At 41.7% G+C, this 121,991-nt stretch overlaps 3 protein-coding genes across 4 annotated transcripts; 1 reads left to right on the top strand and 2 right to left on the bottom strand.

Annotated features, from left to right (window-relative positions):
- Positions 1 to 11,961: 11,961 nt before the first annotated feature.
- Positions 11,962 to 43,181, bottom strand: EFCAB7 (EF-hand calcium binding domain 7). The gene is made up of 14 exons (XM_075181812.1): positions 42,876 to 43,181; positions 37,507 to 37,694; positions 33,233 to 33,444; positions 31,307 to 31,393; positions 29,859 to 30,036; positions 28,743 to 28,864; positions 24,671 to 24,809; positions 23,804 to 23,913; positions 22,233 to 22,390; positions 20,712 to 20,845; positions 16,413 to 16,561; positions 15,036 to 15,245; positions 14,019 to 14,126; positions 11,962 to 13,478 (listed from the first exon to the last, which is right to left on the bottom strand). Coding segments are annotated over exons 1-14 (1,872 nt in total). The 5' UTR covers positions 42,878 to 43,181; the 3' UTR covers positions 11,962 to 13,403.
- On the top strand, positions 42,979 to 74,662 carry ITGB3BP (integrin subunit beta 3 binding protein). Of its 2 annotated transcripts, none has more exons than XM_075181818.1 (8): positions 42,979 to 43,220; positions 51,800 to 51,842; positions 53,767 to 53,905; positions 57,217 to 57,292; positions 60,158 to 60,236; positions 61,686 to 61,779; positions 64,402 to 64,447; positions 74,462 to 74,662. In XM_075181818.1, the coding sequence occupies exons 3-7, from the start codon at positions 53,785 to 53,787 to the stop codon at positions 64,443 to 64,445; spliced, it is 414 nt and encodes a 137-aa protein (XP_075037919.1). In that variant the 5' UTR covers positions 42,979 to 43,220; positions 51,800 to 51,842; positions 53,767 to 53,784; the 3' UTR covers positions 64,446 to 64,447; positions 74,462 to 74,662. The 2 variants fall into 2 exon arrangements, with proteins under 2 accessions (XP_075037919.1, XP_075037918.1); XM_075181817.1 differs by lacking the exon at positions 42,979 to 43,220 and adding an exon at positions 43,265 to 43,375.
- Positions 74,663 to 94,224: 19,562 nt separating this feature from the next.
- Positions 94,225 to 116,416, bottom strand: ALG6 (ALG6 alpha-1,3-glucosyltransferase). The gene is made up of 14 exons (XM_075181811.1): positions 116,150 to 116,416; positions 111,952 to 112,036; positions 111,396 to 111,485; positions 110,852 to 110,940; positions 109,314 to 109,396; positions 109,043 to 109,107; positions 107,066 to 107,257; positions 105,632 to 105,767; positions 102,793 to 102,878; positions 102,244 to 102,328; positions 101,643 to 101,713; positions 99,157 to 99,225; positions 98,878 to 99,076; positions 94,225 to 94,563 (listed from the first exon to the last, which is right to left on the bottom strand). Exons 1-14 carry the CDS (start codon positions 116,226 to 116,228, stop codon positions 94,366 to 94,368), a joined length of 1,527 nt encoding a protein of 508 aa, XP_075037912.1. The 5' UTR covers positions 116,229 to 116,416; the 3' UTR covers positions 94,225 to 94,365.
- Between the last annotated feature and the right edge of the window lie 5,575 nt (positions 116,417 to 121,991).

Here is a 121,991-nt window from a genome sequence, read left to right as displayed (position 1 = left end):
GGGCTTGTTTGCATTTGGGTGGGAGCCGTACATATCAGAATGAGGATAGTAGGAGATATCCAATGTAAAAGTGCCTTATAATTCCAATAATTAATTTTTCAACTATGAATATTATAATAATAAAAGGATTATTTAAAAAAAATATGAGAGTGAGACTATGGGCTAGATTTACTAAACTGCGGGTTTGAAAAAGTGGGGATGTTGCCTATAGCAACCAATCAGATTCTAACTGTCATTTTGTAGAAGGTACTAAATAAACGAAAGCTAGAATTTGATTGGTTGCTATAGGCAACATCCCCACTTTTTCAAACCCGCAGTTTAGTAAATCTAGCCCATAGTCTCACTCTCACGGGATCTTCTCAGTAAGGAGATTATAGTGCGCAGTGGAAACACTGCAGGGAGTGGGGTTTGTTTGTGTATATCCATTCCTCCACAGTTCATATGGTCTGCTATGGAGACATAGAGTTATATTTACTAAACTGCAGGGTTGAAAAAGTGGAGATGTTGCCTATAGTAACCAATCAGATTTTAGCTGTCATTTTGTAGAATGTTGTAGAAGGTGTCATCCTTGACTTCTCTCTCTCCTTTGCTCCTCACATTCTCTCTCTCGCCAAATCCTGCCGCTTCCAGCTGCGGAATATCGCACGCATTCGGCCCTTCCTCTCCCAAGATGCCACTAAGGCTCTTGTCCACGCTCTTATCATCTCCCGCTTGGACTACTGCAACCTCCTCCTTACCGGCCTCCCCCGCACTCATCTCGCTCCCCTTCGCTCTGTACTCAATGCAGCCGCTCGGCTCATTTTCCTTTCTCGCCGCTCCTCTTCTGTCTCCCCCCTATACCAATCCCTTCACTGGCTCCCCTTCCCCTACAGAATAGTGTTCAAGCTCCTCACACTTACTTTCAAGGCCCTCTCCAACTCCACTGCTCCCTACATCTCCAACCTCATTTCCATCCACGCTCCATCCCGCCCTCTGCGTTCGGCTAATGACCATCGCCTCACCTCCCCCCTGGTTACCTCCTCCCATGCTCGCATCCAAGACTTCTCCCGCGCTGCCCCCCTCCACTGGAACCAGCTCCCCCGCTCCATCAGAACATCCCCCAACTTGTCCAGCTTCAAACTGGCCTTAAAAACCCACCTCTTCCTCAAAGCCTTCCAGTCCCCCACCTAACCGACCTCCTTCCAGCCTCCCACCTACCGCCCTCCCTATCCTACCCTCCTCCTGCCTCCCTCCTCGTCATTCTCCTTTCCCCCCTCTCCCTCTCTGCGTTCTCCCCCTTTCCTCCTCCTACCCTTGTGTCTCTGTCCGTCCTACCCTCCCCTTAGATTGTACGCTCCTTTGAGCAGGGCCTCCTCTCCTCCTGTTCTCCACCACCTTAACTCTGCTCTCCAGCTCCTTGTCTCCTCCGTGAGGTCCTCCTGCCCTTCTGCCCCTCTAGCTTCACCGCTGGGGGCTCTCACCTTTCATCTAGCTGTACTTTGAGCTTCTGAGTTACTGTGCTTTTTGTTAACTGTACCGTGCTGTCTCACCCTGTATCGTGTTTCTGTATGTCCCTGTTCGGCGCTACGGATACCTAGTGGCGCCTTATAAATAAAAATTAATAATAATAATAATAATAAATAAATGATAACTAGAATCTGATTGGCTGCTATAGGCAACATCTCCACTTTTTCAAACTTGCAGTTAAGTAAGTATATCCCTTATTGTATAGGGCTAAATTTTATTAAATGTTGTCTCTAGAAAAATGGTATTGTAGCGAGCAAACCTGTATTTTGTGGCAGTTTCTCTTTAAACCGGACAATTCAAATTTTCTGCACATATGGGGCACATCCTGGGCAGTGTCCTCGTACATTATTCTCTAAAAAGTGTTATGGGAGCGAGTAAACCTACTCTGTGTGGTAGTTAACCCTTTACAACTGTACTTCAGGGGAAGAGGGACTCTGGCATTGGAGGAAGTCACCTGGGAGCGAATCAGGCAGCTGCCTAGGGCGCCGGGCTCTGGGGGAACGTCACTGAAATTGTGGAGCATAAGTGGTCCAAGGAAGGACAACCAGTGAACCAGTGACAGGGTCATGGGCGCCAGGCTGGCCCATCTTGTTCATGCACAAAGGAGCTACTGCAGCACAAATTGCTGAAAAAGTTAATGCTGGATATGATGGAAAGGTGTCCAAACACACAGTGCATCGCAGCTTGCTGCGTAGCCGCAGATCGATCAGAGTGCCCATGCTGACCCCTGTCCATCGCCGACAGTGCTTACAATGGGCATATGATCTCCAGAACTGAACCATGGAGCAACGGAAGAAGGTGGCCTGATCTGATGAACCACAATTTCTTTTACATCATGTAGACGGCCGGGTGCATGTGTGTCGTTTACCTGGGGAAAAGATGGCACCAGGATGCACTATGGGAAGAAGAAAAGCCGACGGAGGCTGTGTGATCCTCTGGGCAATGGTCTGCTGGGAAACCTTGGGTCCTGGCATTCATGTGGATGTTACTTTGACACGTACCACCTACCTAAACATTGTTGCAGACCAAGTACTCCCTTCATGGCAGCGGTATTCCCTGATGGCAGCGGCCTCTTTCAGCAGGATAATGCCCCCTGCCACAATGCAAAAATAGTTCAGGAATGGTTTGAGGAACATGATATAGAGCTCAAGGTGTTGACTTGGCCTCCAAATTCCCCAAATCTCAATCCTACCGAGCATCTGTGAGATGTGCTGGAAAACAAGTCCGGGCCATGGAGGCTCCACCTCGCAACTTACAGGACTTAAAGGATCTGCTGCTAACGTCTTGGTGCCAGATACCACAGGACACCTACAGAGGTCTTGTGGAGTCCACGCCTCAACGGGCCAGAGCTGTTTTGGTTTTAGGAGAGGGACCTACAGAATATTAGGCAGGTGGTTTTAATGTTGTGGCTGATCAGTGTATGACGTCATTTCAATACACACACACAATATAACATATTTTGTACAGTTAAATAATTAACACAGTATTTTTTAAGAACATTCACATATCACAGGGACAAACAAAGTTATTTGATTTAGACTTTGTCCTAGACAATAGAATCAGAGATTCACAATAGTCTAATTAACATATAACTAGAGGTACAAAGACTGGCTTGCCCAGAAGGTAACTGTGGACAATAGCCTATTACCCATTAACCTATTGCAATATCTTTTTTCTATTCACAGTCTGCAGACTTGGCCTCCAAAGCTTAAGCTGCATACACACTACAGAAACGATTTTACCAACTACCGAAAGTCTCGATCAGCAGCCGATTCCTGTGTACACAATATACACATTTTACACGATTTACCTTCAGATCTGTGATCTTCATCTGTCATAACTATCAGCTGAAAAGATTGTGACTCTGTATCCTCTACAGATATCTGCCTACACTGCTGGTCGTTGGTGTGTACACACTTCCACATTTGCCCGACATCGTTCCATTATGATTGTGATATCTAAGAAGTTTATAAAATCAAGTCAAACGATACAATGTGCAATACAACATATGATCGTGGGAGAGTACACACTAATACCGAACATTCGTTTATCATGTGATTGGCACAATAATTGGTTGAAAAACCTGTAGTGTGTACTTATGACCTGTGACGTCCCTCACACAGTGCAGTGGCGCACGCAGGGGGGGGGTTTCTGAGTCTCTAGAAACCTCCCCCTGCGCTAAGTGGCCACTGTCCTATACAGCAGCCGCGGCGCTGTCAAAGAAGCGTCCGCGGCGGTGCTGTATCGTATACAGCACCGCCGCAGACGCTTCTTAGACAGCGCCGCGGCTGCTGTATAGGACAGCGCTGGTGAAATGGAGCTGCTGCGCATGCGTGTTTTTCAATCCTCGGTGCGCCCCTGCAGTGATACATTTAAAATAGATGTTAATATAAATGACAGGTTACAATCTTAATATAATCCTCCTTAATCCTTAATAAGATTCCTAATAACTCCTTAATATAATCTTAATATAATCCTCCTCGACCTCTCCGCAGCCTTCAACACCGTTGATCACCCCCTCCTGTTGCAGACCCTTTCTTCTCTCGGACCCTCTATCCTTGCTTGGTTCTCCTCCTACCTCGCCAACCGCTCCTTCTCTGTATCCATTTCTGGTTCCCCCCCCCCCCCTTCCGCCCTCCCTCTACTCTTCTCAGTGTACACTACCTCTCTGGGTGATCCCATCGCCTCTTTCGGTCTCCAATATCATCTTTACGCCGTTGATATTCAACTATCTATCTCTTCTCCTGATCCCCTTCCTCCTCTCTCATGTATCTGACTGCCTTTCCGCCATCTCCTCTTGGATGTCTTCACGCTTTCTCAAAATTAACATTGCTTAAACGGAGTTCATTGTCTTCCCTCCTTCCACATCCTCATCCCATCTTGATCTCTCTATCTCTGTTAACAACACTACCATCTCTTATGTTTCTCAACTCCGCTGCCTGGGCGTCACCCTTGACTCTTCTGTCTCCTTTGCCCCCCACATTCAATCTCTAGCCCAATCCTGTCGCTTCCAACTCCGGAACATTGCCCACATCCGGCCCTTCCTTTCTCAGGATGCCACGAAAACCATCATCCATACTCTCATTATGCCCCGTCTTGATTACTGCAACCTTCTCCTCACCAGCCTCCCTCTCTCCCACCTTGCTATACTCAATGCGGCTGCGAGACTCATCTTCCTCTTCCGCCTCCCCTCTCTGCCTTGCCCTACACTGGCCCCCCTTCCCTTACAGAATCTTTTTCAAACTGCTTACCCTGACCTACAAAGCCCTCTCCCACTTCACTGCCCCTTATATCTCTAACCTCCTCTCCATTCACACTCCATCCTGTTCCCTGTGATCGCCCAATGACTGTTACCTCTCCTCCTCACTGATCACCTCATCCCACTCCAGAATGCAAGATTTCTCCCGGGCTGCCCGCCTCCACTGGACGACCTCCCACGTCCCATCTGACTGTCCCCTAATTTGTGCACCTTCAAATGAGCATTTAAAACTCATCTGTTCCTTAAAGCCTACAACCCTTACTCCTGTTCTCCTCCCATCTCGCTACTCGCTGCTCTTTCCTCTGACTCCCCATTGTGCCTCCAGTCTGTTTACCCTTCCTTTAGGATGTAAGCTCTTACGAACAGGGTCCTCTTCCCTCCTGTCTCTCTATCTATTCCTCTCCTCCAACTCCTCTAGGCTATGTTTGGAGCTATTGAAGTGCTGGTATTTTTGTTCACTGTTCTGTACTGTATTACCCTGTATGGTCCACTGTCTGTTTTCTGTATGGTGCTGCGGAAAGTTTGTGGAGCCCTATAAATGAAGATTATTAATAATAATAATAATAATATAACGGTGCTTACGGAAACAAAGTCAATGTGTCTAGACTATATCTACTTACAGAGTGCAAACAACACATTTTACCATTTAAACTACAACATGTGACTTATACTAGCCAAGTATGAAATACATATTGTCAACTACTAACTGTGTCAGTAGTAACATTGGTTTATCTTAGAAATCTATCACAACATTGGCATACTGTACATGCACAATATATAGCAACATTCATGATACAACTTTAAAACTCAATGTACGGTATTAAACCACATTGAACTGTTGGATAACGTGGGGGTTAGTAGCGCCCAGAAGACCTGAGCTTAGAGGCACCACTTTTAGTCCAAAGGTAGAGATGGAGCAGGACTGGGGCTATAACAGTCCATTAGTCTGACCCTTGATTTCCTCCCAGCAGGGTCACACTGACAGTTCATCTGCTGCTCATTTTAACAGGGGATCTATTAGAGATTTTGCTGCTGCAATTTTCCAATTCTGGAAACCTGGACTCTAAATATTGAGCATTTTTCTGGTGATTTTGAGGATAGAATTTTGCAATTTACAGCAGCGATTATGTCATTTAAAAAAATTCACACCTGACAATAACTGCAAATACAGTATGTTCCCAAAGATAATCTGATAAACGTTATTGGAGGACATCACACCAGAGATTGACCCGTTGGCTGTTGCTGAATTTCTATTACTATCAATGGATTCTGGCTAATACCTGGTTCACCTCATTTAGACTTAGGAGCAAAGCTGTACAAAAAACCCCAAAAACATTTGTTATTGTTGTTTAAAATTTTCTTTGAACGTAGAATTGCATCTTGCATCCGAGAAATACCGATAATGTATGTATTCCTCATATCACGTCTTACATCCTTGTAACAGTTGTTTTATGTAATTTAGATATCTATATACTATATATAGTATAGTGTCTATATATATATAGTATAGTGTCTATATACGAATGATAAGAACACTTACTATGGATAAGTCGGTTTAATAAAATGTTGTTATACTTCTAACGGTCGCATATATAGCGTGGTAATAAATAGTATTTATGAATATTAATATGCCGTTTTGCTATTTAACAAATCTGTATGTCAAATTTCAGCAGCACTTTTCAGCTGTGGACAAATCGCTCATACAAAATAAACTCAACAATTTTAAACAAACTTCAGCTGAAAAATCAGCTAGTGTGACAATAGCCTAAGAGCACTGAGTGTGTTCTGGGTACCAGGTAATTGTGAAATGCCACTGAGCTGAATGGAACTGAATTTACCAATGATTTAACTACTGTCAGCAGCAACTGCCAGCTGATTGCTAGAGGACAATCGCTGGTTTAACACCCTCCAATTATATTTAATGGACACAACATATTTGTAATGATTTCTAGCTGTGATTGTTACAGACAAAACCGATAGGGTAAATTGCCAGTGTGACACCAATTTAAGTAGTTGTCATCAGTGTGACTAGTTCAGGACAGACTTCTATGAAGCACTTTTTTGTTTGAGCTATTTTCCTGCTAGCTGTAAACAATGCAACTTAATGGAAAATGTATTTCATTAAAACAACGAACAATAACATTTAAAATGCAGCTAAGCACAGATTAATAACTTGCCAGATATAGGCATAGAAAATGAGGCCCGTTTAAAGCTACATGTTCCTGGACACAACGCCGTGAAACCCTCCACCTACTGATTTATTCAACAAAGAAAAGAAAAGATGCTTGTCTAGACACAGCCTACATGTTTAATAACAGAAATTGGCTGCGCTTCCTAACCCTCCAGTAAAATCACAGTAACAATTAATATGCTCCTGCAGAAGCCTTCAATAAAACAACTTAATAGTATCTAAACATTATAAAAGGCACATTATTGTTCATAAAAAGTGAGTTTCAATACCAGCATATTAACCCTGGCAGTGCCTGGGCTCCAATAGAAAACAGAGGCCAAATTAGGAAACCATTGTTTGGCATCACGTCTTGGAGTGGGCGTAAGGCTGGGTACGCAATATACAAGTTTTACACGATTTACCTTCAGATCTGTGCTCTTCATCTGTCATAACCATTGGCTGAAAAGATGGTGGCTCTGCACACTCCATAGAGATCTATGTACACTGCCGGTCCGGAGTACATACACACTGCAGGATTGGAACGACATTGTTCCATTGTTAAACAAGATTTTTAGTTCACTTTAAAAATCAAATAAAACGATACATTGTGCTTTGGAATGATAATTGTTCATTGTTGGAGCGTACACTCTAATGCGATATCGGACCGAACGGTAGTTTATCGTGTGATTGGCCCGATAATGAAAACCCTGTAGTGTGTACCCAGCCTAAGTATCAGAAACAAGACTTATATATTTGGGAGTATAGGATGTACATTTCGGAATACACTTGGGGGTAAATGTATCATAGTGCTGGTTGTACAAGTCGCCGGAAATCGGCGAGATGACAGCTTAAATTTCCCTTTACAAGGCAGCGCCGCTTTAAATTTAAGCTGTCATCTCGCCGATTTCCGGCGACTTGTACAACCCGCACTATGATACATTTACCCCTTGGTCCCCTCTGGACTTTATAAAGATAGCCAGTACAAGTCTCTGGTGTCCATCAAATAGTGAGGCCACAAAAATCCAGATTATAGCCCTCAAGTTTCAAATAGCAGATAACAGTAATGAAACTGGACGCGTTTCAGTGAGTGAGACAGCACTTTATTCAGAAGGATCTTCTGGACAACAAAGACTTAATTACAGAAGCACACGTGGAGCTAGATCTATTCATCACGGGGGTGGTCAGCACTGTATACTAGCTATATTCTTAAAGGGGACTGATGCAGAGTGGAATGTACAACGAGTGGCGTATCTAGCGTGAAATCACCCTGTACATGCCCCAGAGACGGGCGCACACATATGCGTCTATGCAGACTTGCGCCATTCTGGCACTAACGCCTGTTTGTGTCTGAAGAATCAGGATGGGTAAGGGAAGGGGCAGGCCACGTAATATGTATGTTAGGAGGCGAATCAGATGCAAACTCGCTGATGACGTCTCTGTAAGCCTGGTGCATGTGAGTGTATAGCTCTGCATATTTTTAATGTTTTTACAGTTTTTGAGAGCAGAGCGATGGAGGAGCAGGGGCCTCAGAAGTGGGTACCACTCCGCTCTAGGCCCTGTAACCCCCCCGCACCCATGATCTTTACGCCCCAGGGTGACTGAATGCCGGGTAATTTCAGGAAAGCAGCTTCAGCTGTAGTTAAGTAGGGCAGTTTACTTATTGAACAAAGTTTGTTCTGGGCATGCTGAGGGTGTTTAAAGAATATCTCAAAGATCCTGACAATACCCCTCAGGTTATAGGATGTGCTGAAAACGGTGATAACCCGGGGGCATGGATATAGTCCTCAGGTCCCCAGGAAGACTGTACACGGTTTATTTGATTAGCTAGGGAAGAACACCATTGGAAAGCCACATGATCATGGACTCAAATGGAAGCAGGACCTGGGCTTTAGATCAGCAGGGAAGCATGAGAGTTAGGATGGACTCAACGTAAGGAACAAGACAGGAGCAATCGATAAGTTAGACGAGATGTGTGGTCAAAGGTAGCAAATAGCCCAATGAACAAATCAGATCATTTTTAAGCACAGATTTCTATTAGAAAGTTTCACCCTTTTGCCTCTTGGAATTCAAGGGGGTGACAGTGTTTCATGTCAGCATGGGCTTTGTATCTTTTCTGAGACTAAATCAAAGTCCTTCATAGCATTGAACAGCGGAAAGTGGACATCCAGAGATCACAGTAGGCCATGCCTACGGGTGATAGATGAACTTTCATGTTTTGGTGTTTACAAAATGCCCCTCAGAAATGGGCCTTGAACTGAACCCCTCAAACTGATAGCACTTATTCAGGACAGCCATGTCATTGAAAAACTTCGTCCAGGTTTATCTGGAAGTGCTTGTAGCGTTTGTAGTTCATTGATAAATAAAAAGTACTTGTTTAGTAAATTGCAGACACTCCAAGGGGTAAATGTATCAAGCTGAGAGTTTTCCGGCGGTTTTGAAAAGTGGAGATGTTGCCTGTAGCAACCAATCAGATTCTAGCTATCATTTTGTAGAATGTACTAAATAAATGATAGCTAGAATCTGATTGGTTTTTCAAACCCGCCGGAAAACTCTCAGCTTGATACATTTACCCCCAGAAGTTCAGGAATCCGAGGCAAGAGGTCTCAGAATCCAACTGTGATTCTATGCAAAGCTCGGTAGTCAGAGCAGAGGCAGAGAGAGACAACCTTTTATGATTTATTTTATTATTAAATGGGACACTATGATTATTTTATTACTAAAGGGGGTACTAGGAGGGACCTAGTGGTACAATGGCTACTTAGCATTGACCCAGCATCTCTAGGTGTGGGGGCCCCAGCTAGAGGACGACGCCTGAAGCTGAGTAGAATTAGGGTTGTAGGTATTTTTACATCTTTATGTATTTTTTTTTAAACTATTAAAAGGCAAAATAGCTCAGTCTGCATGAGGTCTGAGCTGTCTCACCACTCACAAATAACTCATTTTTCCAGTGTTTTGGCAAAGTGCACTTTAGCTCTTTGTATTCTTACCATGTAACATTCGGGACGCTGATATGTAAATTGGTGCTTTTTAAAAACTGTAATTTTCCAGCAGAGGTTTCAGCAGTTTTGCGTTTAGTAAATCTCCCCCTAGATGTTTAACTGAGCTGGAGGGGTGGAGATTATGATCTGAAGACCAACAGGACGGTTGTGTAAGAAGATGCTGGTATTAAGGTATGTACAGGAGTGGGTGCAATCACACCAGCGAGTTACATTACACAATGTCTATATAATCGACACAGAATGGAAAGATAACCTCAATATACCGTCACTCTCATAAGCTACAGTGTAAATAGGGTGAAATACGCAGTAATTTAGGAGAAAACAATAAATGGTTAAACTACTGGAGGAGGAAGGATATAATAATAGTACTGCGATGACTGCGCTGGATAAGGTGCACAGATATGTATTGGCTGTATATGTTCCGTCGTCCTGCAGAACACCAGGTAAGTACGGGATAGAGTGCTCTGCGCTGCGCTGCGTCGTTTAAGTTTTACGGTTAAACCTTTGCAGTAAATTATTACAGCATTTAAATTTACACAAATCCTTAAGGCATCCACTAAACAAGTGATTGAACCTTTATAAAAGTCCTTTTTCTAAAAAATAAAATAAAAAAAATAACAAGTCAATTGCAATTATACTAGTTTCTACCAAAGTTAATATATTTACAGTAAGTGACATTAGCAGTAGTAAGTCATTAAATCATGGAGCTTGGATTCTGGGCTCTATGACCCTGAGATTTCCCATCTGTCTTGTTGTTGGCTCTCGTTTAATAAAACACTGAGCATTACGACAGAGGTAATCGGTGGAGCAAAGGACGAGGCGGCTGATGTACGGTTATATATGAAACATTTATCATCATTATTTTGCTTAATTCCACTTAAACAGGCTCATGTCATCTACATGCAGAGGAGACAGACTTTTTTGGGTTGAACCGAACCGCTGACATCAATGCGTCACTACCTCGGTGATGTCACTAGTAAATTTAGAGGCAGAATTTTCATGAATATTGACTCCGCCCACAAAATGTCTGCCTCCAGTGTGTGTGGGTGATAAGTGTGGATAATCTCCACTCTCCAAAAATAAATGTATAAATACCAGTCACAATATAGTTAGTAAGAGTTTTATATACAAGAGTGATTGCTTTTAAGTTTCTTTTGGGTGTTAAATCCTATTACACATTTTTTAAGTGTATAGTTTCATTTTTAGGCATTTATTATTAGCAAAATAATGTGACGTTTTAGCAGTGAAAGGGTTACACGCAGTAAAAATGAAATGTGGAGTTTTTCACGAGCTGAACCTGATATTTGTGATATATATATTTGATCTCATTGGGCAGTAGAAAAATGAAAGTCAGTGTTGTGTCTTGATCCAGGCAAGTCCTATTACACAGCTGACATTTACAGACTAGGATACTGTTACAGCCACAGGGCAGGGGTCGATATAAGACAAAAATAGCACCGGTCCTGCTGGCTGTGCCCTTAGAGAAGGTTAAACAAATAATAGGTGTTTAACCCAAAGCGCTTCAACTTGTGAATCCTAATAACTGACCCTTGTTTTACCGCAGAGATTAAAGTCAAATTATCACCTCCAACAAGCATCGATGTATCACACGAAAAACCAAGACAAGTTCCTGGAATGGGAGCACAGATCGATTTCCGTGCAGGGTCAGGTGTCTCACTGGTCTCTGGTGTGAAGAGACTCGGGGGATAGATTTATCAAAACTTCTAAATAGGCAAAGTTTAGGCGTTGCCCATAGCAACCAATCAGAGTCTAGCTATCATTTATTAAGTACATTCTAGAGAAGTGATAGCTAGAATCTGATTGGTTGTTATAGGCAACATCTCCACTTTTCCTTCTTAGAAGGTTTGATAAAACTACCCCTAGGCGAGTTACTGAGATGCGGGTGAGACAAGCACTTTAATCTACTTATGAATTAGAAAACATGATGCAGAAAACAAATAAGGTTAAAATATAAAGTCATTTTTATTCATCCAAATTTTTGTAATCAAAATCAAAAAAAAAAAATATTTCCCTAACTTGGGTGCAAAAAGATTTCCGGTCTCAATAAAGTGATAGAAAAGAGGTGATGTAACCCAGGGCAAACACAAATTTTACTTTAATTTTTACACGTTACATCACCTTTTTGCACAGTTACCGGTTAACATCTCTCTACTGCACTCTGAAAATCATGGGTGTTTCTGTCTATGAGACCCCACCACCCTGCCCCCCGGGTTTCTATATAACACATGATGTGAGTCTGATAAGGTGCAGTCCCATCTCTGCTTAAAGAGAGTTGTTCAACATAACTCGAAAGTAACATAACAAAAGCTGTAAGTAAATCCATACAGATGATGCTCTTCCAACCTTGTTTTAATTTTATTTTATAGTAATTCTCATCTTAAAGTGTTCCCCATTGTCTGCAAACACATGGAGACCGCCATGTTTTCAATATATCACTGGTTCCTAGTGAATTGATAAGATGTACTCTCAATCTATTGGCTGAGCCCAGTGTTGAGACTATAGACATAACTGGCGATACCCAAGGACAGACTGGGATCCAGGCACCATATACAGTAGAAAAGGTTCTGTCTATTATTGGCAGACTCTGGCCCTTCGTGATGAATGTAATTTGCTGCCACACCTGGATCTCAGACATCTCTCTTTCATTGCTAAATAGTAAGTTTATCAGGACAGTGGTGAGTGAAGGGGGAAGAGTTGTTCCCAGCCTCCCCTCCCCAAAAGCCTCTTTGGTATCACCGTGTGCGGGTGTGTGCCTGGCCCCATGCATTTGCGGAAGAGCACAAGTGTGCACCCGCTGGTGGGAGGAGCTGGGCGGGACAAGGGCATTCCTTGTTAAGTATGAAGCAGGGGCATTTGTCGCCTAGATTTGGGGGGCAGTGCCAAAACAAAATAGAATTTTACAGTGCAAGATTATTTAACAAAGGGGTGGGGTGATTTTAAGGAGCATTGCTGGCTTAGAGGGGGGATGGTCAGCTGTTTTCACTCCACAAAACACTTGTGCACCTCTTTAAATATTTCCCCCTCTCCACGCACCTAGGCACACTTATGGTTGCCAAAGGAGGACAATCTAGGCGCACCCTGACAAAGGTCAAGTGCGCTTTAGAAATCTGGTTACCTGTGTGAAGGGGACAGGGGCACTATAACCGAACCTTAATCCGCTACTCAGGATTTATCCATTACCCAAAATATGTTCAACTCACAAAACCTATTATTATCCAATCGCCATGAGGAACACAATGCCGCACTTGGAAACGACGGAATGTGACCGAGCTCAAGTCATTCTGTAATTAGGCTTTTAATATAAATACTTCATTAGGTGGAATGTGGCACTTGCTTATTTAATTAAAATCTTTGGCAATAAATGTCATTTTTCTTAAAAGCAGAATATTAGGAATATCCGCTAGTTATCATCATTACATCAGTACATCATTCTCACGGTCTCCGTTACTTATGCCAGGACGTTGTACACGCAGCTGTACGCCCACTCCTGCCTCTCGTTCATGGCCATGACGTGTTGGGACACCTGCAGTAAGAGAAGATCAAGTTAGGTCACTGTGTTGTATTCCGCCCATTAGTATGATGTCACAGTGATGTCAGAGGAGAGCTGCAACGGGGGAAGGGCCACTGGGTCACTCTTGTTGTTACAAAGGAGGGCGGCTACTGGGAAATTGTCCTTCAGTGATGGAGAGAGCTAAGAGGCCCACAGTATATAGCACCAATGTGGCAATACAGCTGGCACAGGAGGGGGGCATTGCTGGATGCTTACAAGCATCGGGGGGCGGGCTGCCAATTCTGGAGAGACACCAGACTTCAGTTTTGAGTTACTCTATAACTGTCCCATATAAATAGTCATATAGCAGATATCACTACAGGGCTTCAAAAGGAGGAAACGGGGGATACGTCCTAATGAGCCATTATGGCTGCCTGCTTCCACCCGGGCCATCGACTGCCAGCTCTCCCTTCGTGACGTCAGACATTCATACGTACACACACAGGTGGTGTAAAGACTCTACCGCTGGTGTGTGACAACAAGGAGAATATAAACAATGTATTTTTATTTTACCATTGTTGATTTTGGCGCCACTTCTACAGCAAACACGCTCAGTCCTCGATTGCTGACACAGTTCTTGCTCTGGTCATTGTTGATCTGAACCACAATCTTCTTATCCGACTGCCACGAGGAGAGAAAGGTAACTACTGTTACTGTATGGGGTAATGTATCTCTGAACTGATAATAACTGTATAGTCCATGGTATGATCGGTGTTATTCTGTACAATACATAAGGGTTTCTGATGGACTTTATACACACATCAGCAATACTGTTGTACAGAACATTACAGTTACATTGTTGACCCTTAGGGTTTATAATGATGTGTGGCCACAGAACATCGGTGAGGTATGAACAACAAATGAGCATCCTGATTGCTGATTAGATACATATGGAAACCAATGTATAGATTACGGCCAAATACAGTGCACCCATTTTATATCCCTGTAAGTGTTAGAAAATGCAGAACATAATATATATATATTGGCCAGCACGGTGGCTTAGTAGTTAGCACTTCTGCCTTACAGCACTGGGGTCATGAGTTCAATTCCCGACCATGGCCTTATCTGTGTGGAGTTTGTATGTTCTCCCCGTGTTTGCATGGCTTTCCTCTGGGTGCTCCGGTTTCCTCCCACACCAAAAACATACTGGTAGTTAGGTTAATTGGCTGCTTTCACATTGACCCTAGTCTGTGTGTGTGTATGTGTCTATGTTAGGGAATTTAGACTGTAAGCCCCAATGAGGCAGGGACTGATGTGAGTGAGTTCTATGTACAGCGCTGCGGAATTAGTGGCGCTATATAAATGCATTATTAAAGGTATTTGCAAAACCTCTTATCAATTGGAAGCTATAAACTGGGAATTTAAATGTATGTGTTTCCTTTTTGAGAATCAAAGGAAGAGATGATCCTACCCCAAAATCTAAGCACCATCAGAAAGTTTATAAGGTCAGTGAATAAAAGAATTATGATTAATGAATACACGCGCTTGCTGCCACTCACTGTCCTGTGGAATCCTTCCATTCATATATACCTTATTCTCAATAACAGAACTGATGCGGGTGTCGTTCTTATACGTGTAGATGATCGCTTTTTCGTAGCCGTCCATGGGTTTCGCCTCCCCCTTGAGGATGACAGATTTGCACAGCACCTTCTGCAGCTGTCGGCTGCTGGACCCTAGACTCGCAGCGTTCAGTTTGGGTTTACAGGTCTCAGCATAAACATCGACAATGAAAGGACAAGCCTGTACCAAAGAAATATACAATGTAATAAAACGTAATGAGACGATAGTTGTGGCAGATAAGAGTCAGACGTGTACCTGTCATACAGGTGTGGAAAGTCTAATACCAATAGTAGAGGCAGCGTAAAAGTCTAATTGGAAAGCACAGTTATTACCACACATACTGTACTTATGTAAATCATTATCAGCTATACATAACTAACCCTCTCTCTATTATTAAGGCACAACATTAGCACATGTGCTGGGCAGCAGGAACGGCCTGTGCTTCACCAACCTAAATCACATATAAGGTGAGCATTAAACAGGCAAGAGCAGGACTATGGTGTGCCAACAATAGGGAAGTGGGTTAATTCATGCTTACAATAGGGGTAGGTGGGTTGAACCATGCTTACAATAGTGGTAGGTGGGTTGAACCATGCTTACAATAGGGGTAGGTCGGTTGAACCATGCTTACAATAGGGGTAGGTGGGTTGAACCATGCTTACAATAGGGGTAGGTGGGTTGAACCATGCTTACAATAGGGGTAGGTGGGTTGAACCATGCTTACAATAGGGGTAGGTGGGTTGAACCATGTTTACAATAATGGTAGGTGGGTTGAACCATGCTTACAATAGGGGTAGGTGGGTTGAACCATGCTTACAATAGCGGTAGGTGGGTTGAATAATGCTTACAATAGGGGTAGGAGGGTTGAACCATGTTTACAATAATGGTAGGAGGGTTGAACCATGTTTACAATAATGGTAGGTGGGTTGAACCATGCTTACAATAGCGGTAGGTGGGTTGAACCATGCTTACAATAGCAGTAGGTGGGTTGAACCATGCTTACAATAGGGGTAGGAGGGTTGAACCATGCTTACAATAGCAGTAGGTGGGTTGAACCATGCTTACAATAGGGGTAGGAGGGTTGAACCATGCTTACAATAGGGGTAGGTGGGTTGAACCATGCTTACAATAGGGGTAGGAGGGTTGAACCATGCTTACAATAGGGGTAGGTGGGTTGAACCATGCTTATAGTGACTCCTAAGAATTATTTACTTACCATAGAAGGCGGCTGTAGGTAATTTGGGGGGACACGGCTGCTCACACACCATATGTCTTATCACTAGATACTACATCTGAACCTGGCAACTAGGGCTACTATTAATACCGGTTGTGACATAAAATCATTACCTCTGTCATTTCCAGCGCCTTATTGTAGCCCATGGATTGTAAGGTCACCCAGAGGTCACTGGGGTCCCCTTCTCGGTCATTGGCCTCCATGAGATTTAGTTCCATAAACCCCTTTCTTGTTAACTCGTTCTTCTTTGTTTCAAAGTTCTCTGTAAGAAAATAATATTGTTACAAATCAGGAATCACAGACAGAAATCACACTGCATTGTGAGCACGTTTCCCTGTGGTTACATTGGGTTTCCGTAACCGCCCAGCACAGATCTACGTAAAGGGGACCCTTTATCGGCGACCATATTTTGGACTGTGTCATTCCACAATACGATTGGCTGCAGATTGTGTCAATCAGCAGCCAATCAATTCACTAGGAACTAGTGACATCACTAACTATATATCTGTTACAGTCACCCTCTATGTTTATGCAAAATATTGACACATTTCCAAGTTTGGGAGACGTGCAGTGCTCCCATCAATAGTATACAGTATTCTTGTATTGGTATGAAGTCCTTCACGCCACAAAGAATTCTGATATCCAGCGGACAATGATTTGTATGTATAAGTTGTGTTCGCCCGTCTACCCTGACAAGGTGACCCCATAACGGGCACCTACACCTATGAGGTCACCTCGTCACGGTAAGAGAATAGTCACAATTGAATTGTTTATTTCAGATATTACATTGTGTATTATTATTGCAGAATATAATACTCACATTTGCCATTGTTATTAAATATCTTTAGTGTGTAAGAAGTGCTCCTGCATTATGTAACGTCAGCGATGATGCATATTCTATACATTTGACAAATTTAGGAAAAACCCTCTTTATTCTTTCTGTTTAACACTTTGAGGGCTCCGACCTCACCCATTTATCCATAGCTTGCTCCTACCAGCATTACCTATAAGCTGTCTGCAGATGTAACAGTATGTACCCATGTTATAGTGTAGGTCCCATCTGATTGACCTATAACCTGGAGGTGGGAGATGGGAAGTCACAATTTGATAACAATTTCCTAAAACCTTGTGTTTATTTCAGATATTAGACCTGATTCATGAAGGAAAGTAAAGCAAAAAAAAATGAGTAACTTTGCGCCTTGGCAAAACCATGTTGTATTGGAGGGGAGGTAAATTTAAAATGTGATGAAAGATTTATAATTTTGTTAGGGCATGTCCTAGATCAACTTTATATATCAGTGTACAAATAAAGCTATCACGTATTTGTGTGCTACGGAAAAAAACAGCCAGTATTTATGTCATGTGCAAATAATAATTTAATTTGTACCCCTTGCATTCTAATATGGTTTGTCCAGGAGAAAACTTACTCATCTTTTTGCCCCAGGCCCATTATATTTATAGCGGAGTCTAATACACACATGGTTGTATTGATGCGCCTGCGTTCTGTCCTGTATTATACAGATGATTACCACCTCTGCTCAGTACATCTATAGTAATTACACATTCATAGCATCACCAGTTCAGAAGGTGAAACCCTACAATAACATCTTTGCTTTTCATTACTCCAGTAGCAATAAAATAATAGTACTTAATATACAAATGTGGTAACCTTAATAAAAATCTTCACCTCTGTGCCACAGGCATCATTAGAACGGAACTGGCAAAATAATGGCATATCGTAGAGAAGTAAAGATAGGTTACAATGTTACGTATCACTCTGCTATCAGCGTAGACTTGTGAAACCGCTGAGATCAACACATCATCATCATCATTTGATTCCGCATCGCTGTACAGAGAACTCATTCACATCAGTCCCTGCCCCATTGGAGCTTACAGTCTAAATTCCCTAACATACACACACACACACACACACACACACACACACACAGACACACAGACAGAGAGAGAGACTAGAGTCAATTTTGATAACAGCCAATTAACCTACTAGTATGTTTTTGGAGTGTGGGAGGAAACCGGAGCACACGGAGGAAACCCACGCAAACACGGGGAGAACATACAACTCCACACTGATAAGGCCATGGGAATTGAACTCTTGACCCCAGCGTCGTGAGGCAGAAGTGCTAACCACTGAGCCACCGTGCTGCCTAACACATAGACACTTGTGTAATAGTTGTCCACGTATAGGTGGTAACTGGTTCAGCAGTGGCAAAATGAGGTTCCAGACTATTCTGCAATTAGTGCCCATATAAGAGGACAATCTTTGCCACCAAAAATCATGCCAGTAGCCAGAGTCGCTCTAACATAATTAGCACCTTGTGCTTACTCTGTTACACGGTCTATATATAATCATGGAATGAATGAGAGATGTCTACAACTGATCCTCTTGTACCCCACTGCTGCTCTTCCTGTACCCCACAGCTGCCCTTCTTGCATCCCACTGCTGGCCGACTGCCCTTCCTGCACCCCACTGCTGTCCAGCTGCTCTTCTTACACCCCACTGCTGGCCGACTGCCCTTCCTGCACCCCGCTGCTGTCCAGCTGCTCTTCTTACACCCCACTGCTGGCCGACTGCCCTTCCTGCACCCCGCTGCTGTCCAGCTGCTCTTCTTGCATCCCACTGCTGGCCGACTGCCCTTCCTGCACCCCGCTGCTGTCCAGCTGCTCTTCTTACACCCCACTGCTGGCCGACTGCCCTTCCTGCACCCCGCTGCTGTCCAGCTGCTCTTCTTACACCCCACTGCTGGCCGACTGCCCTTCCTGCACCCCGCTGCTGCCCGGTTGCTCTTCTTGCACCCCACTGCTGGCCGACTGCCCTTCCTGCACCCCGCTGCTGTCCAGCTGCTCTTCTTACACCCCACTGCTGGCCGACTGCCCTTCCTGCACCCCGCTGCTGTCCAGCTGCTCTTCTTACACCCCACTGCTGGCCGACTGCCCTTCCTGCACCCCGCTGCTGCCCGGTTGCTCTTCTTGCACCTCACTGCTGGCCGACTGCCCTTCTTGCACCCCGCTGCTGCCCGGTTGCTCTTCTTGCACCTCACTGCTGGCCGACTGCCCTTCTTGCACCCCACTGCTGCCTGGCTGCCCTTCTTGCACCCCACTGCTGCCCGGCTGCCCCTCTTGCACCCTACAGCTGGCCGACTGCCCTTCTTGCACCCTACAGCTGGCCGACTGCCCTTCCTGCACCCCGCTGCTGCCCAGTTGCTCTTCTTGCAGCCCACTGCTGGCCGGCTGCTCTTCTTGCACCCAACTGCTGCCCGGCTGCACTTCTTGCACCCCACTGCTGCCTGGCTGCTCTTCCTGGACCGCACTGTTGCCCGGCTGCTCTTCTTGCACCCCACTGCTGCCCGGCTGCTCTTCTTGAACCCCATTCTTGCCCGGTTGCTCTTCTTGCACCCCACTGCTGCCCGGCTGCTCTTCTTGCACCCCATCCTTGCCCGGTTGCTCTTCTTGCACCCCACTGCTACCTGACTGCCCTTCCTGACATTTATCTTTTCAAACTGAATTTATAAACGTTAACTGAAATGTCCAGCACACAAGTAGATTGTCATAAACAACTTAATTATACACGTATTTCTCCACATGAAATGTTCATATAATTCAGTAGCAAATAATATTATTACCTATTGGGTAATATGAGTTTTAGGGGCAGATACAATTAAGAGTGAAGTCCCAGAGAAGCCTTATGCGAGGTGTTACTGTGTGCAGGACGGGGAGTTACGGTACAGAAATCTTCGCTCATTGTTGCTCTCTAGGTGAACAAATATTTTAATCCCAAATATTTGGTGGTGGAACCTAGCGTACGCTTCCTACAGGACTTCGCACTTGAATGGATCTGCCCCTTAGAGTGAAAACAGTGTGCGGTCAATCTGGATGAATCTCTCCAGACATTTTGGGAGTAACCACCAGTCTTCTCTACAAGTCTTTTACCAGGAGAGCATCATGTTATCTCTCTGTCTCTGACGAAAGTGCGATTAACACAAGTAAACGTTGTTACGTCTTTCTCAGCAACGTCCGAGGAAAGAGCCGTTCTGTTAGCGGGTGATAGTAAGGTCATATTATAATAAATGTTAGAAGCGTGTGGCCTTTATGCCAAGAGATTTTATTCCAACATCTTGCTGAAAGGTTAAAAGAAAAGTAATTCAGTTCTAATGCATTCTTAATAGAAACCATAAAAATGCAAATCCTTTCCTCGGAATTAGTGGACTTTTTACGGCTTGCAATATACCATGTAGTATCAAGGAGATGGAGCTACATATTTAAATCTGTTTCAAATTATCTCCCAATAACACACTTTTTTTTTTCTGTTAAACAACTATATTAAGTGACTTCATTAATAGAAAAGTGACAAATCTCGAGAAGGTGTAGAAAATGCACAATGCAAAATCACGCACCTTTACAAACGTCCCATGCCTCGGCGTCGCACTTCTCCCCGCTGGTTCTCAGCTCAAAGAAATTATATTCCTCTAGGCTCAGAAATCCGTTGCCGTCTAAATCGATGATGTCGTATATGTCTGACAGGGCCAATCTGAAATATGGGATAGGAGGAAGACGGGACAGTATAGAGAACTCGTTATTTCAGATTGTTATAGAAATTACAGCAATATATGAAAGGAATACACTTCATGCACCTCTGTGGCACGCTGATAAACGTCCTGGTCTTTGCAGTTTGTAGATCGCAGTTTCCGTAATAGGTCATGTTTTCCTGAGATGTCTCATTAATGCAGATTACTAGACAAGTTATTTATCTTTATATGCTTACAAAGAGTCAGACACCGTCACCTATACACAGCATTATTCATTACAGTGCAGCCTGGGAACTTGTGACATCACTGAGTAATGCCCCAGTCGCAGCGGAAAGTCCTTTTTCAGCCAGCGTGCCTTGATTTGTGCAGAAATATAGAGGTCCGCAGAACAACAAACAGCACGATGGCGGTGTCTGTGGAGGAGCACAATTTTGCAGTGTACATTGAGGGGAGTTCGGCGTGGCAAAGTATATGTAAAGTGTGGACTGGGTGTGTCATGTGACACAATAAATTGTGATTTTATTTAGCTTTATTACTCAAATGACTGTAAGGAAAATGTATTTTGGCGTTAGATCTCCTAATTAGGGTGGAGAGTGGGTGTATGTCTGACTGGTAAGTATTTTTAATTATTGTGACAAATTGAATTGTTCTGCAGGTGGATTTTGTGTGTCCGTTTAGCCTGTGCCATGCTCGGAAAATCCACAAGTATTGACGTAAATGGCCAAATGTACAGTACTGAGAAGACTATTCTAATGTGGCTCATTTGTATATTACTCCAAGATATTTAAATTGTCTCGTTGTTTGAGTCTCAGAAGTGATTCACATGAGAACATCCCATCCTGAACTTGGGATCCGGAGACCAATCTGTGTCATCTTAAGCCTGTGCCTTGCTCTAAACGCCCGGGAAGTAACTCATCGCCCCAAAGGGCTTCCATGTATATGACATTACCCAGAACTCTATCTCCAGCTGAATGTACCTTGTATCTAAGCATGGCTTGCAGCTTTGGGGGAAATAAATAAACTAAAACTAATGAGAAGTAACTTCTGGGAAATACCAGTTATGTGGGCCTCAATGCTTTGCCATCCGGGTTTATAGAGCATGATAGAAGCCACAAATGAGCCACAATGCTACCTACAGACAGACTGTTTGTCCTTATCGGGGCTCATCGGTATAAGACAGGGATTTCTGCTTAGCCTGTGAAGCGTTATAGAAACAACTTTGCTGCTATAATAAAGACACTGAGAGTCACTTATCTCAGCAAAGCCACGTTCTCCGATCGTATCTGGCTAGAGGTTGTTCCTAATGGTTCCACACGAACGTCCAGGAGATGAAGACTGTATACAACATGTGCACTGACTCTAGACAAACACATCTCTGTTGTAACTTACCTAAACTCAGGAGTCAGAACCAAATCCTCATCGTCGTCTCTATGAACCAGCCGGGCTTCCTTAGTGACTGTTTTTTTGCTCTTTCTTAGCCTACAGCCGGTTGTAAATGGCATAAGCGTGTACGAGCCAACCCCGAGTTCACCCTTCCAGAGATATGTCTGTGGGCAGAGAATATGATGAAGAAGTAAGGTAAATATTGACCTAAAGGTTATTATAGGACGGCCCTACAGACACAGCTATATAAGGGATGATGTGTGTACTTTGCCTACACCCACCAAGTGTAAACTGCAGTAATAATGTGTGAGACAGGGTACCATGTTCTCTACATGATGCAGAGCAGTGAGAGCAAGGCTGTTACCATGACAACTGAGGAGAATTGCTCTGATTGGTCAACTGAGGGGTACATTCATCAAATCTTCTAAAAAGGAACAGTGGAGGTGTTGCAAAGAGCAACCAATCAGATTCTAGCTATCATTTACATAGTACATTGTAGAGAATTATAGCTAGAATCTGATTGGTTGCTATGGTTAGGTTTGATAAATCTACCCCTAAATGTCAGACAACCCTCCGCATATCCCTAACTACTCATTATTAGATATCAATAGTTCAAATAAAGTTAAATAAAATGTAATTTTTCTGTAAATTTGGTTTTATTACCCGTAGTTCTATACCAGGTACAGGTCTGATGGGGCTGGTACTGTTTATGTCAAAGGGAGGGTATTGTGATTTTATTTATTTATTAAAATGCAAAAATTTACCCTGATTATATTTTATAGAATTTCTTACTTCCTTATCTTTAACATCTCCATAAATCACGTTATTGGCTACGTTTTTAGCTAATAAATGCAAATTGTAATTTGATTTTCTTAATTTAATTTTGAAGGCAAAATTACATCTAGCGGCTACCATATAAAATATTATTTTGTATCATTCACAAGTTTCTATGGGCTAGATTTACTAAGCTGCGGGTTTGAAAAAGTGGGGATGTTACCTATAGCAACCAATCAGATTCTAGCTATCATTTTGTAGAAGGTACTAAATAAATGAAAGCTATAATCTGATTGGTTGCTATAGGCAACATCCCCACTTTTTCAAACCCGCAGCTTAGTAAATCTAGCCCTATGTCTTTAACACGTCATGTTTTCTATCACCATCAGGGAAGTAATTTTCCTTTGTGTTATTCCTTTCCTACTTGGTAATCTCTCATGAAATGTAGAAGAAAAGGAGATGGACAATCTGATTTATAAGCTGGCGGAACGTACAGTGATTTTGCTGGGTAACTTGTACATGTTAAACCAAAGTAGTCCTAAATGACTTCATACAATTGCAATGTGTGTTCAACTTGACTATATAGGACATACTTTCCAATAAAGCAATGTGGACTGAGCACTGCATCGGCCTGTGTCACATGACAGGAAATACGTCCAATCATAAACTGGTAACAGATCCAGTTGTTCGGTGATTGCGCCAAATGACTGCAATCTATGTGGCCAGCTTCCATTATGTGTGGGGGACTGATTGGATGTCTGTGTGCAATCTCCAGGTGTATGTAATATAATGAAGGGTCTTACCTCCTTGTTCCGGATTTCCGTGAAGGATATGAGTTGAGGATCTCCTTGTCCGTCGCTCTCCTTTAGGACATACAAGGCAGTGTCCACAGACATCCACGGCGAAGATTTCCCTACGGAAAACAGACGATACTTCAAAACTATGTCCACAATTATCAGATATAAACCTGAATACACTATTGTGGTAACTGTTTGTCTCCATCCCTCACTTTCGCAGCATTCTGTTTCCTTTGACAAATGGTTTCATCTCTAATAAATACTTGTCGATGTTAAAAACTGCAGTCTTCATCTATGCAGAACCAGTTATTGAAATATTTCTGCAGAGAGCTGACATTATACATTTCCTGACATCTATGAGAAACAAGACGGCAGGAAGATGACACAATCTCAGCGAGCCGTTAGCTGTATGTTCACATACACAGACATTGGTTAAAATATGGATAATTTACTTTAACGCAGCATTCGCAAAGGCAGGACACAGTTAGATTAAAACATATGCAAGAAAAGGTGTCTATTGCTGTTGTGTGTCTGCGTGTGAGCTTTTAGATCTGCTCATTTTTATTTTCATGTCTAGATATGAGCACACCAGAGATGGACAGAGGGTAGCATTAAACTGTAGTGATTCAGTGCAATAACAGTACAATAAATAACAGATAATGGAATGCCATTTCAAAAATGTTGCCATCGGGCACAGTAATTTCTAGCTTCACCTCTGGTCAGATAACCAATCAGACCAAATGGCACAGAGCAAAGGGCGGAAAACTTCATTTTGCAACAAATTTTAAGAGCCTTATGTAATTCCACAATCCAGCACTAGAGGGCAACACATTCACCATTTCCTACCCATAGTTCTAGTACAGTGATACATACCTTCAGTTTTGCTGAGGTTTAAAGGTTTGATTGTGAGATAAACTGTAGATTTTAGGGACAGCTGCAGCTTATAATGATGACTAATTATATTGTTCTCCTCCAGGAAAAAGCATCCTTTTGACTGAGTACTTTGCCAGTCCTATTGATGATAAGAGCAGACAGAGAATACGGTTTTGGCAACATTCTAAATAGTCTCAAAAACACCTGAAAAAGGGACCGAGAATTTAAGACGGAATCAGGCACATTCCTGCCCTGGTTTACAACACTGGTTATGGTCCAAAGGACAGTTCCTGCTTCGAGCCAATTAACCTCATTGTTACTAAGCAGATAAAAAAAGGGGCGTATTCAATTGTCAGCGTTAACGCTGAAAAACGAGCGCTCAAAAAATCTTACCGTTTATACGTTAATATTGCGCGCGAAAAGTGTTAATACGGTAGTTTACTCACGGAATTTCAGCTCGCCGCTCAGGGAGCAGCGAGCTGAAATTCCACGAGTAATTACCGTATTAACGGTAAGATTTTTTGAGCGCTCGTTTTTCAGCGTTAACGCTAACAATTGAATACGCCCCAAAGTGTTTGTCTTGTGTATTATTATTATTATTGCTTTGTCTCGATTATGTTTCTGACAATATTTTTATTCCATAGGGAAAAAACTGCTTTTCGTAGTTACTCAATTATTCTGGATCTATGTGAGATTACGAAAAACAAACAAACAAACCCTGTTCGTTCCCAAAAGATCAGATGGGTGAGCGGAGATCGACTGTTAAGGGAAAAGGGTTGTCGACAAGTACAGATTATCATCATCACCATTTATTTATATAGCGCCGCTGATTCCGTAGCGCTGTACAGAGAACTCATTCACATCAGTCCCTGCCCCATGGAGCTTACAGTCTAAATTCCCTAACACACACACACACACACACACACACACACTAGGGTCAATTTTGATAGCAGCCAATTAACCTACTAGTATGCTTTTGGAGTGTGGGAGGAAACCGGAGCACCTGGAGGAAACCCACGCAAAAACGGGGAGAACATACAAACTCCACACAGATAAGGCAATGGTTGGGAATTGAACTCATGACCCCAGCACTGTGAGGCAGAAGTGCTAACCACTGAGCCACTATGCTGCCAGATTATCTTCCTTGACCAAGGCCTCCAATGCTGTTATTTTACCAATTTATTTTTTAGATCTTTTTTTTTTTTTTTTTAAATAACCCCCCCGTCACCTCAGTTAACAGAACCCATGGCCAAGTCACCATGATTTAGTACAAATTAATTTATGCAGACACCAGTAATCCTTTGTTCTATCAGGTCTCACAGACTGAGCTTGAGTGCAAACACATATGTGTATGCTATTTGTCCAATCAGCTGTGTACAGCTGGAAGCTGGTTATACACTAATGCACATTGGCTTAGTGGTTAGCACTTCTGTCTTACAGAACTGGGGTCATGAGTTCAATTCCCGACCATGGCCTTATCTATGTGGAGTTTGTATGTTCCCCCCCGTGTTTGCGTGGGTTTCCTCCGGGTGCTCCGGTTTCCTCCCACACTCCAAAAACATACTAGTAGGTTAATTGGCTGCCATTAAATTGCCCTTAGTCTCTCTCGGTCTGTGTGTGTGTGTTAGGGGATTTAGACTGTAAGCCCCAATGGGGCAGGGACTGATGTGAATGAGTTCTCTGTACAGCGCTGCGGAATTAGTGGCGCTATATAAATAAATAGATGATGATGATGTAATCTTACTTCAGATGCAATTTCTGTAACGATTTCACCAATGACTGAAAGTCCCGATGATCCTGCAGATTCCTGTGTACACACCTACACAATTTACCTTCAAATCTGTGATCTTCATCTCTTATAACCATCTTCTGAAAAGATAAAAGATGGTGACTCTGTAAACTCTACAGATATCTGCCTACACTGTTAGTGGTGAGGGCGTACACACTTCCACATTTTTCCGACATCATTGATCAGGATTCTTAGGAAGTTTATAAAACCAAATCGAATGATACGATGTGCTTTAATATAATATAACATGATCGTTGTAGTGTACACACTAACGTGATGTGGCCATTTATTGTGTGATCGGCACGATAATTGGATGACAAACCTGTAGTGTGTACCCAGCTTTAGCATCTATTTTCTCCTACAGAAACAATGTGGGTAACAATTGTGATCACAAGAAAGTGATCACAATTGTTACCGTGGACGATGCAGCTATCTGGGCTCATTACGCAGCTTTCCAAGAAAACAGCTGGGTTTTTTTTTCGACACGCAACGCAGGAAGAAATGTAATTGTCAAGCTGTTTACGATTTAAAGGCGGTCAGGGTGGAAAGCGAACCCCCGGCGTTGTTATATGAAACGAGAACACACCTCGGGGGAGCCGTCACTGCCGCATTTTCAGCCGGCGTTCTGTAATCATTTTACGCGCCTGGCGTGGCTCCCGGGGGCCCCATTCGCTGCAGCCCGGGCAGTTTGCACTTTATGGCTTTGATATCTGCAGCTGTTGTTTAAGGTCGCACGCAATAATGACATAAACTAGAGACCTCTGTGTGGTCCGAGGGAAGTAGAAGACAGCGAAGAACAATGATCAATAATAACACTCTACAAATATTGACTCTGGGAACATTATGTGATGTGTACCCCACGGGGGCGGCTGTGCAGGTGATTTATCACAGTAACTAAAAAAACGGTTTCCTAAATGAAAATCAATGGTGGTTTAAGAGGAGTGGGGGAGCATCTGCTAATAAGGGGGACAAATACTAAAATTGTGTAATACAGGTAACCCTTAACAACAAAGGGTTAAACTCAGCAACATAATAACTTGCCGCAATTGTTCTGACGACGGTAACAACTGACATATAGAAGGCTTAAATGCAACCATTGCAAGTACCTCCTAAATCATGGTGATTTGGGCAATCGGACCCCCAAGCGAGGGGTGGGGGGTGGAAGTTCAATTTACAAAATGATTTTTTTTTTTTTTTTTTTTTTTACAAGTGTTCTCCTTTAAAAGGAGACTGAAATTAGATAGAAAAGGTCTATGTGTAAACCATACGAGAGAGGCATCTGGTAATACGACCTTTGGCCCTCGGGGACTCATACAAGTAAATGGCCCATGTTATAGTACAGTAGCGCCACAATTTTATGACAACAGACTAATACGGGAAGGAGAGCAGAGGCGGTCCTCCAGGGCGACCCGGGAGCCACGGCTTCACACGGGATAATTATGTCTATTGGCTCAGTGGGCAATTGCTGCTCCTCGTCACTGATCAGACTTTGCTGACTGAGGGTTACCATGGCGATCCTGCCACAGTGGTTATGTTCCCTGACTGATTAGCAATGGCACAGATAAAAATAATAATAATAATAATAGAACTGCTCAGATCTGATCATTTTATATGAGAAGTAAACAGGTAAAGAAGTTAAACAAATCTACTAGGATACAACTTTAACATGGCAGCCTTGGGAAAGACTTTTTCAGAAATATGGCATCATTAGTCGGGCAACTTAGAATGTCTCTGTTGAATGCAAAAAAATGTGCCTCATATGATACCTACATGTAAAAATAAGATCTTATGTTAATTTAAATTAGTTTCAAGGGGGTTTGGCGGTGTTCCCAGACCAGTGCATGGTGGCCGAGCCTTTTTAGTTCTACAAAACAACCCGATTTGAACACATCTTTAGTAAATCGTTGTTGGCCTATACAAGAAGGAGCGTCTTTAGCGCAATTCTTAGCAACAAAGCAAGATAGAAAATGATTTGTCTATATTGATAAAGCTAAACGTCCATTGCACTCAGTTGCCCCCAACGACAAGGGAGCGCCCTCTCCCACATCACTGGAGACGCTGCGTGCGTTATCCCTCCCACTGACAGTGGGGAGTCGTATTCCACAATCACTATAATGGTGCGGGTGGCAGAAAGTGACGTCTATCATATTAATAACAGGTTTTATATGTCACTATGAAAAAAACCAATAGATGAAGTTTCTATCAAGTAGCCGTACTTGCTGGAAGACATTGTTAAAAATAAAAAGGTTAATTATAAACAGGATTACAAAGCTTGATAACGACCTTTAGATTTTTGGGCTCCAGCAGTTTGGGATTCTTAGCGCTGGGAGGCGCCATGTTGATCACAGTGTTTGTTGTTGCTTTGTAACTTCGAGCGGACGACGGCCGCGGTGACTTACTATCCACTAAAACAGCAAAGAAACTTGGTTTTACAATGGTTCATTATTAATATAGACTTTAGACATATAATAGCAGGGGCAAACGAGGGATTTGTATAGGGGGGTTTCCACACCACGCCGCCAGTGGGCGTGACCAGCATGCATGGGGGCGTGGCTATAATACTAGACAGTGCTTGGCTGCTCTCCAACTCTTCCTATCCCCATAATATACATGGGCAATGCTGTGTGCACTACTGTTAGGTGCACACAGCTCTCCCTCTTCAAGCAGAGCCGTGTGAAGCGGGGGCAGGGTCCAGCCACCTCAATTATACAGTGCCCCAGGCTTGGAGGGGGGTTTCCAGGCACTATGAAACCCCCTCGGTTTGCCTATGAATAGTCCCATTATTGCATTAAGTGGCAAAAAGGAAGCAGAAAACTATTCTGTTTGAATATAATAAATTGTGGTAATGTATAAAAGATCAATCAAAATAAATGTAAACTATTATTATTTAAATCCATTCCTCTTAACTCCCTGGTGCAGGTCTTTGGTCAGACATAGTTTCTTAGCTAACAGCTAAAGCCAGCAGGGGGCGACGTGTAGCAGGGCACCTGTGCTGCAGGGCTCCTCTCAGGTTAGTGGAGCAGGTAATAAGGTGTGTCTGCTACTGTATCACTACAGGACCCCACAATACCCTGCAGCGCAGCCACCTCTCTCCCACCTTCCATCCCAGGTCTTTAGATCGGAAGAGGGGCAGGCGGTGAAGTCGGTCAGCTGCGCGAGCCGAAGACGGGGCAGGCTGTTTGGGGGAAAACATGTTTTCTCCAGCAGGGCTTCTGAATGAAGTCCCGCACAGCTGGGAGTTTAATTTGTTTAAATACAAATGTTTGTACACTGCTAACATGTTACATATTGATCAAATAAGCATATGACAAAATAGAGGCTAATGATGACATTAGTAGCAGTATAATGGTAATAACTTCATAACCCTGTTATCTAGTGTCCATCTTCTCTCAGACTCACCTTTTCGTGGTGTTGTGTCACCATCACTAATCCTCTGTGTCCGCGGAGAGGTGGAGCGTTCAGGGGATGTCTCAATGTGGCTTCCAAACTGCTGGCGTTTGGCCCGGCTATTAGTGTCCATTTTTTCAACCGCGGTCTTGGCACATTGCTCACAGGTACTGAGGAACTCACTGCAGAACTGTGCAAAAGAGAAGGAACATCATTCATCAGTAAGTGCTGGCGCTTTACTTATCTGACCTCAAACACCAGTGTTGTGCTGGTATATTTAAGGTGCTACCTGACGGCAATTAAGTAGTAATGTAGTTATACAGCCTATAAATTAATTAGGATCCAGTGACATCACAGAGAATGCAGCCTATCCAGTCACTAGGAACCAGTGACATCACTGAGAGTGCAGCCTATCCATTCACTAAGAACCAGTGACATCACTGAGAATGCAGCCTATCCATTCACTAGAAACCAGTGACATCACTGAAAATGCAGCCTATCCAGTCACTAGGAACCAGTGACATCACTGAGAATGCAGCCTAACCCTTCAGTAGGATCCAGTTACATCACTCAGAATGCAGCCTATCCATTCACTAGGAGCCAGTGACATCACTGAGAATGCAGCCTATCACTTCAGTAGGATCCAGTTACATCACTCAGAATGCAGCCTATCCATTCACTAGGATCCAGTGACATCACAGATAATGCAGCCTAACACTTCTCTAAGAACCAGTGACATCACTGAGAATGCAGCCTATCCAGTCACTAGGAACCAGTGACATCACTGAGAATGCAGCCTATCACTTCACTAGGAACCAGTGACATCACTGAGAATGCAGCCTATCCATTCACTATAAACCAGTGACATCACTGAGAATGCAGCCTATCCATTCACTATAAACCAGTGACATCACTGAGAATGCAGCCTATCCAGTCACTAGGAACCAGTGACATCACTGAGAATGCAGCCTATCCATTCACTAGGAGCCAGTGACATCACTGAGAATGCAGCCTATCACTTCACTATGAGCCAGTGACATCACTGAGAATGCAGCCTATCCATTCACTATAAACCAGTGACATCACTGAGAATGCAGCCTATCCAGTCACTAGGAACCAGTGACATCACTGAGAATGCAGCCTATCCATTCACTATAAACCAGTGACATCACTGAGAATGCAGCCTATCACTTCAGTAGGAACCAGTGACATCACTGAGAATTTGTGATTTGTGGCTGTTTAGCATCAATCATACAACAAACTGCTGAAACTGCTATAGTGATAGAATTAGGTTATTTTAAACCTCCCTCCTGTAGGAGCACTTCTATTGGCAATTTTCTTTAGTGATTCAGGTCAACGACATGCGATACAATATGTTTTGGATTGTGTTCAGTAACCGTGTGCTAATTACTAGTATAAAATAATCTATACTATACAATGAGATAACTTTGGGTACTTACCTTATTGTAGTCTAGTTTGCCGCCGCTGTTTATGTCAGCTAAATGGATTATAGCGTTCACCTCCTCCTGAGACATTTTCTCCCCTTTCTGCAGACAATGATGAATAGATTTTACATGTCAGCATATTACAATATAGATGTGAGTAACTGGCAGAGTATGTATAAATATTGAATGCTTAGAAATTGAAATTGTCCTTGTAGATTTAAAGCCACTAGTGTTCCAAAGCACAAACCTACAGATTGCACAGTCATTAACATAGACTTGTTATACTATAAACAGAACTAAATGCTTAAAATTGTAAATACTTTGATGAAGAATCTGTTGTATTTCTAATTTTTAAATATTTTAAACATTTGGATTTTAGACAAAAAAATGACTTTGTGCATCAAATTAAATTGGATATGTATTTTTCTCTGAGAATATATTTCCTGTACACAAGTGGAATCACACAGACATTGGTATAAATGTCCAAAGCCTTATTTTTCTTTGGACCAGGAGAGTGCAATACCCCTTAGACTTCATGTAGCCCTTAATTATCCAACAGTATACACCATGGGTATGTGTTCTTTTTATTCTGGAACACAAATGATATAACAAAAAGAGAGACTGTGATCCTGGTACCTGACAAATTCTGCACGGAATCCAGCTTTGTTGGGTCTAACTTATTAATACCACACGGGTATTGATCGAGGGAGACTGTATATTTAACATAGGATAATACGATTTTTTTCGTTTATTCAGATGTATGAACATCGGTGGAGAATATATATCCGGATTTGCAACATCTGTTTATGGATCAAAAAATGTTGAAAACCTATGGACATTGAGGACATTTTCTTTCCTCTTGGGACAGTATCTTACTTGGATTTGAGTATTTTATATGAGTTACCAACTTTTGGACTATTTGTGATACTTTTGTAGATTTTCTAGAGTATAAGCGCCAGACCTGTTTACTTATATTATATGGTTTTGTTGGGTCTAACGACCACCTATAGACAGCAATAGCAACAACCACCAGTGAACATCGATATAAGATTGTCCTCATTACTAAAATATAATCTACTTACCACAGTGTGTACACTATTACACTTCTTTTTTGACTGTACACTAGGTGGTATATTTACTAAACTGCGAGTTAGAAAAAGTGGATATATATATATATATATGTGTTTCTTACCCTCTCCAAGCGACTTTCTTAGCACAGAATTGCAGCCACTCTCCTCCTCACATGCTATCCAGGCCCGGCGCTCCCATTAGGCAACCTTAGGCAGTTGCCTAGGGCGCCGGGACCTGCAGGGCGCCGCTAGATTGTCTAATCTAGTCAGTTGTTCCAAGAAGAGGACGGCGGCGGCCATTACAAAATAGCAACAGGCGCCCCTCCGCCCCGCTGCACTTCTGTCCCAAACCGCTGTCAGGGGTTTGGGACAGAAGTGCAGCGGCGGAGGGGCGCCTGCTGCTATTTTGTAATGGCCGCCGCCGTCCTCTTCTTTATCTGATATGATGCGCCCTTACATACCTCTCCCAGAGTTAAACATCTGAAATATGTCGTTATACCAGGAAGTGCAGAGGGATCTGGGTAATGTAGTTTTATGGTTTCCTCTTCTCCTTTGAAATTTTGCCTAGGGCGCCGATAACGCTAGCACCGGCCCTGATGCTATCACTTCTAACATGACAGATGAGAAAAGGAGGGAGAGCTATATATAAAAGATATTGATCCAAATCTGGCGAGATCCGACATTCTAACAGAAATGACGTTTGGCCTAGTTTTCAGATCTCAATTTGGCGCAAGAAACAGAGTCGCGGCTCAGTTCAACACGGTACCCCAAAATTCGGAACTGTCGCATTTCTCCGAATCTGAACCGCTCATCTCTAATATATATATACTTAGTAATTAGATATTTGTATAAAGGAATTTGCAGTACATACTGTGGTGAGGATTTTATACAGGTCGCTATGCAGAATATATTCTTTGTTAGCGGGATCAACCTTTCGGAAGGCTTTGAACAGTTCGGCTTTCGTGGCCGGTTTCTCTCTTTTCACGATGGCGCAAAAATCATCAAAGTTTAGTTCCTTGGTCTTCGCGGTCCAATATCTGCTTAGTGACCTGTTAGACGGGTTCCTGCCGGCCTGCTGGAGAGCTGCGTAGAGAGAGGACATCAATATAAATCATATTGTGGGCACATCAAGGCTGAACACATCCCAGGCGTTGGGAGCAACAGGGTGGAATGATTAACTGTCAGTGCCATACTAGCACTTTGTCCAGCTCTCAATCTTTTATGGTCCTTTAAATGGAAAATATACACCATATTAATAATTCTGGATTATTTTAATGTTATAGTATTTTTCTATCAGTGTGTTCTACTCTTAATACACTTTCTATGCATTAAATAAAGAACATTAAACATATTCTGATGTGACTGTGCTTTAAAAGGCTCAAATTCAATAATATTTTCCACCCTGGATGTATATTGTTTAGATGCTTTTTTTTATATATTCTTCTAACTAACAAAAAAAACAAACACAAATATTGATAATACACTAATTTACACACCCCACAATTGCATTTTCTTCCATAAATACAGTTGGGAGCTTCATGGGCAGCACAGTGGCTCAGTGGTTAGCACTTCTGCCTCACAGCGCTGGGGTCATGAGTTTGATTCCCGACCATGGCCTTATCTGTGTGGTGTTTGTATGTTCTCCCTGTGTTTGCGTGGGTTTCCTCCGGGTGCTCAGGTTTCTTTCCACAATCCAAAAACATACTGGTAGGTTAATTGGCTGCTATCAAAATTGACCCTAGTCTGTGTGTGTGTGTGTGTGTGTGTGTGTGTGTGTGTGTTAGGGAATTTAGACTGTAAGCTCCAATGGGGCAGGGACTGATGTGAATGTGTTCTCTCTACAGCGCTGCCGAATTAGTGGTGCTATATAAATAAATGATGATGATGAATATCATCTGGACAACCCATTAACAGCGCTTCCTAGTGGCCAGATCATTATTGAATGCAGTAGAATTCTCGCTGGCGTTTACCATTCAATAAATTGTCAAGAAAGCATCCCTGGGACAAGGGAGCACCCTATATATTCATTGCTCTATAAAATGTATTTAGTAATGTGACCTGTGGCCTGTAACCTTATATTCTGTGAATTATATTCCAGGAACATTATTTTCATTCCTCCACATTTCTCTCCTGAGGACACTCTCTAGATTGTATGCGCTGTTAACCCCTTAGGCCCTGGATCCTGGCCCGCAGCACTCTGCAGACCAGGACGGTTTAATCATCATTTAATGACGGGAAATATTTGGTATTCTAACAGCCTGTTCTCTGCGACCTTGACACCAGCCCTCGTATAATAATAATTGGTCAATTGCTTAAGTGGCTGGTGGAAAGAGATGAAAGGCATAACAAGCCGAGAGGAGATAACATTTGTTCTCCGAGCTACTATTTTTGAAGCGGGATTATGAGGAACCTGCCATTAGCTGCTGGGAAGAAAAAAAATCTTTTGCCCTAATGTTGAAAGCCTTCATTAGGCTAAGCACATCTGCTGAATGTGACCGCCTGTTAAACTAGCCGTGGCGTAATTAGGATATCACGACTGAAAAAATCCAACGTGTCATCAGGATTTATCTCTCTATCAACACGCTAGAAGGGAGCCGTTTAACTCTCGCTGTGCCGGTTGTCTCCGCTGTGCTGTACGGGCTCTGCCGGTGTACCCGCCCCTGGAATTAAAGTCTACCCGCTGCCGCCATCATTATGTAGGCTGGACCAATCATCACGAGAAGCCATGAAGCCTCACTGGTTCCTAGTACATTTTTAGGCCGACTTCTCATGAATGTTGTTTAATTCTACAAGATGGCTGCCCCCAGTGTTTGTAAGTGAGGGCTAAAATTTAAAAGAATCAGTGTTGTAAAAGAATTAAATGATCGAGGACCACAAAATGCAAGTTATTTTCTATAAAATAAAACAGATTTTTTTGTTAAAAGGCTTTTATTGCAGTGAAGATATTTTCCCTAGGCACACCTGACTTCCTGTCTGGAGGACAGAGAACAATAACTTATGTTCAGCTACAAGACAAGGCCATGGCAATGTTTGCAAACACCTCTGTGCATGGTACACAATGCCTTTTCATGTTTGATGAACAGCGCCCCTAGAGGCTGAAGTTTTAATATCATCATCACCATTTATTTATATAGCGCCACTGATTACGAAGCGCTGTACAGATAACTCATTCACATCAGTCCCTGCCCCATTGGAGCTTACAGTCTAAATTCCCTAACATACACACAGACACAGACAGAGAGAAAGGGAGAGAGACTAGGGTCAATTTTTGTTAGCAGACAATTAACCTACTAGTATGTTTTTGGAGTGTGGGAGGAAACCGGAGCACCCGGAGGAAACCCACGCAAACACGGGGAGAACATACAAACTCCACACAGATAAGGCCATGGTTGGGAATTGAACTCATGACCCCAGTGCTGTGAGGCAGAAGTGCTGACCACTTAGCCAATGGAAATCTACACACCTATACGGTTTACCTTCAGACCTGTGATCTGTATCTTTCATAACCATCGGCTGAAAAGATTGTGACTCTGTAAACTATGGAGCTCTGCCTACACTGCTGGTGGTGAGTGCATGCACACTTCATCATTTGACCGACATCGTTCAATCGTTTATAGAATCAAATCAAACGATACAATGGGCTTTGGTGTGATAAAACATGATCGTGGGAGCGTACACACTAATGCTATATCGGATCTAATAGTCGTTTATTGTGTGATTGGCATGATAATTGGTTGAAAAACCAGTAGTGTGTACCCAGCTTAAGTGTTTTATTTATCCGTCATTAAATAAGGCATACAGTGTTATAAAGCTACTCTACACCAGAAATGTTCACATTATTATTCATAGACCATATTACCATGAAAAGCGTTAGAGATCCCAGAGAGACTGAGGACAAAGAACTGTCATGCAGAGCTTCAACCGATGCACAGTCTACAATTACCTGGAACCTAACCTAGATATTGTACATTCACTGCCCGGAAGATTTCCTATGTTCTGTGGGAAACTCTCAATACCTATTCATATTTTACAGGCATAACAGTAGAGGACCACTTCTATTTTCTATATGCAACTTTCCATATCTGTAAATATTTTATATGCACAGTAAATTGCACAGTGCCACTTCCTTTTGTCCTGTATGCAATTCTCAAAAGCTGTTCATATTATATATGCACGATATATTGCACAGTACCACTTCCTCCTGTCTGATATGCAATTCTCAGTATCTGTTCATATTTTACATGTACTGTAAATTGCACAGTGCCACTTCCTCCGGCCTGATATGCAATTCTCGGTATCTGTTCATATTTTATAAGCACGATATACTGCGCAGTACCGCTTCCTTCTGTCTGATATGCAATTCTCGGTATTTGTTCATATTTTATAAGAATGAAATACTGCGCAGTACCACTTCCTTCTGACTGATATGCAATTCTCGGTATCTGCTCAGATTTATTATAAACATACAGTGCATTTAGTTTTTATAGTACATAACCTGAGCATGGCATCAGCAGAGGTTTGTGGTTTTTATGGCCCATGGGCAGAACACAGTGATGTCCTGTCTAGCGTCCTGCGTCTATCGGAACGTTTCCATAATAATTTTCCATAAGTGGGGCAGCACGGTGGCTCAGTTCTGCCTCACAGCACTGGGGTCACGAGTTCGATTCCCGATCATGGCCTTATCTGTGTGGAGTTTGTATGTTCTCCCCGTGTTTGCGTGGGTTTCCTCTGGGTGCTCCGGTTTCCTCCCACACTCCAAAAACATACTGGTAGGTTAACTGGCTGCTATAAAAATTGACCCTAGTCTCTCCCTCTCTGTCTGTCTGTGAGTGTGTGTCTATAATAGGGAATTTAGACTGTAAGCTCCAATGGGGCAGGGACTGATGTGAGTGAGTTCTCTGTACAGCGCTGTGGAATTAATGGCGCTATATAAATAAATGATGATGATGATGATGATGATATCATCCGATAAATAGCACCTTCAACATGTGTTCTAATCCACTTCAACCAATCAGATATTAGCGTTACTCAGTCTAGTGTAATTTAGACCAATGAATGAAAGCCATCATGTTATTGTTTGCCACCAGTTAGTGTTTAATATAAAATAGGGATATTGTATTATGAGAGTCATGTGAGGGTCAGTACCTAGACACAGCTGCGTCTTGTCTGTGATGTTCTCCAGGCTGCTCTTGAAGACGGTCAGGTAGGCGGCTCGGCAGGATGCGTAGAAACTCCCCTCTTCACCGGGCTGGAGTTTCGGGCTCCCCACCCGCTCGCTGGAGGCATATTTTCTATTTGCGAGTGAGGAAGTACTTCCAGAATGACTTGCCATCCTACGAATAACAGACGTATTATTAATGCAGTATAAGAACATGGTGCAGTGGAAGCAAACTGACAGCGTAGGGTCGGTATCGTACGAGCTGCTATGTGTATAAGAGTAAACCACACTCCTAAACAGGATTAATAGAGAAATAATACAATGTGCGCTCAAAGTACAATAAATAGTAAGTACAGGAGTGTAATCAGGTGCTAAATTCAGTAGTGTCCCTTGTGTTGTGCAAATTCAATCTACTTCAGCAACTGTAGTGTGCTCTGATGGCGGCACGTGTTAGTATTGTACAGACTGGACCAGTTCCCGAGTACAGTAAAGTATAGTAGCAATAGGTTAAACAATTTAGGTGGGTAACACAGTGAGTCCACAATGTTAGCCGGGAGATACGCTCCACGGGCGTCCGAACAACACGGAGGAACCCAGTCTGTCCAACAGGTCCAAGTCGCGAACCGGAGTACGGCTCTCCACATCCGAGGTTCATCTTTACGATCAGCTATTTGAGAAGCGTGATAGGTAAATACACACCTCGCACACGGGAAGACAATCTCGTCCTTCCATAGCGCACCCAGGGGTAAATGTATCAAGCTGAGAGTTTTCCGGTGGGTTTGAAAAACCAATCAGATTCTAGGGCCTGATTCATTAAGGATCTTAACTGAAGAACCTTTTTATTTCAGTCTCCTGGACAAAACCATGTTACAATGCAAGGGGTCCAAATTAGCATTCTGTTTTGCACATAAGTTAAATACTGACTGTTTTTTCATGTAGTTTTCAATATAAAGACTATGCCGTGCCAGTCATCACTATCAGTGGGCACTGTAGCTGGTGCAAATGATGGCTAAAAAAAGTGCACATACAAGATACTCAGGACTTGAATTGGCCACAGCTGTATCGAAACGCCCTCTGCGGAACCTCGGTAAAACCTTACGGCACAATACCTACATTCATCTGCCCCTTCCTGCCCTTCAAGTTGTAGGCAGCCATAAGTGTCATTTGTGTTCAGACATGAATTGCATTCATTGGCGCAGTTCCCTTTCTAACACATACGCAGAGCGAATTCATGCAAGATACAAATGTACTTACATCCGAAGATTGCCCAGGCCCTTAGGGGGGGTACTTAATTATCAGCAAGTTTTTTTTTGGCCGCGTTAAGTCATTTTAACTCTGTTTTTAGATAAGTTTTCGAGCGGGTTAACTTTACCCGCAATTCAATTCCATTTTTAACGCTACGTTTTTTTTTCAACAAACGGTCCTCTCGCGGTCTGGTAGACGGTCTATTGAAAGTATAGGGTGTGCGAGAGGCAGCCGTGTTAAAAGCTATTCAATTGTTTTTTAACGTGGTACATAAAAGAGGAAAATATGCTGTTTTATCTCGCACCTCCTTGGGGTGTGCTAAAAATAAAAAACCTCTGAAAAGTATTTGAAATCAATAATAGGAATAAAGTGGAAAAAAAGTTAAACTTATGTTTATCACTAATGCCTAAATCTGTCCCGTGTTTTTTATTGCTCTGGTAACTATGCTAAGAGTGATTTTAGGAACCTTCAAACTGACCACAGATGGGACTCGGAGGTGTGTTCTGTCCCAGCAGTGGGTGTCATTGTCTCTAGAAGTCATCCATAAATAAATACTTCTTAATCTGCCCAGATAGGGAACGATTCTGTTGCTCAGACTGACTAACAGGATCATTGTTCAATTTAATCACACGTGTGTGACCAAAGTGGACGAGATCTGGTCATTGAACTGTTGGGGTGAGCGGCTGGACCACTTCTGGTATCATTTGGGTCTGGTGGTGTGGTCAGGAGATGACCAGAGAAACACCGGCTGAGAGCGGTCAACTTCCAATTGCATTTACCGACATTCCCGATAATGATCCTATCGTGGTCATTTCCACACACTGTAATATCGCCCCCCTGATATCCGATACCGCAGCGTGCATGCCCACACACACTGACTAGTTCTCCCAATGCTATCATATTACAGATATTACAATTATTGATCAGTATGTGCAAAACAAAGGATCGTAATGGAAAAGATGGTTCAGAAATAAAACTGTCCAAGGGTGAAAATGCTGATTGTCCAGGACAACGTGCTCGGTGTGTGGACAGATGGAACGCTCCTAATTATGTGATTCCCTTTCTGTCCATGCTCATGGTTATGAAATGTAGACCGTTCTGTGTGTGTACTAACTGTCCAATGAAAAGATTGTTTGTGACATGATTAAACGTCACAGAATAGTAACATGTCTGTGCACCTTTTACCTCCTGGGCTATCTCACACCTACGTGGCCTGCTGCACTCTCTGGGACCTCTCTCTGAGAAGGAGAACCTGCATTTTCTATTTTCACAGCATTGTCGCACGGAAAATGTGGAGGTTCTTAAATAGTCATAGGACAGTATCAGCGATTCCATAACACGCTGGTAATCTCAGGAGTACAGTACGTTTACTCCTAGCACCTAACTTCTGATGCGCGTTATATATATTACTGAGGAAATCCCATACCCGGTTTCTTAAATTGGCACACAAGCTTCTAACCCAGTGATGGCTAATCTGTGACACTCCAGCTGTTGTGAAACTACAAGCCTCAGCATGCTTTGCCAGTAGATAACAAGTTGATAGCTGGCAGAGCATGCTGGGACTTGTAGTTTCACAACACCTGGAGAGTCACAGGTTACCCATCACTGTTCTAACCTCTATTTCATGTCATCCAGACTATCTCTGCTCTTCAGTTACCCGATCTCCGCTCTACAGAGACCAGCAGGGCATGCTGGGTGTTGTAGTTTTACAACAGCTGGACAACCACAAGTCACCTTTCTCTGCTCTGTAGTCACTAAAACAAGATTATTAGCAAAATACCTTTGTGAAATTATTTGGACAGTTAGAACAAATGCAGTTTTAATCACATACTGGCTCTAGATGTCCGCTAATAACCAGCTAATAAATTATATATATGTATCTTTCCAAAGCTATGATTCTGTACTGTATAATTCCACGTTCATTCCATACAGAGGCTGTCTAGTTCCTAGCTCAGGAGTCCCTGCGTGTTAGTGATACAGCCCAGAATATCATGGACACGTTGGCAAGTTAGTGGCCCTTGGAGGTTGGAGTTGGACAAGCCTGGGGTTCCTACTCGGTTGTGCATCTATGGCCACAAATTCAGCCCCTTTAGAGAAAGAGAAATCTGATCTGTGACTGCAGAAGCCTCTGGATACGACAGGGCGGGTGAAACAGTCATTTTCACAGTGTTGTTGGTCTTACAGCCTTTAACATTATTCTAGTAGGATGACTGCAAGAAATATCTTCCTGCATAATGACATGAATATCTCTCGCGCAGCATCAACCACTGAGCCATTCTTAGGGTCCCCTTCAGGACTCATTGGATTCTGGCTCCTGAGGTTTAAATCACTGGCACCTCCCTGAGTTATAAAGGGTTTTTTACACTTGGGAGAGAAAGATAATAACCACCTATCATGGATGAAGTACCCTATTTATATTAGGCTCACCGCATGCCTGACACTTTCCTATTACTGCAACATTAAAGGACCCCACGGGGAAGAGATGTGACAGGCAGACTACAAATCAGTGACAAGCATACTGTGACCATGGACACACGTTGTGGGTTATTATGAAATGAAGAGCATTTTCTGTCCTTTAAGTATTTGTAAACAATCAGTAAAACGCAGAGGAGAGTTGTAAACTGACAAATGACAGACACAATATCTATTAAATGTATTTATAAAATCAATAGGAAAAATATGTTCCCAAATTGAGCTAAACCTTCTATGTAATAAGTCTGACCTTTTACTTATCTTCCTACTAGTAATGTTACTAGTCAGTTACAGTCCTCTGTGGTCTCTAAGAAACATACAGTTCAAGTCAACAGAACTACTGTACACTAATCGGCACTTGCCATGTATATGTACAAATTACACAACAGTACACAAACCAAAATGGTGCATTGTGCCAAACTGCATATGTGCAAATTAGTATAAGGCTCAAATTCACGTGTAGTGAGAAATTGTATGCATTAGGTGCTCTGTGGCAAAGTGGTTAGCATTGCTCGCTCACAGGGCTGGGATCAACATATCATCTCTGGTCAGATTTTTTACTATTAATAACTTGTGAATCCAACAAAACTGGACAACCAATTTAGAATAAAGGTACCCACACATGCAACAATTTTATACATTTTATTCAAAAAAATCTGCTTGCAAATGATCTTTTAATTGAAGGATTTACACACCCACAAAACAAAGTACCCTAATTATGATAAACTTTATATGGTGCGTTTGAGCAAAGAAGAGACTGCTTAATTAAGATTATTCAATCTGTGCATACACATATTGATAACATTATTTCCAAGTAGTGGGCAGTGAAAATGTTTAAACTTGGTCAATCATATTTCTGAACAATCTTTTCAATGATGACCTTTTGTTTGCCACACCTATAGCACTAATTATAAAATCTCCTAATGTGGCCACTTCATGACCATAAAAATGTTGTGTTGCTTGTCCCAATAGGCAAACAATCCAATTTGCAGCAAATTTAGCCAAACACAGATATGGTCGGAGGAGGCGCAGCTGAACTCTTGTGTCACAGGGGCCCCGTCCAAGCAGATTGGCCAATCAGCCTATACATTGGGGACATGAGACAAACAACTTTGCCTGGGTTTTTATTTTCCAGTGTAATAAATGACCCAATGCACTGTTCAATGGTTGGATCATTTGGTCAAAAACTACCAACATTTTCAATAATCCTATTTTCCTCAGAAGGAAAAGATCTGCATTGGTTTGACATAAATATATTTTTTCAACAGTCCTTTGCTATACCAGAAAGTCCTATTGTAAAAGATGATTGGAAAGACACTGCTGGATGGAATATGGCAGAAAATATATGAAATATTCTGTATTTCAGCAACCACCTTTATACGGGGGATATTGCTGTAGAGCAGAAATAAGCCACCTGGGACTCTCAGGCTATTACTGATCTACAAGTCCCAGCTAGAGGGAGACAAGGGGGCCTACTGGGACTTGTAGTTCTACAGCCCAGGGGATGATATGCTGATGTGGCTCTGTCAGACTCATGGGGTGCAGAGAGGCCTGTGCACCTAAAATCAGAACATAAAGCCCCCCTTCCCCTCTGTATAGACAACACTCCCCCCAGGATGAGGAGCCCCAGCTTACTCACATTAGTGTCTGCTGCTCGTCTTCTGCTGCTCCGTTACCATGGGAACGCACAGCCGGAAGTGCCGTTTGGCTGCCACAACAAAGATGGCCGCCGAGGCTTCTTAAGGGACAATATTCAGGACAAATTAGAATTTGATTTTTTTTTATTCTTTTTTCTATGCAGCTTGGTTGTCAGAAGGGTTTCCGTAAAACGGCACGTAGAGGCGGATTCGTTTTATGTGTGGATTCCTGTCACAATCTCAAATATATCGATATAAAATGTGTTTGAAGCTATTATAAAAGTGACTTAGAGACAGGATTCGTCGACTAAGCTGGTGTTATGGAGGTCTCCACAACATTACCTTAAGTATGTGTCCTACAAACACCCCTAGTAATTAGAACAAATGTCGCGCGGAACCTTAGTGCGGTGCGCAGTTTTCGGGGGACGGGTTAGAAGCGCCCACCAGGCGCCAATATCTGTATAAAATAAAGAATATATGAGGAAAAGTGCCAAGAAATGCCGTGAGTAACAGTCACTGGGTCATTATACTACTGGTGTATTATATGTCTGTGCAGTTATCAGGGCAGTGAGATTATGTACTAGATTACTACACCCATCATTGTGTACTATCCCCAAACATGATGAGAGCCCCAAGGTGGGATTTGCTTCAGGCCTATGGCCTCCATACAAGATATTAGTGGGGTCTTCTGTATTTTGGCAGGAATGGTGGAAAGCTTTGAAATTGTGGAACTACAAGTCTCAGTATGCTGCAACAGCCTCTAGTTAAGACTGGCAACAATTGAATATTGCTAGGTGACCATATATAGTGACCGCTAGCGGCTGCCAATGTGATAATGGATCCATGTTTATCAAAGTTCATGATTTTTTTCCTGGTATTTATTTATACTGGCCCCACGTGACATATGGATTGTGCCCACCAGCTGTTCCAGAGAGGATTCGGTTATCTTGAGTATGAGGTTCCGGAAGACCGGATACCAGGAGGTTGCAGTAGTCATGGCGGGAGGCTATGAAGGAATGGATGGAGGTTTTGAAATGTCAGAGTGAGAAATGCAACTTTGGGCGCTCATTCCAAAATCAGACAATTGTCCTGTATTGCGGCTCAATTGGAGCGTGATGCTCAATAATAATCTGATTTAAATTGATAGGATCATTGTTGGGCATGTTGGAAAATGCTGTAATGGGCTCAATTTGTTCCTGAGGTGAACCTGCCCTATTACCTAATGATGCACTTGTGTGTGGCCAAACTACAGTTCTGTTACTTAACACGATTGGAAGCACAACCTCTGCTCTCACCAATGATTGCGCAAAGATTGCTTCCTGGTGGTTTTTACTTTCCTGGTGAGGGTACTCGCAGTGATGAATGGCCCTCACTGGGTGGCTGCTTGATACTATGAGACATTTGGCAGGTGTGTGTGAGATAGCAGGTCTGAGATCTCAGTCCTGTGTAGTTACATGTTTGATTGTTTATATTATTAAAAATGTTTTTTTAACAAAAGGGAAAATATCCTAGCAAATACACAGTTGTGTTCCTTCATTGTAGATCTGATCTTTTATACTAGACATGTAAATAACGGTGTTTGAATAGATGTTCAAAGAATGTCTTGGTATAATTCAAATGCAGTTTAATTCTGCTTAGGTGTTCCGCTAAAAGCGATTCATATTAAGAGTTCTTTTGCACCTGCATCTAAAGACCAAGGGGGATATATCCCAAGGTTGGTTGGCCTAGGACAGCGTTCCCCAAACCCAGTCCTCAAATACCCCTAACAGTGCAGGTTTTCCAGGTGACAAGGGAAATTATTATACCACCTGTGGATGGATCTGTTTCGATGTGTCAGTAATGATTGCACCTGGGCTCCTGCAAGGGGATTTGGATAACATGCACTGTTAGGGGTATTTGGGGTCTGGGTTTGGGAAACACTGGCCTAGGGGTTGGAGTTTATATCGTGGGAGCAGGATAAAACAAACTTCCAGAGACTGCCATCCTCACATTGAAAAGTACTGGGGCTCGTCCTGGTCTCCCTGGGGTGTGAGGGCCAGGGTAATTCGAAATATTGGGAACTCTGGAATGGCATAGAAAGAAATAAAGATGAGACCCTTGTACATTAAACTAAAATACTACAAATATGTAAATAAAACAGAGACAATTGTTAAATCAACTTTTTTTATAAGTAAAAAATTATCTCCCTTGTTCACCACTTTATTTATTAAAAAAAAAAAAAACAACTTCTGTATTTTGTAATCAAAGGGAAAGAAATATAATAAAAAGCCCAAAACCATAAGAAGCTGCTTGTCGGGAGCCCCACTGCTGAATGATTGAAGCATGAATTGACCTGCAGTGTCATTACCCACTCGGCCAATCACAAGCGGGTTCCCACGCTGGCCGCAATGAGATTGGCTGGATGTGAGAGACTTTGGGGAACGCCCTGCTGTGATCACATAGATTACTTGTAGGGGAAAGCAAATGCTTTTATGTCAATGGCCCATTCATTTCTATGGCCTTTTTTTAAGTGGGGTTTTTACATGCAGCGCACAACCCCTATTGAACTTAACGGGCCATTGGCACATGAAGACACAAGTATGATTTCAAATAGGAATTGACACAGAATGGCATGTATTTATTGTTACGTACACACTTTGCACTTGCATTAAAAAGCAAGTCAGGTGCAGGATATAAACGCCGGTGAGTAAAGCGCCCAATGAGGGGGAAATACAAATTAATCCTTGTGTACTTTCTCTTCCGTTAATAGTTATGTATGTGCTATAAAAGTGTAGATGACAAAGGGAAAACCTGTAAACCATATATCTTCAGCTTCAATACCTCTGTGCCTAGACCTGCGGTGGATATTATATGCCACTTCTTGTACTTTAAGGCCACACCCAACAGTTTTGGAGGGACCCCATTGCAGCTATTTGGAATTCATCTTTATTTTTAGAAAGGGCAACACATTTAGGGCCAATTTGCAACATTTTGGTAAATCTGTCGTCTTCTCTTCTTTTTTTTTTTTTAGGGTTGTCACACTGGTCCTTTTAACACCACCTTTTAAACCACTGCATGTAATAGCTCTACATTAAAAGCCTTATGCTCTATGAGTAAATCGGAGAGGGTGTCACGTTAGTGCCTTAAGCATTGGACTATTTTCAAAACGGTCACAGCAGTCTCTTGGAAAAATGTTACATACACTTAGTATTACCGCTCTTTAGTTGAAGTACATTGTAATTTAGAAACTAATTGCTTTAAGAGCTCATTATATAAGCTTTGAGCTGTAGAAGTGCTGAACTTTTCAAGCGCTCTATAAAATTGGTATCGGTGCTTTTGAAATCGATTTATTTTCCATCACAGGACAGTATGCAATATGTATATTATTATTTGACTTCCAGCCATTTTTATTATTTAAGGCAGTTCTACATACACCATTCTGCCCCCTCATGGAAATCGGACCTAATTAAACCTCCAGCTGTTAGTTCCAGTGGTAGGACCAGATGCCTGGCCCCACGATCATTACACATGGCATTCACAGTTTGTTAATTGCCGTAGCAAATCAGTATGCACTTCCGCATTTATAAATGGGAATGTCGCAGGAATGTCCCTGCAGGGTTAAATTAAAGGCACGCAAAACCTGATCAGGCCTCCAATGCAAAACATTACTCCTAGAATCATTCAAAATAGATATAATAGTAATTGTTGTAGCATTTTGCATCGGATCTGTTAGTGCTAGAAATAATGGCGATCTATTGAAGCTTCAGGTGACTCCTCAAGGCCTTCCCTGGGCATGAAGGCGTTAATACGAGAGCAGGTCTTGAGAAATGTCTCCCTCTATCTAAATCTTGTGTTATAGATTATTTCCAACATAAATTTGTTTCTCTATGCCAGTGTTGGCTAACCTGTGACACTCCAGGTGTTGTGAAACTACAAGTCCCAGCATGCTTTGCCAATATATAGCAGTTTATTGCTGGAAGGGTATGCTGCGACTTGTAGTTTCACAACACCTGGAGTGTCACAGGTTAGCCAACACTGCTCTATGCAGTCCTTTATGCAATAACTTGCCTTTTAAATAAAAAGAGAGGAGTTTGCCTTTTATTCCATCCACCAGGTACAGGCAATGGTACTGAACCTTCCCTGCTAGGCACTTTGTGTATTCCAGTGCTGCACAATCCCAGAAAGGAGTTTTTGGATTCCCAAAGTTTATCACGGCTGTATGGGCATGGCTGTACTATTGCTTGACATTAATCATCATCCTCATCACCATTTGTTTATATAGCGCCACTGATTCCGCAGCGCTACATGCAACTTCTAGTGTATAACTTTTTTTCCCAGATAATCTTGAAAGCATTGTAGAAACTTCACACACGGGGTAAATGTATCAGGCTGAGAGTTTTCCGGTGGGTTTGAAAAACCAATCAGATTCTAGCTATCATTTATTTAGTACATTCTACAAAATAATAGCTAGAATCTGATTGGTTGCTATAGGCAACATCTCCACTTTTCAAACCCGCTGGAAAACACTCGGCTTGATACATTTACCCCCAGGTCTGTGATTGATCTGACACAACAGAGTGACATGACTACAGTTTCCATGTGACATCATTGATTGTTGTAAACTCTGAATGCAGTTTGTGACACAAGCTGTCACTGTAGTGCTACTTTTATAATGGGACCTGTCAAAGGCATTCGGTGTTCTCCCCAGCCAGGTGGCATTAAGAAGCAGCCGCGTGGGGGCAGTGTAATATTGAAAAATGTTGGAGGTTATTGCTCACACCTGCCAGGACTGGTGGTCAGTGGTCTAACGCACACTGCTGGCTGTAGTGCTCACATAGTGCCTGTTCTAATAGGAGAAACAATGGTTTATTCCATTATATTAGGACACTGCTGGGCTCCAAGAGCCGGGTGGAGCACCCGGGAAATAGGTGCTGGGGAGAATATTGGCATTTTGGTGGGTGGAAAAGATGCAAGTGTGACCCGGCTCGAACAGTCATAATGACCGCTAACTTGCACACGTGGTGACCTTAAAATAGATTTTGTAAGATATATGTTTAGTCTTTCCTGGCAAGAGTGACAATGGACCATAACAGAAGACTAGTGTAATATCGTTATATAAAACACAGCCTAATTTATTTCCATTGGTTCGCGTCCTATATACATGGTGTGTGTGTGTATAGTTATATATATTTTTTAAATTCAGCAAGCATGTAACTTTTTAAAAATAAAACGGCAGAACTGATTTGTAGGAACATCTATATGTCTACAAAGCCTGCATCATGTGACTGTGGTTGCCATGGTAATCACATGATAGTTATCAAAGTGTAAGTCATTAATAACAGCTTAAATCAAAATCGAAAGGGAAAAATTAACAACCTATGTACTCTTTTAGGTACCTGTGAGTTTTGTTAGATTGCACATTTGTAATAACCTCTAGATCAGTGGTCAGGGAACAGGGGTAAATTACCCCAAATTGGGAAAAATGAAGTTCCTGGGGGTAATGCTGCCGATTGCTGTCAGTTGGATTGTAGTCCCCTATAAATGTGAAATTGCTGTTGTACCAGAAGAGCCTCAAGGGTTGGCAGAGACATTTCTTGAGCTTCGATGCAATAATGAAGCACGTATTGCAAAGGCATTCAAAATTGCACATGAGGGGGCCGTCAAAAAGTTGCTGCCTTTTGCAACAACCTACCTCTGCGAACAAGGATTTTCCACTCTATCGAACATAAAAACAAAGCAGAGAAATCGATTGGACGCTGAAGACTGTATCCAAATTGCTCTGACATCAAAATGTCCCAATATTGATGCTCTCGTATCATAAATGAAGCAACAACATTTCTCCAAAACCTGAAGTTTTGAAGTTGAAACTTCCAAAGAAATTTTGAATAGATTCAATAAAATTTTGAATTCCAATAATTAATAATATATGATTTCCTTCCTTTCAAATCAAGGGGGTAACGTCGGCGTATCTAAATATATTTTGGGAGTAAAAGGTAAAAAAGTTCCCTAACCCCTGCTCTAGATAATGCAGTACTTGTTTAATTTCCATTTTGATGCCACTAATGATTATTTGAACTAGAAAATCAAAATATTAATGCCCCAATTTCCTGATGGAATTTCGATAGAACCTGAAGGAACCAGTGCCAGGTGGGGGGACGGGGGACCCCTGTAAAAACGATCACAAGAAGCTTCACTAGGAAATAGAACATAACGTCCAGTGTGTGTACTTGTGTGTACATATCATATCCTTGCACTGCCCAAGATCATTCTTGCTATAGGTATTTAGTCCTCATGTAATAAAATGCTAATGTCTGCTCTTTAGGGTGACAGCTGTGAGATTGAAGGCATTATAAATATTCCGCTCGCTTTGCTATTAACAGCTGGGCATCCAGCTCAGGAACAGATTTTGGCAAGAGAAGGAGAGTGCTTGGCATGTCTCTCACTGTGTATGGTAGAGCATAGTTTCTTAAGGGTCAGTGACTTTCAGTATGTCGGCTGAGCCATCTGTTTCCATCTCCAAGAAATAACTTTGTCTCCAATCATTTTAAGAGATGTGTGCAAGCTAAGCGTTCCTCGTCCAGTCTGGGGCCTACCTATATGCAGCCTGATCATGTTCTGCAGTGCAGCCACAGATCTGCTGACACCCTGGCTGGAGGTAACTGGTTGGATCCATGTCCCGGTAATATTGCACTGTGTACCTGGACTCTAGGAAGTCAGTCGTGCACAGGTGGCTTTTGCATTTCTACCAAGATGGCTCCATGAGCAATGGAAGCTGGATTTAAGTGGGTTTATTTACCTTGTGCAGAGAATTAGACGCTGCACACATTCACTGCAGCTATAGTGCTACTTAGGTGACCTAGTTATCCCATGTGAGTACACATTACATCTATAATAGTGATTCACTAAAGCTGTAGTTTAGCCTTCGTCATAATACAGACTGAGTTGGCCAAATGCTGAGAAAGCATACGATCAATGCAGGGCCATCTTAACAACATTATGGGCCCCCGGGCAAAGCAGTGCACCATGGCCCCTAGATATAGATATAGATAGAGATATATAGATGTATACAGATATAGATATATAGAGATAGAGATAGATAGATGTACTCGCTCAGTGACCCTTGAAGGTTTTTTTTGCAGGATTATTTATTCTCATTAAGAGCCCTATGGGGCCCCCTTGCCCGTGGGGCCCCCGGGCACCTGCCCATCGTGCCCAATGGAAAAGATGGCCCTGGATCAATGATGTTGTCTTAGCTGTGATATTAATTCCTGCAGCGATTACTGCATAATCACAGGGAAATCGGGATTTGGATCACATATAGAAATATGAAAAAAAACTTTAAAATGGAATGATAGATGCATTTGAGTCAAGTATGTGTATCTGATATGTTATTTCAATAATATCACTTTATATGACTTTATTTCACTACTTAGTACAGGGATGGAAACCGTACAGGCACCTAGAATTAGGGTACCTATGACTGGTTTCCAGCTACTGACTTATAGGTGTTAAACATGGAGTCATCATCAGCATTTATTTATGTAGCGCCCTCAATTCCACAGCGCTGTACAATATTTGACAACATCAGTCCCTACCCCATTGGGGCTTACAGTCTAAATTCCCTAACACACACACAGACACACTAGGGTTAATTTTGTCAGCAACCAATTAACCTACCAGTGTGTTTATTTTGACATGTTTCATTGCTTCATATTATTTTCTCCATAAATGCATATTGTGCATTGTTATTCTGTGCGTCTGTCTTGGGTCCCTTGAAACTGTTATTTCAATCATGTCAACCTTCTATAGAAAAGTGGTTGTTACCAGTTAATTGGAAAATATATCAGCAACCAATTATATCCTACATGTCTTTTATTTTATATTTTATTGGTTGCTAAGGTGTTTCAGCAACTTTTTGCTGGCAGCAGTTTTCCCAAATGTCTTTTGATCATGTTTGCATGTATTGAGTTTATATCCTGTATACTACAGGGTTATAGCTTAGGACAGTGTTGACTAACCTGTGACACTCCAGGTGTTGTGAAACTACAAGTCCCAGCAGACCCTTACAGCAATAAGCTGCTATATATTGGCAAAGCATGCTGGGACTTGTAGTTTCACAACACCTAGGGCTAGATTTACTAAGCTGTGGCTTTGAAAAAGTGGGGACGTTGCCTATAGCAACCAATCAGATTCTAGCTTTCATTTATTTAGTACCTTCTACAAAATGATGGGCAGCACAGTGGCCTAGTGGTTAGCACGTCTGCCTCACAGCACTGGGGTCATGAGTTCGATTCCCGACCATGGTCTTATCTGTGTGGAGTTTGTATGTTCTCCCTGTGTTTGCGTGGGTTTCCTCCGGGTGCTCCGGTTTCCTCCCACACTCCAAAAACATACTGGTAGGTTAATTGGCTGCAATAAAAAAAAAAAAAAAAAATTGACCCTAGTCTCTGTCTGTCTCCCTCTCTGTCTGTCTTTGTGTGAGTGTGTGTATATATTAGGGAATTTAGACTGTAAGCTCCAATGGGGCAGGGACTGATGTGAATGAGTTCTCTGTACAGCGCTGCGGAATTAGTGGCGCTATATAAATAAATGATGATGATGATGATGATGAAAATGATAGCTAGAATCTGATTGGTTGCTATAGGCAACATCCCCACTTTTTCAAACCCACAGCTTAGTAAATCTAGCCCCTGGAGTGTCACAGGTTAGCCAACACTGGCTTAGGAGAAGGATATGGCAGCCTCTAGTAATACACTAGCAACATATCAAAGTCTGTGTATTTTTAGCAAAATTAAAATGCTGATTAGAAAGTAAGAGAACAGTGGCTGGCTGTATATGCACGGACTTGTAGTTCCACCATAGCTGGCGATGCAACAGGCTGCCTACCTCTGCTATAAACACCGTCCCTTGTCTGCCCTAATTTGTATTATTTCACTTTTGTTTCCAGAGCCAGAAGATCATTACGTTTGGAAGTGTCAGGGAGCGACAAGGTACGTATCCCTGTTTTCACCTTGAGTAGAACAAACACGTGTCTCAAACCGCTCAGAAATACCTCCCACCTCCGTCCGGGAGATTTTATTCCAGGATTCAGAAGAGTTAAATATTCTGTAGCTGCAACAGGATCTTGCAATTTTGCATCTGCCACCGTTTTTTAATCAGTCTTGATTGTATTAGTTGTTTGACATAGCAAGCATACCCTGCCTAGCTGTGGGGTCTGCGGCCTGCCGGATTTAAGGGCTGTCGACAGGACGGACCCGTAATAGAGGAAAAGACAAGTGTATTTTTGTGCGCGCTGTAGTCATTTTCCAGCTAGAATGTGTTACAAGTTGAAGGGAAGTTCATTTGTCAGCTCAGAGCTGTGTATTTATGGCGGCAGCCGTCTTGTCATCGACCACCACTCCAAACAATATGGAATTATGATAATGTTACATCGAGCATATTACACTTTGCAAATGGGAAATGGAAACCAGACAGGCATTTTTATGTGAAGAACATAATTGTTTACCTCAGCTAATCTGCTATAATTAAGCCATAAAAATACCACTGCTTCTATAAATTATACCACCATTACAATCGTATAAAATAAAACTGAACTATTACTGTTATGTTTGTAGATCCCGTCGCAGTGTAAACACCTTGCCAAATGGATCTGCCGCATTGCCAAATGTATCATGATATACTAGATTATGAACCTTGTATGCCAGCGGTGGGTGTTTACGTGAATTCTAATGATGGGGAGATTGTAATGAGCGTCCGTTGAGGTCTATAGCAGGTCAATACTGCCCTGCTCGCCGTGAGACCTCATTCTGTTTTTTATGAGCTCTCCGCTCGTTTTGACACGGGGGTGGAAAAGTTGTAACCTCTAAATACCTTGTAGGAGTTCTGGAGGTTTAGTGACGTTTACACATTAATTGTGGCATGGAGAGACAGTGTAGCCGTCGGAGTTGCTTGTTACAAAAACTCAAAATTGAATTTTAAAAATACGTTGTTCAGTTTTAACCAGACTTTTCAATGTTAAAAGGTCAATCCACTCCACCACAGACAGCTGACACTCCCACATCTTCAGGATAGTGTGCTCACGGATCTCCTACAGGTCATAAAGCTTATTCATCAAGCAGTTTAGTTAGTGACATCACTCGCCCCATCCCTATGTATGAAGGAATCAATTCACACAGTTTGTTTATGCACAGCAAGTCTACAAAACTGTCACTCAGAGTCTGCCTAATTAAGACTCCTCCCTCCTCACATGGCAGCCTATCACCTGTCTGGGGGATAATTAGATGCAAGGTGTCTCTGGAACGTCCGCCACGGAGATTTGACAATGAGCGGAGATTTCTACCGCACTTGTTGACAGTGTGCGCAGCATGATGTCCACGCACCAGATCACTGGCGATTGAATATTCCCCTATGCCTTTCCCATACCGCTCTACAGAAGCCATCCCTCTCCCATGTCGCTCTATGGAAGAGGGATGCATGGTGGCTAAGTGGTTAGCACTTCTGCCTCACAGCACTGGGGTCATGATTTCAATTCCCGACCATGGCCTTATCTGTGTGGAGTTTGTATGTTCTCCCTGTGTTTGCGTGGGTTTCCTCCGGGTGCTCCAGTTTCCTGCTCTGGTAGGTTAATTGGCTGCTAACAAATTGACCCTAGTCTGTCTGTGTGTGTATGTTAGGGAATTTAGACTGTAAGCTCCAATGGGGCAGGGACTGATGCGAGTGAGTTCTCTGTACAGTGCTGAGGAATCAGTGAATAAATGGTTATGATGATGAGGGATGTCTTGCAGCGGCACTGTTCTTTAGGTAATGGAGGGAAAGAGGGGCAATCTGCTCTATGTGTGGGGCAATTATGATTGGCAGCACTTGTCCTTTCATTTAATTCAGTACTATACTATTGTCGCTCTTCCTTACATACAGAATGAAAAGTCCCAAATTATGGCAGCACATGACCCCAGCTCTTATTCTCCTCTTACTGGGACCCGAAGAATGAGCCTGTCAACCATCTCTAAACGGAAACGGAGAGCAGCACCGGCTGACAGGGAGGAGAGAAGAGCAGGTTAGTCACAGGATCCTGTCCCTATAATATGGACTGTTCTTTCTCCATCTACAGCTTGTGTGTGTATCTACTAACTGCTTGTTACTACCTCCCATGTCAGAGAGAACCAGTGTTGGTCTCCGTCTGATCATTGCTCCAGTTCTAGAATGCTTTACCTTCTGTTGTCTTAGTCCCTAGAGTGTGTCCTTTACCTGCGCGGGCAGCCATTTTTTTGTAGCTGAGCCAGTCTTATGTAGATGCAGCCTGTCAATTCATCATAACTTAGGGACGTTGGTGAGTCACATTGAACTGAAAGAGACATAACAGACACAAATGCAGCCTATTTCCTATTGAATGGATAGGCTCTGCTCTCGTGAATATGGGTCCAGGCTACAACATGGCTGCTTCCGCTGTGTATACCATGGGGACAATTTAAGTGTGCAGTAGGGGTGCTGGTGTCCGTGTGTTGGGAAGTCTGAAATGGGAGGGGCTAGGTCAACCTGTAGCCAATCAAAGTATCCAAACATGAACAGCATACAATAGTGAAGTGAGGCACCTGGCTCACCCGTGTGGGAAGATTATGGTGTCAGATGCAACTTTGTATTTAGAAAAGTTCTTACATCCAATTTATTTTAAATTCCATAAAATTAAGGATTTTTAGCTCTATTTTTATTCTTCATTTGTGAAATTTAAGTATTAAAAGATAATTCCATATTTAAATAAATATGTAATAAAGATAATATTTGACCTAGAAATGTCTAGTGTTTGTTTTATAATTGTAACACTAGATCATCATCATCAGCTATTTATAGCTCAATATACCTTATCTAGGAACTCTGAATCCCAGTAGCAGTTATCTGACTTTATATATTTTCAGAATGCAGTTATAGCAGCTTGCTGTGATGTTACAGTTCTATATACAATGATTGTGGCTGTAAACTACAACTCCCATAATTCATTGCAAGCATTCAGTAGCAGCACTGAACACCATCTGTGCCTGATTCGTTGTTGCGTTATTAAAATGAGCACAGACCTTGTCCTGGTTTTCAAATCCAAGTGCATCTCAAGATACGGTTCGACTTGAATCTGGGTATAAGGACACTCTGCCGCCTAGACAGTACTTGTCGCGTGTTAACAGACTGCAGGATACGTACATGCATATGTGCAATATAAAGTACCATCACAATGCATGCAAAAAAACTAATTTAAAAGAAATGATCAACTCTTAATACTATAATCATTAATAAAAATGTAGTCATCACTATCACTCTGCGTTACTGTACATTGTACACCGCTCCTACCCTGTATGTTATACAAGTTGTTTTGCTTTTGGTTTTTTTTGTTTGTTTCTTTTATTCCTCCCTTTATATGTACTTTAAAGAACGTGAGTGAGACTTCTGCAATCTGTATGCCAGGGACGTGAGCCGATCAGGAAAGCCAGTAATGTAAAGTGTAAATGATATTGGTTTTAATAAACTTTGTTCAGGCTGCGTGTTTAAGTGTTCTCCTCCATCTGAGTGTGTCAGTCTGTAATCCATGCCTCACAGGAGTCTGATTACTTTTCTTAAGTGCGCTCATGGATTTAGCCCCAATCTCATTTTCTGACTGCAGACGGTCGTTAGTGCTGCAGAGTACGGACATTGCAGAGGGGTATTGTAGCGTCACAATTTTCTGTCTTAATATTCCTAAGCTTTTCTGTCCTTATATCCTGTACAAGAGATGAAGGAGATGAGATCACGCTACGGGCAATAATACTTTTTGTTTCAGCCCTGCTAGTGATAATGTAGATATCTCTTCCCAAAGGCAAAAAAAAAATAGTTTTCTCGAACCATCTGGCATTCATATAAGACCAGCATTCTATTTGGCAGGTCTTGCTGGCACTTGTAGTTCCTTAACCCAAGAGAGTCATCCAGTTCTAAGTGGACCTGACACTTGTGTAAAGTAAACCCTAATATATGTGTGTCCTGCTTTCACTGCTGTTATGAATCCCATCATGGTACATCATAGGCAAACCGAGGGGGGTTTCCTAGTGCCTGGCAACCCCCCATCCAAGCCTGGGGCACTGTATAATTGAGGTGGCTGGACTCTGTCCCCGCTTCACACAGCTCTGCTTGAAAAGGGAGAGCTGCGTGCACCTAACAGTAGTGTAGGCAGCATTGCCCATGTATAGTATGGGGATAGGGAGAGTTGGAGAGCAGCCAAGCACTCTCTCTAAAATTATAGCCCCGCCACCTTGCATGCTGGTCACGCCCACTGGCGGCGTGGTGTGGAAACCCCCCCTCTACAAATCCTACGTTTGCCCCTGGTACATGGTGACCATTTGTCAGATGAAACAAGTTTTATGAGGCCTGTTTAGTGCACAATGGATTGAACACGTGCAAAAGGTGCATTTTAAATTATATTAAATAGGTCAATTCTATCAAAGAGAATTTACTTCTTGCCCATTACTATGTTATCGCATGAGCTCAAAAGGCTGTCATGTAAATGATATGTACAAATATGAGTGTCTTATTGCATTGCCTGTTCTGTCCCCAGCTCCTCTCATTGTTTAAGGGAGGATGTCTCTGTTGTGCTTCCATTAGTAACCAGAAAGTCCTATGCTGCACTGATGAGCTTTAACAAGGATGTAACAGGCTGTCTGTAGGTGAACATTTTGTGCCTCTGTCGTACTTTAACAACCCAGTAGATAAGTCATAGATTCAAAGGCCTCATGCGTGCTATATGCAGATAATAGCTGATACTCGTTTTACCTCTAGTGCAAGTTAGCGGCGTCCACTGCGTGTTTCCGGGAACACCGTGCAAATAGAACTTGTAAAGGTGGTAACTGTCCCCTGTGTTGTATGGTAGATGCATCTATACGGATCAGGCAGAGTTCTTGTAGGGTCGAGCACAGGCACAATGTTGCATTGTGCTACGGAGTTAGTAGCGCTATATAAATAGCTGATGATGATGATTATCTGTGTTAGCCGATACTTTGCTCAATATTACATCTAGAGATCCCCTTTTCAAAATCTAAGTTCTACATTTTACCTGGAGATCCCTATTTCAAACTCTGAAGTATGGCTCTGTATGTGTGTGTATGTATTGGGGGGAGGGGAGGGGGGGTTCCGGGGGTTCCTCCACGTTCTATACACAATTGAGACTTGAGTGGCACAAAATCAGATGTAAAAAAATAATGGCTATTCCTTGAACACATCCTGCACTATTAAACCCAGAATATATTGTTAGTACATGTGTTCGATTGGTTCTGAATGCTTGTGTGTGTTTGTCCTTGGCTATATGATTACTGGAAACAAGAAAAAAATTACTTTTTTTCAATTTATTATCGATAGATGACATTGACCATGGCAAGTCTGCAGAGCCAGAAAAGTCCAGCAGAGGGCAGTCTCCCACAGAAGAAAACTCGGAGTAAGTTGGTAAAATACGTCCCAGTCTGTGGACGAGGGGGGAGATTGTGAGTGTGTGATGTGGTGCCGATTGTTGGAGCAAAAGCTACATTTATAGGATGTGTTCTTTTGACCGTGTGAATGATCAGGAGAGGTGCATTATGGTCCGAATTACATTGTAAATCATGTAATAAAATCCCACAAGACCTTCTTTTGTTAGGACTGGAACGTATAGCTTGCTCGAGACAAGCAAATACACTTACATTATAACTCTAGGACTTCTGGGCATCCTATGCAAGCCTAACACTACCCCTTCTACCTTGGGCATTCATGATACATTGCTGCCAGTTACTACATACTGAATAAATAGAATTATTGGATCCTCAAATGGAGATAAAGATGGGATAACTGAGAGCGTGTATTAAACCAGCGCTCGGATCATGGTTTTGACCAGAGCCGTAACTTAGAATTCTAGCGCCCGGGGCGAGAAAGACAAATGTCACCCCCCTAGCACTCAATTTTAACCAACTGAACCTAAAATATTCCTAAATTGCGCCCCCCTTCAGCGATGCGCTCTGGGCGGTCTCCCCTGTCGCACAGCCCTAGTTACGGCCCTGGTTTTGATGTCAACCAGACCCTGTATATGTGGAAGTTGTAGGTTCTCCCCGAACTGGTCAGTTAATTGATGTGCGTGTGTGTTAGAGGATTAGACTGTAAGCTCTAATGGGGCAGCGACTGATGTGAGTGATCACATGTTCTCTGTACAGCGGCTGCATAATTTGATTGACGCCACATAAATAAGCGATAATAATCATAATGTAAAGATAACGGTGAAAGATTAATGAGTGCATTTGAATTTAAGCTACATTTATTATTTAAAACCTGTTTAATTTTCTTGCGTTAAAATGTTTGTATATAGGAAAAAAAATGTATGTGGGCAGTTATATACTAATTGTTTATTTAGCAATGATTGCTCATCCACTTGATTAACGATACATGAGTTAGCGGAGATATTCTGGGCATCTGTCAGTGGTGTGATTGGACCACTCCGCCTAGTCCTGGGCTGTTAGATGTGGCATGTGTTGTGTGTGTGCTTATGTATCCTGATAGATGGAGTGAGTGAGCGCAAATGGTGTCTATTTCCCTAAGCGCGATCTTGCCTAAATACACCTCTCACCAGAAGAGGATCAACTATTTAAACATCATTCGGAATGAGCTACAATTTAAACGTATAGCATTCTAGGGCATAAGATAACACAAATTCAGCTATTCCTCGTGAACTTTCCAGCCCCAAAGCAATTTACATCTTGTATAATACACTGATGCTGACATTTCCCCTCTCGGCAGCCATCTGTTGCAGCCACGGGAATGCAGTAAACAGCAACTTAAGTGCCTGGTAAATGCCACTTGTAATCAGTCCTTCTGTGGGATGAAAATGGGAGGTTCCCCCATTGCCCGGGTTCAGTTTCCAATGCCTCCGTATCCATGTACAACTTAATACTGTTATTCTTATTGTAAGAGGGGGGGGGGGTGCGTTCTCCTGTGGAAGGCTAATTAAAGTGCCTCTGCCACTTAGGAAATCAATTTAGAGCGAGGGACTTCTCAGTAACCACTTTCCTCAATCAAATATATTATTAATAATCCCGGGAAATATTTAGTTCTGGTTAGTATATTACAGATGACTGGTAAATATTGTTAGGCCATATTATTACCATTAATTAGTGTCTGCTTATCATGTGTCCTAATTGAAGGGACAGTCTAGCTGTGATAATCCACACTTGGATCAACTTTTAATGGCTTTTTTGTGTGTGTTTTGTTTGGAGTCACTGTGTGTTCAGCCCTGCACAACCGGCAGTCTTATTTGGGGATTATTTTTGGCTCTGTTCACCAGGTTTGGGCTACTCATCATAGGCTAAATACCCCACTGTCACGTAATCGCACAAGTTTCCTAATGTTTGCAGAAGAGCGGCAATGTATCACACTGAGAGAGAACAGAAGTTCCGACATAAAGCAGTAACAATGTAGACTTTTGTGTACCCAAATAAAATAGCATACAGGGCGCTAATTGTTTCAAGGTAAATGTAAATTTATACACCGTATTGGTTATAGTGTCTTGCGTATGTCAAGGTTGGCTATTATGTAATCGCACCCATAAGTATTTTTGTGTCCTATAATATTTATGCCAGGAGAATGACTTATATGTACATTGGTTTATGCAACAAGGGCTTTCTCCTGAATTTTAAGTCCCAGCTTGAAATGTATAAATAACTTTTGTGTAAATAAGCAAAAACGTGTGTAAATTAAATTTTTTTAATGGTGCCAACTGCTAAAACTAGGATGCACTTCTCATTTCATGACTATAGATTGTAAGCTTGCGAGCAAGACCTTCTAAGCTCTGTCTGTATTACCCAGTTTGTTTATTACTGTGTTTGTCCCCAGTTGTAAAGCGCTACGGAATACGTCGGCGCTAAATAAATAAATGATGATGCTATACCAATCTCCCTGATTAGAGCAGCACAGTGGCTCAGTGGTTAGTCTTCCTCGCTGGAGTCATAAGTTCGATTCCTGTCCAGGGCCTTATCTGTGTGGCGTTTGTATGTTCTCCCCGTGTTTGCGTGGGTTTCTTCCAGGTGCTCCGGTTTCCTCCAACACTCCAAAAACATACCAGTAGGTTAATTGACTGCTGAATAATTTAGCCCTAGTGTGTGTATGTTAGGGAATTTAGACTGTAAGCTCCAATGGGGCATGGACTGATGTGAATGACAAACCTTCTCTGTACAGCGCTACATGATTGGTGGTGCCATATAAATAAATGATTGGCAGGATTGCATCGTTACCCCGTGTGTTGGCCCAGCGACTCTTCACAATGTTTCTTATTTATTTTAAGGCTTCTGGAGCTGTTTTCACGTGTTGAGAGATCACTGGGAGCATTTTTGAAAATGAGACGAGGTCTGAAGAATCTGCAGGTTAGTCCTCTGACTCGCTCCACCCGGGAACGTGAGCCCACCGCGTACCAGCGGGAGAACTGCAGAGCAGGCAGTGTAATGCATCCTGGCGGTCTGTGCTGGACATGTGGGCTTCTGTTTACCTAATTTAGGTTGAAGCTGGTTTAGTGTGTCTTAGCAGCTAACAACACATGCTGTGACATTTACAGGAGTCATGAGTGTGTGCGTGTGGCTTTCGTTTCATGTGTGCACTGCAGGCTGGGCGCTTTTTACATTTTTAAGTCCGGGGCTAGAAGAAAATATTTATGTAGAATGAAATCTGCGCTGTTCTCTGAAGATTATCACTTGGTACAGAGCTGATAAACATCAGAAGTTTCAGAAAAGGTCTCTACCATAATGGTGGATAGTATTACACACTGAGCTTAGTAAGAAAAACTCAAAGTTGCACATGTGAAGTATAGAGTAGACTGAGAATGTAAATTAATGAAATTTTCCAACCAAAATATCTGTATGTGTAATATATATATATATATATGTCAGAGTTATTTAGTGATCTAAACTATTGCTGTAAACCTCTTAAATTGGATCTCCACCGAAATATTTTTGGAAATTCATATCTGCCCTAAAAATAAAAATACAGATTTCAACTTTATTTACTGTTATTTATTGACCGTGCTCTTTAAGTGCAGTATTTTCTTTCTTTTAATCTTTTGTAACATTTTGACCAAATTTTGATAATTGCAAAGGTCTTTTTTTTTTTTAGGTTTTTTTTCTATTGAGATCATTTTATCTTTGTGAATGTGTTACCAAATTGTCTACTTATGACAATATACAGCTGATCTTATGAGCAACATTCTCATAACACCGTTAAATGATAACAAGAGTTCTAGACTTGATACATTTTTAAAGCACCTAAACATTTCATTGTACTTATCAGGTAATTATAGATTTGTTACACAGCTCATACTTTACTGTGTACATACAGAGCGGGCAAAGCAAAAGTTATACCCCTTAAATATGTTATGTGACCTATGCAAATCCTTTTATATTTTTAAAGCAGCGGAGATGGTACAATAAAGGAGTAAAAGAAACGGAACACAGAGATATCAATAGTAGCAATATAACAGATGAGATTGTGCAGATGAATAGCATTGTACAATACAGTGATCTAGGTCCAAATCCATTTTATTTTTTTAATATTTGCATAATCCTTTGTAGCATATAGATAGATATATATATATACATATACATATATATATATATATATATACATATACATATATATATATATATATATATATATATATATATATATATATATATATATATATAGATGGATGTTGCATAAGATATACATTCTCTATTAACATACAGATAATCTGTTATTGAAATCTTGTCGTCTGTGATAGTTTTTCTACAAGCTACAGTAACTGCTGTACTAGTTCTGTAATGTGACTTTACCTTTTCTAGGCTTTAGAGGGCGCCGGAGAGCTGGGAAATGTCATTGGAACGTTGCATCCTACACTAGACTTAAGAACAGAGATGCAGAAAGCGAAAGTTCTGAGTAAGAGAAAACAGCTTCTATAATACACAAGATCCCTTTCCTCTCTGTGTACTAGGATGGGACATAACAGTGAATAGAAAAGGCCTACGTCACACAGATGTGATTCCAATCCTTATGGTGCATTCCCAGCACTTCTGCGCGTTTCCCATTCTCTGTAATACCTTACAGATGCTGTTGTATCTAACACTTCGAGGTGCCATGGCCGTAATGCATCTTTAGTTTATAGTAATCGATCGTTGTAGCTATTGGTGAATGCGGCATCAACCATCTAAAAACATTAACGTTGAATCCTGATTTAAAATTTTTTTTTAAAAAAAAGGTCAATCTAGTTTGCACATCTCACTTACTTATGGTTGGTTGCAAACACGTTTAAATTTAATTTAAATAAAATTTGTTTGAAGGATATACAAGACTTGTAGAAGTGTAATACTGGCTGACATTAGTCCCGAGCTTCACATGCCAAGCACAGACTGATTGTATGCTGTGTGAGGCCCTATCATTGCATCTCAAGCGACATCGGGTGTATCAGGGATAGGGTGGAGAAATTGACATTGTGATTTTTGCCAACATCTTTATGCTAATGTAATGCTTAAAGGTAAGCCAATCGGATCAATCAGCCATCATTCCCCAACTCCTCCCACTAAGCGATGCCGTCATTCTGAAGCTTCTTGTGGTGTCAAGTGTTTTAATATTGGAACATCAGAAGTCTGCTGCCCAATCTAACACCACGGCTTCAACTTCTCCCATTTCCTCACTGCTGCAGAGCCAGTCGTATCTTAAATAAACTTCTTAACCACTATTTAAAGTGTGCTTGTTGCCTACACAGTGTAGTCATTTTTCTTAGGCCTCATGTGATCTCACCGGTTCCTAATACACAGACTGAATATTGGTTTAGCCCACTAAATGGTCCAAGTGATGTCATTGCTTTCTACAAATTGATTAGGCTTTATTATTGGATCAGCCCACACTTACTTTGTTTAGTTGTTTAAAAACGTTATCCACAGCTAATAATGTAGACATCCAGGATTACGGTCACGGACATGTATGTGGAAAGGTCAAGCACGTAACCCGTCTGAGATAATCATGCGCGGCTGTGTGCAGCTACACGTAGGTATTGATGACGTTCTCCGTGAGGCCTCGCGTTACATTTGAAATATATCCAGTAATTAAATAATGACAGACACTGAGCCCGTGTTGTGGTGTAATCCTCACACTCACACAAAGGACCTTTCTTAGCAGACTGTCATGTGAAGCCATAGATTGGAGGAACGTGCAAGAAAGCTTTATATGTCTGTGTCAAATCAAGGGTGGAAATGTTCATGTGTCTTCCGTTCAGCTTGTAAAGGAAAAGACACTGATGTCTTAGAGGTCACTACCATCATTTCCTATCTTATGAACCTATAAATACTCCATTTTAGATCACAATAGCTTTCTGTTGTGTTCATATAATGCCAGAGGTTACCATCTTTTTTGCGGCCATTAAATTGAATTGTTTTTCTGCAAAATTTCAAGCATAGATTTGGGGTAACTGGAAAATGTTATTTTATTGTCCATTAAGCCTCAATTACATTCTAGAAATTATCTCAGGAGCTCTTCCAACTACTTCCTTCTTCCCCTGGAGTAATGGCACTTCCAGAATATCTGGTAGAGTCGCCCCCCCCTATCTGCCACAAATGTCACTCAGTGAGCGCAGTCACACAGTCTATGTAGCAGGTTAGTGTGTGATTGGATGGTGATGTCACTTAGTGAGCACAGTCACACAGTCTATGTAGCAGGTTAGTGTGTGATTGGATGGTGATGTCACACAGTGAGCACAGTCACACAGTCTATGTAGCAGGTTAGTGTGTGATTGGATGGTGATGTCACACAGTGAGCGCAGTCACACAGTCTATGTAGCAGGTTAGTGTGTGATTGGATGGTGATGTCACACAGTGAGCGCAGTCACACAGTCTATGTAGCAGGTTAGTGTGTGATTGGATGGTGATGTCACACAGTGAGCGCAGTCACACAGTCTATGTAGCCGGTTAGTGTGTGATTGGATGGTGATGTCACACAGTGAGCGCAGTCACACAGTCTATGTAGCAGGTTAGTGTGTGATTGGATGGTGATGTCACAGCGCAGTCACACAGTCTATGTAGCAGGTTAGTGTGTGATTGGATGGTGATGTCACACAGTGAGCGCAGTCACACAGTCTATGTAGCAGGTTAGTGTGTGATTGGATGGTGATGTCACACAGTGAGCGCAGTCACACAGTCTATGTAGCAGGTTAGTGTGTGATTGGATGGTGATGTCACACAGTGAGCGCAGTCACACAGTCTATGTAGCAGGTTAGTGTGTGATTGCATGGTGATGTCACTCAGTGAGCGCAGTCACACGGTCTATGTAGCAGGTTAGTGTGTGATTGGATGGTGATGTCACTCAGTGAGCACAGTCACACAGTCTATGTAGCATGTTAGTGTGTGATTGCATGGTGATGTCACTCAGTAAACGCAGTGCAGTCACACCATCAAAAACAGCTTACATTATGTTCTAAACAGTTTAGCAATTTGTGGTCAGGAAAACAGTTTAATTTCAGGTATTTGGTAAAGTTGAACTTTTTAATTACAAATATTTTCTTTTTAGTATGTGAAGTAAGAAAAAAGAAAGCCCAGCAGAGCACTGTCTAATAGTAAGTAAGCAGCACCATTTTAATACATTATATTATATACATATCAGTATGCTACTGAAATTATTGGGTATCTTTGCGAAGCTATTCATGTAAATTTATTTGTGTCTGTGCATGAAATTGTTATAGAAATCCCATGACCTAGTGCAGGTGGCCGGTGAGTCTGACCTGTATTATAGGGTATAAAACAAGCTAGGATTGGTTCCTGTTCTTGGCCAGTGGTGGCTGGGGGAGTATTACTGGTCTGGGACCTAGGTGTGCTGATATTGTAATAGCACAGATTTGTTGTTAAAGCAGATAAAATATAAATATATAATATATAGTTTTTTAAACCCAGCAACTCCACCCCAGTCCGCAATCCCCTCTAAAGCTGGAGGTTTGTGAGAACATAGTGTGACCTCTTGTTCTTATATAAGGCCCAACTCTTATACTGACCAATAAAATCCTATTAAAAGGAGACTGAACTGGAATATTTTGTTTTACAGCCCTTCTCCTGGGGTGAAACAAGTGTTCTCCTACCAACAAGTCTATGAATTTTAATGGAAATGTCTTTTCATAGACCCGATACAGCGATCATGCACAGGAAATAGATCACTTAAAATCAATGAACACTGATTGAACAGTTATAAATTAGTAGTGGGAGATCAAAGCTGTAAATCTCGGCCAATCATATTTGAATGGCACACACAGGAATTATTATAAGGTCTCCTCCACTAGGATCATACATAAGCTGGCCTAAAAAATTACTAAAATATATATTAAATGTAAAATTGTGATTGGCCAGTTATATAACCCTCAATTAAACAGTTCACTTATATACTTTTCCTGCTCTGAACTTGGTTCTATTTTGTCTCTTTCAGGCTCGGAGTCTAGAGCTAAAAAGGGCAATTTCTTTTCATGTCTTAAAATACTAAACCCCCCTCCCCCCCTCCTTGTAGATACAAGTCTCCCGCTGTCTTCACCTGCTTATCTGTTGAACGTGAAAGTCCAGTTCCTTTCTTGTCTAGTGCACCTGTTACCTACAGACAGCGGAAGATAAAACATTCCAGACATGGCGCTTATAAATTCCGATAGCTGAAAATGCCGGCAGTGTTATTCTCGTTATTTTGCTGGTTTAAAGGGGGCAGTGGCAGTACCGGGGGGCTGTATACTCCTAAGAAGGGTTAAGTCGCTGGGTCCTGGCATTGCCCCCTTTAAACCAGCAAAATGACAAGAATCACACTGCCGGCGTTTTCAGCTATCGGAATTTATAGACGGCTTGTCTGCAATGCTCTCCCTCGCTTTTATGGTGAAGTCTATTTCATAGATGCCGGGATTGTACTCATCAGCACATTACTGTCGGTGTAAGTAAAATCGCACCTCTCCTCTTTTTCGGAAGCACCTACCCCACCCGACTCGGTGATGTTTCCTGCATGACCGCTGGAACGCCTAAACAAAGCTGTTGTCAGTCATTTTTGGTTGCAATTCTTTCTGGAGGAAATAAAAAAAAAATGAATCTTTATTATTCTGTTAAAAAAATGAATTATTTTTTAGTTTCTGTGTTACCCAAAGCAGTTGTTCATCTTGCGCAGATGGTACTCCCAGTGATGGTTGTGTATTCAGTGCTGGGTTTAACACTACAACCACGACATCCCCAGTGATGAGGGCACGGCCTGTTATCCAATTAAAAGTTGGAGATCAACAGATGTGTGTTTTTCTGGCTAGTGACGCTTCCTAATCAGTGTATGACTTCATTAGTGCTTGTTAAATAATTGGACGAAACCAGTAGTGTGGCCTACATTGTCCTCTTGGCTGATGTGGTAATTGTACTAAAACACACAATACTTTTATTATATATACTGCCTGTGAGTACTACGTCCATAAGCCTTATTCTTAGACAGATAAACCCTTACTTTCTTCCTTCCTGATCACACGCTAACAAGGAGCTAGTGTTGTTTTTCCATGATCTTAAAATTATCTAAACACTTCATCATCATCAACGTCATTTATTTATATAGCGCCACTAATTCCACAGCGCTGTACAGAGAACTCACTCACATCATTCACATCAGTCCCTGCCCCATTGGGGCTTTTTAGTCTAAATTCCCTAACACACACACAGACTGGGGTCACTTTGTTAGCAGCTAATTAACCCAGTAGTATGTTTTTGAAGTGTGGGAGGAAACCGGAGCACCCGGAGGAAAACCCACGCAAACACAGGGAGAACATACAAACTCCACGCAGTGCTGTGAGGCAGAAGTGCTAACCACTTAGCCACTGTGCAAGCTTTCCTTAAACACGTTTGAAGACTGAGGGGCCGCACATAAGACCCTTCACCTCTTTCACGTTGCCCCTCACTGGCCAGTAAAGGGCCAATGGATGGGGGGGGGAGCTTTTATAAAAATATTAATAAATAATATTTTTTAGTTCCTCTTTAAAGAGCTTCAGTCAAAGCCAAAAGTAACTGGTCGTTTTAAGGACCCTCCAACCAGTAAACAGTACAGGGTCACTATATCTTACTATACGTCACTCGAGCGACTCTAAGCAGGAGCTGTCGGTGCTGAATACACTGTTGTTTCACCACCTTGTAGTAACCGCTGTGTGTGGTGGTATGGCTTTTTTGTGGCCTTTAATTTTAAGTCTTCAAATTATAGGTTACGTGAACAAATATCATCATCACCATTAATTTATATAGCGCCACTAATTCCGCAGCGCTGTACAGAGAACTCACTCACATCAGTCCCTGCCCCATTGGAGCTTACAGTCTAAATTCCCTAACATAAACAGACAGAGAGAGACTAGGGTCATTTTTTTAGCAAAGATAGCAGCCAATTAACCTACTAGTAGGTTTTTGGAGTGTGGGAGGAAACCGGAGCACCTGGAGGAAACCCACGTAAACACGGGGAGAACATACGAACTCCACACAGATAAGGCCATGGTCGGGAATTGAACTCATGAACACTATTAAATGTTGTATACAGGGCCGTAACTAGGGGTGTGCGACAGGGGCGACCGCCCAGGGCGCAACGCTGAAAGGGGGCGCAATTTAGGAATATTTTAGGTTAATTTAGTTAAAATTGAGGGCTAGGGGGGCGGCATTTGTCTTTCTCGCCCCGGGCGCTGGAATTCTAAGTTACGGCTCTGGTTGTATATAAATAGTTGGAAGTTAAAATTTGCAGAAGAACTCTCTTAATTACCAAGAAAACAAAACGTCTTATGTCATTTATATGTTTACTGCTGCATTTAAATTGGTCTCATAAACTGTGCTGCCAGTGGGTTTAGTTTTTGTGTTGTGGTGTTTAAGAACAGCTAAGTCAACTTTACCTGCTGGGCTGTGGGCTTCCTCCAAGGTGTTGTATGTGGAGGGACAGGGAGTGTGTGAAAGGGGCTGCTCAGCCCCCCCGCTGGGGCATTCCTCTACTTATTGTGATGCAGACGCCTGCGATTTCCTGCACCAACTCAGCACTTGTTGAGAATGCTGTATCCACCTGTCTATGCGCATCATAGGATCAGCCAGGGATCCGTGATTTAACAGCCGTTAGGATGGAGTTATAACCTGCTCCAGAGACAAGTGCAGGCCATTCATCAGGACCCGCGAAGCAGCATAACCTTGCCCAGGAAAGTCCGGGAGATGCAGGATTTAGAGGCACCGGCCCTTGTCAGCCGCAGCCTTGTTGCAGAAAACTTATGGAAAAAGAATTTGGACAGAGCTGGAACTTTTGTCGATTCCAGCACTTTAACACAAAATTCAATATTTATTTCCATTTGCTTCGTCTTCAAGAACCGGCCCAGAATTTATGACTCTTTGGCGACACGAAATACTCTGGAGCCAGTTTTATCTTGCAGTTTTAACACTTTGCCGGCGTTGCCGAATTAAAAGTCTATGGTCTTCGGAATGCAGCACATGGGGGAATTTGCATTAAGTAACCATGGCTTATTTAACCATTAGCACTTAAAGTCAACCTAACATAATGAATTAACATTTTCTGGGGTTTTTTCAGAGCCAATAATGTAAACAAAAATTATAGTTCCCACTTGTAATTTGTTCCAGAAATACTTTAAAGAGAATCAGCTTCCTCCATTCCATGGCTGGAATTTCCTGCCTAACGTCAGTGTGAAAATGGGAAGGAGACAGATTCGACTTAATCTCTTATAGCAATAAAAGAAAGCTGGCAACTGGCGTTTTAGTTTTTGGAGTGAAATTAAATTTCAGGAACATTTTGAACTGACCTATCCTTGTTTCAGATTTTAAACTTTACCTCTTATCTGTACGCTGAAGCAATTTAAGTGCGGCCTTTAGTTCAGTAGGGATCGGTGATGTCACTAGTAGTGATTGAGCAATAACGCACATACTACAAAATGCTAGAGATGCTCAGGTACAGTTCCGCGAGAACCGAACACACCCAAACTTAGGGGATCCGAGTACCGAGCCGGCTAGGGAACTCTCGCGCGCCCTCGGAATCGAAAACGAGGCAAAACCTCATTGTTATATCGTCAGATCTCACAAGTTTTGAATTCCTTTTAAAGATCCAACATAGCGGGGGATGGGAGGGAGTGTGGACCCCCATTTTTCTTTTCTGCCACTGCTATATGCTAAGGTGTCCTAGATGTGCTAGGAACTGCCGTGTGTTTGTGTCATTGCTCTGTCGCTTACCATCCAGCCAGGTCGCTGCAGTATTTGTCCAAAAGTGTATGAAAATAATATTGTGAGGTGGTCAAAATTGACTGAAAATGACTTGAAATTAGTGTTATTGAGGTTAATAATAATGTAGGAACAAAAAAAGAGCAAAGATGTGATTTTAGCTTATTTTCGGATTTTTCCTAAAAAATCCTAAACCAAAACACACGGGCAGTTTAGCCTAAACCAAAACACGAAGCTAATCCAGATCCAAAACCAGTTGACGGGGGTCAGTGAGCATCTCTACAAAAAGCTTCCATTTATTAAGTCCGTGTTTTAGTGTACAAAGCGCCATTTTCGGGACTTGTCACGGCACCCCGTGTGTGCGATCCTACATGCTGGTCCCTGCGTTCTCACAAATATTTGTTCAATCCACAAAACTTCGGCCACCTATGTGTAGAACACTTGAGAGTTCTACTTTAGAGAGCTTGTGCTCGTCTCGCCTTGAATCTAATTCCAGCCAGGGTGATCCAGAGAGAAGTCGTCCATCATGAGGACACAATGTAACAGAGCTTTATACCGCAGTGTGCACTCTCAGGCTTTCCCCCCTCCAGTGTTATTTCTCCAACGTAATTACAGTATTATTTCCCATCGCCAATAGTTACTGTGATGGGACTTTGAAATGTAATTACGTCACAACACGTTTGGGCGTAGTAAAGACAAAACAAACATTTGCAGCCAGCTCTGCACATCGTTTCCTCTTGGTTGGATGGAGGTCACCCCAGTGCAGAAAGGGACTCTAATGCATGGACGCCAAACATACAGGGCATTTGAGGAGGACGTGAAACTGAAAAACACCGGCGTGCGTGACAAGTCCATTCTAAATGGAGAACAAATGGGACTTTCTGCTCAACTTGTGTAACTTTCTGATGAGAAAAGTGTCTGAGGATGAGGAAGGTGATGGGAAATTCTGTAAAGAGGCGCCCTGGCATTTTGCCTTCTCAGTCACTTTTGGATGTGGTTTCTTCGTGATTACTTTTGATTCGTTCTGCTGAAAGATGTTTTAAACCCATGACCATTCTGTGGCTTGCTGGAGTCAGAATGTCACATTATCATCACATGGCGAGGCATGAAATTTATTTACTTTACTTGAACAAGCTTTCCTTAAAACAACTTAATAGAGGGCATCCGGGCGTGAATGGCGGCCATTGTGTGCGGGCCAGTATATCATTATCTTGTACAAGCAGTAAAAATGGGATCATTGTTTGTCCATGACCAGCGTTTACTGTAAACAAAATATTTTCGGACAGAAAGTAAGCAAAACTGCCCCGCGGCTCCCGGAATATGAAATATGTTGTTCCTGATTCTCTGGCTCGCTTTGTAATCTTCTGCGCATTCCCAGCGCTAGACAAGCAGCATATTGTAAAGGAACGTCTCTTTGGAGAGAAGGGGGTACAAATTCCCAACCAGTACGCTACGCTCCTTAACACCTACAGCTGCTAAGAATGTGTTTAATCTACAGGACATATTCACTTACTTGTGTAGCTTAATTTGTGCTGCATATAAGGGTACACACTGTGTTTTGTATGGGGGTAAATATATAGTATACAATGGGAATGGAGGTGGTTAAAATGATCCTTGATCTAAAAAGTCTGCTGCTCAAAAAAATCCAGGTCTCCTTTGAACAAGATTGAATGACAGCCCATTAAACACGGAGCAAGGACCTATGATAGCTAGTGAAGATAAGAGGAGCATGGATGTGGGGGGGGTCTCTAGCTGATTTTAATATCAATTTCTACCACACATGGGGGGGTATTCAATTGTTAGCGAGATTTTTTTTTTCCCCGCCGTGTTAAAAAAAAGAAAAAATCTCCTGCGGGTTTTTGCCGTCAATAGCGACCGTTTTGAGTTAGCGCAGCGGGAAAACTCGTGCAATTCAATTTAAAAAGAGGAAACGCTGCCCCCGCCCTTTAAAAATTGTGTTTGCGAGATTTTGGGGGGAGTTTTAACGCTGTCATGTATAACTAAAAAAAAAAGTATGAATACATTTCCATACATTAGATTGCATTACACATTGATAATATCTACATACAGTACTTTCTTTTGAGCATATTTTTTTGGGAACTATTTTTTACCATATCATCTATAGTTCTATACCATGTCAAAACACATTACTACATTCATATTTGTACCAAAAACATACATAAATCTAATTAGTGTTTTTATTTTATATATTTTTTTTTTTTTTATTTCAATATTTTTTCACAAGAAAATCAACTTACACATGTTTGGCATTAGTGATAAACATAAGTTTAACATTTTTTCGTCATTTTTACATGATTTCAAATACTTTTCAGAGTTTTTTTTATTTTTAACACACCCCAAGAAGGTGCGAGATAAAACAGAATATTTTCCTGTTTTACCCGCTGCGTTAAAAAACAATTGAATAGCTTTTAACGTGGCTGCCTCTCGCACACCCTATACTTTCAATAGACCTTGTACTGGAGCGCCAGAGGACCGTTTCATGAAGAAAATGACTTAACGCGCTAAAAAAAAAACTCGCTGACAATTGAATATGCCCCTTGTTATTCTAAAATCATCTTCATTATAAAATAAAACCACAGAATTTCAATTCCAGGCCAACCATACATCAAGGGGAGCATGTTACATATCCTTGCACCATGTTTTATTCTAAGGAAGCGATGTGCACCTGAAGGCCAGTTATACAGATGTAACCATTCAGTAATATTTTATAAAAATAGGAAGTAAGGGTTTTGACCCTTCATGTTTTTATATCTGTCTAAAAACGGAGGACAACCCTTAATAGACTTCGGGTTTAGGGCAGCAGCCAAATAAGTGTTGTTCGCTCCAGAGCGCCTGTCTTTCCCATCCAGCTTTTACGTATCCAGTAATACTTTGTCCGTAAAAACCTCCATGGGCTTTAATGTAGAACATTATTTTTAAAAGACCACTCAACCCTAAAATTGAAATTTTCAGATCAGAACCATGAAGGTAAAATACATTGTTCAGTGTTGCTCTGGCTGTTCACTGCAGCTCTGTTTATAAAGTAAAATATTATCTCCCACAGACTGAGAGTTATATAGTGGAAGGAGCAGGGTCCCCAGCAGCACAGAGTATATCAGGAGATGAGGGATGTGCTAGTGAGGACAGGGCTGCATGTGATAGGGGCAGTGACATGATGTGAGGAGGGGAATGGAGGCAGCAGGAAGCCACAGACTGAGAGTTATATAGTGGAAGGAGCAGGGTCCCCAGCAGCACAGAGTATATCAGGAGATGAGTGATGTGTTAGTGAGGACAGGGCTGCATGTGACAGGGGCAGTGACATGATGTGAGGAGGGGAATGGAGGCAGCAGTAAGCCACAGACTGAGAGTTATATAGTGGAAGGAGCAGGGTCACCCAGCAGCACAGAGTATATCAGGAGATGAATGATGTGTTAGTGAGGACAGGGCTGCATGTGACAGGGGCAGTGGCATGATGTGAGGAGGGAAATGGAGGTAGAAGGAAGCCCCAGATTGAGAGTTCTAGTAGAAGAAGCAGGATCCTCCAGCAGCACATATTACTGATGCCTGTTTCATGTTGTACTAAAGTAGCAAGATTATGGTGTGAAACACATCTCTACATGAAACAAAGTTTATGCATCTGACATTTAGACAGCGCACACACATATTTATATCATTTAGTAGTAACAAAAACTATTCAGCGCCTTTGATATTTTTCACTTTTTTTTTTATTACATCATTAAATCTAAAAGTATTATAACGCTTCTCTGTAATGTCAAATACAAAAAATACTAAAGCTTTTCCTAATTACAAGTTAAAAAACAGACAATGAATACATAAATATTCACCCTATTTGCTAAAATACGATTAAATAAACTGGTGAAATCATTTGTCTTCTTGATTGGCATCAACCTACAATTAATGTGTTTCCATTGATTTCAAAGTACTTGCCTGTGATAGGGCTGACAGTTGAGTTGTGCTTCATCATGAAGATCAAATAACTTTTTTAAAGCAAACCTGAGAAATGGTTTTTGAAAAGCACCAATCAGGGGAAGGATATAAGATTATTTCAGAACTTTATCCCAACGTTGAGTCCATGATAAAGGAATGGACAACAGTAGCCCGGCCACTTCACATATCAGTGCTTTATGGGAGGACATCAAAAAGAAAAACCAATGACGACTAAATTTTGTTCTAGTCTGGCAGAAATCAGGTGGAGAAAGAGTCTATAGTTTGAGGAGACCAAGGTTGAACTTTATGGCCTCAGCACTAGGTGCTATGCCTGCAAATCATCCCAAGAACACTGTACCATGAACTCTGGGGATGCTCTTCTGTCTCAGGGATTGGAACCTTGTCATGGATGGAGCAACATATGGATAAATCTTTAAGGAAAACCTGTAAGACTTCGAAATTGGGAGAAGATTTATATTCTTGCAGTCAAAGCACAGACCAAAATCCTCTACAGCAAGCCTGGCCAACCTGTGACTCTCCAGGTGTTTGGCAAAGCATGCTGGGACTTGTAGTTTCAATGTTATTGACTGGTTATGTACTGGCAAAGCATGCTGGGGCTTGTAGTTTCACAACACCTGGAGAGCCACAGGTTGGCTGGGCCTGCTCTACACAATCGGTGGAAGAACTAGACAGGACTGGAGGGAATCAACCATTTGTAGGATTAGTATGCAGATTTTGAAAATTAAAAAATAGCGTATGAAAACACTAACAATATTTTCAAACTACATTTTCTCATGTAGAACTCTGGACCAATCTTAGGGTATTATCGGGCAGCACGGTGGCTCATTGGTTAACACTTCTGCCTCACAGCACTGGGGTCATGAGTTCAATTCCCAACCATGGCCTTATCTGTGTGCAGTTTGTATGTTCTCCCTGTGTTTCCTTGGGTTTCCTCCCGGTGCTCCGGTTTCCTCCAAAAACATACTAGTAGTTTAATTGGCTGCTATCAAAATTGACCCTAGTCTCTGTCTCTCTGTCTGTGTGTGTGTGTGTGTTAGGAAATTTAGACTGTAAGCTCCAATGGGGGCAGGGACTGATGTGGGTGAGTGCTCTGTACAGCGCTGCGGAATTAGTGGCACTATATAAATAAATGGTTATAATGATGATATTATGTGAAGATGACCTTAAGCTACACGATTCTCAGCAGTATTTTTGTAGAGGCTCTTTTAAAACTGGAATAAAAAAAATAGAAATCCAATTTGAGGTTTTTTTGAGTTTTTACCCCTATTGTTTTGGTGTTGGATAGTTTTTTTGTCCTTTAATTGAAAAGCCTGTCAGCCTTTAAAATAAAGTGGGCATTTATAGTGGAAATAAGCATTTATTTATTTTTTTTATGTAAAATTTAGTAAAGACTTAAGAATAATCTGCGTTTTTTTTCTCTTTTCCAGGATTCTTCTACTTGGGACCACCTGCGCAGCATGACACACCCAGTATTTAAACAAAACCTAGTGTGTTTGGGATGGCTACACCGCTCCACAATGTATTTATGACATGTTTCTATTTAAGCAGAATCTAAGATTTTTCATTTGTTTGTACATTAGATTTTTTGTATTTTAAATATGGACGTATTAAACTATACTTTTATAGTTCTAGGTGGTACTTATACTTATTGGGGTTAAAAGTTTAAACCAATAAACACTTTTAATTGTAGGTTATGGGCCCAATTAGCCAAAAAGTCGTCCCTTGGTCTTTGAAACGCACACACAGATTTTGAAAACCATTATTCTATATAAGCTTAATTTGATAGGTTTAAAATTGTGATTTTAGATATGCGGTGGCCTGGTTGTCAGAATATATGTTTATATTCTAGTAGGACAACGTGTACGAGCGTGTGTGTATTGGGCCATTTGAAATAACACACAGTGGTAGATTTACTAAAACTTCTAAAGCTATCATTTTGTAGAACGTGCTCGATAAATGATAGAATCTGGTTGGTTGCTATGGGCAAAAACTCCACTTTTCAGTTTTTTTTGTAAATCTGCCCTGTAGTGTATATCATTGTCCTAGGGAGATAGCCGGCCCCCATTGTGCCACCGTACTGCACTGCTGGCTCCTGCAGTGCGATAAACAGTACCCCCTCCTGCCCAAATCTCACCTCCGGAAAGGGCCCTATTCATCAGGTTGTAGGGGACCCTGAGGTAGGAGGGTCCCCTGGGTAGGAGCTGTGATCATGTGATCTCTTAAAGGGCCTAATTTATGAAGTGCACCGGATGCATAGCACAGTGCTACTAGATCAATGATGGCTAACCTGTGACACTCCAGGTGTTGTGAAACTACAAGTCTCAGCATGTTCTGCCAGCTAGCAGCTAGTTATCTACTGGCAAAGCATGCCGGGACTTATAGTTTCACAACACCTGGAGTGTCACAGGTTAGCCAACACTGTAGTAAATGGTTCTCCCACTCCCCATCATGTCTGCTCGCTACTCCTGGAGAGAAGGGTGTCTGGGCAAGAGTGTAAATGTCACATCCAAGTCCAACCGCCGACCACTGTAGAGACCTCCCCCCCCCCCCCCCCATTTCATTAATAGAAACTGTTCTGTTCTTCTCCAAGAATACAATGTCTCATTTATAGCTCATATTAATCACGATAGTGAGCGGACACCAGGGCTGTCTGTATTATTATGTTTTTGTTTTTTTGTTTTTTTCTGGTCAGTGCGCTGAAGTGCAACATGTAGGAGCAAATTATAGGATAAGAACCAAAGACTGCCAGCTCTGTTAGTGCAAAATTCAAGTCCGTTTGTAAAAATCAACGTGGCCATAATCCCCTGCTGCACAGCAAGGCATGCCAAGGGTCATTATTATAGCTCCATCATGAGGTGGGGGCCATAACCACTTGCCACTAAGTTATTTATTTTCCTTTTTGTTTGTCTCCAGATCCCCAAGATGTGCCCCCCACGCCCCCCCATTGGCGGATCGCAGGATAACAGGACACCTGCTAGTGACCCTTGTCTCCTAAAGGGCATTAAGGATCCTGGAGGTTGGGGACAGAGGCGCACTTCCTCTTTTAAGGAAGACCTGAAGATGATTTCCCCCATGTGCACTTTTTTGGGCACTTGGGATATGAATAAAAAAATGTGACTGCCAATCATTGTAGTCATATGTAAAAGTTTTTGTCTTTTATTAAACACTTGACATCATTGTAAATTGATATTCTCAGAACGGAAAGTTAGCGGTCATGCAGTCCTGCCCACACCACAATCACTGGACCCTGCAGGGAGTCAGAGGAGTGTGGTTTTAGTAAAAGGAAACCTCTTGATTTGTTAAAATGCCACGGAGTGCAGGGGAGACTGGGTCAGGTCTCCCTAGCACTCCTAGATTTTGTGTAAGCTAAATTTAGCATGTCAGAAAAGTGTTTACACCTGATATAACGGGCATAAAATATTGATACTGTAAATATGTTCCACTGTGTTACCAAAGAAAGCGCACACTGTCCTGAAAGTTAATTTCCTTTGTGTAGGTAAGAAAGAGAAACGTTATTCCTGATTAAACCCGCGCATCAGCAAAAAGATTGGTGGGAAAAAAGTTTAATATAAAATCGCTTAGTATGATACATAGTTGCAAGTATATATTGGAGGACATTTTACAATACAGGGAATAGATCCTGCTTCTCTAGAGCGCAAAACAACCATAAACCTGGCGCTGTCCCAAAGAGCTTACAATCTAATTTAGTCTAAAAAAAAACAATTGTATAAATTAGCAAAGATTAGATTATCCCTTCTATTTTAATTTGTCACGAATAATTAAAGACGTCTGTAACGATCTTTTAGCGATGGACAAACTTGATCACCGCTGGGCATTACCCTGAACAAGCTGTCGTAACCTGGCGCTGATGAGGCGCTCGCCAATGTTGAAGTGACAGATCCATTGCTAACCTCTCCAGTTATTACAAATATCCAGGTGTTGGGTATGTGCTGATGACAACAGAATTGAAAAGCAAGACAGTAATAATTCTGACTGGTTTTCACTGCTGGAGATATTGATTATTTGTGTGTGGTGAGAGATTTGGAAAATTCAATTAAAGAAGTTGTGCAAAGGTTTCATAAATTTTCCCTCTGTAGCGTGTACACAGACATTGATGCGTATTAAATCAATGCAGCACTTCACAATATATTTCCTTTGAAGCATAAAAATAAATAACATTTAAACAGTTCTGCTTACTGCAGAAACAAATTTTATTTTCTATGAAACATTTAGTCATACGCTATCACCGAGTGGTACGCGGGCGGCAGCTGCAACAAATTTTATAGACGTTCCCCTCCGAGACAGATCTTGTGTACTATGAATTTTTAAATGAGCAAATGTTAAAGATGGGATGTCAGCAGTATAAAAATTGATCAGTTAAAAGATAAAGGCATAAGTAAAGAGATTTGTATGGGAGCCCTAATAGGTTTTATTAAATAAAAATACTATAAACGACAGTAATGAATAGACTGGAGGATTTTAACTGAGGCTGAAGAGGAAGGAAAAAAAAATTATTCTGGCACAGTTAGACGGAGATTGGATTTATATTACCCGGGACTTTTTATGCCCCAGTTTTTTATTTATTTTTTTAAGATCTGCAAATGTAGCACAAAATAGGATGTGAAAAATACCGGGCATGAGTGTTTACTACAGATATTGTGTCGTTACAGTGCAGGTACTCCAAGCATGCAAATATTGGCTTATTTTGATGGTTACAGCTGCCGCCTGTTTAAAAATGTAGATAAATGTAAAGTTACAGGCGTAGGCTTTATACCGTGACTAGTTTTGAATACTTATAACACTATTTCCAAATATAGCTGCTCAGATGGGGTCATTGAGAAGTTGCCCCCACATTCCAGCTCTTGCTGACGGAAAGCAGCGGCTTAGTAATAGGATTGAGGGGGGCTGAAACTACTACTGGTCTTCATGGTGACTGCAAACCAGGCTCCTCATGGCTGTAGAACTAGATTAAAACACAGCACAACCCCCCCCCCCCCACCCCCTCCTTTCCTTCATGGGGTCCTAGGCAAGATACTGGTGGCGGCCACCTCTCCGTTTGTCAACAAGAAAAATCCATAACAGGTTATAGTTATTTGGGCCACTCAGTAAAAAAAAAAAACCAACATCCTAAGAAACCCTCATTGGTGGGAGCTTAGGCTGCCTGATTGATAATCCAGATCTGCACAGCTGGCAAGCGGGGGGAGCTGGTATGAATGAGTCAAGGGCATAGATGTCAACTTCCACCATCAATAGAAGTAGGGGGGGGCAGTGGCAAGCACCCCACCACCCTCCTCGTGTCGAAATGCCGCTATCACTTCATTGAGCCGTGGGCCCACAAATTACGCGTTTACGCTGCCAATCATGACATTGAGGACCCAGGAGAAAGACCTGCTCCTGGGGGTCCAGAGCTACCTGAAACTTGGGGGTCTCCCAGACATTCCATGTGTGTGAAATATTGGCAGAATATGTTTTGCATGTGTTTGAGAATTAGCTGGGAATGGGGGGGGGGGAGGCTCTACTTAAAATTTGCCTCTGTCAACAACTGAAAGTGTTTTAAACCTTAATGACTAAACCATTGTTTTTGGTTTGGCAACACTGTTTTTTTCATTGGGAATATTACTGAATGCAAGTCTTAGGGTTGGACATTATAACTTACTGCTAGGTGCAGTTTATCATTGTTTTATTCGTGCAGGAGGGTTGGGGGAGATCAGAGTCTGCTACGGTTTGTCCCAGTAAAAAAAACACTCCACTTACAATGCGAGCAATGATTGCATGGGATTTTTGGATGCTCTGTAAAGCTGGGTACACACTACAGAATTTTCTATCAACTTTTTATGCCGATCGATTTTACATGCGATCGATGGTCCGATGGACTGCATACACACTAGCCTTGTTTTAGAAGATAAAGGGAAGAGCGGACGTCCCTTTAGCGACTTTTTACAGCCATGTTGTCGTGAGCAATGATTGCAAATTCGTACACATCAGTCGGACGTTTATACACACTACACAACGGAAACGAGATTGGAACGAAAATATTTAACGGTACGACCAACCAAATGAGGCGACAATCGTCCATTTGGGCAGACTTTCGACTATCGTGTCACTGCACACACTGACCCGACTTTTGAACAAGCCGTCGTATGTCGGCTGGCTGAGCCAATTATTGGACAAAAACCCTGTAGTGTGTACCCAGCTTAACTTATAGCAATCAAGCAGATATTTGCTTTAATTGATTGAAACTGTACTAGAAAAATGACAGCTACTGATTGGTTGCTTTTTTTTCCAATGTTGCCTTTTGTATAATTTTTATAAACGCCTCCATATTGTCTTTAGAACGTTACAAACCTCTTGGATGCCCCTTTAACAGGAAGGTAAGCAGTATGGTTATTTGCTGTATTGGATTGTGTGAGTAAACATAGAAATTCAGATTCATTTGAATGGAGGCTGTGTTGGTGTCTATGTCTTCACTATTTTATAGAACAGTCTCATGATCTAATGTTAAGCTGGAGCAACTATACTGAAAAATGTTACAGGAACAGTATTTGTGTCACGGACAATTCTGTATTGTGCTTGTGTAGCTACAGGGTTCCTCTTCCTCAGCAGATTTCACAGGGCACGGTCTGTTAATATTCTCCACTTTCCTCATACGTGTGGTCTCCTGTCCTGCTCCGGCCACTCTCAGCTGTCACCGAGCAGGTTCACAAACAGAAACATTTCTCTCCGTAAAGTCTTAAGGCGTGAGAAACATCCCCTGGAAAAACAATTGTTTTTCCTAACAATAAAAAAACTAAAGATTAAAAAAAAGGGAATTTCTCTGCTGTCCCCCAGCCAGCCCTCCCCCCGCGCCTATATAAAGTCCGAGTGGATATCTCTTCATGACACATCGAAATCCATGGTTCTCTCCTTACACATTCAACCCACAAAATATCCCCCTAATTTGATTCTATGTTTATGGAGATAACAAACGTTTACATTATGGGGGGAAATTCAGTTAGCTGCGATTTTTACAGAAATCTCCGCTGATTTTTTTTTTCCTTGCGTGCCAGAGGATCGCGGAAAAATGAGCGGAAAGTTGATCATAGTAAAGGTAAAAATGCGCACATTGCGGCTAATTGTATTTCCCCCCTCTGAGTGCATTGGGCTTTATACCTGTGCCATAATACAATATTAACTAATTGTATATATGGAGTGTGTTTTTTTTCTTGCATGAAGCACTATAGGCTTTGAGGTTTGAGACATACACACTCTACAATGGGCGCTGTGGAAATGATGGTCTAGGCCAGAGGTTCTCAAGTGCCACCAACAGTTCATGTTTTCAGGATTTCTTTAATCATGACAGGTGAGTTAATCTATTTTGCTGGGCTAGTAATCGCCCCATCTGTTACCACAGGCAGGAATCCTGAGAACATGACCTGTTGGTGGTACTTGGGGATTGGCGTTAAGAACCACTGATTTAGGCTTCATAAGACCCAGAGTCCCCCTCCCTGTAGGAGACTCCGGTAATGTTATGGCCAGGTTCTTGGGGAACAGTTCAGCGGCATAATCCACAGTGATGGCCATGCCGATTCGGTATCCAGAAGGACACCGTCCCTTCACGCATCTAAACCAGGATACCGTCTGATCACTATGTTCTTAATTGGGGTCACTGCAATTAAGCACATTTACACTGCCAACACTGGACAGAAACTGTTGTGAAACCACCATCCGATCCCGCACCAAAGGAGCTTACAGTCTATAACACGCATATACTATGGTTTATGGTATCATAGACCAATTAACCTATCATTATATATTTGGAGCATGGGAGACAATATACAAACCTCACAGATAGACCCCTGTGTGGAATAGAACCTATGAATGGTAGATGTGTCAGTCAAATCGTTCTGTTGTGATGTGAATATAGCACAATCAGCAACTGTTTACTCACAGGCCTAGATGTTGTGGCTCTAACTGGAGAATTATGCTCTCAGATGGTGATATAGATTGGGATAGAAGTGGATTGGCACATTATAGTTTTGCGAGTCAAGTCAAATTTGTTGGGCTGCGCATGGGTGTTTTAATGTGCGTGTACACTTTATATGTTGCGGTCCCTTGCATTTGTTTAGCTGGATCAGGGGGACGTCATCTGCACATTAAGGATGCTTAGGTACAAGTTATTTTGGGTATCAGGTATCCTTGAAATATGTTCCTTGCCAAGCATAATTTATGCACCTACACAGGACAGATGTAGCTTTTGCATTAATGATGATTGCTGCATAATTGTGCTGGACGCGTCTATATGTTACATTTAAGGTCGCAGTTATCTTAAGACGCACATATCCAGAAGGGGAGGCGTAGGTTTGCAGACACATTTCTGCATACGCGTAGGGAAACTTCTACGTTCAACTCTAAATCACTTTCAAGTCAAAAGTTGTTGAATCAAGTCATTGTAATATTCTGTTTAGTGATTCATTTAGCAAATATTCACCAATATTGTAAAATTGTGTAATGTTTAGCTAGCTTTTTAACAAGTTACTTTTATACTGTATCTTCCAACAAATTAATGCAGAAGCTGCAGAGTGTGTGTTGGAGCAATGGTCTGTAAAGCTGGGCACACACTACAGAAATTTCAACCAACTTTTTATGCCGAGCGATTTTACATGCGATCGATGGTCCGATCGCTCGGTCCATGGACTGCATGCACACTAGCCTTGTTTAGGACGATAAAGGGAAGAGCGGACGTCCCGTTAGCGACTTTTTACAGCCATGTTGTCATGAGCAATGACTAATTTTGTACTCACTGTTGTAGATCGGTCGGAAGTTTATACACACTACACAGCGGAAACGAGATTGGAACGAAAATATTTAACGGTACGACCAACCAAATGAGGCGACAATCGTCCATTTGGGCAGACTTTCGACCATCGTGTCACTGCACACACTGACCCGACTTTTGAATGAGCGGTCGTATGTCGGCTGTTTGAGCCGATTATTGGACGAAAACAGTGTAGTGTGTACCCAGCTTAAGTGTTGTAGAGACAGAAAGACACACTTGGAGGAAGGTAACTTAATTATGTTTAGATAAACAGGATAAAAATTACACCCTAACTTGATTAGACCATATCTATACACAAACTCAAAATACAACATGCGATAGGAACAGAAAAGAGAATCATAGACCCTATGAACGGATCTGTTACGCATATGTGTGATTGTTTTTTTAACATTGGGCAAAGTGAGTCTAGAAACGCTGTTCCCCTCCAAAATGGAAGATGCAAAAGGGGGCACTTTAAAAGCCAGCCCTATGTAATTCCAATAATCTTGCTCTGCAAAATGAAATCTTTTTTGCACCAGCCCGCCCTCGCTGTGCTGACTCCTCCCACCGGTCAGGGCGCACCTCCTCTGCAAACCCATGCACTTTGGAGGAAACCTACACGCACTTGCACTATTCCATGCGCACAGCACCACCAAAGAAGAGTGTATGTTGTGTTTTGAGCGTTTTGTGCTTTGTTTATGACCACTTTCTGTACATAGCCTCAATGCTAAAACAATACAGTCTGAGGCCATGCTGGAAAATCATTCCTCCCAACTTTTGAGATCTTCAAATCGGGACAGCCTGTGAAAGGGGCGTGGACCTAAGCCAGCAGTATGCCTATCGCCTGTGAAGCACAAGGCCGCCCCCATCCAGGAGCTTATAAACTAATATAGAAAATATTGGAGGTAAATGTGAGGTTGTGGAGGGTGATATTGTTCTACGCTCAGTAGACTTCCTGCCTGTAATCCCACTGAAGAACACTGCCCCCTACAGGCAGCCAGTACTAGAATAGAGTGAGAAAATAGCAACTTTAAATTCAACGTCAACGTTTGAGAACTTGGATATAGCTACTCGAGTCTGTCGCTAGTAGGTCTTTTTTTTATATAAGGTACCTTGTATTTGAGTGTTAGTGGCCCTTCAGTTTAATCATCATCATCATCACCATTTATATAGCGCCACTAATTTCGCAGCGCTGTACAGAGAACTCACTCACTCAGTTTAATACACGCTAGTGCCTCTCGTATGTTCTAGTGATTTAGGAGTTAACCAAATGTGGTGTCCTTTTGAGAGAGCCCTTGGAATGTCCTCCCTACAAAAACAAAATACCTTCATAGTGTAAATATTATCTGTGTATTGAGCACTTTCTGTGTTAACAACACTTAATGTGCATATGTTCCTCTGGCTTGTAATTATTTATTTCAGTCACCATATTTTATATCAAACAGATCTGGGGAGGGGGGCGAGGGGTAGGACATAAAACCGCATCTGCCTCGATCATCTTAAAAGAGAAGTTGAAATGCTTGTAAATCAATCTGGCTGGTGAATACCAGGCGTGGATGGCTGCGAGCACTGGGGCAGGTGGGTGTCTAGATTTAGTTTCTTGCATCTAATTTAAACTTTACACTGTACTCAAGCAGATAATCTCAATGTAAATAACACATTTCACAGATATAAGGCTTCATCTCCAATACCCTCTTTTTGCAGAACATCTGGATTTGATGTATTATTCTACATGTCGAGGAGAACACAACCCCTGTTACTTTCTGGAACATATCACGTACATGTTGTGTCTTCTAAATGACTTAAAAGTGTACCCGGTATTTACACACAGCCCATCTTGTGGACTGAAACAATATTTATCCTATCAGCAACATCGTTGAGGCATAAGGCACCATATGCCTCGTGCTTTAATGAGATCATTAGTTTCTAGTGAATTAATAGGCTTTATTGTAATGATGTAGGTGACAGATTCAATAGACCCCAAAAAATTTACATTTGACCGCAGTGGTCACAAATTGATGAGGTTGTGCCACTAATTTGGTGGAAAATACGGTTGGACTGTGAAGATGATCTGTATGGTCATCTCCCGGTTGCGGTGACGATCTTGTATTGGCCAACCATTAACTGCAGCGGGGCGTAGACATTGATGTCTGTAGCTAATTCTAACAATGTATGGGGCAGCCTAAGCCAATTATTTATTAGAGATGAACCGATCTCTTGTATTTTCTGGATTATTCACAGAAGGTTCTTTTTCCAAAAAATCAATTAAACAAAGTTGTTAATGTTTCATACAGGGGGAATTAAAGGGTCTTTAAAAGATGTTAGAGGAATATAAAATGTTATGCCGTCCTCCCTTTCTAAACCCCCTCACTCTCATTTATATAATCTTGTCCCAGAAAAATCTTGTTTTTGCAGATCATCATCATCATCAGCAATTTATATAGCGCCACTAATTCCGCAGCGCTGTACAGAGAACTCACTCACATCAGTCGCTGCCCCTTTGGGACTTACAGTCTAAATTCCCTAACATACAGACAGACACACAGACTAGGGTCAATTTTGTTAGCAGCCAATTAACCTACTAGTATGTTTTTGGAGTGTTTGAGGAAACCGGAGCACCCGGAGGAAACCCACGCAAACACTGGGAGAACATACAAACTCCTCACAGATAAGGCCATGGTCGGGAATCGAACTCATGACCCTAGTGCTGTGAGGCAGTAGTGCTAACCACTGAGCCACCGTGCTGCCCATAGCAGATGAATAATTAACCATGTTCGTGCACCCCAATCCGCCTCGCTCCTGTCAGATGATACTACGTTTTGCTTTCCTACAGATGCTGCCATCTTGTACCACAAAATCATGCTCTTTCCCATAAATAAATAATGGTGAATTTGCACAATATAAGCACAAATGCCACAAGCACTGCAAAAGACATATGTTTTCCGCCTCCGTAAATGACCTTTATTATAGCGTGAGGGTGGAGATTTGGGCAAGTCCCAGTTTTTTCTGGACCCTTCAATCTATTTAAGAGCCAAGGCTGAGGGCGCTTGTGTCTATAACGTTTATCTGCCAGCTCTTGCAGATCGGCTTATGTTAAAGCCCCGTGCTGTATGATGTACACTTTAACAAGTTTACAGAAGGAAGCAAATGTTTGCATACTCCCTTAATTAGTTTTTGCAAACATGACTGTGTGATACAGTAGACAGTAGCTGAGTAAGTGACTTGGTGAGTGAAGGCCGGGCTACACTAACTGGAGTGTCAGTTGTCAGTAGCTGAATCTCCACGTTTGACCTTGCAGGTCACATGTAATGCAGAAAGGTCTCAGGCTCCATATAGCATATCTAGTGCTAATAAAACAACCCTGTACATTTTGACAGTATAATGTTCCAACTAATAGCCTGGCCCCTACTTGCTGTTTGCTATTTGTCATAGAAATTGACTGGATTTGATTTTTCAAATAGATTCTTTTTTTTAATTAAACCTTTACCAGGAACTTGAACTGCATTTTAAAAGCTATCCTGAAAATCTTTTATTTTATTTATCGCGGCTTTTAAGCAACTGACTTTTGGATTAACATATTAGGGAGGGAAAGAGCGGGTCTCCGGCTTTTGTGGAACTAGAAGTCCCAGGAGCCAGAGCCATGTTCAGCTACACTGCTTAGCGCAGCACCATCTTTAATAATATTATTAACATTGATCAGACTTGTTGGTAATTGCGGTTGTAAGATGACTGTTTATGACCTATATAGACCGACCTGTGTGTGTGGTCATCTTACAGCTTAAATCATTTGTGTCAAAGCCTCCAGCTGCTCCACCCAAGCACCAAATAGCCAGATCTTGTCCAATTGGAACACATAAATGAGTGGCTGCGATATCAGCAGAACAGAGTATTTCAGGAGACGAATATGCAGATGTAAGGAAGGGAATGGGGGCAGCAGGAACTCACAGACTGAGAGTTATGTAGTGGAAGCAGCAGGGTCCTCCAGCAGCACAGAGTATATCAGGAGATGAGTGATGTGTTAGTGAGGACAGGGCTGCATGTGATAGGGGCAGTCACATGATGTGAGGAGGGGAATGGAGGCAGCAGGAAGCCACAGACTGAGATTTATACAGCGGAAGGAGCAGGGTCCTCCAGCAGCACAGAGTATATCAGGAAATGAGTGATGCGTTAGCGAGGACAGGGCTGCATGTGACAGGGGCACTGACATGATGTGAGAAGGGGAGTGGAGGCAGCAGGAAGCCACAGACTGAGGGTTATATAGTGGAAGGAGCAGGGTCCTCCAGCAGCACAGAGTATATCAGGAAATGAGTGATGCGTTAGTGAGGACAGGGCTGCATGTGACAGGGGCAGTGACATGATGTGAGGAGGGGAGTGGGGGCAGCAGGAAGCCACGGGGGAGGGGGGGATTATGGTAACACTCGTTGGACTAGTTACAAATTAACAGCTGTTCGGATACTCAAGAAAAGGTACAACAGTCAAATGAAGTCTACTCTTCGGCATTATATCAATATTTGTAATCGTATTTAGTTGCACTTTAAGGCCAGGCCAGTAAATGGCAACAGGCCATATTCCTCCATTGTCTGAGCCCTGCGGCCTCTCTCTCTCACTTGTTACTCTGTATCATTTACAGTAAACAATTTAATTATTTTACAAACCCACCACCCATGAATCATGCCCAATTTCAATATCTGCTGCATGATACACAAGCGCCCACGCGTCCCTCTGCAATAATATCTTCTATTGTAGATGAAAGGCTCTGGCTGGTAGCCCCTTGCCCAGAGTGCTGCGGGTTTGTAGAACAGTCACTTTGTTTCTGTTCCTTTGTGAAGAGTAGAGAAAGGTCCTGATGTCTCAGAAATCCCTGACTCTGAGATCACACATCCCACTCTCTGCTGTTTATGTACATTTGGCTACAAAAGATGTTTTATTACTGCAGATCAAACAATTGTCTTTCTGCTCCTCGTAGGAACAGAACTCTCGCTGTTGTCCGCCTGTAGGTGTCTGTACACAGGGGCTTCGGGGAATGTAAAATAGTTGATTTTAGTGAAAACACCCACCGACCGCTCCAGACGTTCTCAGACAAGCTGCGGAGCCAGTGGGACCAATCCAGACAATAGATGCTGCTAACGTTGCACTGTGCCGTGGTGGTTAGTATTGCTGCCGCACAGGGCTGGGGTCATGGGTTCCATTACGACTTGGGACCGATCTGCGTAGAGTTCGTATGTTCTCCCTGTGTTTAGGTTTCTACTATGTGCTCCAAAAACAGAGTAGAGTAATTGGCTGCGGACAGAATAAATGTGCTTGTATGGTAAGGGCATTAGATTGTAAGCCCAATGGGGCAGAGTTGATATGAATAACTCAATATTCTCTAATATGTGGGTGCTATACAAATAAACAATAGTAATCACAATGGGGACAAGATGTTCTCTAGAAAGGATGCTCAGAACACTCGAGATCAGATTGGGTTCTCTGTAACTATATATATATATATATATATATATATATATATTTATATTTAGTTTGTTTGAAAATTCTGTTTCAATGATCAAAACAAAAACTTTTTCTAATTGTCCTTGTATTCCGTTTGATTGAATTCAGCAGCCTCCCCTCATTCCCTTCTCCTGTATTTAGTACGGTGCTGATTGATGCAAGCAATCTATCTCCTCTTATCTATAATCTCCCGCACTGTCAGATTTAACACGGACTTATCTGAACCTTGATACACATAGTGCAGCCTGTTGACGTTTCTAACTACTAGAAACACTTCTCTCATTCACCCTTCTTTACCTACCAGGAGTATGACATAAAAGTATAAGGCTGGGCACACATTACAGGTTTTCCACCCAATTATTGGGCCAATCACATAATAAACGACTGTTAGGTCCGATGTTGCATTAGTGTGTACGCTCCCACAACTGTGTGTCATCGTACCAAAGCACATCCTATCGTTTCATTTGATTCTATAACTGGACTAAAAATCTCTAAACGATGGAATGATGTTAGGCCTATTCTGCAGTGTGCACGCACTCACAACCTATCCAAGCTATCCTTTATCTGTTAGAGTCTAGTAAATGATAGCTAGACTCTGATTGGTTGCTATGAGTAACACCTCCACTTTTAGAAACTTTAGTAAATGTACCCCATGGTGGTATTAATCGTAACCAATCACATTTGCTTTAATTTTGTTAATATCTGGTTGCTAAATGTTACAGTACCTTTTTTCCAATTTTTATAAATGTCTTCCATATAATGTTACCTCAAAACAAAACATTTTACAATTCCACACAACATTAATCTATTCATATAGGTGTAGGTGGTAAGTGGCCATTAGAACACTGAATTATCTCAGCATTTGATGTCACTTGGGGAGATACCTAACTGATTGGCTATGTGACAACAGCCATAGTTGGCAGAATAATGACCGGCAGGTGAGGATGTGTACTGCGTTCATATGTGTATAAGTTAAGTGTCCATTGCTGTACAATTCACTACAATCATCACTTGGGGTTAGAAAAAAAATAAATATCATATAACGCTAAAGCCCCTATGCTTACGACGACAGAGAGCTAAGAGACAGCTGGACATTAAGTGACTGGTATACTGGTAATTGCTTTGACCATAGGAGAGTTTCTTTACGTTAAATCAAAGATACCTGCCTGCATCCATCTGATCTCATTAAAACTTTGCAATCACTAAGAATTGAGGTGAAGGGCTGTTATTATATAAATGTGACCTTTGTTGTAATTTTCTTCTATGTATAGACAAGGTACACGAGCAGTATAGCAAGGAAGAAACATATTTACAATTATTTATGTACATTTGTGCAAATATTCATGGCAGTAAGAGAGGTCATCACTCCAACAGCCCAGTTCTGTGACCAAAGGGAGAGGTGTGAGGTTGTGATTTGGTTTGGTTTTGAAAAGATTGGGACAGATCTGAGGTTTGCTTCATAAAAGGGATCTAAGACAAAGAAGCACTTTATTTCTTTATTTTTAACTATGTTGAATTAGCTAGCTGCATTGTTTTTAAAAGATAATCATGTAAATTTAAATAGATTTATTAAAACTTCTAAAAATAAAAAGTGGAGGTGTTGCCCATAGCAACCAGATTCTAGGTATCATTTATCTAGACTTTACTAGATACATGATGGCTACAATCTGATTAGTTGCTATGGGCAACACCAAAACTTTTTCTTTTTGGAAGTTTTAGTAAATCTACCACCTAATCTGTGATTTTTGCGAAGTGAAAAAGAGGACAGTTTCTATAATTGCACCTTCTATGTCCCCTTTCACCATCTTGCAAAACAATCTTCTGTAACTCCGCAAATCTCAGCGCACAACTCCACAAAGATGATTTTGCAACTCGGCTGTTTTGTGCAGTGTCTCAAACCTTTCTAGAGATTGGCGGAAGACATCACTATCTATCGGTAGTAGAATACAGACACTTATAACATTCTGACCAAAAATACAGAACAATACTTGTGATTAGTTCACCCCCAAATCCTTCTATTATCGGTATATTTAGTGATTTCTCAAACAATCTACACTTATGGTGTATTCCCAAAGCCTGAGAGCTTGTTTCCAATGGTGAAGGTTCTTGTAGTTCCATAATGTAACGGCTGCATTTCCCTGGCATAGTTTGGGTGCAGTCATTCCCTTAGAAGATAAGGTCAATGCTAATCGCTATTTAATGATAGTCTGATTATCTTCACCTCCTATTGCATTTCTTTCCTGAACTTGGCAACAGCAAGGGTGGGAGGGAGAGAATGATACAGAAGGTGGGAAACTACAATGGGAGGTTAAAAGTAAATGTAGTAGCATTGAATCTATTTTTTGTTACAAGGCCAATACATCTGGTAAACCAAATCCACCCCCCATAATTCGTATAAAGTAAAAAAAAATTATATATATATATATATAAGTTGCCCCTAAATAACACAGGCAGACATAATACTGATGCCATTGGTTGAGTCCTCTCTCCAAGTTCCGGGGGCCCCCAAATCATTGTATACCTGACTGTGTCAGTCCCATTCCTTGAAGGGTGCTCACACATCGCTCTTGCACACCGGTCCACCACATTCATAGATGAGATAGACCACAAGTCCAATGACATAATTTAGACTGTAAGCTCCAATGGGGCAGGGACTGATGTGAATGAGTTCTCTGTACAGCGCTGCGGAATTAGTGGCGCTATATAAATAAATGATGATGATGATGATGATGACATAGGTATGAACGGATAGGCTGTATTCTCAGGACTATTGGTTTAAGCTCACAAAACCGCTGCTTCCCGTGTGTAGGTCAGTGATGGCAAACGTGTGTTCCGGGGACCCCACTTGTCCAGAATACATTTGTCATCATTGGCCCTCTGCCTAGTGATCCCAATGTCACTGATTGAACACTGTGGATTCACACAAATCTTTCTTCTGAATGGATGGTGTGATGTCTCCTAGCCAGGCCTAAGATTAGGCTATGTACACACTGAAGAATTGTCTGACCACCGTGTTATCTCACACGATTGTACCTACGACTGAAGGTCCGGTCAGTCTGGCGATTCATCAGTACACACTGACACGATTTACCTTCAGATCTGTGCTCTTCATCTGGTCCTTCATCTGGTCCTCTAGTCTTCAGAGAATGATGGCACAATATATATTCATTATTGTCACACTGATTAAAACCACCTTGTTACAGCTATACACATGTCCTAACGAATTTCGTTAGCTTCTGTGACTCTGAAACGAAACATTCTGTCTCAGAACGAACAAATGAATTATTCCTTCTACAGCACTCTCTACATTTATTCACTGGGACGTTCATCGCTAGCATCGTCTGAAAAGAGCCCAACTCTGTAACCTCTATGGAGATCATGAGCATGATGAGTACATACACACTACATGATTGGTTGGAAAATATTAAACCGTATGACCAACCAAATGAGCCGACAATCGACACTTGGAACGACTTTCCACCATCGTGTCACCATACACACTAACCCGACTTCTGACCGGACGGTTGTACGTCAGCTGATTTGCCCAATTGGATGAAAACGCTCCAGTCTGTACCTAGCCTTACCCTGTGTATAACGCAATCTGTTGGTTCTCTACATCCTCCTTAGTGGGTTTATGAAGAATAGAAAGACATAGGCACCGTATATTTTCTGTGTTCCAATAAGCATACAGAAGTCCTATGGACAGTGCAATGATCACATTGTAGCTGTGACACCAGAAGTTACAGAATGATGTCAGGGCAGAAAACCTGAAGATACATTCACCCGACCGGACTACTAGCAGATAATTATCTGGGGAGCGGGCACTTTGATAAACATCTCATTTCAGTGTAAGCCGCACTTCCTGATGCCCCGTTCTAGGATTACCCTCTGGCATTTGGCTTCTCAGCTTAGAATGTGTCCGATGCATAGAACACAGATCGTCCCTATGTGGTCGCAGCTGCCAAATCTATAATTACAAGGCAAATACATTTCTATCTCAACACGATCAGCGAGTACAACTTCACTCGCTGACACTGCAACAGCCACAATGGTAAATCAAATCTGGGGGGGGGGGAAAGGGGGACAAAATAGCCAGAGACAGGATTTCTGGGAGAAATGTTACAAATAATAAGAAAATGGCCTTGATAAGTACCCCCCAAAAAAATCCAACATTTGAAATTCTCTAGGTATTAACTACTGTTATGTCAACACAAGTTTGAGGTTATGGGTAAAAAAATAAGATAAATATGAAACAGACTGTTTCTTTTGTAGTTAGAAAATAATTAAAACATGTAATTTAAAGCTTTATCTGTAGCAACCGTGAATGTTTATTCTGTAAAGGATTGGACCAATTTGATTGGTTAAAGGATAAATCTGATGTCCTTGGATATAATCGTTGAGTTGTGATGTCATCACTTCACGCCCCTTGTTGTAAACTACAGATATTAGAAGTCACCTCAAATGGCTGTGTCCCGTGTATTGTCACAGAACTCCTCCGTGGCTTCTAATATCCTTAGAATGTACAGGCGGGGGTATAATACAATCATGTATAATTTTTAGCATCAAAGAAGGCGGAGGTAGCACAGGACATTTATTAGCAAAACATTGTGTGATGCATTTAAATCACCTTCTTTTTACTATATTAGTTACAAAAAAAGGGAAAAATAAAAACATAAAAACAACGTGAGATTATAAACACCACCAAACAAAGACAACCTAGAACAAAGTGACACGGATTATACAGTGTGTAAAAAGTAAAAATATTATATATTTACAATCTTAGTCTTATTCAATTCTAAATATCCGTGTACCATATAAGATAAATAAATCATGCTCATCTCTATCAGGATGGTCCACTGTTATTCGTAGATCTACTCCATAGATCAGACGACAGTCATGTAGGACCAATATAGAAAAGGAAACAAAAATAGTGCAATATTGCTTATTTTAACAGCACCCTAGTGTTATAAACCACACACATCAGGCGAACGAACACCTCAATTATTCTTTTATACCACGTGTCCAAAAGTGATGTTTTGTAGAATTCTTTTTCATACCACTAGGAATTTGTGTGGTATATATTTTATTATATAGACCCTAAGTAGCAACTTTCATAAAAAAAAACATGCATATGTCCTCCAGGTACGGATTTCTCTGCCCAGGACTCTCCTTCAGTACACATAGGGGGGATTGTGTGTTTATTATGGTCATACTCAACCATCTTTCACACTTGAATGGCAGATTACAGCATCAGCACCATTACATTTGATAACGGCTATGTAATAAACTGGAGAATGGTAGAGAGGGCCAGTACTTAGGCTGGGTACACACTACAGGGTTTTCCGCAGATTATCGGGCCAATCAAACAATAATGAACCATGCGCCTCGATATCGCCATTAATGTGTACGAGCTATCATTCCAAAGCACATTGTATTGGTTAATTTGACTTTTTTGACTAAGAATCTTGTTCAACGATGGAACAATGTTGTTCCAATCCTGCAGTGTCCATAGATCTCTATGGAGTGTGCAGTCAAACTCTTTTAAGCCGATGATTATAACAGATGAAGAGCACAGATCTGAAGGTAAATCTTGTAAAACGTGTATAGTGTGTATACAGGAATCTGCCGCTGATTGGGACTTTTTTTTTTTTTTTTTTTTTTCCCAGTCATTTGTAAAATCGTTAAAGATATCACATCAGGAGAAATTTTGTATAGTGTGTACCCAAAGCCCTGTCCTCTTATCTACCATCAAACTTGTTTTTTTGTTCTTTGGTCAATGTATCAGTATTTATAGACCATTTTCTCCTTAGGCATAGTATTTTTACTGTCTTTCCACATTTTTTTACCCAACTCTCCCGTTCCCATCCTCATCTGAAACTACGGGATTCCGAATTCCATAGTTTAACAAAAAAATATTTATATTTATAACAATGTTGTAGATTGTACATATTTCGTTGGAAATAATTATTGCTTTGTAGTTTACCACAATCTTTTCAAAGATGTGGTCTAAATATTTTAGAGGGTTTTACAAAAGATCCCAATTAACAAAAGTTCATGGGCCAACACTACCTAATATATGTCAGAAGTTCTAATATATAAAATTGCCTTGGACAAATCTTTAAATAATGGCAAATACTTGTCATATACATGCTGAGCGTAGTATTATTTCATATCTAAAAGAATAGATACCATTTATGGATTGTAAAATACAGAATTGTGTATGAAACTCACATTTTATAACAATCGTTTGACGTCCGACATATTGGCATAGGCAGATTTTCAGTATAATGGAACGAGTTGCCCCTTTAACAACTTTTAAAATTGAGCAATAATAAGTATACATGACTGAATGTATCCAATTCATTTAACAGGGGTTTACTCTATGCAAAATACTGTCCTTCAACACACAAGTTAGGTGTGGTCTAAATGATATGTAAACGGCGTCTGTACCCTTGTTTTTATGCTGTGACTATTTATTCCCTATCTTTTTTGTAAGGTGGAAGTAATGTGTTATATATAAAGTGTGGGTGTTTACAGCGCGGTAAACAAAACAAACGTTTCAATTAATTAAGTACAACACCTGTCTACAAAGCGGGCTCAGATTTCTGCCGAGTATAGACAAACCCCCCTCGCCATGGTCAAAAGCTGTATAACACCTCTCAACAAGTCTCTTTTACAGCCCCGGATTATTTTCACATTGCCCCAATAAAAGGTGTCACACACTTTAAAGAATGTCATAAGCTTGATAACCTTCTCCTAAGATGCCAGTTCATGCGGATACGGGTGGCCTACACACTGCAACCTCGTGACTCCGCCAGGCAGGATCAGAGGCGCAGGTTTGACAAACATTCTTTCCGTAGGAAACCACAAGAAAAGCAAATCATTTATTTCTTTAAACTCTTTATTTATAATCTTCGATCAGTACATTTAAGAAAAAAAAAAAAAAAATAGTCCCCTTGAAAAAGCCATCTTGTATTCAAAAATAATTTCGTTGCTCCCTCTATAATACTTTATATACAAAGACAAAAAACAAAGAAAAATTATAACTCAAGATATTTTCTTCTTGGTCGGCGCTCTTGCGCTGTCCCAGAGATGAACGATGTTGAAGTAAATAAAAAATCCGAGGAAGTGGGCACAGGAGACGCCGGAGATGAGGACGGGGTAGAGGTCGGGAAGCGTGGGGGGTGGCGGCAAGACGCAGCTCACGATCGTCAGAGCTGCCATCAGCGACAAGGAGAGGAAGACCTGCAACGATAGGAACCAAGAACAGATCACATTCTATCTAGAACCGGCCGGGAGGATGAAACCTGCTGAATGGACACTGACGGACTCACTGCTCTGAAAGGGTTAAAGCATTTACACATCGCACATACTTTTGATTTAAATATATAGCACTCAAGAGGCAGATTTAGCCGTCTCATGTGCGTTCTCCAGTGACCTCCAGGCATTTCACACATCATCCAAGAAGCATTTCAGGGGCCAAGACGATTTACCAAAGCATCTTCTCTTGCAAGATCCCCGGATCTTAGACACCGCTGGGAGCTTTTAATGTGCAAGTAATATGTGCAGCAAATGGTATATAATAAACCAATAGTCTATACATGTGTGGTACACATATTACATTCAGAAACGTGTACCAGTGTGATATTCATGTACAGGTATAAAACATGCATGTTTGACAAAACAGGAAGCGGTTATCGTGTTTAAGCCAAACGCTTCCTAACTGCATATCCCGACTTTAACAATGTGTTCCCAGTGAGATGAAAGTAAGTTTTCAACTGTGTTAATAGTGTGTGGGAGAATTTCAATTCAATGCGACGCGTCTCCGGAACAGTCCGCAACGTCTCAGAGACGATGTACAAGACGATGAGCAAGAAATCGCTCATTTTTCTTCGCTCCCCATAAAGATACGCAGAAAAACAAGCAAAGATTCCGTACGGTGATAGGCAGCAACGCAGTTGGACATTACGTTGATTTCTGGACATTGCGTTGATGGACATCTACTTGAATTGAATCTCCTCCTATGTGTCAGGAGCATTGAAATAGAACAAGAAGCGTTAAAAATAACGCAGTGCACATAAAAGCACAAATATGTACAGTCATGGGCAAAAAATTTGAGAATGACACAAGTATTGATTATCACAGTTTGCTGCTTCAGTGTTTTTAGACCTTTTTGTCAGATGTTGCTATGGTATACTGAAGTAACATTACAGGCATTTCATAAGTGTCAAAGGCTTTTACTGGCAATTACATTAAGTTTATATAAAGAGTCAATATTTGCGGTGTTGACCCTTCTTTTTGAAGACCTCTACAATTCGCCCTGGCAGCTGTCAATCAACTTCTGGGCCACATACTGACTGATGGCCGCCCATTCTAGCCTAATCAATGCTTGGAGTTTGTCATAATTTGTGGGTTTTTGTTTGTCCACCCGCCTCTTGAGGATTGACCACAAGTTCTCAATGGGATTAAGGTCTGGGGAGTTTCCTGGCAATGGACCAAAATTTTGAAGTTTTGATCCCTGAGCCACTTAGTTATCACTTTTGCCTTATGGCAAGGTGCTCCATCATGCTGGAAGAGGCATTGTTCATCACCAAACTGTTCTTGGATGGTTGGGAGAAGTTGCTCTTGGAGGATGTTTTGGTATCATTCTTTATTCATGGCCGTGTTCTTAGGCAAAATTGTGAGTGAGCCCACTCCCTTGGCTGAGAAGCAGCCCCACACATGAGTGGTCTCGGGATGCTTTACTGTTGGCATGACACAGGACTGATGGTAGCGCTCATCTTTCCTTCTCCGGACAAGCGTTTCTCCAGATGCCCCAAACAATCTGAAAGGGGATTCATCATAGAAAATAACTTTACCCCAGTCCTCAGCAGTCCAATCCCTGTACTTTTTGCAGAATATCAGTCTGTCCCTGATGTTTTTCCTGGAGAGAAGTGGCTTCTTTGCTGGCCTTCTTGACACCAGGCCATCCTCCAAAAGTCTTCGCCTCACTGTGTGAGCAGATGTACTCACACCTGCCTGCTGCCATTCCTAAGCAAGCTCTGCACTGGTGGTTCCCTGGTCCCACAGCTGAATCAACTTTAGGAGACTGTCCTGGCACTTGCTGAACGTTCTTGGGCGCCCTGAAGCCTTCTTCACAATTATTGAACTTCTATCCTTGAAGTTCTTGATGATCCAATAAATGGTTGATTTAGGTGATCTTACTAGCAGCAATATCCTTGCCTGTGAAGCCCTTTTTGTGCAAAGCAATGATGACTGCACGTGTTTCCTTGCAGATAACCATGGTTAACAAAGGAAGAACAATGATTTCAAGCACCACCCTCCTTTGAAAGTTTCCAGTCTGTTATTCTAACTCAATCAGCATGACAGAGTGATCTCCAGCCTTGTCCTCATCAACACTCATCTGTGTTAACGAGAGAATCACTGACCTGATATCAGCTGGTCCTTTTGTGGCAGGGCTGAAATGTTGTTTTTGGGATAAAGTTCATTGTCATGGCAAAGAGGGACTTTGAAACTAACTGCAATTCATATGATCACTCTTTGTGACATTCTGGAGTATATGCAAATTGCCATCATAAAAACTGAGGCAGCCGACTTTCTGAAAAATAATATTTGTGTCATTCTCAAAACTTTTGGCCATGACTGTACAGATATTTACATCCCTTTACATGTGCTTAACTTGCATGAAAAATGTATAATTTTACCTTGTGGATACCCATAACCTAAGAAAGGACCAAGCCAATTTTTTTTGTACACGAATACAGGAAGCTGAAACGTGCAACTGCAGAGAACAGCCATTTTATTTGACAGCAGACCTCACTTGATGTTGTTTATTAAAAGGAATATATATCCTGTTTAGAAGCAGGGCTTATATTCACTTTATTGTTCAGTACAACATACAGACACAAGTCGAGCTGCAGAAAAACCTTATTTTTGTGTATGTGACAGGGGCAGTGACTTGATGTGAGGAGGGGAATGGAGGCAGGAGGAAGCCACAGACTGAGAGTTATATAGTGTAAGGAGCAGGGTCCCCCAGCAGCACAGATTATATCAGGAGATGAGTGATGTGTTAGTGAGGACAGGGCTGCATGCGACAGGGGCAGTGACATGATGTGAGGAGGGGAATGGAGGTAGCAGGAAGCCACAGACTGAGAGTTATATAGTGTAAGGAGCAGGGTCCTCCAGCAGCACAGAGTATATCAGGAGATGAATGATGTGTTAGTGAGGACAGGACTGCATGTGACAGGGGCAGTGACATGATGTGATGAGGGGAATGAAGGCAGCAGGAAGCCACAGACAGAGTTATATAGTGGAAGGAGCAAGGTTACCAATTATTGACCTAAATGTTTACAGGCCGCGGTTTTTTGAAATGGTGGGACAACGTTCTATGCTATTTACTGGCCGTTATTAGATAACTTCTAACTGGAATATGACACAAGCTGCTAGATATACTCTACTGCAGAGATGGCGAAGGCCTGCAGACAGGCTAATCCAATTGCACTTTTTACATAGGGTTTATATTACTACTGTTGAGTAGAGCCTGACGGATCCCGGAGAACATACTAGATATATCCTAATAGTTCTCCTTCTGCCGGTGGACAAGGTGATCTCTACCAGGAAAGAATGTTCCCTTCTCGGATTCCTATTGTTTCTGCTGAACACCCTCAAGTAAGCTGAAGTCTGGTGCTTGTGAACGCAGAGTAAAATATAAAATAACTTTCCCTAATCGTTCTTTCTCGATTCTCATTTCTACTCTGATTGGAGCTCCTGGGTCGGTGAAACAAATGCTCCATCCAGACGGCAAAGTTCTCTTTACTTACTGTTGGTTTCAAGTTTATGTATTTTTATGAATGGTCCATATAGGTCTGTAATGGCGATGGGCAGGGGGGTAGCCCTGATAACGCTGTTGTTTGAGGGTTTGTGGCGTTTTATTTTTGTTGGTTGTTAATGTATATAAAAAATAAAACAATAAATATTATCTCTATTAGAATAAAACGGTGCTATGGAGCAACCCCTCGCTTAACCGCAGCATACCCCCAAATCCCCCTGACCGCCCTCATAACACCAGAGAGTTACTGCTGTTCACCATCACCTCTCTAATATCGCAATTATTTCTCTTTCATTCTTCCTTTCCCGCCCCCCACAAAAACCATGAACACTGGTGTTAAAATACTCTATGGTGTAAATAGTTTATTCACACTTACTTCGATTTTAACTTTTGTATCTTGATATTGTATTTCTAACAACCATTGTACCACTGCACCTAATTATCCATTGTTTTGTCCTTCTTTGTACTGTGTTTAAAACCAATAAAAAAAAACAAAAAAAACGGTCACCTGACATTTTTAGAATCTTGTGAGAACTGAACAAATGTTATATAAATCTCTGCATGGGAAAGATTTCCTTAACCCTATTAAAGGAGCCAATAGGAATGCTGGCGACAGTGTCCTGCACTCCACTACAACATACTATTCCACTCAGTCTGTCTCTCCACAGGCCCCCATGGATCTATAGGAAGCAGGAATAATATGGTAAGGAGATAGATGTAGGAATACTCACCAGTATTTTCACCAGAGTTTCAGGAAGTCGAAACCAGGACAAGTATCTCCTTATAGAAAGACAGAACGGTTTCAGTTTCAGGGAATCTTCGGAGGTCTTCTCGTGGAATGAGAGGAGAGCTGTGGTCACCAGGAGGAACGCCAGCGTAGTGATGACGTACGCCATTATCAACCCGTCCTTCAGCAGGAGCGGCAGCATGCTGGGGGCCGTGGAAAGTGTGAGAAGTTAGTAGACGGGAAAACCTTTAATTCATTTTATTCACGTTCAGAATTAACTTACCTGAATGTGGATGTGAGGAGAAACCATGTAGACGTCAGTGGAACATCACTGATAAGTAGACAGACTGGCCTGAAATTGGGGGTGATCGATACAAGGCTTAGTCACAAACAGTAACATTAAGTTACAGAATATTCACATCACTCTCTAAACAATAGTTACGTTTATTAGAGTATGATGGTGTCATCAGTTATAATTAAATTAAAGGGGTTATCGCCTTCTATTTAAACCCCTTTACATTTGTGAGCTCACCTGTCCTTACCACCATTATCCGACGCCAGCTGCCACTCAGTGCCAACTGATCGGAGGCGGCACAATGACCTTTCGGGGACAGATGGGCGGACCAGAGTTAATAGGCCAGGAAGTGTTTACTGAACAGGGAACCGGATGGAACAGACTCTGTCCCCATCCAACCAGGTAACGCACCGCTCCTTTATACAAAAGCTCAGTCTTCTGGTGTCACTTCTCCTGTAAATTAGCCAATCGGGATTGTCCTTTAACCATCACAAGATCATATATCTTAAAGGGATTGTAAACTCTCACAACCAATCATATGTTCTTCCTTCCCTACAGTAATATTTTGACACTGATCCAGGATTGCTTTTAACAAACAGAGTTGTACAACCCGTTTAAGAAGGAAATTGAACTTGCTACTATGTCTAGTGTTGAATATATAAGAACATCCATTATTGTATGGAGAAATCTAGAGAGTGAAGTGAAAAGCATACAAGGTCCTTGGGTCCTTCAATAGTTACTGTCACAACTGTGTGATATCGAACATACAAGTATCCTAACACACATTAAATGAACTGTGTAGAAATATTTGAACAACTGAATTTATTATTTGTTGTGATGAGGCCCATGCTGCAATTTAGTAGATAATAATAGTTTCTGGCCGTTTGCAGGTGAAAGTACAAGATCTCCACAAGCAGCCAGGAACAGAGACCCTGAACTTCTGTGCAGGTAATAAACTCCCTCTGTACAATGATTACACTCCCCCTAACAGACTATCGCCCTCCGTGGCCCTCCATACACCCTCCAACATGACCCCTTCGCCCTGCTACAAATGCTCTGCTCCCCGTCATGTAGAATTGCAGCTATATAGCCTCCAGTCATGTTTTTAAAGAATACATTTGACAACGATTAATTAAGCACATGTGATGGCATTGGGAAATCCAGGAACAAAACATTTTGTACCAATTGGAAATGGTCATGTTGGAGGGTTTGCCTCCGGGTGTCGTGGGAACTATCGACATGTTGGCACTTGTAGTTCCACAATAGCTGGAAAGCCACAAAGAAAACAAAACACACAGATATCCCCCTGTTAGAAACCTCTGGCCAATTTCCTCAGGGACACAGAGATAGGTGTCACTTCCTACTCTCTGTGTAATCTGTGTGTTAGTAGCTGGTGTGACAAACTCCTTTGTGGTAATGTGGCTCATGAAGTGTTGTGTAAACAAGACAACAAGGAGACCAGTTACAGACAATTACCAGGGAATTACTGGAGATTAAGCCATTCACAGCTCATTGATAACCAGTCAATGAAACTCAGGAGTGGTCTGCTAGTCAAGGACAATTACTTCTCTCTCCCCTTATTCTGCCCACTTAAGTACGAAACCTCTTAATGTTAGAGGAAAGGGTGAAATGTCAGGTGTCTATCTCATGTTGTATCGTTTCAAGGACAACAGGCCTCACATTATCATTATAATCATATAATATTCTAATTCACATCTATGCGTCTAACTCATGAAAATGGCATAAAATATATAGGGCTAAAAAGAAATCTTCCATTATATAATTCCAAACTTTGTGTTACTGTGTATGGGCACTGTTGATTTCTGGTTATTATTTGATGGGAGTTTTGTGGTTGTTTATTTTTTGGGAGGGGAGGTTGTTTTTTTTTGTTTTTTTAAAAGCACCAGTCACCTAAAACCGGCTGCCTCCGTTGTGTAAATGACAGGTCCTTTTAATTCATCCAATTGGAATCCGTGTGAACTCAAGTCAACATCATACCTAAAACCATTGACCTGTTTTATGTATTCTGTAGAATGTACCATCATCATCATCAGTTATTTATATAGCGCCAATAATTCTGCAGCGCTGTACAGAGAACTCACTCACATCAGTCCCTGCTCCATTGGAGCTTACAGTCTAAATTCCCTAACAGACACAGACAGACAGAGACTAGGGTCAATATTTCTAGCAGCCAATTAACCTACGAGTATGTTTTTGGAGTGTGGGAGGAAACCGGAGCACCTGGAGTAAACCCACGCAAACACGGGGAGAACATACAAACTCCTCACAGATAAGGCCATGGTCGGGAATTGAACTCATGACCCCAGTGCTGTGAGGCAGAAGTGCTAACCACTGTGCTGCCATAAATGCAACAGATCATGTCTCGAATTGCATCTGTATCATAACTATAGTAAATCATCAATCATATAACAAAGCCGAAGACGGATACAGTGCTGACAAGAGTAATGACTTACAAGGAAACCAGGAGAATGGATTTCTCGTGGACTTGAAAGGAGAACAGGAAGAATGACAGCGCGCAGTTCACCTTGAAGAAAAACAAAAGCAATCAGCTTACGTTGAATTTCGCCACAACGGCTTATTTACTAATATTGTGTTTAGATGCAAAATGTGCACTAGACGTTAGTAACCAATAAGACATTTGCTTTCATGGCTTAACTTAGAAGAGACAAATAAAAGCTTATTGCCGATTGGTTGTCGGGGGTTCAATGCAGATGTTATACCTAAAGACTTAGTAACTGAGCCTTAATATGCGCATGGTATGCAACCACTACCAGACACACACCAGGGTAGGTGTGCCTTCTTCGTGGTCTGTACAGGTGTTGCCCATAGCAGCCAATCAGATTCTGACTATCATTTATCCAGTATATTGTAGAGAATGAGAGCTAGAATCCGATTGGCTGTTAAGGGCACCACCTACACTTTTGCTTTTTAGAAGGATTAATAAATACAAGTGTGTAAAACCATATAGATCATATTACACAACTGTGATTCAAAAAAAAGTGTTAGGGGGAAAAACAAACAAAACACAAAGTTCATAGAGATGTCGGCACTTACCAGAGCCAGTTTAAACCCTCGGAGAGTCGGCTGTGCAGTTAGTCTGACACACGACGGCAGAACACTAAGCAGTGTGCAGGCCAGACTAAGAGGGACCATATTAAAGAATAAGAAATAATCAATAACAGATTAAACCCCGTACATGGGAGAGCTAGTAATATAGTCGTTACTGCATTACACATGTACACACAAATCAAATGATATATTTTCATCCAACAAGAGTAAAGAATGTCACACACATATCGGGTGCATGTAAAAAAGAACCATTAATTCCTTAATATAAATTAACAATAATAAAAAAAAAAAAAAAAAAAAAAAAAAAAAAAAAAAAAAAAAAAAACCTGGTCCCAGTCTCTAAACAAGACCAACTCCAAAAATCATCACCTGCTTAGTGGCCCATATACACCCCTTCTGCCTAAAACTTGTCAAATCTCTTCAACAACATTTCAAAGAATTGAGAATAAAAAACAAGTTGGACGCATGTCCTTAGTTCCATATAAAATGGGTTCTTGGGCTCTGGTCAAACGTACCTTAAAATAAATAAATTACCTGAGTTTTAGCTGAGTATCCGCTGATAAAATACTCTTTATCTTGAAAAGAACACTCAGACTGCACCAAATATTAGCTACTTTATCCTGAAAGAAAGCAGCGGAAGATCACGTCATATAATATGGAATCATTGTAATACAACATTTGTAATAAATTTATATTTTTGCATTATAATTTAATGAAAAAAATATTGTTAACATGTATCCAGCCAGTTTCGTATCAGTCCTAGCGGGAGCAGTCTACCTGGCATTCTGTGGGCTGAACCGATTCTTAGCTGATCAGTTTAATAAGAACCAATGCCTCAATGATGGTTTCTAGTTAATGAATATTAGTTGAGGCCACAAAATTGTTGCTTCAACTCTGTGCAGATAAAAGTACACTCTACAGGAGATGATTTGTGATACCTTTCAGTTTAGAACCCTGTGTGTCTGAAATAGCACGGACTAGATGACGTAGACATTAACATTGACAGAAAGGATTTTACATCTACAATTTCTACCACCTAAATTTTAGCTGACACTGTCCGAGGTGAAGTATGACATAACTGGCATCCAGTCACGTCTTCTGCAACTCTCCCCTGGCTGTGACGGGGTTAACAAGCCATAAATCAAGAACGCTAAAGACGTTAACAGTTGAGCTAGGATCGCTTTCAAAATTAAATTCGTAACCACAGCAATCATGTCCGTGAAACCCATCCGTCGGACAGCTGCTGAATCCACAGCTGTGTAGATGGACAGAGTCCTCTGTGCCACGATATATTACCAGACACTTCTCCTGCAAAATGACACTTTCACTTTACGGACGGACTGTGTAGAAATAGGTGCAAATAAAATACACAAGTAAACTTTCCCAAAACATTTTAAATCAGTGTTAAGATAAAATACCTGTGTAGTATACATTTAAAGAAAGATAAAAAAAAGTTAATATACCAATTAGTCACATCTAGGAGCCAGCGAGATCAATTAATGGGGTATTCCAAGCAATTCTATTATGTCCAAATATTCCCCTCTCCTTTCCCTATAAAAGACCTTTGATGGGTCCCCTCATTTGGGACCAAACGTTCATTGTATTTAGCAGCTTTAATCGCTCCTGTAACTAGCAGTCAGCTGTCATTAACAGACGCTAATTATTATTTGCATATCAAAAACTAAATGGTGTCAAAAGGACTCTTCCCACGCACCTGTGATGTCACAGCTATGTTCCTATACTGCTATGATGTCACAGGTAGATCACAGCTACGTTCCTGCACGCCTGTGATGTCACAGCTATGTTCCTATATGCATATGATGTCACAGCTATGTTCCTATACTGCTATGATGTCACAGCTATGTTCCTATATGCATATGATGTCACAGCTATGTTCCTATACTGCTATGATGTCACAGCTATGTTCCTATATGCATATGATGTCACAGCTATGTTCCTATATGCATATGATGTCACAGCTATGTTCCTATATGCATATGATGTCACAGCTATGTTCCTATATGCATATGATGTCACAGCTATGTTCCTATATGCATATGATGTCACAGCTATGTTCCTATATGCATATGATGTCACAGCTATGTTCCTATATGCATATGATGTCACAGCTATGTTCCTATATGCATATGATGTCACAGCTATGTTCCTATATGCATATGATGTCACAGCTATGTTACTATATGCATATGATGTCACAGCTATGTTCCTATATGCATATGATGTCACAGCTATGTTCCTATACTGCTATGATGTCACAGCTATGTTCCTATATGCATATGATGTCACAGCTATGTTCCTATACTGCTATGATGTCACAGCTATGTTCCTATATGCATATGATGTCACAGCTATGTTCCTATACTGCTATGATGTCGCAGGTAGATCACAGCTATGTTCCCGCATGACTGTGATATCACAGTTCTGTTTCTATATGCATATGATGTCACAGCTATATTCCTATAAGCATATGATTTCACAGCTATGTTCCTACATGTGTATGATGTCACAGCTATGTTCCCATTTGTCTATGATGTCATCACTATGTTCCTGCATGTGTATGATTTCACAATTTGAAGGTGATCAGGGGAAATAAAATGTCACAGGCCTTTTGCTAAATTCGTTGGGGTTAAATGAAGCAAAGCTTTACTAGAAAACTTTTAGAGATGTACCAGATATTAGTAAACACAAGCATTTGACAATGTCTCCTATTTTCAGTAATACATAAAGTTTAAAAAAAATAAATAAATGTTCAATATAAAGTGCTGCTATTTATATTCCAGTCACAGGTAGTACAATGATTATCTATGTGCAGCCTGTATGTTGGGGTAAAGATCTACCCGGGAGCGGATTACGGCCTGCTAACCCCCGCTCAGACCTCTCTATTTACAACACAACAGGAGAAAGCTGATTTGCAGCCAACATTCAGGGGGAAAAAAATTAAATTGCAAATCAATTTTTCTAGAAAATAATTGCGGCATTAAAGCAGCAGAATGATTTCTATAAAAAATAATGATGGCTTTAAAAGGCAAACAATTAGCATAGCCCATTACAGGGCTAAGACAGGAGCGCCTATAATGGCTGATGCGTTTACGATGCCTCCGCTGGCACACGGTCTTACTGTGGAAGCTATTACAGGGGAAAGGTCTGAGTGAAGCAGGGTTTTAATAATACAATATGCAGAGTATCTTGGCACACGCCTCCGAGCCAAGGGAAGACTGGCAAGTGAGACCCGTCCAACAGGCCATCTCCGGTTACTAGTCCCGGTGTGTGAGATCTGGAGCACAAACTCCCTAAAGGTTACTGGAAAGTGGTTGTAGTGTATGTGAGAAGGAACAGAGAACACTTCACCGACCTCAAAGAGGCCGCGGCCCACGGGGAAAAGTCTTCTGAGGACTTGAGAGATTTGCTCAGCGTCTGTCAAGAAAGGGATCCAACAAAGGGCGAAGGCGGCAATTACGGTCACAGCGATCTTCAGTAGGAGAAGGAACCTGTGGAAGGAGAACGTGGTCTGTTAGAGAGAAGTCTCAAAGAAAAAGGGGGAACTTAAGTGACAACTCGTGACGTGGTGTCAGGATTAAACTGACGGGAACCAGTCAGCACCGTGAGGGACGTTTATGAAGTAGAGAAAAACTGGAGTAAGAATTGGTTTCATTTCTGTTTTAATTATTTATTAGATTAGAATCCAATAGACCTGATTATGGAATTCTCAAATAAGTTTTTACTCCAGTTTTTCTTTAGTCCAGTTTCATAAACGGTGATAGAGATTATCTTCTACCAGGATTAACTCCCCTGCCCCCAACTAGTAGAATCGGGGTTCTCCCCTCAGCAATTATGCATTTCGTAGCGGCAAAGCTCAGGAAGATTTTGCGTTGCCGACAGAGGAGTAATTTTCAAAATTGTGGCCCCAAATATTCACATCTGGCAGAAATCTATTCCTTGTTTCATGCTGAGGGGTATATTTACTAAACTGCGGATTTGACAAAATGAGAACGTTGCCTATAGCAACCAATCAGATTCTAGCTGTCATTTTGCAGAATGTAGTAAATAAATGATAACTAGAATCTGGTTGGTTACTATAGGCAACATCTCCACTTTTCCAAACCCGCAGTTTAGTCAAAATACCCCCAAGTGTTCCCAGTTGTGCCCAAACTACACCACAAAGTCAAATAAACCGTTCCCCACCCAACTCTATAGGCTATAAATTCTGTGAAATGCAAGTTTACAAATATAAGAAAAAAAAAAGAAAAAAAAAAAAAAAAAAAAAGAAAGATTGACGGCTGTATCACAGAACTCCACAGAACTCTATTAGGGCAAAATTTCACCAAAATGTAACTAATCTCTGCGGACACTGGTGTGTGGGGATTGGACAGTTGGGACACCCACGATTCTGCTGCTTGGTTGTTGAATAGGGCGCCTCAGTGATGTCATTAGATCACAGTGAATTGATGCCTACAAAACGACTATCTCCGCTGCTTGTAGAAGAAATGTGCACTTAAAGAACAGAAATGTGCCTTATTTCACAGGAACCAATCAAAAATTAGCCTTTATCACTAGAGCAAATCAGAATATTTAAAGTGAACATCTGATTGGTTGCACATGCCTGAATTCTGCACCTTATTATTACATAATCCCGAGGAAGATAGATTAAGAGGACACAGATAAGTGACACATTATTTAGTAGGATGTGATGAGAAGATTAATGTAAATACCATAAGTATAAAGACGCTACATGTTACTCACCAGGTGACTGGATATACAGTCAGGTCTCATAGTTGAGGTTACTCACCCCCAGCCAGTAATCCCCTTCTTGATGCACTTTCCCAGGAGATAGCAGAAGAAGGGAAGCGAGTGGTAAAGCTCCATCTGTTTGTAATTGAGTGCAAAGCAAAACGCCAGGGACCCGAGGGCGTCCCAGCCACGCGAGAGCGCCACGATCCCCCACAGGGCTAAGCCGAGACTCACAGAGTTGTATGTGTGCCTCTGTTAAGTGTAATACAGTCTTTCTTCTGGATTCCTCTTGTTGGGTAAGACAAATGCCTACAAGGCTATTACAGCGATTTCTCTATCATTATGAATGCAAACATTGTATGAGGGACCAGAAACGTACAAGGAGAACAAACACTGACTATATGGGCTGGTTAATTCCCTGTCAGACACCAACACTGTAATACGGATCCACAGAGCCTGCGACCCAGATTGCCCCCCGGATCCACAGAGCCTGCGACACAGATCCCCCCCGGATCCATAGAGCCTGCGACACAGATCCCCCCCCGGATCCATAGAGCCTGCGACACAGATTGGAAAGTCAACCAATCTCTAAGCCTGCTCTATGTTGTCCACTTCAAGAGACCGGCAAGGCATGATGATACTTGTAGTTCCATAACAATTGGAGATCCGCAAACTGTCCAAGCCTGCTCTATACTGTTGTCTCCCTAATCCCCACTACACTGTATGTTCAGTGATACCTTTATTTACTGCTGCTGGAGGCTGTGTGCTAGAGAGGAGCAAAATTTTAGAAACAATAACAAACAAAGTTTTACAAATAAACAAGTTGCCAAAACACACATTTATTAAATAAAGATCTGTCATAGTCTAAATTGGAATAAATAAAAACAAACCACAAAGAATACTAATAAAAAAAAAACGAAAAAAAAAAAACCGACCCACTGCCTCTAAATGAATAAAGCCAGAATTTCCCGGCACGCCTCATCCCCGCCAGCCAATCACAAGTGTTCTCCCACGCTGGCCTCTGGCGACTGTAGGCATAGTCACAACGGTTGTTCATAGTGCGCAAGCACAATTGTTTTAAGGAGATTTTTCAGGTTGATTTTTTTTCCCCCACCATTCGGACTACGACAAATCAAGAAATAAAAAAATAAATAAAAAAATGTTGGTGAATGAGGGTTTCAAAAGTGGAACTTAAACACTGTTACCGGAATTGTTTGCTCTGCGCCCACCGCAAACACTCATGAAATTTGGCATGACATTTCGCTACTTTTTGCCCATCTCTACCACATAACCCGTCATCCTTATTTATTGGTTTTCCAGGTTATTTATTTATTTTTAAATATTGTATTGTATTTTACTATCACTGACAGTTTCTTCATTATAAATCTTACAGACAGAACAATCATTTTCTGGCCCCTTATTATGGCTGCTGCAATCACAGTGCCCCACTCCTCCTGGTAACGGTGGCCGACACCAGGTAACGGAGGATGTCCCGGGGGTCACGACATAAACACAGAGGAGTTTTCAATGAAAAATAAAAGGTTTGTGTGTAAGCAACTGTCAGGTAAGTTGGATTAGAACCAATCTGCAGTCAATCAGAGCATTAGAAAGTTCACAACACAACAGTTATCAATTCTGCAGCGCTGTACATAAAACTCACTCACATCAATCCCTGCCCCATTGGAGCTTACAGTCTAAATTCCCTAACATACACACAGACAGACTGTGAGAGACTAAGGGCAATTTGATAGCAGCCAATTAACCTACTAGTATGTTTTTGGAGTGTGGGAGGAAACCGGAGCACCCGAAGGAAATCCACACAAACACGGGGAGAACATACAAACTCCACACAGATAAGACCATGGTCGGGAATGGAACTCATGATCAGTGCTGTGAGGCAGAAGTGCTAACCACTGAGCCACCGTGCTGCTCTATATGAAGTTTATACATCCAACATGGGTTAGTAAAATAAATGACACCTTTCATGTGCCAACAAACTAAAATAGTTCCCAATAAACTTTAAGTAAAAGGATACTGGAAATGTCCATAATCTATCAGGATAAGACCAGGATAGAGCAGAATGCAGAGAAGTGACAGCGCCTGAAATGATTAGAATTAAAATAATGTTGGAAACACTGATACAAGTGAGGGCCCCTATAGGTGAGACATGCGGCTATAATAAGAGGAGACATTATATACATACAATAGGACATGTCAGTGCAATGTATCATAATAATGATTATATAGAATAAAACCTGATTATGTCATTAATACACACAGGATGCAGATTTCTACGTGGGACTTACTCTTCTTTTGGAAGATGTATCTTGCAGACAGGAGCAGTACAGGAGAACCGCTGGGATGTAAACTAGCAAATCAGCAACTAGAACTACAAGACATAGACAAGGATCAATCATTAATATATTAACTTAATGATACATCACTTATATCAGTGACAGCAGCATCACTGTAGGACGACATGGCAGACTGATTCATAACACCGTGACTGGTAGAACTATTCTTTCTGAATAAAAAGTGTATTCCCTGTCTGAGATGTTATTACTTGGTTGAAGTGTGCCTAATGGCAACACAGGGTGGGGGCTAAACCAATATTCATGAGAACGCAGCCTATCCATTCACTAGGAACCAGTGACATCACTGATAATGCAGCCTATCCATTCACTAGGAGCCAGTGACATCACTGAGAACGTAGCCTATCCAGTCACTAGGAACCAGTGACATCACTGAGAATGCAGCCTATTCAGTCACTAGGAACCAGTGACATCACTGAGAATGCAGCCTATCCATTCACTAGGAACCAGTGACATCACTGAGAGTGCAGCCTATCCATTCACTAGGAACCAGTGACATCACTGAGAATGCAGCCTATCCAGTCACTAGGAACCAGTGACATCACTGAGAATGCAGCCTATCCAGTCACTAGGAACCAGTGACATCACTGAGAATGCAGCCTATCCATTCACTAGGAGCCAGTGACATCACTGAGAATGCAGCCTATCCATTCACTAGGAACCAGTGACATCACTGAGGCACAAGGAACTTTGTGCCTCACACTCCAGTGATGTTCCTAGTGAATCTAATGAATTGATATATAAATTGGTTCAGCCCACAAAACTGCAGCTTCCACTGTCTGTAGGTGACAATTACACTTTAGGCCAAATAAGAATTCTGCTATTCTGCATGATAACCAGGACAACAGGGGGCAGTGATTCAGCGGAATGGGTGATATAAATTTACCTTTTAGTGAAACAACGGCAATGATTTGTCTCTCAGTGTGTATTTTTGTTGCAATGACCACTGCTAATAATTTGGGAAGTTGGAAACCCGAAAAACTGCGTACAAAGCAGTAAGTGTCTGAACAATGCAATTGCAAACGATTCAATTTGCATAACTCCTCCCACATTTCACACCCAGGTCTCAAGTCAACTAGGGAAACAGAGGGAATCTGTCCATGGGGGATGATTCGTGGAACTGCTAAAACTGTAGTTTATAATGTTGATTTTGAACAACCAGCTTGATTTATACACATGTTCTCTGTACCTTTTTTTCTGATATATCCTTGGCTGGTACAACAATCTTATATTATTAATGTCTTTATACTTTTATATGCATTCTTAAATAATTTCTTCTCTAACAAGCGATACAAAATTTGCAAGTTGATTTGATGATAGTAGAATTATAAACTACACCATCTAGTAAAAGTTCTTCTTAGTTCTTTCTTAGTTGGTGTATGAATACAAAGTCAGATACAAGCAAAACTTATTTAATTTGAATTGATGAAAGGTTACGGGAAACGCAGAAGGCCGCGTTCTTATATACCTACCAGTGGCTCGCATGAAGAGCTTGTGATGAAGGCTCTCATATCCGTGAGACGAGATCAGTGCTACCCAGTCTGGATTGATCATGCGAGCGCTACGACAGAAAGTGTGTGTTACTCCAAAATCCAAAGCTAAATCTATCTGCAAAAATTAAAACATTTTCCCCAAATGAGAGTGTTCTTAGGAAGACAAAAATAAAAATCCTTTAAGGAGGACAAATAAAACAGAAGGCTGGTACTCAGGCTGGGTTGTTCGGCACCCCCTGCCTGGGGTTGGCGCATGCGCAGTGGAACACTGTTCTCAGCTCCACCGCACGCGAGTAGAGTCTCGGAAGGTGGAACAGCGCTCCGCAGAACCGCCCGCACCAGAATAAAACCCGAAAGATTGGTGTTCTCCTGCTACACATAAAAAGTTCTGCCAGCCTTGGGTAGTACACTTTCCTTAGCACCCATGACAATAGCAAGAGGGGACTGGCCATTGGTTAGTTAGTCGAGATCCTCTTTCGTCAAACCAAGTTGTCCCCCCCCTTCCCCATACAATAACACTTACACATAACCACACAGGAGACTGTGATAGGCCGTCAGAGGGGGATAGTCGAGACCCCAATACAGGAGATCATTCTCGGTGGAATTGAAGTACCTGTGTACGAAAAATGAGTTTGTATCAGCAGTTCTCATAAAAGGGCCCCCCCCCCCCTCCATTGTGGAGCAATATAGATATGGAGTCACAAATGCATTGAAAAGGAAGGCTGGAAAGGACATAGCTTGGTCAAGTCTTTAACTATGAGATCCACAGTCTTAAAGTGGACCAGTTACCTATACACTATGGAGGTCGCCCTATTGTTGGCTAAACCAACATACACAAGTGTAGCCACAATGAGGCCACTGGTTCCTAGTAGGATAATAGTATTTATTATATCTATTGGCCCATAAAATATCTGCCAACATTATAACATGCTCAGTTGTATCAACCAGTATGAGAAGCATCAGATTTAAATAAATGTTCAATATATATTAAAGCGTAAGACTAGAGGCGCTGTAATCATGAGGCACCAATAAGCTGTATATTACAGGTCTACAAGAGATACTTCATACACGTTACGAACCATCGCTCAACTGGTAGATTGACGGTTACTTCTTGCCAGTGTCTCTGGGCTTCGTAGTCCCCAAACACAGGTGGTGTTCTAGCTCCTGTAGAAACATGTGAGAACAGACACGTCAATAAGGGACATTTATAATACCCCATTACAGAAGACGAAAACTTATTTCAACTGAGAGAACATTTAACGAGGGAGATTAGCTGTAATGGCATTTTGATTTGTTATGTGAAATAAGAAATGATACATCCACTGTACAAATGTAGAGAGAAAATACAAAATTTTACTTTGATCTGGCCTTTGGTCCAACATTATCATAATGGGAGGTTAGGGGGGGTTCTCCGAAAGCGTGTATGGTCCAGTGCTGAGATCCTCTCTCCTGCCTTGTTTAAATAAACAGTTGTGTTGTCACTAATGTGAGTATAAACGGAGGGGCATGAACACCACTACAGCTAGTCTGAAGAAGGCCCCCTTTGTAGGAGAGAGGATCACAGGTCTAGACCGTTGGGAGTCTTTGGAGACACCGGCAAGATGGGGTCACCACCAAACAGAAGAACCAAAAAAATATCATATTTAGTCTGGTCTTGGTCAACTCCACCTGAAACTAAACCTTCAGTTTTGGGTGGAGTTATCCTGAAATCATACAGAGGACAATGGGTCATCAATTGTGAATGGAAAAAAAGAAGGTTTCACCTTGAATTTAGGAAAGGATTTTTTACTGTAAAGGCAGTTAAGCTGTGAAATCCATTACCCCATGAGGCAATGATGGCAAATTCACTAACCAAATTATACACTTTCTGGAAAAAACCTCTTATATATACTAACGGTTACTCATCAACTGCAAACAACTTTAGAAAACCCAAAAAGAAATAAAGAACTAAAAATAAAATAAAAGTGAAATCTCTTTCAAATGTCATTATTTACAATATCTCTGCCAATTAAAGCTTTAAGAATGAATGTACCCAGTGTCAGAAAATGTCAACATATGCAGATTTTTACATAGACATTATTAGGCTCTGTGACAAGTGCTGCACTATGCAATAAGTATATCTATGCACATTATGTATAATGAGCACTAACAGGTAATATTAGACACAGCAACATTAGTGAAATTGTATTCGGTAGACTGTGCACGATGAACCATACTGGATAAATCACATGCTCTGCACCAAGGCCATTCAGCTTAAGGTGTATATGTTGTCTATGCACAGTGTAGGCAGCTGTTTTGTAGGTGAAACCAATATTCATTAAACTTGCAGCCTATCCATTCACTAGCGACCTGTAGCTAACGAGTAATGGTCAGGCTCATGAATATTAGTCAGAACACACAACAAAATGACAGAACAACAGAAGTACAAAAGTGACAAAGTTAATTAAATACAAACAACAAATTCACGCAACACACTAGGAGAGAGGGCTCTGCTGGTGGGAGCTCTAGTATGCAATAAACAATTATGTCTGGATGATATAAAGCATAAGTGAAAAACACAGATGATAAAGCACTGTCCTGACCAAGAAACTTCTGCAGGGTAAGTACAAACCAATAAATAAGTCGTCTTAAGGTGGAAAACCCTTTAAATTAATAGTAGGGTACGCTGGAAGGTCATCCTTCTATTAGTAGGTTATCATAGTACTCCTCATCTAAAATGGACAATAGGGCAATTGCTTATATGATTGCAGGTTGTATTAACTTCTCTATTTTAATATAAATCTCAATAAAGTTTCATATTTCAACATTTTGCATTTTGGTGAATAGCTTTGTGAAGAAATGTTGGAATGGGGAGGGTTAAACAATGACACACACTAATTATATATATATATATATATATATATATATATATATATTATATATATATATACACACACATTTAAGCATGAGAGAAAGGCGTAATATTTTCACAGCCAAAATAGACATTCCTATTTTTATTTTCTCCTCTTTACGGGGCTGGAGATTTTCGTGTCATGTGTAACGAAATTACCTCTGTCATCCTGTGATATACAACAGCTCAGAAATAGCAACGCTGACTACCCTGGCTGCAGCAGCAAGAGTCACAGGGTGGTCGGGAGCCACTGAGCGATTGTTACATTGTAACTGGGGTCCAGTGTTTGGCCATACAATACAGGTTTCCATCCTGCCACAGAAAGAATTTTTGCCCTTGAGGTAAATAAACTGTATGGTAACCCCTCCAAACAGTGAGAGTGTAACCTTTATAGAGCTCCCATGCCCTACCGGAGCACAGATAAGACTTTAAATTGCGGGGACTGCAATGAATGACAGCAAGTCATTTATTTGTGGAATCTATGACATCTTAGAATGTCTTTTCTGCAAGGAGGTATGTCTGTCAGTAGTAACAGTGCTGACTCAAGCCTGCACCTGCTCGCTCCCAACATAAATGTTCCTTTGACCACTAACCAAAACATGACTAATATGATTAACCTCCTCATCCTTTTTCTTTTTTTAAGCAGAGCAATCAGCCCCAGAATAACCATCCATCAGCATAACAACATCTGCAACAAATCGTTATCCTGCGGGCCCTTGTACGAGCGCTCGAAGGGTTCCAAGAACTGTGTGTGGCAGTGTCATTCGTTGATCATTTTGTCATGTTTTTAAAATATAATTACATCTCCGACCACACCGGCAGAAAGAATGCATGCATAGACAATTTAAATCTTGTCTCTGACACGGTAATAAAAAACAAAAACACACAGGGAAGAGTCATAATTAAATATAGCCAGTGTATCAGTCCGCTAAAATGGTTTAGAAGCCTGCATGAGGTTGTAGGTATGTATGAAGATTGCTCTTAAATTAAGACTTTATTAAATATTATGAATATAGTAAGCTATTTCTTGTGCTCAGATCATAAATAACATCAGATCCTCTTCGTATTCCATTAGAACATGATAAATGATGGCAGATTATTATGTATATATATATATATATGTGTTTCAGCTTTTTTCTGATGTGGTTTAAAAATTAAAAATGGTAACATAATGATTCTTTACAGTAAGAGCATTATGATATTTTACATTAAGAGGCCATATAGTCAGATGGGAGAAGGATGGAATAATTGTGTACTTTTCCAATTATAATCATCATCAACATTTATTTATTAGCGCCAGCAATTTCCGTACCATTTTACAATTGGGAACAAACAGCAATAAAACAATACCGGGTAATACATACAGAGAGGTAAGAGGGCACTGCTCACAAGCTTACAATCTATGGGATAAAGCAAAGAAGCACAATACTTATTGTGGGCAAGTATATATTAATCTAGGTACATATATCATTACCACATTGATGTAAAGGACTATCTTTCTTAATTATTTTAGGAAACCAGATGACTATTAGGCTTCATCATCAACATTTATTTATATAGCGCCAGCAAATTCCGTAGCGCTTTACAATAGGCTTACCAGACAAAATGACCAAACAGTATTTTTGCATTTCCTGAAAAGCACATGAAAACTGAGCTAACATGTAGGTTGTCAGACAGTCTCCGTTACCTATATAAACCACTCCTCCTCAATTAGATAATGAGCACACTCCCCGCTTGCATTCCTGCGACAACCTAATCCAACCATGTCTTGTATTCATGCATTTAGCCCAAGGTGTAAACAAGCCCTTATGCTGTATACCGGACAAGAACAGACCTTGAAAACTGTATGGTATTGTGCATTTGTCCATATATGCTGAATGAAAATCTCTAGTGTGCTTAAAAATGCTTCCTATAGGCAGCCTAATAGAAGTATACTGTATAATTACATTACACACACAGTGTAAGGGAAGCTGCCCATTGCAATTGTCAATGCATATTGAATATGAACAGACACTGAGAACTGTATACCAAGCAAAATATATGGTAGTGTGAGAATTACACTCTATGTAGAGAACAAGATTGTGTGCATTGCAGAACATGAGAAGTGGTACTGTGCAATTGTCCATAAACACAGAATAACAACAGATATCTAGATTTGTATCCAATATAAAGTATGTGTGGTGTGGTACTGGGCAGCTGGGCAATAAAACAGGGCCAGATTCTTACTCCTCCTGTGTGTACATTTAAAACAAATAAAGTTACATTTGTTTTAATACAGATATTAACTGAGTTACATAGAGGCAGCATGGGGATTACAGTCCATGCAGCCCTGCAATGTTACAGAGCCCTGCATGACAGACAGAGGAGTACTGGTACCGCAGTATTACCTGAGTAAGGGTAGAGAGACACAGCCCAGCGCACAGTGACGGCCAGCAGCACTATCAGAGCTGTCACACAGCCCTCCATCCCTCTTCCACCTCAGCTTCACCGGCTTCAACACGTCACCCACAGGCGACGCCGGCGCCACATTATGACCGAGCTGCCAGCACTGCACTCCAACGTTACCATGGCAGCGGAGGGAGCGGGAGGGAGAGATCTTTTTGGTTTCGTTAAAGTCATCTCACCGCTCAGTACAAGGTGGGCGGAATCCCCTTCAGGGTGACTGAAGTGGGCTGTGAGATAGCCCGTGCCCTGATCAAACATGGCGCCGGGAGCGTCGTCTAGGTTACTGAGCCTGTGGCAGACGCCTCCTGCTATTGTAGAACTGCAGGTCCAAGCATGCCATAGGTTGGCTGGCATGCTTATAGTTCCACAAGGAGTAGAGAGACACTATCTTTCCTGCAATTTTTTGTTTTGGGAGATATTATATTTTAATATTTATGTTTACATTTATTTAAATTGCAAAAATATGAAATTATAATGCAGTTCTGCACATACTTGCCAATTTTTCCTCATTAGCTTCAGGGAGATTCCGGGGGAGGTGGGGGCGGGGCTTGAGGAGTTGCATCATTTTGGCCCCACCCTTAAATGATTGTCACAGTTTTGGCCAATTACTGCAGGGGCAGGGCTAAGGTGACATGATATCTGCGTCATTAAGCCCCGCCCGCTGGCACTTATGTATTTCACAAACGAGAACCAGGAGGTTGCCCTGCTCTCCTGGGAGCCCGGTGGATCTCCCAGAAATGGGGGTGTCTAGTCATTTCGGGAGAGTAGGCAACTATGCGTTAAAGAAAAGCTGTTAATGAATCTCTAGAGATTGAAGTGTCTTTTACATTTCTGTCTCCATTGCTGGAGTCATGTTGTCTTACCTGTCAGTCTTTAATTAAATCTTGGTCTCCATGAAAATGGCCACCTCCATAGCCATCAATACATGGACATAGGACACAATTTCTGAACTGTGTCATCATGCCACAGATGGCGAAGCCAACTACGTCTTGTACTGGCTCAGCATCAGGGAGAATGCCAGAGTCTTCAGGGAGTGAGGGAGATCACCCCTATTTCAGGGAGTCTCCCTGACATTCAGGGAGAGTTGGCAAGTATGGTTCTGCGTTGATGTTGGATTTCAGTGTTAGACTGTACTGCATGTAACATGCTTATATATACATGCCCGGCAGCAATATGTTCCTGATATTACTTTATTGGTGGTAAATATGCTTAGGCATCGGAGGATGAAACGACGCTTCCACTCTGTAAACTGTAAATGGTTTGTTAAATTCTCCCAGCTTGTGATCTCAAACCCTCCTGTTACATGCCCGTTTTGTTGATGTCCGTTAATGGACACCAATATTCATGCCCAACCATTTTGGTGACAACCGTGTAATGTCATCACCATTTATTTATATAGCGCCACTAATTCTGCAGCGCTGTACAGAGAACTCCCATCACCATGTAACGTCATCACTGGCCACAACGGGGCCGTAGGGGGGGGGGGGGGGTCTGCCTGTATAGTGGGTTGGAGCCACTAACTTGGTGTGGCAATGGAAGGTCCCCCAAGGAGTTGTTATTTTCTCCTTCATCCACTCTGGGGTACACCGCTACCATGGGGTTGTATGAGGGCGCATGGAGTTGGCACTTAAATACTTAACAACTAAATTTGCTGCTGACTCCTCCCCTCTGCAACCCCACAGACCTCAGTTTTGTTTAAGTGCCCAAGGAGTTGGGTTGCGGTTAGTACTGCTTAGCAGTACTTGCTGCTTAGGTTTAGATTTTATTATTATTATTAGATTATTGGTATGACTATAGGTGAGGATGGATGTATTTAACATTTTTTTCCTCACAGGTTTCAAAATGGAGCAATGCTCCGTTTTCCTTAAAAAAAAAAATAGAAGAATATTTATAAAAGAGAGACCGCACAGCTCAGTGTGGTGTTTATTGATCAAGAGCAGTGACTGCGCTAAGCGACGGTCACTGCACTGTCTCGACGGGTCCGGCGCTGCCACAGCCAGAGAGCGCAGAGGACCGGACATACTGGGAGATACCAATTCCCCCGCTGAGTCGGAGGGGGGACTTGGATCTCATAGAGCCCTAGGAAGGATTCCCAATGGGCACTGATACAGGAGCACAGCGCAGTGTGGCAGCCGGGGCTGATAGAGGCTTCCTATGGGCGTCTGAACCATCAGACAGCGGGGAGTGAGTGAGAGATTCCCCGGCTGTCAGTGGTACGCTCCGGAGCAGGAGATATTTGCACCTTCTCCTGTCATCGCAGTCGGACTTCAGAGGCACCTCAGGGAGCTCTACAGCTGCTGACTTCTCATAAGTCCTCCTTGTGTCAACTAAGTACCCCATAGGGGATATATATTAAAAGAAATAAAAAAGAACACCAGTGCTGGGAGTGTAAAGGAGACTCCCCCCCCCCCCCCCCCCCCCCTGCTGATTGGTACACTCCAAAGGCGGGAAAACTCAGCTACAGTTACCTCAGAGGATCCTGACTGATATAATGGAGAATCATCTGCTGCTGCTGCTTCACTTCACTGACAATTGCAGCTAAGTACCCCAGTGGGGGAAGTTGTTTATGATATAAGTAAGCAGAGTTTTTATATATATATATATATATATGTGTGTGTGTGTGTGTGTGTGTGTGTATATATATGTATATATATGTGCTTACAAAAGGCATATAGGGTTATAACTAGACTCTATCTTCCACTTTTACATTATTATTACCACAGATATTTATATCACTGTTTTGAGGCTATTGGCCAGAGTCAGAACTAGTCATTATTTTACTGTATTTTTCTCTGTGAAAGTTGCCAAATTTGTATTTATATAAAAAAAATTTTATATATAATGTCTGATAAGAACAAGTTTTCTACCTGTTCACAATGATCTGTCAGATTATCTGTGGGGTAAAGAGACCGGGGGGCTGTTAGTGCTCAGTGTGACCCCGTCCTCAGCAGTAAGTACCTCACTGGGGAATAACTAGTTAATGTGGCTACTTGTGGTAATAGAGAGAAGACTGTGTGTATATATATATATATATATATATATATATATATACCTACCTACAGTTTAGAGTTTTATTATAGAAGGATCTAAAGTTAATCATACTTGCCAACTCTCCTGGAATGTCCGGGAGACTCCCGCATTTTGGGAGAGTCTCACATACTTCCGGGAGAGTATGGCATTCTCCCGAATTTGGTCCAAAATGCCACGATTCTCCGTGAATCGCGGCATTTGGCCCCTCCCCCGGTGTAATATGACGAATTTGCGTCATTACGTCACAGGTCTCTGCGCTTTCTATTTTCTTTCAGCGCCGGTTGGCTTTCCTCCCTGACGTTTGTACTTTCCTTCAAAGGGTTATTCATGTTCAGCCTCCCAACGTTCCTCCGTTGGCCCAGTGGGATTTGAACTTCATTATTGAGGTTCTTCAGCGGCCTCCATTCGAAACCCCTGGAGTCGGCTGATCTGTGTTTCTTGACGTGGAAGGTGGTGTTTTTGCTGGCCATTGTATCTACTCAACGTGTGTCGGAGCTTGGAGCCTTGTCCCATAGGGGTCTTTATCTGGTGTTCCATGAGAATAGGACGGTTCATAGGACTGTACCTACTGTCTTGCCTAGGGTGGTTCCTGGTTTTTATTTAAATCATGAGATAGTGGTTCCGGCCTTTAGAGAAAGGATCGCTCCTTCTGGGCCTTCTTCCTCTGTTAGTCTGGACATGGTACAGGCTTTACTGGTTTATGTGGACAGGACTTCTGCTGGTTGCAGGACTGACTCTTTTTGTTCTTTACGAATGTCATAGGAGAGGTTGGCCGTCCACCAAGCAGACCATTGGTCGTCGGATCAGATCTATGATTAAGCTTGCTTATGTGTGTAGAAATCTACCTGTGCCTCAGGGTCTCATGGTGTACTCTACCTGTGGGGTGTTGGCTTCCTGGGCTGCCCGCCATGGAGCATCTGCAGAGCAGCTGGGTAGGGTGGCGACCTGGTCCTCAGTTCATACCTTTACGAGGTTTTGTCAGTTCAACATTTTTGCGTCTGCGGACTCCAGTTTCGGCCGCAATGTTTTGCGGACTAGTAGATCAGAGCATTCCCTCCCTTACAGGCTACTTTAGAAGGTACCCATGGTAGCAGTGCCCCCCAGAGTGGATGAAGGAGAAAAGAAGATTTTTCTACTTACGTTAAATTTCTTTCTCCGATTCCATCTGGGGGACACTGCGTTCCCTCCCTTTTGCTGTTCTACGGTTAGTTGTGTTGTTGAGTCCTTTTTTTGGGACTTTAGTATTACTGAGGTCTGTGGGGTTGCAGAGGGGAGGAGTCAGCAGCAAACTTAGTTGTTAACTATTAAGTGCCAACTCCATGCGCCCTCATACAGCCCTCATGGTAGCAGTGTCCCCCAGATGGAATCGGAGAAAGAGATTTAACATAAGTACAAAAATCTTATTATTATTATTATCATCTTTTATTTATAAGGCGTCACAAAGGGTCCGCAGCACCGTACATGACATATACAGAAAGCAGCGATCCATAACACATAACATGATACATGAAGAACAAAATACAAAGACCAGACATACTGAATGAATAAATATACAGGTAACACAGTAATGTAGATCCAGTTATATAAGGGACAATGAGCGAGAGTAATGGTAGTAATCAGCGGGAAGTAGGACTGCGCCTAAGAAAACAGTGCTGGGGAAGCAGCCTAGAGGTACAGAGGGTGATGGAATATTAGAAGGAGAACACAAGGAAAGAGGGCCCTGGTCCTGAGAGCTTACATGCTAAAAGAAGGGGGAGACACAAATAGGGTGGTACTGACTGGGGGAGTGGGGTATGACCCCTTACCACAAATGATGAAAGATTATTACATGAATCCATCACTCTTTTTTCTTACTTATATTACCTTATTATTATATATATTACCTTTCAGTCTTTTTCCCTCCAAATGTGTCTCCTTATTCTAGAAATTCTCTCATTGTAAAGAATACGGCCATCCTCAATGATTAATATCTTTACGTTTCTATCACTCCCTTCTGTCCTCTAAGCAGTACAATATTTAGCATGTAGTCTCCCCTGATAATTCTTGTTATATAGCACATGCACCATTTTAGAAGCCCTTCACTGAATAGTTTGTAATTTTTTTGTCTTTTTGATGATATCGCCTCTAGAATTGTACACAGTATTCCAGATGTGGGAACTGTGTTTTGCCACATCCCTCCATGCTCCCTTACCCTCTTAAAAGGATCTATAAGTCATGCATCCATGACAATGGCGAGAGATTGGGAAGGAGATGTGTGCAGGAAGCAGTGTATTTGGCAGGAGGCGGCAAATGTTCTGATTAGACATGTTGTGTATATTTGTAGTTGCAGCTATGACACCTGTTGTACTGTTCATTTACAAAAAATAACTTCTGTAATCTATATCCATAATTTGCACCCCCTCCAAAAAATGACCACGCACCCTCTGACACTGCTTCACTAGGGTCACATACGCTTTAAATTTAAAATAAATAAATAAAAATATTCGGGTCACCATAATATATGAACCCCATAATAATATGAATACTGAGCATCATTATAATGTTAATCTTGTTATATCTACTGAAGGGTCTTTTAATTAAAATATACTTACACGGCTAAGGGAAAAAAGATTGCAAGAAAAGGATTCAATATGTAAAATAATTGGAATTATAATATATACTTGATCAATATTGAACAATAGGGACATTTTTATGGGACAAGTCAAAACTTTAAAATTTGAGACTGTCCCTGAAAATTAGCAATGGCTGGCAAAC

Source organism: Mixophyes fleayi, chromosome 8 (assembly GCF_038048845.1).
Source record: "Mixophyes fleayi isolate aMixFle1 chromosome 8, aMixFle1.hap1, whole genome shotgun sequence".
NCBI lineage: Eukaryota > Metazoa > Chordata > Amphibia > Anura > Limnodynastidae > Mixophyes > Mixophyes fleayi.
The sequence above is the reverse complement of the archived record's forward strand: the minus strand, read 5'-3'. Positions and strand labels throughout refer to the sequence as shown.

Excerpts from the sequence above, each read along its gene's own strand:
- EFCAB7 (XM_075181812.1), bottom strand. Across the intron at positions 22,391-23,803 it reads CGGAAATCCGGAACAAGGAG|ACATATCTCTGGAAGGGTGA; the intron begins GTAAGACCCTTC and ends CTCTGCCCACAG. Across the intron at positions 16,562-20,711 it reads GGCATGGGACGTTTGTAAAG|AGAACTTTGAAACAAAGAAG; the intron begins GTGCGTGATTTT and ends ATTTTCTTACAG.
- ITGB3BP (XM_075181817.1), top strand. Across the intron at positions 51,843-53,766 it reads AAGTGTCAGGGAGCGACAAG|AATGAAAAGTCCCAAATTAT; the intron begins GTACGTATCCCT and ends CCTTACATACAG. Across the intron at positions 57,293-60,157 it reads CCCACAGAAGAAAACTCGGA|GCTTCTGGAGCTGTTTTCAC; the intron begins GTAAGTTGGTAA and ends ATTTATTTTAAG.
- ALG6 (XM_075181811.1), bottom strand. The coding sequence starts at position 116,228 with ATGGAGGGCTGTGTGACAGCTCTGATAGTGCTGCTGGCCGTCACTGTG. Across the intron at positions 112,037-116,149 it reads GTCTCTCTACCCTTACTCAG|GAGCTAGAACACCACCTGTG; the intron begins GTAATACTGCGG and ends ATGTTTCTACAG. Across the intron at positions 102,329-102,792 it reads GATACTCAGCTAAAACTCAG|TCTGGCCTGCACACTGCTTA; the intron begins GTAATTTATTTA and ends GGTCCCTCTTAG.